Source organism: Mustela lutreola, chromosome 17, assembly GCF_030435805.1.
Source record: "Mustela lutreola isolate mMusLut2 chromosome 17, mMusLut2.pri, whole genome shotgun sequence".
Classification (NCBI taxonomy): Eukaryota; Metazoa; Chordata; class Mammalia; order Carnivora; family Mustelidae; genus Mustela; species Mustela lutreola.
The window spans coordinates 17,085,059-17,229,237 of record NC_081306.1 but is presented as its reverse complement, the minus strand read 5'-3'; the positions used below and the strand labels follow the sequence as shown (position 1 = coordinate 17,229,237).

At 45.7% G+C, this 144,179-nt stretch overlaps 1 long non-coding RNA gene across 1 annotated transcript; it reads right to left on the bottom strand.

Moving 5' to 3' along the window:
- Positions 1-100,672: 100,672 nt before the first annotated feature.
- LOC131819757 (uncharacterized) lies at positions 100,673-102,258 on the bottom strand. The gene is made up of 3 exons (XR_009349322.1): positions 102,176-102,258; positions 101,604-101,803; positions 100,673-101,362 (listed from the first exon to the last, which is right to left on the bottom strand). It is a non-coding gene; the product is annotated as an uncharacterized LOC131819757 (long non-coding RNA).
- Between the last annotated feature and the right edge of the window lie 41,921 nt (positions 102,259-144,179).

Genomic DNA, 144,179 nt, shown 5'->3' with positions numbered 1-144,179 from the left:
GAGTAGACAAGGTCCTTATCCTTTCGTTTTGCAATCCAGTCTAAGTAACGGGACAGTGGGGGCACGTCTTTGATCAGCAACTACTCAAAATCAGCCCCCAAAGAGGGATCTCTCTTGACCTATTCTATAAAAACCATCCCTGATCCCTTAAATAGGAGCATTTTCAATGCCTAGTCAAGCAGGCTTTGACCTTAACATCTACTCCAACCTGGATAGACTTCATCACCAAGGAAACAGACCAAGAAAAATGAAAATTTTTTGCCTAAGGTTATGTAGTTAGTTACTGTGAGAACCTGGACTGGAACCAGCCTTTCTAAATCTCCCCCAGCCAGCATTTCATTCAGTACAACTTGGAACATATAAATGTGGGCATATATTCTGATTGCTGGGAGAATAAAGAAAACAAACAAAAAAAAACAAGAACAAAAAACAAACCCTGGCCAAAACAAACAAGCAACAACAATAACCAAAAACAAACAAACAAAAAAACCAGTCCCTGGTTGTAGGTTGATTTGCCATTTCCAGTATGTTTCTTCAAGCATGAATGAAAGCTGCCACAGAGCCTTGCTTCCCAGGCATAGAACACACACATGCAACTTTAAACCTGAGTTGTTTCTCAAGATCATTAACACTATCCTAAATCGCAGCAAAGTACAGAGTCCCTTTTAAAACACCGAGCACTGGGGCTCCTGAGTGGCTCAGTGGGTTAAAGCTGCTGCCTTCAGCTCGGGTCATGATCCTAGGGTCCTGGGATCGAGCCCCGCATCGGGCTCTCTGCTTAGCAGAGATCCTGCTTCCTCCTCTCTCTCTGCCTGCTTCTCTGCCTACTTGTGATCTCTGTCTGTCAAATAAATAAAACCTTAAAAAAAAAAAAAATACCGAGCACTGTGGGAAAACCATTAACAACAACAACAAAATACCACCTTCAAAAAAGCCCGAGTTCCTTGAATTCGTACTAAGACCATGTCAGGTAGGCCATAGTATCCCCATTTTACAGGTGAGAAAATGGAAGTACCAAGAGATTAAGTAACTTGTCATCTGTCATGTTAAAAAAAACGGAGGCATTGCCAGAAGTTGAACCTCCCTAATCAGAAGCCTGTGCTGTTAACCATTCTAACACCTTGAGGGTAAGTGAGCTGAAGCTGTGCCTGACCTTGATGGCTGGTGACATATTAGCACTGGGCTGATGGAGTGGGAGCCAATTCATAATTTATCCCAGGGAGGAAAAAAAAAAAAATGCTCCCTCTATCTTGCCGCTGACAACTGAACCCTTTAGCGGCATCGAGGGGAATTACGTTGGAAGAAAAATGGCATGTCTGTGAATACTACATTATCTTCAGGTCCACTAAATTGATTTTTATTTTCAGAGATAAAATATTTCCAGGAGTTCTGTCTGGATTGGCAGGAGGCCAGGGACAGTTGAACTTTTCCACCAACCCTTTTGGGTGAGCCCAAGCCTGCTCATTTCAGAGCCTCCTCCGGAAGGCTGTTGATGTGGAAAGAACGTAAGGCTTTTAGAACTCACAGTTTTGAACAATGGCACTTCTTGGGGAAGAGGACCCACAACGGAGAACTAAAACCGAGGGGGGGTGCCCTGCTTTCACCAAGAAGAATGAGATGTTTGGGACCCCCGGGTAGCTCATTCGGTTAAGCGTCTAATCTTAATCACAGCTCAGGTCTCGATCTCGGGGTCATGAGTTCAAGTCCCACATTGGGCTCCACCATGGGCATGGAGTCTACTTGAAAAAAGGAAGAAGGAAATGAAAGACTAGGGACTCAAATCTCCCCTGGACCCTTCTTGACTGGCTGAAACCAGCACCTTCTCTTTCCTCTGCACCTAGACAGGAAATACTCCTGAGACAAGTGTGCTGACAACAGCCATCCTTTACTGGATGTATTTTATATGTCAGGCACTGTGGTAAATGTGTTGATTACCTTGTTTAATCTTTGCAACAAACTGATGAGGTTGCTACCATTATTGGCTACTGTTGCCAGATAAGGAAACGAGTAATTTAGAAAGGCTTAATCAAAAAAACCCAAGCAGCTAGTGGCTCATGTTGAGATTCAAAATCAGATCTGGTTTGTCTTCAAAGGTTGTTTACAACCCCAGATGCACAGTTGAGTCACCTAGAGAAAATTTAAAATGCAGCGATACCTAAAGTCACACTCACAAATCTAATACAGTTGATCTGGAATGAGCGCTGGGCACTATTTTTTTTTTCTAAACCCAAGTGATGCTGACATGTATCCAAAGACACTACAACACTGAGCCTTGGGGATACTTCCTATGAGTAAGCAAACATCACCAAAACAGTGAGGTGACCTACCATGGCGCTTACCTTCCTAATACTTTACATACCACAAAACCCTTTTAGGCAAATAGGACCTCAGTCCCTCCAGCTATGAAGATGTGCTGAATTGGGTCTAGTGTTAATTTTAGTCTTCCACTTATGCAGGAAGTAGTAATATTTTATCTTGATTGCTTCAGAATATTCAGAAACATCCAACCATCCACCAGGCAGCATTCAGAAAGGTCACCCCAGATCATCAGTCACAGATAAAATACAACATGCCAGCCCCATCTCAAGCCTAAGAAGGTCCTCATGATTAGAATAAACAGAGGCCACCAGAAATCTAACCACTGGTTCTAAAGTGACTCATCAGAGGAACAAAATAATTTTCTAATTTTTTAAAGATTTTATTTAGTCATTCAACAGACAGAGATCACAAGTAGGCAGGGAGAGAGAGATGAGGAAGCAGGCTCCCTGCTGAGCAGAAAGCCCGATGCGGGGCTCCATCCCAGAACCCTGGGATCATGACCCGAGCCGAAGGCAGAGCCTTTAACCCACTGAGCCACCCAGGCGCCCCACAAAATACTTTTCATTTTAGCCATTCTGCTTAGAAATGGTGTCCATTTCTACAGAGCAACGGACATGTCTGCAACATTAGTCATTCACCTTTAATCAGTTGAGTGAAAAGGATCTATTTCTTTATCAAAGGACAGTCGAAGGAAAGTGACAGTTCCACAGATCGTTATGAATGATACTTTGTTCAAAGGGACTATCCATTGTCCATTTTTATAACCAGCATGGCTTTCAGGGGATTTCAATTCAGGGCAAGCATGTCTTGATTAAAGTAGATTTAAATCTAAATAAAAGATATCTAAATGACAAGATAAGTGGTCTGGTTGCCCATTCATTGGGCACCCCATCATCTCAAAAAGCCAGAATAGAAAAACTGACTTGGTTTCAACATTCTCATATTTACAAAATGTAATTGATCTGAAAATGAGTGCTCTGAGAAGTCAGCAGAAATAACTAGTCCTTTCTTTATTTAAAAAAAAACTATATGATATCTCATAAATCAATGAAGTATATTACAGATTCATAAATTATAAAATAATCACAAAATGTGTAAGACTGCACCAATCTGTTAACACAAAAGGAAGAATATCTCCGAAACTTTTCAAGACTTCCTTGTGTATCCAGCCTTGTAGGTATTCCCTACATTGAGCCTTAAGCTAACCAGCCATCTCCTGAGTTGTGTGATTATCATGCCTCTGCTTCTTTATACTTTTATCAAGTAATGCTTATTCGGTGTGTCATTCATGGCTCAAGTTTGGGAGCCTACGTAAGTGAAAGCATACTGTACATATTCTTTTAGTATTTCTGTTTTGCTTTTTGCTCAAACAAGCTATGATGTGTGTAGATATTATTTATTTTACCTCTCCATGATATTTCATTGTACGAATGCCATAATTTATTTGCCTGTTTGCCTATTGTTGGATTTGCTGGATATTTCCAAGGTGTTCTGTTTGTTTAATGTCACTCTGGAAACAGTGGTGCTAACGATGTTTAAGGCTATACATTTTTCTAACCATATTAAATAATGACGGATGTATTCTAAAGCAGTTGCAAACATTTATGCTCCCAACCAGCAACAGTATGTGGGTGTCCAGGCTCTCCATGCATGTTTTCAGACTTTTAAATTTTGTCAAACTGGCCAATAGAAACATTGCACTGTGGCGTTAATTTGCATTTTACTTTTCCGATTACCATCAAAGGTGAGCATCTTTTCCTATCTCAGTGGTCATATGTCCTTTCTCTCCTGGGAATGCTGATTCAAGAATGTTGTCCATTTTATTTATTGGTTGTTTGGTATTCCTTACTCAGGCTGGGGGAATTTTTAATGTATACCGTTACTAACATTTTGCTAGTGTTGAGTGTTGCCAATGCTTTCCAATTTGCAGTTTGCTTCAGGTCTTGTTGAGTTTGTGTTTTGATGGACAAAATTCTAAGTTTGGACATAGTCAAATTAACCCATTTTTTTCCCTCTGTCGCTATGGCTTTGTGTCTTGATTAAGAAATTCTACTTTACTCAGATGTTATAAAGACATTATTTTCCATTCTCAAGTTATAAAATTCAGTCTTTCATATTTAAATATTTAACTCTCTTGAAAAAATGGCAAGGTGAAGATTCTCCCTCTTCCTCTCCCTAGTTGTGTTTTCTCTTGCATTCTCCCGGTGTATAATCTGTTGGGTTGATATGGTTTATTAAAGAGGCTCCCTTTTTCTCGCTGATGTATGACTGCTGCTCTCCATCAGACATGAAGTTTTCATATCCATGTAGGTTTCTACATGGACACCTTTTTTCCCTTCTTTATTTTTGATCCATTGCTCCTTGTATCTCTGTACTGTGCCCATACTGTCTTAATTATTATATACTTTCATAGTAACCCGATTGGGTTTGGCAATTACTCCTCCACCATTTTGTTTTCTTTAGGCATATCTTGGCTATTTTGTCCCTCTCATTCATCCATATACATTTTAAAATCAGATGTTGGCATCTGATGACATCTGATCTTACACGAAAGACACTGCTGGGACTTCACTGATCACTGAATTGGATCTTTTGACCAATTGGGGGGACTACTGGCATTTTTTTTTTTTTGGCATTCCTAAGTCCTCCTGGAACATGGGGTATGTATCCATTTACTTCAGTCTTCTTTAAGAGCTTTCCATCAAGTTCAAACTGTGTCCCAAAAGGTCTTATTGAGGTCCTATTAGGACCTCAATAAGGTCCTCAATTGAGGTCCTGAGTTAGACCCTGTCTTTGAAGACTTGCCTATTCATTCTGTTTTTCTGTTCCTTATTTTTGCTTGTCCTCTCTGGGATGGACTGAGCTTCCCATCTCGTCCCCCTCAACTTTGTTCTTTACAGTTCTAAATTACATTCTTCATTTCTAAGGTTTCAGTGGCTACTCTAAAAAGTATAGCAGCCATATTTAGTACTGGCAGACGTTGATATCTCTTTAACTCCCTGCTGAATATTATACAAAACTTAGAATGATTTAGCTTGGATCACCCTCCTCCCAATTCAGTCTGTTACTTTATCTTTGCCCAGTATGTTGGGTCCATCCTGTGCATATTTTAACCCTCCAAAAGGATATTATTTATATCATTTTATAGGGGCAAGTAGTGTTCACATCTTGACCATTTCTTTGATCATCATTGCAAGATCCACCTCAGATCTTGCTTCCAGGATCAAGTGAATTATGAAGACAGAAAGTGCTATTTTGTTTTGGTTTTTTTTTTTTTTTTTTTGTTCATTTGTTTTGTAAATGCATAGTCAGGATCTACTGGACTAGGCACTACTGTCTCTCCAAACGTGTTCTAAGAGAAGAAAAGACACTAATCAAATGCTCACACAAACTCAGCCTTATAAATGGTGATTAAGTTCTGTGAGGGAATGATGTCTGTGGTTATGGGAGTAATGACCAGGGTGGGGGGTCTCCCCGGGTCTCTGGCTCATGAAAAGTTAGGCTGAGATAAAGACCAGGAGGTCTCCCCTCAGGGAGGGGAAGGTGCACGACAGAAAATGTGGGGTAGTCGAGGCAAAGTTGAGGTCATTCCCAACACAGCAAAAAACTTGTCAAAACCCACTATGAGGAGAGAAGAGCTCAGTGTATCCAGGGAGCATAAAGAAGGTCCCATAGTGGCATGCATATGGGAAGGGTCAGGGGCCACATGGGAAAGGAGGTGGCAATCTTACATCCAAACCTTGGTCTATAATCCCCAAACTTTCCGTTCCACTTTGCACCATCTTCATTTTCCCCAGAGGGCACTTGACATTCAGAAATGTTAAGCATCCTTCCAGAGTTCCAACAGCTAGCAACTGACTCACCCGGGATTCGAACCTGTTCGTCCCATTCACAAAGCTCCTCCCCTTCTCAGGGGTCTACACTGTGCCACTCTCCAGGCTGAGGAACCAGAATTGCATCAGGGGAGGTACTCCTTGTCATTGAGCTTGGGAGGAACCTGATAGAAAATTTTTATATTTTCTCTTGTTCAATTTTTATTTTTGCTTTTTAAGCAAAGTGGACCTGGCAGGGATGGGCAGGAGCCTTCCAAATTCCTGTGCCCTTCTGCTAAATGGTTTCTCATGCCCGAAATCACCTTCTCCCTGGGTAGTCATCCCACCGTGTCCCTCATCTCATTTGCATTCTCCAGTAAGTCAACCCTGATTACTTGAGATGCATAATATCACTCTCCTTCCCAATCAGAATTAATAGGCAGATAGCCCCAACCCCCCAGCAGTTAGTGTTTCCAGCAGAGAGAAACAAAATTAATACATTAGTGAAGCCCCTGATGAAATCCACAGAATGATGTAGCTTGCTAAGCAGTGAGGCATCTGAGAAAGAAAACAAGAATGCCCAAAGGCCCGTCATTTATATTTTTTAGTCATTATTCCAGAAGCTGTCTTGGAATCAGGTAACGATTCAGTTTCTGCTTCCCTATCTGCAGGTAACCATCTTTAAAATGCACCAGTGATGGTTTTTCTTCCAACATTAGTATCATCATCACATAAAATATAAAAATAGGAGCACTTGAAAAGGAAAAAAAATAATGTCTGTTACCAAGCACAAGATCTGTGAATAGCCCAGTGAATTTCCTTTTTGTTAATTCTGTAGGCACGGGGGTCGTCCACTCTGTATCATTCTGAATTCCAATTTTTGTTTCACGCTGCATTCTATAACCAATGCAGTATAGAGAGGTACCTAATAAATAGCGATTATGTGATATCACATGATTTTTTTTTTCAGACATTTCAAATCACTGGTGCAGTGTACTATCAGGTCAGGGGAAAAAGAGCACACATAACCCTTTTCCTAAGTTGGGAATGCAGGCATTTTCCAGTGGTTGGTTCTGCTGAATAGGGCTGACATTTAACACTCTCGTGCATTAATTCCATTTTATTTCTTCGATCTTCATAATTCAAAAAGTTTTTGTCTGATCTCTGATTTTGAGAAACCAAATCCCTGCCCTCTCATTTAGTAGCCGCGTGGCAGAGCTCTGTGGGGCATTAATATCCCCATCTTTGAAAGGGAACGAGACTGCCTACCATCGCAGGATTGCCGGATAAATCATTCCGGGCCTGAGAAAGCCCTCTTTATAGGTGAACGTGACTACAAATGAAAGGCATTATAAAAACTTTATCCAAAAGACAGATAATCCTCATGCCTATGGGGCTGTGCTAACTATTACAGAAGGAATTGGAAGTAAAAAAAAAAAAAAAAAAAAGTTAATTCTGTCTGAATAGGTGTTATATTAATAATAATAAGTGATAATTCTAGATTGCCAGATTTAGGGTAATTATTTTAATTATATGTTTCACCATCTGGATGACAGTCCTGGGTGTTTAAACAAGTTTTCAATTAGTATTTTGAGGAAGTGCCAAGAAAATTTTTCTCCGAGCATTAAATTTCTTTCTCTGCTTTCATAACAATTTCCGCTCACTGTCCCTTTTAATTTCAGGTTTTTAAAAAGACCCGCACCTCTGGCAGCGTGGATCTCCGGTGACTCCGGTGACAACGGCAGCAAAGACAACAAGGTGCGGGGGAACCCGGCTCTGACACTCACGCGGGTAAGAGTTTGCTTTCTTGGCGCTGCGGTTTCTTGATGCATCAGGGCTGGAAGGGACGCAGGCTGCCTCTGATGGTAGCAAGCGTACAAGGTGATGAAGCGAGGTCCAAGTCTGGCATAGGGCCTGGCCCGCAGAAGCAGCTCTGTGTGTATTCTGATTCGCAATGGTGAGAACAATGTTTTGAAAATTGCAGGACTATTCCAGGCAGCACATCTAATGGCCTGATAGCCTCACACCCACCCTGCAGGTGGCAGATGAATTGCCCCCCCCTTTCTCCAGAAGCGGAAACTGACACTCCCAGACTTTAAGCAACACACCCCCTGTCACTCAGCGGCAAGGGGCTCCAAGCTGCAGTCAGCAGATGGGGGGAGGAGGTCTCACTGTGCTCCTTCCTGAACAGTGGCATCTCCCAGCGTGAGCAAGTCGTATCAGAGGTCTTCCTGAGCACATGTTTGGTGAAAGATGAGGCAAAACAGATCAAAAAGAACTCACCAGGGCTTACACTCATGCGTTGGCCATATACTGGGTGTTACTTAATGGAATCTTTCCAGATACTGAATGTTTTAGGTTTCATTCTTCTCGTTTGTCGCACACCGAAAGGGTTTCCCATCCAGAACCGTCTGACTAGCCTGTATCCTTTGTTAGAAGGGCTTAAAGCAAATCAAGAAACGAGGTTCGTAGATAAAGGGTAGAGCCCTAAAATCCAAATACGAATGTATCTCCTAACCTTGCCTGCCTTTGGGGTGTAAAAGGAGGCGTCCACCGTCAGCCTCTGGCAAAGAGCAGAGATTGGCTTCTGAGATATGGGCAATGAAGATGTTTTAAGGTTTTGAGAAAGATTTGCTTTAAGTAGAGACCTGAGTTGGAAATGCAAAGCTGCGCCTCTCCACACACCGGGGAGGGAAAGATGGCAACAGTGGATCATTGCCTCTCTCTTGATAGTGAGTGATTTGCAATCTGAAAGTGAAGTTGGACTGGTAAGGGAGAGAGAGATAACAAGGAAAAAAATATTCAATTTGAAGTTGCCTTCAAGGAAAAATGTCACCCGGAAAATGATTTTATCAGGTTTGAAATGCAAATGCAATAAAATCCCTGACATATTTTGATTGGTAAAATAATATATTTCAGGATCGGGCAAAGTGAGGATTTTAGTGCAGGGGAAGCTGTGGGTACATTCGACTGGCTACAGCTAGAATTTAAAAATCACCGTCTCAGAAAAATAAAGCGTCTAGCCCTGGGTTGCAACTGTGTGTCTGTGACAGGTTATTTGGCCTCGGTAAAAGCTCTTTCTAGGACCTTAGCCCCATTTTCTATCATGGGGAGACATATCTAAAAAAAAAAAAGAAAAAGAAAGAAAGAAAAGAAAAGGTTTACGGGCACCAGGGTGGCTCAGTCAGTTAAGTATCTATCTCTTGACTTCAGCTCAGGTCATGGTCCCAGGGTCTTGGGATGGAGTCCCATATCCAAGCCAGCTTGAGATTCTCTCCCACACCCCCCACTTGCACTCACTCGTGTGCTCGATGGTCATGCTTATAGCAACGTGGTCTGAATTTCTTTGTATCCATCCTGTCGTAGAAAACTCTTGGGTGTCTAATCACCCCACAGTCCCTCTTTGCTAATGCCTTGCTATCCCCTTCTGTTGTCACATACCCATGAAATGACCTTGATTACTACCCATCACTTCCCTAAGGTGGACTGTTATCAGGCATCAAACCTCACCCAATCGAAGCCAGCAAGATGGTCACTCCTTAATATTTCACATAGGGGATCCCAGGGCTCAGGCGCGCTGGAGATAAATATGGTTTCCAAGAAAGCAAAGTAAAACAGATATGTAGAAACAGAGAAACACGAGGGAGATGGTAGACATCTCAAGGAGCCCTACAGAAAGGGCAAGCCCCTAGCTAAGGATGCATTTTTGTGGCTAAGTGCAAGCACCGTGTGTTGCTATTTATTGCTAATCTTGAACCTTTCGATCTTCATACTCCTGGATCTCTAAGAGAGTCAAATAACTGTTGCTCTTGGCTTTTCAAGAGTCAAATAACTGTTGCTCTTGGCTTTTCTTCTACTTCCCCATGCAGATGGTGGGCGGTGGGGCAGGGTGCACGGGTGGCTCCGCCGGTTCAGCCTCCAACTCTTGATCTCAGCTCGGGACTTGATCTCAGGGTCGTGAATGCAAGTGCCATGTTGGGCTCCATGCTGGGTGTGGAACCTACTCAAGAGAACGGAAGCACTACAGATGGATTTGTAAATGCTCCCCATGTAAATCCTGTGTAGATCCAATGCCAAATACTTTGGTGTCACTATACCCAACCAGTAGATGATGTACCCCTGCATTTTGGAGATCATTGGCCAATAATTAAACTTCATAGGCAACAGTTCCTTGACCCAAGACCTAAGCCAGCAAGGGCAAGAGTTAGGACTCAGCTCTGTTTTTTTTTTTTTGTTTTGTTTTGTTTTGTTTTTTTTTTTTAAATCTGACATTGAAGCTTGAGCGATGTGCAGGTTCTGGGTTAAACGTAATGGCCAACAGGCTCTTAGAGATACATGCAGGTTTGAGGTGGGAGCACATGCTGCGTCCGTCATGTGGCGACATCAAAAGGTCACATGTCGACAGGAATCAAACAAAGCAAAGCAAAAGATCCCAATGCCGCAGTGAGTGGGGTGAAGTGAGGAAATGACTAGAAGGAGGGAAATGAGGTTCTGTTTGTGCAATGCCTCACAACCCCTGCAATGATGATACAGTTAGTTGGACACGGCGCTCCTTACGAGAAGAGCTGAAAAGCCAGAATTGCTCCGGACAAGGGAGGCAGGCTTGGGGGAGCCCTGGGGACGTCTCAGATAAGAGAATCGAGGGGAATTGGAGTTTTATTTTTGAGAGGAGTAGCTTTTAGGAACATTACTGTCATCTCCAATGTCAGAACTTCAGTCTACTGGAGGAGAAGCTAGACACCTGAGTCCCTGGGCTTGCTAGCTCCTGTGCGGGGGAGCTCAGGGGCGACAGAATCAGGAGCCAGCTCCGAGGGAGGCTCATTCAGAAGCTGGGCAGCACCCTCGCCGTGTCTGTGCTAGGTGTCTGTCCCGCTCTCTTCCCACTCACTTCCTTATTAAAGAGAAATGAATGTATTTTTAAAGGATAACACCTCGCATCCCCATACATGGAAACTAGGTACCTCTTACCCTAAATAGGACTAAAGAATAAAAATCAGACCCAAAGAAAAAGCCGGGGAGCTCCAGATGGTCCGAGGGCTGCCACCTCTTTATCAGAAAGGAAGGTTGGAAAGTGTTAGAGACGGGTGGGGACCCCCCCCCCCCACCAACACCAACAACAACCATCATCTAAATGAAAGAGAGCTGAGAAGAAGAGAAGCCTCACTCCAGGAGAATGAATGTCTCTAGGTGTGGTCTCTTCTGAGGTGCATCCCATTCTGGAGGAAACACTGACCAGGATGGTCAATGATGGGTCATTTAGCAACTAGTGGGCTTCTTGCAAAAGAAGTATTCCAGAGGGACCCTGAGTCAGCAAGCTGAGAAGCCACCTGGCTACCAGTTAGCTAGAACCTTCTGGCTCAAGGCAGTGAGGAATCTATGGTGTAGGGAGGTGCACTTTCCATAGAGAACCCACATCTTGCCTCCACCCGGTCCCATGACTGACGCCCTGGGTCCACGCCAAGGCGTGAGGCGGGTGGTGGGGGGAGGGGCGGTGTGCCCTGACATCTGCGCATGCGTATCGCACCGCAATTAAAGCTCCTGTTTTCCAAGACAGATGCGCGAAGGGCCATTTGTGATTTGGCTGGCAGGCATACGGATCTGGCTGCGCGGCGCTCGTGGCAGCTCCTCATTTCTCAGTGTCACCGTGGGTCTTGTACAACCTGCATTGTTTCATTTTCCTAGCAATGCGGTAATGATTTCCTACTGATTGAGTGGGAAACGGTGCCAGTGCGTGTCAGCCGCAGCGTGGAGGAGGCGCCTGCGTGCCCATTCCCAGAGGGGCGGGGGGCACCCAGGAACGGGTCGTGGGGCTTCTGGCTTCTCCTGCATGAGCCCAGAGCGGATGTGGACTAAGTGCCTCTCTTGGATGGAGGTGATGAAGGCCACACATTACAAGAGTGCAAAAATCGTGGTCTTTGCCACCAGATGGACCTGAGCTCTAGGCCAGCCCTTCTGTGTTATGTCAACTTGGGTAAACACGGGATTCCGTCTCTTTCAAGCCTCAGTTTCTTCATCAGTCAAATGCGGTTAATAAAATAGCAACTCAAAGACCCTTATGAGAAACAACGGACATAATCGAAACTAAGAGCATGTGAAACATGTTTCGTTCCTCCTTCCATTCCACACGTAGCCGGCGGGGCTGTGAGACGGGGAGGTGGGCAGGAGGGAGTCTGGAGCTTGCCTTCATCAGCTCACCCCCTGGCTGCCATTCCCGAGGACGATGGGGCTGGGAATTATGAGAAGGTGTTTTATGTGGATTTGAGGGAAACTGAGGCAAATGCATAAACCAGCTTTTTCCTAAATTTGTTGCGGCTCATGCTTGTTCACTTGGTGAGCAAATATTTCTGTTGGGTGAATGCCATATGCTGGGTCTGGTGGCGGGTCCTGTGGATTTGCTGGTGGAAGGAAGAAGCAGGATTCTTGGGCTCACTGAGCTTATAATCTACTCACGTTGACTTAGTAAAAACACCTGTGATGAACCTGGAGAAAAATGACAAACACGATGGGCTTCTATTATAGGGAGAGCTCTCAGAAGTCTGCAGACTCAGGGAGTATTTTGAGGAGTGGATGATTTTTTTAATCCAAGCCCCGAATAATGAGTTCACTCAGCTCAGTGGTGAGGTGTGGCGAGAGCGGAAAAACCTGGATCACCTGGGGAATGAAAACAAGTTCAGTGTGTCCTGGGGGGCCCTCCAAAAGTAGCCAGATTTCCATTTTGCTAAGTAATTACATCTTTGAGAGCCACTATTTAATATCATCGTTTCAAGGAAGAAAGAATGTTTTAACACCAGGAAAATAAGGAGACACCATCGGATTCATGCCAGCCCTTTAAAATGTATAAATTCAGTGTTATAAAAATCTATTTCATTTTGCTTACTTTTTACTTAAAAATTTGTCAGTGACCACTGCGGCTTTCCAAGACATGTAGAGAAAGAGCAAATTCATTCTTACTAAGTGGAGCTTTTACACCCAAACTGACAACTTATTTTCTGCCAGCGAGGTGACCCAGAAGATAGACGCCTACCAGACTTAGATGCATTCATTCATTCACTCATTCAACAGTATTCCTGGGGATAATTAATTATTGATGGATCGATCTTTCTCCATCAGATTGCTAGAGTTAGACCTGAGTCGATATAATCTGAGTCATGCCGATCTAGATTTTGTCACAGCCACAACGAGATTCAAATGCAACAGAGATCGGGATCTAAGCGCTGGCTGGACTCAGAGGCCTCGCTGAGGCCTCTGAGACCAGCCACTAGCTCTGAAGGGCACTGAGGAGTCCTCCCTGCTGTGATCCCACCTGGCTTCCTGTGCCCCAAGCGATTTCTAACCCCCTACCCCTTCCTGCCTGCCCCGCAAGTGAAGGTCTTGCGGGCACTGGAGGCTCTGTCTCCGGTCTCTGCTCTGCCCAGCCTTTCACCAGCCCCTGCCACACAGCCGGTCTGTGCCTCCGGTTTTCATCAGCTCTTCACGCCCGCTGTGAGCCTCAGCCATTGCTCTGAAGTGTGTCTAGACACCTCGGGCTTCCTCCAGGCCCTCCTATCTGCCTCTCAGCCTTCAGCACGCAGCCTTGGTAGAATCCTCAGGTGGCATCAGGATGGCCCTTTGCCTGGAGCTCCAGCACATTCTAATCCATCCTGCCAGATCCTGGGTCTGTTAAAAGTCAGGCTGATTTCTCCTTTGGATCAATGCGCATTTTCTCTTTTTCCTCCTTTGCCTGGGGATAAAAGAAGCCGTGGGTTTCTTCCTCTCCTATCAATAGCTCAGCTCTTTCTGGATTTCCATTGATTTAGGGTTCTTTCCAGCTCTAGATCGCCCTCCCCTCTCTGTCTTCCTCCTTTTCCTTCTTTTCTCCCCCACTTCTCTCCCTCTCTCTTTCCCTCTATGTATATAAAGCCTAGTAAATAAAGCCAAATTCTACATTCTGTCCTCCTCAAGGATATTTTTCTACCTCTCCCTCCTGAAGTAATGATGAATTCTTCTGTCTCTATGGTCTATATCTTATATACTTAGCCTCACCATAAAAGCATAAAGAGTTGTAGACTATTACTGTTTTAGATACATTGTTTATGCCTGTACTCTTCATATCATTCTGAAATGGACTTTGTTCACTCAAGAATCTGCTTCTGAGGTCTGTCCTTGCTAATACAAACAGATCTGGTTCTTTGATTTCCTCTTCTGTTCAGTACTCCGTCTTATGAATACGCTACCGTATACTTATCTGTGACCCTCCTCGTAGACCTATGAATTGTTCTTTTCTAAGGGCTGAGGATATAAACACAAGGGGGGGGGGAGGGAAAAAGTAAAGCTAGGTCATTGGAGCATGTGTTTTGCAGTAGACATTACTTTGGGACTGTGGCCATAAGGAAAGATATCATACCTTTACAGTCTAGTGGGAGAGACAGGGAGGTGAGTAATAATTGAATTTGCATTTTAGGAAGATTAATCTTGCAGTGTATAGGTTGAAGGGAAGGAGTTAGTAGTGGAGACAAGGGTAAAAAATAGAAATGGTCCGGGATGGTTGCAGAGGTCCAGACAGACACTGCTGAGGTCCAGTAAAGTAGTGGCAGTGAGTGGTGATACATATTATGGACATGAGGTCAACATGGCCCACACAGGGAGGTGAGCAGGTGCGGCGAGTATACCCAAACCTGCCTTCCCCAAAGCCTCTGCTTGCCCACCAGACCCAACCCAACCAAACCATATGCTGTCCTTAGAGACAAAGGAGCACTCTGAAGAGACACCAGATGCTTGGGATAAAATAGCTCACAGCGCCTACTCGTAACAGGCCCCAGGAACTTAAAAAGTCCAGTGAGAGAGGTAAACACACTGACTTTATAACGTGGAACAAAACCATATTGTCTACCGATGTGTCTAATCCCAGCTTTGAATGGGTACAAAGGATGGACATCTGAGCCAGACAGGGAGAGCAAAGGGGTATTTGCAAGGGATAATGTCATCCCAGCTGAGACCGAAGGACAAGTGGTACGGAGCCAAGAAAAGAAAAAAAGAATGCAGGGATTGTCACGTTCTGGGGTGAACAAAGAATTTGAGGCACTCCCTAATCAAGACAGTGGAGTCCTATTTCCTCCCCTCTAGAGGCAACCCTAAGCTTCTTGCATCCTCATAACTCCATAAGCTGGGTGGGACTATTACGATGATCGCCACTTCCCAGGGGAACAAAGTGAGACACTGAGAGGTCACTGTACCTGCCCAGGGCCACACACCTCGTCATCAGCAGAGCGAGCAAGGAATTAAACCCTAACAGTGTGGCTCAGGGGCCGTGTTCTCAGTCCCTGTCCCCAGGCGGGTGTTGCCCCACTGCTCACCCAGTCTCCCACAGTTGCAAACAGCAGCCCGTGTTCCAACTCGAGATTCGGTAGTGTTTTTGGGACACAGTTCCAGGTAGGATGAGCCAGAGTGTGAGAATATGGGGTTGGGGGTGGCCAGGCTAGGTGTAGAGGACAGTGTGATGAGGGAGGACAGTGTGGGCGTGCCATGGAATGCTCCAGAAGCATGGGCTAGGTGGGATGGTAACACGTGGAGGGAGTATCCAGAGACAATGCGAGAACGTTGCCAGCAGTGGATGCAGCTGTCGTCCTGGTCCGTGTTCTCTGACACACCCTGGGTGCAGGTGACCACCAGCCATGTTTGCTTCTCTCTCATCCTAGCCTGCGCTATGCTCCACTGTTCTCTGAACTTTTTTCATCTGGACCATTTCTAGGCAACCTTGTCTTGGAGCAGACACTGAATGAACGTCAAGTTCCTTCATTCCTCCTCCTCTCTTCACATTCTAGACAAGCATCCACTATTCACAAGACCGTGCGTTTCATTGTGTTGACGCAGGCACAAAGGTGTGTTGTTGGCGGATCCTAACCGGGGTCCCCTAGGAATTCCCTTATCCCAGAGCTAGTGGCCCTATAGGAAAACACAAAAAACAAAAACATTTACCCTGGACCCATTTTGCTTCTGTTTTTCCATCAGACGAGTCTTGAGAAGCTGTTCTGTGATGTCAGGAGGTTGGTGGTGAGGTAGAGCTCTTCACACAGTGCTCAAACTGGAAGAAAACCCAAAAATAATTCTGTGTTTTGGCTTTCATCTTTGTGTTTCGGAACCCTGTCATCTTCCCAGACTTTCTGAATATATATCTAGTCTTGTGTGACAAATTAGTAGATCTGTGAAAATATTAAAATATAATTACTATCACTACGATTAATGAAATATAATTTAATAATAACAGCTAAGAGTTACATAGCATTTTCTATTGTCTGGTGATATTTCTAAGTGCTTTCCAAATAGAAACCCATTTTTTTCTTTGCAGTCATCTTAAGAGAGCAGTACTATTAGTACCCTACTTTATAGACGGGGAAGTAAACACAGAGAGGTTGTATGGTTGGTACAAAGTCACATAACTAGTAAGTGGCAGATGTAAGCACTGTACCCACATACAGTTGTGATTCTAGAAACTGTGCTTTGAAATGCCATGAAACGTTTCCCCATATTTACAAATAAGTAAAACTACTGAATACCTAAAAATCACACTTTATTTTCTCAATAACTACCTTTTTAAATGATCTGAGCATTTGAGAAAAAAGAACGCATTGGTCTAAAAAAAAAAATAAATAAAGCTCTCACATTCAAAAAGATTGGTTCCCAGAGGTTAAGATCAATCTCATTTTACAACTGAGTACATTTGGAGAGGAAGTGACTGTCCCAGGGTCACAAAGTAAGACAGGAACAGAACCTGCATCAGCCCCCCCCAGGCAGACCGTGCAGAAACATGGTTAAGGATAGGCTTTCAGACAGAGGGGGCTAGATTTAAATCCCACGTGAGCCACTTGCTGGTTCTGTAGGCTGGAGCTTCTTGCTAACTGGCCCTTGGTCTGTTTCTCCAGCTTTAAAATGGGGAGAACATTCTACCAGCCTCCAAGGGTTGTCAGGACTCAACTGAGACAATGTATATAAAAAGTTGCCTTGCACAGCATCCACCCCCGGTGCCTCCTGGATTATTCATGGTATTATTGTTGTGGTAATAATTAATGTTATTTTAATCCACCCAGATCTCCTCGACTTAGGTCCACTGGTCTCTCCCGTGTATCACCTCGTACTTCAAGTACAACCACCCGCTGGTGTGAAAGTGCGCCCCTCCCCCATCCTTATCACTAGAGGCGCCGACCACAGGCCAATCACATCGGCTCGATAACTCATTACTGTATGTGAAATTGTGCAAGCCTGGTGACAGAGAACACAGTGTTCTGGCTCTGTGAACCATCCGGGACTCCCGCTTTCAGTTGTCAAGTCCTTCCAAAAGGTTCCGTCTTTCCTGCCGATCGATCGAGTCTCATTCTTCCCTGATTCCTCTGTTTTTCTGGTCGTCAGCAGACGTCATCTAAAACAGCAAGCACCCGCGGAGGTTCTGGGGTGGGGATGTAGATACCAGCGAAAACGTTCTTAGTCGTCACGCGTCCAGATGTAGAGAGGAATGGAGGGAGGCATAGAAGGGAGAACAAGAAGAGAGACGGAGGCGGGGTACAAAGAGAGGAGAACATGAATAGGAGAAAATGCTCACACATTGGGGCGCCTGGGTGGCTCAGTGGGTTAAAGCCTCTGCCTTCGGCTCAGGTCATGATCTCGGGGTCCTGGGATCGAGCCCCGCATCGGGCTCTCTGCTCAGCAGGGAGCCTGCTTCCCCCACCACCCCACCTGCCTCTCTGCCTACTTGTGATCTCTCTCTCTCTCTCTGTCAAATAAATAAATAAAATCTAAAAAAAAAAAAAAAAAAAGGAAGAGAGAAAATGCTCACACTGTCTGTGTCGTGGCTGAGAGAGGACGGACCAGAGTGTCATAGTCTCGCATGTAGAACACTTAGTCTGGAATCCTGATGATGTCCTGGCCCAAAGGGGTGCGCAGTCCTTCAGACAATGGTGAAAGCGCCTCTGAGCCCACATTCGAGCCTCAGACCCCCGCAGTGTGGAACTGGACTCAACTGTTCATCTGTGGGCAAAGGAAGTTCAGTATTCTCCGTGGAGTTCTCTGATTCTTTTTTTTTTTTTTTTTTTAAACAATTTCCTAGCCACTTCAATATTTGCCACATTTTCTCCTCGGCTCCTTTCTGTCACTTCTGCTGCTTTCTTTCCTTCTTGGGTTTATGAAGACATCATCCTGCTCAAGGAGATCATCAATAAAAATCACCTCGCTCGGTGCCGTGATTTGCCAGGAACAGTGCTCTGCCTCACCCGAGTCTTTGCTGAGTCGACATCCCGTGCTTTTTTGCCTTCCTTGACCACCAGCATTTCAGATGTCGGGGAGTGATTTCAAAAGATAAATGATTAAATCTTCCTATCATGAGAGGATTCTGGGAGGGACGTTCAGCAGGCGCTCCGGACTCCTTTTCAGCAAATACCCACGTCACACAGAGCGGGTCACATCCATGTTTCTTCATCAGCCACTTGGGCGGGGTGCTGGGATTTTAACGAGCTGTGGACGGGTATGGAATTGCCTGGGTGTCAATCTGTAGTGGGCATAGCCCTTTGTCTTGCCCAGTATCACTCCTTTTTGCTCTGGTTACGAGTTATCTTTTTTTTTTTTTTCCTTTGCAAAGTTTTCCACCCTGACTTGTCATCTTAACCAACTGAAATGGCCATGGGATTGCAGCTAATTGATCAGAGCACACACTTCTCCTGGGAAGACGGTTGATCTAGAACTGTGGGCATGACCAAGGGAGGGACAATCTAGGATTGAGAAGGCCAGTAGGAAAGAGAGGGCATGTCTCCTTTTCAGATTGTAAGGTCTGTGTCATCCTGGGAACATGCACTCCCTTGGAGAGGGTTCGGCTGAGAAATCACCAGCAAAGAGAAAAACAGATCTCAGAGATGACAGAGAGGCTGAGAGAGAGAAGGAGAGAGAGCAGATGGTGTCACTAGAGCCCTTGCAATAAATGACACTGAAATCCATTGTCCTATAAGAAACTTGGAGATGCATGAATCGGTAAAATACCTCATCCCCTACACCACTGCCCCTTTGTCACTGCCTGGTGTCCTTTTAGCTGGCAAAGAAGAATATGAATGGATTGACTAGCCTCCCTTTCAAAAGAATTTTGTTCCCGGCAGAATTGGTATTCGTGTATGGTCAGGTGCCTTCACAAAAGCTCACTGCAAAGGCAGAGACAGGTTGAAGCGGCCTCTATTGTCCCACAGCATCAATGGCTGTTGGCTCAAGTTGGGAAGCGTGGAAGGAAGGCCACTGGCCTTGGGGTGGGCAAGGGAGGTGCTAACGCTCGCTCTGCCCCTGACTTGTGATGTGTTACGGTGTGAGTTCTGCAGTTCCGTGGGCCTCTATCCTGCTCCGGGACATCCTTTGCCTGTAAATATATTGGAATAGCGGGGGCTGCAGTCCAGCAGTATGATCTCAGAACTTGGCTTTTTTCCACGTAAGATCAGAGAGGTATTGGACAAACGGGGAAAAAAAAATCCTGCATTTCAGATTCTTCCTCTGCAAAAATAAACATGAAGATAGAAACTGTCTCAAGGAGAATGAAAAAATTCAGGTATTTAGTACGGTGTCTAGGGTGTCGTGAATCTCGGGACACATAAGGTGGGAGAATAAGGAGTAACCAAGGTTTAGCAGTTGTTTCGTGGATAAGCCCTGCCGTTGTGTGTGTGTGTGAGCATGTGTGTGTATGTGCACGTGTGTGTGAGCCTGTGTGTTTGTGAGCACACGTGTGAGAGCATGTGTGTGTGTGTTTGTGAAAGTGTGTGCGTGTGTGAGCGCACACGCGTTCAGGTGTGTGAGCGTGTGCATGTGTGTGTGAGAGCGTGTGTGAGCATGTGTTTGTGAGCCTACGTGTGAGACTGTGTGCATGTGTGAGCGTGTTTGTGAAAGTGCATGTGCATGTGTGTGAGCGCATGTGCATGTAAGCATGTGCGTGAGAGCATGTGTGAGCATGTGTGTGTGTGAGCCCACGTGTGAGACCATGTTGTGTGCGTGTGTGAGCATGTTTGTGAAAGTGCGTGTGCACGTGTGAGCGCATGCGCGTGTAAGCGTGTGTGTGAGCGCATGCATTTGTGTTTGTGAGCGCATGTGTGTGTGCATGTGAGCGTGTTTGTGGAAGTGCGTGTGCACGTGTGTGAGAGTGCATGCATGTGTAAGCGTGTGTGTGAGCATGTGCATGTGTGTGTGAGAGCATGTGTGTTTGTGAGCCCACGTGTGAGAGCATGTGTGCATGCACGTGCATGTGAGAGCATGTGTGAGCATGTGCGTGCACGTGTGTGAGCGTGTGCACGAGCACATGCGTGTGTGTGTGTGTGTGTGTGTGTCTGGTGGGGGAAGGGCAGTGACAGGGACGCAGAGGTCGACCGTTGGCCCTACGCCTAGTGAGCTCACAATGCCCACGTTCAATACTGAATCCCCCTCTGACCCAGGCATGGAGCAGCCCTACCGTGGATCAGGTCCTCCTTACTTTCTCTTTTTCTCTGTCTTCTCCACCCACCCCCCTTATTCAACAATGTATTGAACACATAGAATGTACCGAGCATTTTACTTTAAAAGGAGGCTGAAAAAAGCAAAACCACACACTGCCCTTTACTTATCTTTCCTTCTTAATATTTCATGTGGCCTCGATGGTGATTTGCCTGGAATCACCCCACCCGGGCTTTGTCCCAGGGAATTCAGGACGAGCTCTTCTCTAAGTGCTTATCTGGGTTGGAATGCTTCCCTCTCCCCTTCCAGGATTTTCTGGGGTGGGGGGGAAGAAATAGGAGGTAGCCGGCCTCGTGTGAGCCGGCGGACTGTGGACACGGGTATGTGCAGTTTCCAAGCCCTGGCCATCGGAAGCGTGGAAGCGGTTGGCAGCTGGGTCTGGGGGATAGCCCCACACTCTGTTTACCCGGGAAAATTAAAATAGACACGACCACAGAGGTATCACCTCTCCTGTCCTGGATCTCGCACTGCAAGCCAGATCGGCTGAGCCCAGATCTCGCCGCGACAAGGGTGAATTATAAACCTCGGGCCGCATGTGTTCCTCATTCCTCTCCCCTTTATGCCTTACTGCACTCCCAGGTGCTCGTGATGGAGATGTGATTGCAGCTGCACAGAAGGAAATATTTTAAGACCTGCCAAAACCCTTGGCTCAGAACTCGCTTTTCCAAGCAACCTGTCTGAGCCTGGTGGCCGCGGTGAATTATGGAGGCCTTCGAGGGTTCACCAGGAGGAGCATGTCGCGGGGCGGGTGGGGCTGGAGCTGGCAGCTGGAAGCGGGTTCCCTTCCCCCTCTTCAGACACCAGCCGGGCACAGTTCCCATACCTCCTCCGGGACCTGGCTCCAGGGCCTCCATGGGAAGGGTCGGATGGCATCGGGCAGGCGGCGGGGGACAGTTGGAGGAGCCACACTTATCTTGGACTGTGAGATGCAAGACGGGAGCAGATGCGTGTCCAGATAGATCCGGCTTCAGATCTCAGGAGCGGGCTTTGATGATTCACACATGAGAGGTCCAGCGTCAAACAACACATCCCGGTACAGCTTCCTGCTCATAAGGAAACAATCACAGTGCCTAACCCCGCTTCCAATCCCTTCACAAGTAGGCGTGCAGTTAATCCTACAACAATCCTATGGGGTAGTTGCTTTTTCGGTCTCCGGACATCGATGGGGAAACTGAGGCACAGACAGAGAGATTTGCATGAAGTCACATATCTAGAAAGAAGAGAACCAGCATTCAAATGAAAGCAGGCAGTTTCCAGGCCTGCACTGTGCTTGGGGCACTGTAATGCCTCTTGTCACTAGGGATAGTGAAGGTGTAGGAGGGTGATGGTGCTTCCCTGGGCTAAGACCTCGGTCAGCTTTATTTCAATTATCCTGCTTCAGCAGTACCGCAGGCTCGTGGTTTTGGCCTCATTTCACAGTTGTGCACAAGGAGAATAAGTGAAGCCAAATGATTTGCACATAATTACTGGTTTAAAAAAAAGAAACCAAAGCCAGACTCAGAGCTGCGTCTGTTCCGCTCTAAGGTCCGTGCTTTCTGAATTACGGCGCACTAACTTTGACTTCCGGTGAGCCCTCTTCAGGTGACCTAGGAAGGTCCAAGACTTCCCGAATACTCCAGTCCCCAAGGGCCACCAGAGCAACGCTCCAGATTCCTCTTGAATGCAGTAAAGCATAGCTGAAAAGACACACGTTATTCCTGCAGAGAAAGAATGAGTCTGTAAACACAAAACTCAATTCCCACGTGAAGCTCATTTCTGTCTAAGAATCAACGCTTTCTTAAATCTTGCCATTTCTCAGCCTTGCCATTTCTCAGCCCCGGCACGAGCCACAGGCTCTCCGCTTTCCTGCGGGCCCATCTCTTTCACAAAGTCGCAAGTTGAGGTCACTTCCCAGGAGCCCCGAGGACATGATGACAGGGTGTGAACAGCAGTGGTATGTGTGTCAAGAGGATGTCTGGCCGTGCTCACTCCAGGAGCTCACCCCCTGCCCCGTCTGTGTTCGATGAAGGATAGATTAAGAAAGCGCGTGCCTTTGAGGTTGCCTATAAACAGGAGAAATCACAAGTTTTTAATCTGTGAATAGTGGTAATGATAACATTAGCTCTCATTTAGTGAAAAAGTCAAGCCAGGTCCTCTCCTAATATCTACCTATCAGAGACCCAGAGAAATAAACTACGGAAATTCGCCCAGTGGAGTATTGGACAGCCAGTAAAAAAGGAACATCTCCATGGATGTAATATCTTAAATAATATCTTTAGTAATATCTTAGATATTACTAAAAATGTAATATCTCCATGGATTGCTAGGGAGTGATCACCAGGACATATTTCAAAATTAAAGATTCTAAAATAGAGAAAAGGGTGTGTAGCGTACTCTTTACCATTAAGAGAAGGGGAATATGAGTATACAGTAGCTCATATTAAAAACCCAAAGGGTTTTTTTTTTTTTTAAATGTAACCTAGAAAAAGAAAAAAGGAGGAGAAACAACGTGAAGAAACGGTAGAATCTCGACTTTCCTGATGAAAGGATTTTACTCTGAAGCCTTATAAATATTTTTCATAATCACAAGACAAATTTATAAAAATGTAACACATGAGCCTCGTTGTGCATGAAGTATACACAGGGAAATGGTCTTTGAGTTTAAAATAAGGACTTTCGCTCTACATCTCTAATGAGATACGCTCTGTCATCTACAGGGACTGGGGGGAAGCCATTCTAAGAAAACCTATTGTTCATGGTCGTGTTGTTATTCTACGCCAAGTCTGTTGTGCATATGGTATGAGATAAAAACAATGAGAACAAATGAGTTGGTGTCATTGGGAACCAAGATTCTTAGCACAAAGGAAGAAAATAAAGATGACTAAGGTTAGTCCTGGATTTAATTTGTAGATATACTTTTCCCCAGGAGAATTATAATCTAAATATCTGACAAGCTTGTTATCACAAATGTCCCAGGACTGTGGATCCTGCACAGAGGGCTTATTCTGATAATGGATCATTCTTTACAGTATTAATACTAAAAAAAAAAAAATATCATCTAAAAGTGTTAAGTAAAAACATTTCTCCTGAAAAAGAAGTAATTGGTTTTGTAGGTCACACCCCTATTAGAATTGCTGTGACTGCCCCACATGCGGGAAGGGAGAAGCAGGAGGATGGTTTCCAAACTTCTTCTTCTTCTCTCTCTCTCTCTCTCTCATTTTTTTACAAGCACATCGTATCAACTCTGATTTCTTTGGTGGCCCACCCATTTCCTGACAAATTTTCATCCACCGAGCTCTCAGTTCCCTAGGTAAACCCATTACTAAATTTGTAAGTGTAAAAACATGGTTGAATAGAAGAAGTAATGACCTGTCCAAAGGCAGAAAGCTATGGAGGAACTTCATCAGTTAATCTTGAATGATTAAGACATGTCTTGGTTGGGTTTCTGGATGGACCATACATTAAATACCAGAGTGAGAAATATTATCAAGGGACACCTGTGTGGCTCATCTGACTCTTGATTTCAGCTCAGGTCATGGTCTTAGGGTCATGAGATTGAGTCCCCACCTCTGCTTCCGTGCCGAGCATGGAGCTTGCTTAAGGTTCTCTCTGCCTTTCCCTCTACCCTTCCCCCAACCTTTAAAATAAATAAATTAAAAAAAGAGCTTTGGCATTAGGTAGACTTGACTGGCACCCAACATTTAAGAGCAGTATGAGTATAAGCGAGCTGCCTGATAGTCCAGAACGTCCATTCTTAGGGTGGTAAAATACAGATAAGTGTACTGTTTTCTTAGAGTTGTTGTGAATGGTAAGTGAAATAATGAAGTGACACAGAGTCTGACACAGATACAGTAGGCATTCAACGTACAATGACTAGGCTGTGGTTCAGAGCCTATGGCCAAGCAGTTTATGATGGGTGCCCTGGAGTTTTCCAACTCAGCTGCTTTCACCTTATCACCTTCCCAAATAGAATAGGCTCGCCAGGCATGTCATAGGTATTTGAGGCAGAAGAAGGTAAATGTTGACAAGTAACTTCAATGTTGAGTGGTGATTGTCACTAGGGGTATTAGGACCAAATATATTCCATTTTTGTCTTCCTCTGAACACATGGTAAAATTTCTCTTCCTAAGCACTACACATGCCATTGAACAGAATGAAATGATTAGCACTGCCTTCCGAGCTGTCAGCAAAAGTATGTTTGTGAATGTCGCAGCCACACTGGAGTTGGTGGTTGCCAGTGCAAGACTTTTCCAGAGCTCTCTCACAGCACAGCAACCACCAGAGATGTTCTAGATGACAATTATTCCATCAGTAAAATCCCCAACCAACTAGAATAAGTGAAATTCTCATGCTGACCTGTTGTAGATACATAGTGAGGGCAGGAAATAAAACATTTTTCTTTCCTTAAGCTACTGAGATTAAGGGAATGCTTGTTATCTCAGCATAATCTGGCTCATTCTGACTGATCATAAAATCAATCAGGTTCCCAACAGTTCAGTTCAATGAAATTCATTTCTCTTGGGGGGGGACCTTTTTAAACAGTTGCTCTCAAAAAATTTTTCAGAGCCAGTGACCAGCATCTTATATATAAATTTAATCATCTTACTTCAGATGGTTTTATATCACAGCCTAGGTTGGTAGACAACAGAAATGCAGTCAAGTCCCTATCTCCTCTGTGGGGTGTCCTCCTGCCTTCCACTCTTATCCATACACATTTCAGTCACTCTGGACGACTTCTTGTTCTTCTCACAAACCAAACACATCTTTGGAGACTTTGCTCTTCCTGGTCCCTCTAGACAACCTGAAACATACTGTCCTCAAATACTGAAATATGTAGCTCCATCTCATTATTCAATCTCTACTTGTATGTTGCCTCCTCAGATGGGTCCTTCCCGATCAACCCAGGCACTAACATTTCACTGTTTTATCCCATTAAGAGCGCTTGATACTAACTGCTTTTGTACTACTTACGTCTATGTGTGTTTGCTAAGTATCTGTATTCCTTTCTGAGCAAGACACCTCTTTTGCCTGTGTTGCTCACTGCTAGAAAAAGACAGTGCCTAGAACAGAGATAGCAGACAGAAGATGTTTGATAAATATTTATTTAATAAAGATGAGAATTTGAGACATCTTTTCTTTCCTGCTGTTGCTGAAGGGTAGATCACTATCTTTGAGGGATTTGGGTATGTCCTACAGAGAACATGGAACCATTTTTGAGATTATTGTTTTACCTAATCGCTCAACTTCCTCCCTCTCCTCGTCATCTGAGATAGCAATGATGGTTATATTTTCTGACTAAAATATCCTCTTCTTCCTTTCCCTCCCGATGGCTCCGAGATTTCCTTTACATCAGGAAACATATGTGCTCCTCTCTGTCTTGACTTCATCCGTCACCAAAAAACTCTCACAGCAGTTCTGTTGTTTGGGCAATTGAAGCTTTGCAGAATCTGAAACTTCACTTCAGTCAATCTTCTAACATGTACTTCTCTGAATAATTTTTACTTGTTTCCTACAATATCAGACTTCTCATTCTCCTTTGAATGGAAGCTTGCCGGGGCTTGCTAATTGCCCCCCAGCCAAGCCCATGGAGGGGAGTAGACAGAAATAGTCTTGCCAAAATATCATTTTTCAGTGCCGAAGCAAGCACACTTATGCAATGGAACGCCTAACATTTGAAGAAGATATTTAATAGCCCTAGCTTTTGGTCCCACTGCCTAATTAAATGGCAACATGGTAATTCCATTTGGATGCTGGGAGCCCCGGGAATGGAGGGAACCAATCACTTCAGGTTATAGGTGGCACAGATGAAATCATGCAGGGTAGTGAGCTGGTCCATCAGGCATCCGTCTTCCGGTGAGGCTTCTGTGATATTCAACAGACATTTGCCTGTTTCTTCTCTTTTCTTAGAGAAAGCACTCACTTGATAGTGAGTGTTGGGACTCAACCCAGACCCTTTATTTTAAAAAAGACATTAATTTCATTATTCAGGAAATATTCCATGTCGTGGACAGAGTGTGCAAAGGAAGGAAGGCTCCCATTGGCAATTATATTCCACATTTGTCTCTAATTTAACTTACAGTAACATATACCCATATTCTACTAAAAAGAGATTTGAAGTTCTTGTTTATCAAGACACCATCAGTTTCCAAAACTAATTCTATTCCCTTCCAAGAGGTTAATTTTATAAATGGTGGTGTGCGTGTCTCTGTGTGTATGTGTGTTATACGTAAAATGATGATACTAAGCTATACACCAATTCTTGAAGTAAATAAAATATAATAATGAAGATGAAGGTGATAATGATGTTTCCTGAGGGCTTGTCTCCCTGCCAGACACTGTTTGAAGTGCTTTATCTAGACTCTATTCACTCACTTAATTCTTGTAAGTAACCCCATAGGGAAAGGACCATGTTAGAAGTGAAGAAACTGAGGCACGCAGAGATTACGTAACTTACCCAAGACCACTCTGCTGATGGAGTAATTAGGGATGGGCGTGGGTAGTCTTGCGAAAACCAAAACTCTTAACCAGGATTTTATACCTAGTAGCGATCCTAAGTTACATAATATTTTTGCATCCTGGCTTTATTTCCTTTACCTCTATAACCAAGTAGTTTTCCTTAGTGTTACTGTAAACATGATGGTTTTAAGTTGTGCACCTTTCAACTGAACAGATGTGTCACAGCTACCTGAATCCTCCTCGGATGTTGAACATCATAATAGTGAATGGGCTTTAAGGGAAACCTGGACCCTCAGAAATGATATGTGAATTTTTTTTTCAAAATGAGATCATTGCTTTTATACATTTTTCCAAGGCGTCCATGGCCAAGAAAAAAAAAATAGATATTGCTTGTATTTCTTTCTTTATTCTTTAAAGGTTAATTTTAATTTGCATATTCAACATTTATTTCCTAAAAGTGATCAAAACAATGGGCAAAGGGATAAATCAGGCCTGGTCTTCTTCCCCCAGGACCCCCAGTGGTCTGTTCACATGTACTTTTGATGGCCCCTTTGATTCTGAGATTCTGGGACCCTCCAGGCTGCTCTTGCTACACTGACCTATGGTTATCTTTCCTTTTCTAAATTACTCAGAGGCTTGGCCACACAACTCAGCACATCACTGTCTTTAAATTAACCCCTATATATCAATTCTCATCTCCCCATCTATACCATGTGCATTCTTTAAAGATGAGGAACGTGCCTTCCACATTTGTGTCCAAGGGTGGCCACAGTTCCTTTGCACATGGGAGGTTCTTCGAGCATTCTTCAGTAAGCCTGGTGCAAAGAAGAGAATCTGGGAGATAAGAACTTGAGCCCCACTCACTGTACTTATTAGCTCTGTGGCCTTGAGAAAGTCATTTTACTTCAGGGTCTTCATTTTTTCAGCTGGACAAAAAGGAAAGCCAGTCTCTATCTCTGACCATTGCTTGGTAATTAGAGATCCCAAACTTTCCATGTCTGTCCCCTAGGGAGCTCCTTGCAAATTTTATGTCTCTTCTGAATGGTCTCGCCACCCCTTGGCTGGACCAAGTCAGGAGGCATGAAGAAGTCTTTCTCTGCCTGCAAACCCCAAATGGCCCCCTCCGTGCGCGCTGCGCTGGAGTCAGAGAGTGGTTTTCCCCCACGTCTTCCCGTCTCTGCCATCTGCACAGCCAACTGTTCTCTGACTCCGGGCTTCCCGCTTACAGCCCCACTAAGCAGGTGGGGCTGACGCCTGCCTCCTCTCTGCTTTGCATGCGGAATCTGATTGTGTTTGACAGGCTGCTCACGATGGAGAAAAAAACCCACGAATTGGATTAAATGCTCTTTGTTTAGACTTTATTAGCCAAAGAGCCTGCTGCAAAATTAATTGGAGAATAAGCTCTAATCTCACACTGAGGCAGAGACTCAACCTCCTGAAACATGGCTTTGCTTGAAGTAGGATGTAGGTGGTGGTGGTGGTGGTGGTGGTGGTTGGTAGGGGCAGGGGAGGGAGGGATTCCTAATTTACTCATGGCCTTTGAGAAAGAAACAGGGATACAAGAAGGGAAGAGAGGACCATAAAGACGGCCTTTCCACACAGACCTTCATCTCTCCGCCCAACAGATACAAATCCAGTCACGTTGGCAGGTGGCTTGATCTACGATTCATTTTCCTCATTTGGGACAAATACAGGGTTGTGCTGAAGATCAAGTAAAAATAAAAACACTTAAAGAGTTCAGCACAAATCCTCTCATGGGGGTGAACACTCCGTACATGTCAGCTGATATAAATTATGATTGCTATTGAAACGTAGAACATGCAGAGAAGTTCCCAGAGGGTCAAGCCTTCTCCAAGTGGACTTCTGAGGTACCTGTCTGATATTTCACAATAACAGAGTCCCAGAAACTTCTGCGAACTTGTAGTTATTCTCCTGTTGCCCTGCAAGGAACCCAGAGAGAGAAGTGCCTTGTTTAGAGAGGAATAGGAATCCAGTGACAATAGAAAAATGTTTAAGCAAGTAAGCAAATGTCTGCACTGCTTTCCTGGTAATGTAGAGCAAGTGTCCTGAAACCACACAGATAGCCCCTTCTTTTTGACATTATCCTATCTTTTTTTTTTAATTTTTTATTTTTTATAAACATATATTTTTATCCCCAGGGGTACAGGTCTGTGAAGCACCAGGTTTATCCTATCTTAATAGCAAAGGGCACCTGGGTGGCTCAGTGGGTTAAAGCCTCTGCATTCGGCTCAGGTCATGATCCCAGGATCCTGGGATCAAGCCCTGCGTCAGGCTCTCTGCTCAACAGGGAGCCTGCTTCCTCCTCTCTCTCTCTGCCTGCCTCTCTGCCTACTTGTGATCTCTGTCTGTCAGATAAGTAAATAAAATATTAAAAAAAAAAAAAAAAAGAATTTGCCTTCAGCTCAGATTGGATCCCAGGGTCCCAGGATCAAGCCCCTCGTTGGGCTCCCTGCTCAATGGGAAACCTGCTTCTCCCTCTCCTCCCCACTTGTACTCTCTCTCTTGCTATCCTTCTGTCTTTCAAATAAATAAATAAAACCTTAAAAAAAAAAAAGATTATCCTATTAAAGGGACACCTGAGTGGCTCAGTCAGTTGAGCATCCAACTCTTGATTTTGGCTCAGGTCATGATCTCAGGGTCATGAGAGCGCACCCCACGCCAGGCTCTGTGCTGAGCACAAGGTCTGCTAGAGTTTCTCCCTCCCTCTGCTCCTTCCTGCCTCTCTCTCCCTCCATCGCTCCGCTCCCTCTCTTTCAAATAAAAAACCTTTAAGAAAAAGATTATCCTATTAAAAATACAAATTCAAGAAAAGACACTTTTTTATTCACCCATTTGTCCCAGTTTATTAATCTTTCTTAGTGTCTTAAGAAAAAAAAAGCAACTTTACAGGGGTGCTTGAGTGCCTCAGTCAGTTAAAATGTCTGTCTTCAGCTCAGGTCATGGTCTCAGGGTCCTGCGATAGAGCTCCACATGAGGCTCCCTGCTCAGTGCGGAATCTGCTTCTCCCTCTTCTTCTGCTGCTTCCCCTGCTTGTTTTCTCTCTCTCTCTCTCTCTGTCAAATACATAAATATGATCTTTAACAAAAAGTAAATAAATGAGAATATTACAAAGGAAAAATATGAAGAACTTCTGCCTTGAAAAGAAGTCCAGTCTATCTCATGTGGCTGAGATGGGTGGTCACAAGCCCCTCTGTATTTTGAAATAGCTCCCCAGCTCATTTCTCTGATGCTTGAAATTCCTGATTTGACAGTTGTCCTTCCTTGTCCCACAATAGATATGTAAAAACAATGCATTGAATAAGTCTCAGATTTTCCCTGGCCTGACAACATCCACTGTACCCAGATACAGTCTCCTTTGGGTCCACATTTATATTAGTGTAGCTATATTTGGCTTTCTTGGGGGTAGTGTTTGTGTGGCCTATCCTTGCCATGCCCTGATTTTTAACATTAATTATCTTCACATCTGAAGAGCATTTCTGTAAGAAGACTATATCTACATATCTACATCTGTCTGTATTCGATTCTGATCATCTCTGTCTTTTAATTTGATTAATTCATCTATTTATATTTAATATAATATATGTTTAATAAGTACAATTGCCACTGTACTATTTTCTCTATTTGTCCCATTTTAGTGCCTCTTTTCTCTCTTCTACTTGACATCTATCAGAGTACTTTTGTTACATAATGTCCCTTTCTACTGATATATAATTTTGATACTTTTACTATTCTTGTAATATCTGGAGATTGCAGCATGTGTCTTTCTTTGCCCATAGTCAAGAGTGAGATACTGTTTTCATTCCTTTTCTGGTGTTAGAACTTTTGCTATACATTTTTTTCCCTCTCACCTTTTGTTACACAGTTGGTAAGTATTTCTACATGTATTTTAATCACATAAGACAATACGATCATTCTGTATAGTCAATAGATAAACATTTTATATGTATCTGTTCAAATATATTCAAAATTTTTCCACTGGTCTTCATTCCCTTTTACGCTTCCATGCTCCATCTAGAAATGATTTTTTCTGAGCCTGAATAACTCTTTTTAAGTATTTCTTTTAGTGTATGTTTGCTACAAATTATCTTAGGTTTTGTTTCCCTGGAAATGTTCTTATTTTACCTTCACTTTTGAAATATATGTTTGCTGTATAGAATTCTGTTCTATATATGGCAGTTACTGTTATTCAGTGTATGTATTCTGGCTTCCATCTTTTCCTGAAAAACAGCTGTCATATTTATTATTATTTCTCTGAAGATAATGTGGTTTTTTTTTTCTTTGCTTTTACAATTTTGTCTTTGGTTTTCAAAAGTTTTACGGAAAGGTCACCCAATGTGGGATTCTGTGTGTGAATCTTACTTGAGTTTGTAATGCTTCTTGTATCTGTGGGTTGATGTCTCTCATCAGTTTTAGAAAATCACTAGTTCATGTTTCTTTGCATATTGATTCTGTCCCCTTCTGCCATCTAATTATTATACCCCAAATGCATGTGTGTGAGATCATAATACTGTGTTCCATATGCCACTTTTATGTTTTTAACTCATCCTTTTTTTTCTTTGAACTTCTGTCTGAATGATTTTTACAGATTTATCTTCCAGTTCATTAATACTCTCAGTGTATATGACTGCTTTGTGAGTTACACATTACTACAGTGTTAATTACATTTTTTTCTCAACTTAGTTTCTCTCTACTTGATTTTTTTTTTTTTTACATTTTCTATCTTGTCTTTCATTTCTTGAATAACTATGGTTGCTTTTCAGTTCATGTTTGATGTACAGTGCAAGACATAGATCACTGCTGGTTCTATTTCCATTGTTCATTTTTCCTATTGGTCTCATGTCTTGGTAGACATGGTAATGTTTAGATGAATACCATACAATATATTTTAAACATTGTAGAGGGTCCAGATGCTGTTGTCTTTCTCCTAGAAGTATTTACTGAACGTCTGGCAGGAAGTTCATGTAAGGGCAGACCATCAAACCGCAATCAGTAATCAAGATGTTTCAAAGTATGTTTGAGCCATAAAGGACATTTCTATTTCATTTCAGTTCCACTCCTGGAGTATAATCCTTCCACGGCCCAGTGAAATATCTGCCATGCTTATTAGACCTTCTCCACTCTAAGGAAACCTGAACCCCAGTCCTTATCTTTTCTGAACGTTTGGTTAGTTTCTGAGCCTCTGACCCATGACTTTCTGCCCAGTGTTTCTGTCACCCTCTTACAAATCAACAAATAATTCAAGGGTGAAAAACTAGCTTAGACTATCAGGCTCCATTCTTGTACTTACTTTCTTTCTGGGATCTTTTCCACTAGTATCTTGGTTGTCTGGGTAATTCTGAACATCATATTTGCTTTTTTGTTTGGCCTTCAAAACCTTAGGAAACTGACAAAAGTTCTTGTCAAATTCTCTCTTAGCAGATATTTTCTGTTCAAATTCCCAAACTTCCTGGACTGACCTCAGTGAGTTTCACTGGCCTTGAAAACCTTGTCCCCATCAAGTCATAGCTTCTCTGATAACCACCAAATCCCTTTCATTATAATACAGAATTTTTAGTTTTCCCTGTTGGAGTGTTGACCTATTGCAATGTTGTTTATCAGAACTACAAATGGGTAATTTAGGTCTACACTTCAAGCTGTGGAATTTGTTAGGCTCTCGAACTTCTTTTCTCCAAACTGGGTCCCAGAATCCAGAAGGGAATGTGCTGAGATTTTGCTTGGGAACCCCCCAGATGAAGCCCCATTTTTGTGGCAGTGATGGAAACACAGAGGACTTTCAAGACTGCCGTCTGGCTCCCTGGCAGCTCTGCACCACACTCTCTCCTCTTTGGAGAGAACGCCTCGTTCCATATGCTCCCTGAGATGGGAAGCTCTGTCCAGGGCCCCTTTCCAAAAGCAAGCACGATTTCCCACGTGGATAATTTGGGAGTTTTGTCTCTTCAGGCTTTACTCTGAGTCATTCAAGGTCAGCTCTCCTGGCAGGTGAGAGCAGATCTGAAGTCTGTGCCTTTGGAAGGCACAACACTGGCTTCAGAGAGTCAAGAGTGAATCCCTCTCTTAAAGCCTGTTTCCTGTCTTTTGGTTGCCAGCGCCGTTCTGGGTCCTTCTACCTCTTAGTGCATGTGTTTGAAACCTTCCATTCCCTCATTTCCACAGGTGATGTGACTGAGTTCTATTGCCTAAATTCAGACCCTGACCTCCTTTTCTGACACATCATCTCTCACCCTGGGTAACTGCCAACTGGTGTTGCTCTGGGTTAGTGTCTCCCTCCCCACACCATCCCTCTGAGTCAAACTAGCATCTCTGTAATATTTCCAAAATGCATCCTTGGGCAGGCTGGTAGCCCTGGAAAGGGTGGTAACATAATATGCAGGTGCCCTTATACTTCATTCACAGAAGGAAAGACACACCACAGCCCCTCCCAAAGACAATCTGTAAATATCTCTCACTGAAAAATGCACACACTCTTTAATCTGAAATCCTAGTTCTGCTAATTTACCTTTGGGTATCCTAGTTAAGTACATCCATGGCAACACTGTTCACCATAAAGATTGGAAAAAACCTAAATGATCATTAGTTGATGCTGTTTAAATAAATTATGCTGACTCTAGCAGGAATGACTTGTGGTTTAAAAAAAAAAGCATAAGGTGAATGCTTATATCCTTTTATGGATCAATTTGCCAAGATATCTTTTTAAGTAAAAAAATAAAAATGCAAGTTATAGAGCAGCACAAATAGGCTAATCCTTTTTATGTTTGGGGGAAGAAAAGAGCTACAGGAAAATGTTCACTTCTTCACTTATGTCTCATCTACCTTTCCACACTAAAATATGACCTCCATAAGTACAAAGACTTTTTGTCTTTGTCCCTATTTTGATCCTGGTATCTAGATGTAATGAGTGCTCAGTAAAATTTTATTGCTTCGTGTATCAGAAAAGACTCAGGTGATGGGGTCTGGTGAGTTAGTGGGGAGAGAAAGACTTGCTTTTCACTGTTCATCCTACAAATCCCAGCATCGAGAAGCTCCTGTCAGCTTCATTTCCCATCTCCCCACCCTGAGCCCTAAGCACAAGCCCCCCTTAACCCAGTTATGGTGTCCTAAACACACAGGGCATGTCTGTGGGGGACACGTCTACTTACTGCGTTCCCTCTGCCTTGGGCAACCTCCTCAGCTCTTCTACTAAACTCATGCTTTTCCAGCGTCAGTATCTGATTCCAGCCCCTCAGTTGCAAACATACTTGTTCCTTCCTCTGGATTCTTAGGGAAAGAAATATCTTTAGCTCTTCTCATGATATCTAAAGTTTAACTGTGACCCTCCATCTCTGGAAGTTGGAATGTTCTACCCAACAGAAACTGACTTTCACTTATCTTCACATTAGGATCCTACAAGGGTGCTCAGCAAACAGTGTTTGAAGAATGCATGTGTTTGTATGTGTTTCATAAAATGCGTGTGTTTCATAAAAGCTCCAACATGAAAACAGCCCAATGTCCATCATCTGAGAAATGGATAAATTAAATGTGGTATATCCATTCAGTGGAAGGTTTTGTGGCCATAAAAAGAACTGAAGTATTGATGTACAGAGCAGTGTAGGTGAACCTTGAATTCAAAGCCAGTCACAAAGGGCCACAGATTTTATCATTTCATTTGTATGAAACGTCTGGAGTAGGGAACTCCATAGATACAGAATGTAGACTGGTGGGTTTCTGGGGTTGGGGAGGATGGGGGGCTGGGGCAGGAGTGTTGGGGAAGAGCTAAGAGGTGTGGAGTTGTCTTTCAAGAAATGAAAACATTCTGGAAATCGAAGGTAGTGATGGATTGTACCACTCTGCAGATATATTGAATCATACGTTTCAAATGGACATGTTGCTTGGAATATGAATCATATCTCAGTAAAGGTTCTTAAAACTGGGCGAGAATGAATGAGAGAAGGAGTGAGTCATGAGTAAGGTTAACACAGGTCCATGAGCTTCAGCCGGTGAAAATCCTGTCTCACCTGACTCCCTAAGCCTGCTGGGAGGATCCCACCTAAATTACTGAGTCATTTATACAACAGATATCAGCGAGTCTGAATGTGTCTTCACCTTGCCAGCCACTGAGGATACGGAAGTGAGTTAAACAGAAATAGTCTTCACCATCACGGAGATGATTGCTTGTGTAGCCTGATATTTAACTATTACCCAAAAAGTTGTTTATTGTTATTATTATTATCATGACTACAATTGTGTTAAAAGCTGCAAAGAGAAAACATTCGCAGCTTCAGCAGAGAGTAAGAGGCTCTTGCCTGTCCAGTCCGGACGAGGCCCCCGTGGTCGGGTAGTTTGCCTGCCCCACAGCACGCCTGTGTCTGGAAGCTTCCCAGGAACATTGCCTGACCTTGCCTCCTGCCAGCTAACCACGCTTTGAGTAAAGGATCGGAGATCCAGAGCAGCGTGTGCTTGAAGTCGCCTGCCCTGTCACTGCTGGGATGGACGACCCTACGGGAGGCGCTGATGAACACCCAGGAACTTGGCCCTGACACCATTCTTTGATACAAACGCCCCGTCTGCCTTGCAACACCCAGCTACGTGGATAGATGGCTTTAATTACACCGGTCCTGTAGGACACGTCCGGGCCCTCGCTGATGCATTTCATTTCCTTCTGCTCTGCGCCCTGATGCTGGCTGAGATAACTCAACAGATGATTTCCCCGGGAGGGATTTCGAAAAGTAGACCTCCAACTTCGCTAGCACAGCAGGCATTGACCAAGCTGGGGCCCGCTTCGCCTCCTTTCTTAGAGCTGTGATTCACAGCGCTGGGAACTCATGAAAATCTCATTAGGCCAGTTTGGTGCTGAAACTCTGATATTTCCCATTGTCTCCAGGATGGATTTGCGTCCCTTTGGTTGTGTGCACAGCCCTCGCAGTCTGGCCCCACCTGCTTGACCTTATTTTATTTTATTTTTTATTTTCACCCCAGCCACACGTCCTCCTACTCTACTCACCGTTCTCATTCTCACCATTGGCAAAAATGTGTCCTTACCAGATACTACACACTGCACGTAGCCCTGGTAGGAGTAATCTCACCTCCCACCCTTCCCCCCTGGAAGCCCCTGAGGCTTGGAAAATACTTTACACCCCTTGCACAGATGAAAAACAGAGCCTGGGATACTTCTCTTAGCCAATAAGCAGTAACACTGGGATTTCAACCCAGGTGAGGAGACTAGGATTCTCATCACTTCACTATTTCATGTGAGCAATACCAAATTACTTGTAATTCCCCCAGTGTGCAATTTTCCCCTGCCTCTGGGTAGGGTTGGATCCGTTTTTGTTTTTGTTTTTGTTTTTTTTTGCAGGGCTGAGAGCTTATACAGTTTTAGAGGCCCTTTTTAGGAAAGGGGGAAAAATAAGATTACTAATAAAAATGTAGGGATTCATCTGGACACATATTTCGAATGATAAAAAGATGGAAAACTACAAATTTGACCATGCTGGAAAACCTCACAAAGTTTTCAGAAATTCCAAAAAATAATTCTTTATAATTTTGTTGACAGGAAGGTCCTTAATCTATAATATGATTTTGCTACATATTTTTGTATGTTTGTACTTATCTCTTCTTCTTAGGGCCTAAATACGTGATGTCATCTACAAGGATAATGGAAAAAATTCAGCCACTGGGAAACCAAGGCCTGAGGCCAGCTGCTATTTTTGTAAATGAACTTTTAGTGGGGTATGGTCAAAACTGTTTGCCTTTTGTCTCTGGCTGCTTCGTTGTCACCAAGAGACAGATTTGCATACTTGCAAAGGAGAACGTACAAATACAAAGTCTAAAATATTTGCTCTCTGGGCCTTTTACATAAAAGAACATATATATATATTGCCAACTCTGCTCTAGGGCAATGGTCCCAGGAGGGGAGCATTTAAGAAAGGTGCTCTGAAACTTAGTTGCATTTACTTCCCCTAAAATACTGTCTTGCCTCTGGACCAGAAATGTCCTCCAATCCAGATAATTCCTTTAAGACTGAGCTCAGAGGTATCCTCCCTGGGAAAGCATTCCCTGACATCTCCCCACCAGCCCACATCACAGGCCACCCCTCTGTGCACCCACAGTCCCAGTGAAACCCCCCTCCATTTATTCAGGGGGTTGGAAATCATTGCCCTAAGCTTCCTTTCAACTCAAGTTGGGTATGTGATAGTGTGGTCTGACTGAGGTTGAGTATCCCAAGACGAAGAGCGTACACAGGGATTTTGGAAAGACCGACAGCTATCTGCTTCTGCTTATCTGCTATCTGCTTCATATGCCTTCTCCCTTTGTTACTGAGAAGCAAAAAGTGATTTTATTCAGAGTATTGTTCCGTCAAGTTCGAACACTATGTTTTTCAGCCTCATTTGTCGTTCTAGTGAATGAGATGTAAGTGGAGTTGTTTGGGATTTTGGAAAAAGCTACTACTAAGGACTGCCTTGTCTTGGAGTTAATTCCTTTTTTGGTCATCACTACCCTTCTTCTGTTTGTCTTCTTATCGTAGGAAAGCAATGGCTGGAATCCCAGCAGCCATCTTGGACTCTGAGGAGAGTTTGTGGCTAAAAATCAGTATAAGGGTTAGTAGAAGGGAAACATAAAAGGTACTCTGTGTCCCAGCTGACCCTGTGGAGCCACCAAGAGTCATGAAATATCTATCTTCAGACAACTCAAGTTCATGAATTAGTCCTTATCCGTTCAAGCCATTGTAAATGAACCTCTACTCCTAGTAGCCCAGTACAACTCCTAAGTGGTACAGAGATAAAATTCTTAGATTATCTAATCAAATAGGGAGGGAGAATCTGAAATACTTTGGAACTATTAAACACAAAGACCGTTAGGATTGTGTCATACGGTTTTGCCGGTTAACAAGAACTGACTTTGTAATCGGAAGTCAGACAAACAGTGCTATGAGAGAGGTCGTTTTAGGGTACTTTTTCATCAAGATAATGTTGGCTAGTAACAACTGACAAATCTAACCTCTGTGTATTTAAGGAAAGAAAGAGGATTTATTGATTCCTGTAACTGGGAAGAATGGAAATGGATCCAAGGCATCCGATGATTCATTGCATTTTATCTGAGCCTCTCACTCCCTGTGCCGATGGATTTTTCCATGCAACTGGGAAGCAAAGAAGCATCACCAACGGCAGCTAAGGCTTGCAAAACTCTCATTTAGCGCCTCAGGGAAAGATTACTTTTCTCTTCTAGAATCCATGGAGAAAAATCTTCAGGAAAGGTCTCTGATTGGCCAGTGGAAAATCGCATGCCCAAATCTTTTGCTGATTGGTATTGTCAAGGGGTAGGATGGGCACTGGCCCGTCTGGATCATGGGCCAGCCCGTGCAGTCAGGGAACAGAATACCTTGACTGGAAGCCCCTCCAGAATCAGACAGGAGGCACAAAAGACATGGGACTAACCAAAACCGTAGCACTACCCAGGCAATGTACTAAAAGCCAACAGTTAACTCTTCAAGAACAGAAGCCTGGACTGTTTCATGCACAATGTCTCTGGCACATGGCAGACATCCTATCAATGAAATCTTTGTGAATGGGGTGTATACATTTCCATCGATGAACCCTTAGTTTTCCTGTTTTGTCATAATAGAAATAATAGCCATTTATGGACTGCTTCCCATGCCCGGATTTTTTTTTTTTCTCATTTAATCCTTAAAACCATTCCAGTTGCTAGTGAGGAAAGTAGGGTGTAGAGTCATCTGACCCTACCTGCTCAAGCCTGCTGCACTGAACTCCAAGTCCATTCTCATCTGAATACAAAACCTGGGCTTTTTCTGGGCAGCCTCCTACCTCTGAAAGGGTTCCAGGTCGTACATCCCATCATACATCTATGATTGTCTCTCTTTGTTCTTCTCAGCTCATCTTGGAGATCATCTACGCCAGGGAATTTCAAATCTGATTACCTGCACAAATCATCCTGTGTGCTAAGGCTGATTCCTGGGCCTCCTCCCCTTGATTCTGGGGGCTCTTGATGGAATAATTATGGAGTAGGACCCAGGAATCTGTGTCGTAGGTATTGCTATGAAATGTTGCAGGCAAGCAAAACTCACAGAAAATGAAGCCTTCGTGCACTTACCACCATGCCTAAAGATAAGCATTTCATGAGGAACCTGAGTGGCTCAGTGGGTTAAGCGTCTGCCTTCAGACGTCATGGTCCCGGGGTCCTGGGATCAAGTCTCGCATTAGGCTTCCCGTTCAGTGGAGAGCCTGATTCCCCCTCTGTGTCCCTCCCTCCCCACCAGCTCATGCTCTCTCCCTTTCTCTCTCTCAAATAAATAAAATCTTTAAAAATAGTCATGTCAGGGGCATGTATAATGTCTCTAACGAACTTTTACCCTCCCCAGAGACAAATGGCTTTTATCTTGAATCTCATGTTGGCTTTTCCCATCTATGTTTGCATACTGCTACTGCACACAAGTATGCCCCCACGTAATTTATAGCATCATTTTGCATGTGTACTGTGTGCGTTGTTTAACTCTACATTCTTGTCCACGATTTTCTTTGCTCTCTCAGTCGGTATTTTGGGTTGTATTCATTGTACACTGATGAATTTATAGCACTAGTTCCTCTGTTTTCCCCACTATATGGTATTCCAGTGTCTGAATTTACCACGACTTATTTAGCTACTTTGTCATCGATGGACATTGAGACATTGAGAAATTCTCACCTTTACAGTATTGCCGTGAACATTTTTTTAACATATCCCCTTGTTTGCTTGCTTGGTAGCATCTCTAGGTTCCATCCCAGGTGCTAGGGTACAGTGAATCTCTGTTTTCTTCAGAATGGCTCAGTTGATTCTACTGGGCAGAAAAATGACAGAACTACTGGGAGTCTTTGCCACCCACCAAATCCCATACCTCAGTTCTTCTCAAATTTGAACACGCAAACTTATTTCCTGAGAAACTTGTTAAAATGAAGATTCTGATTCAGTAAGTCTGGGGTGGGATGTGAGATTCCGTATTTCTAACAAGCTCCCAGGGGATGCTGGTGCTTCACAGACGGGTCATTCTTTGACTCTAAAGTTCTAGCTCATTCTTTCAATAGAGCAGTGGCTATGGTTAAGGGTAAAATATGTGGGGAGGAGTAGGAACAGTAAACACACACTTCTTTTTGTCTGAGATAGTCCCAGTTTTTCTTAAAGACTTTATTTATTTGAGAGAGAGAACATGAGCAGGAGGAGGGGCAGAGGGAGAGAAAGAGAACCTCAGGAAGACTCCACATTGAATGCAGAACCTGACATGGGGCTCGATCTCACGACCCTGAGATCATGACCTGAGCTGAAATCAAGAATCACATGCTCAACCGACTAAGCCACCCAGGTGCCCCAAGATAGTCCCAGTTTTTACCTAATACTCTATGTCTACATTTGGTGACTAATGTCATGGTTGTCCAGAAATAAGGCAGATTCTCTATCCTAATCTCTAAGTAGAGAAGCTTGAAGAACCAGTAGCTTTCTGAAAGGGAGACTCTTTAACCAATGAGAGACATTTGAGCATCAGAACTAGATTGATCTTTGGCATCTTTTCCGGGGCAAAACAAGAAGTCCCAGATTGTATTCTCACCAAGGGATACCGGTCAGCTCCAAGTAGTAAGCGGGCAAGAAGGAAATCTGGAATCTTTAGCTCTTTCTCAGATTTTTCTCTTTCAGAATTCTAAGATGTTACTGAATTGATTTTATGCTGAATGATACCCTCATGTGGAGCTACAGACATGAAGCCCAAATAGAAGCAATGATTATAGGGCCATGAATGTCACTGAAGACATGGTGGTTTGGGTTTTGATTATAATGATGTGAAAAGTCTACAGAAATTGGGGATCTGTGTTCTCACTCTTGCAAGAGGATGCTTGTCGCCTTGCAGAGTTGGGCAAAGACTTGACTCGGAGTCCAATATTGGGCTTGGTTTCCATTAACAGTATGGCTTAGAGAATGCCAATTGCTTTACTGCTCTCTTGATTCAGTGCTACCTAGAATAGGAAACCATTTTTTTCTGGAAAAGGTCTCAGAAAAGCCATGTTAACAGATGAAGATCTGTACAGCTGGAAACACACATGAATTTCTCAATGCCACACAGTCAGTATGGGTTTATAGAGCTTTACCCAAAAGGAAGAGTGTACATATTCTGCCAAAAACACCTGGTTGGAAAGATGGAGTGTGTCATAAATGCATTTAGCCTTTACAGTTCCATTTGACCTTTATTAACTTAGAAAAATAGAAAAACATTGTAACTAGGGAGTATAGGATTATTCATATGAAAAGAATTAATCTTTTTATTTTTTCAGGTGGGCTGGACACAAATGCCACATTTCTATAAGTACCATCATTCCCAAGCTGCTTTATGCAATAATTATTGACTTCTTGTTTATAAGCAGGCCCGAAAGTAATGTCTCTTTTTAATTAGTTTCCTGATGACTTTCTTTTTCTTTTTTAATTAAACAATGCCAGAGACAAACTTTTGAAACTAAAGACACTTTAATGGATATGATCTGTCTGCCTTTCTTCTTCTGATTGTATTCATTATAGGCAAATCAATGAAAATTGATAAACTCGTGATGGAAAAAAGGAATGTATTTGTATTCATTACAGGGGATTGGAGATAATAATAAAATGGAATGTTGTTATAGTGAGATATAAACCCAACCTACGGAATTGTTCAATATGAGAATAGCTAGATACATTTCATTACCATGATAGGGAGCAGCTCAGAAGCGGAAGCCAATAATTTTAAAAGTCTTGAGCACAGGGTTATGCTGACTATACAGTTCAATACGTTAATTGACAATAAATCCTGCTTTCCTCTAAAAGGCACTTGACTAGTCATTTTCAAGATGGTCATGATTTTTTATGATGCGGAACTTTTAATTTACAGGGATGATAAAAATAGATTTACTTTCACCCACTTGTATTTGATTTAATTACCTAATCAACTATAAATCAACTACTAGTGAAAAAGTAATTTAACATAGATGATATTTGGCTGTCATAGTTTTGGGTTACTGCTAGGAGAGTTTGGTGAATGGAGAGGAAAGAGATTAGGACAGGTAAATCTTCTACACTTTTCCCCAAAGTCCACAGGAAGTCTGCAGAGTTGAAATTAGAGGGGTTGGATTCACCTTCAAAAACACTCTATTGACATGTTACCTACTTGGTTCTTAACCAGATATACCTTGGAGGGGTATGATGGTGTCTTCTGGTAGAAAAAATTGGGACTTGATTTTTTTTTTTTTTTTTAGCATTTTCCGGCTCTCGTATGATATATTGCGCCAGTGACACGTTAGATGGGAACCTAAGATGATAGTTGAGATTGACCATGGAAAACAAAAGCTCATGACCATGGAAAACGCAGGAGGACCTGCTAAGTTAAATATCTCATTGGTAGATGGGAGTTATTTATGGTTAAAGAAGAAAGGTGGGACACCTGGGTGGCTCAGTGGGTTAGGCCACTGCCTTTGGCTCAGGTCATGATCTCCAGGTCCTGGGATCGAGTCCCGCATCGGGCTCTCTGCTCAGCGGGGAGCCTGTTTCCCTTCCTCTCTCTCTGCCTGCCTCTCTGCCTACGTGTGATCTCTTTCTGTCAAATAAATAAATAAAATCTTTAAAAAAAAGAAGAAGAAGAAGAAGAAGAAGAAGAAAGGTATGGTTTCCTGAGATAATTGGAGGCTCTGAAGCCCCAGTGTCAGAAAACCTACTGGAACGTCTCTGTCTAGGCTTAGTCAGACAACTCAGACACTCCCCCTTTCTTCTTGCCTTTCCAGGAAATCAAAGTCTTCAGTCTTTTTACAACCATATGCCATTTACTATCTACTTGCCCCTAAAGGCAAATCTCTTCCTATCACTTGGCTGCTCAGAATTCTTCAATGGCTTCCCATCATGCTCAGGATCAAGTGTAGATTTTCTCTTTGTCAATACTCCTTTATTCTTTATGTTTCAGAAATTCTGAAGGTCTTTCAATTCCTGCAAAATTATGATTTATTGGCTTCCTGGCTGGCTGGCTGCCTGGCTGACTGGATAGATGGATGGATGGACGGACGGATGGACGGACGGATGGATGGATGAGTGTGTAGGTAGATGGATGGACAGATGGATGAAGAGATCAACTAATGCATAATAGATCATAGAGCTACTAGATAAACTTAGATGCTAATATATAGGTAGATTGCAGATAATAATATAATAGAAGATCAATTAATCAATCAACTTTCCTTGCTATTCCTAGGAGTTTTTAGCCCTGGTCCCCAAAATATCCTCTGTTGTTCTAACCCACTCTTCTTTCAGGGTGACTGAATCCCATTTATTTGCTAGGCACTGAGATGACTATGCCTTTTGGTGAAGTTTAATCGTACTTGTGGTTTTAACCTGTTATGTTGGTTTAGCCTCTGGGGGTGCCTTGCAGTCCTGGTGGTGGACACCATTTTCCCTGAACCACGTTGCACTTAATTATCTCTGTCTGATAATGAGAAACAGGATTCTTAGCATTTTTCTATTTCCGCACTTCTATTTTCTTTGGAGTCAACCCTTAACACCTATTATTAACTAGAGATGGGTGCAGTGTTTGGCTCATATACAAGACCAAGATGAGTGACAGGTTTTAAACAGAGTCAGTCAACAGATTTTCAACTTCTAACATGAGACTTTGCCCCAGGTTTGGTGGTGATCTCTAGCATTAATTTCTCCCACACCTCATATTGGTTTTGTTGTAATACAAATGCTTTGTACAAAAAAAAGTTAATAAGTTTTGAAGCTATATAATGGATACAATGGGTTCATTATTCTGTTACATTTGCATGGATGCATGGAATTTATTCTTTTATCTGGTTGAGCTCTATATATTAAAATGAGCAAAGATATGAAGCACATGATGCCCAAAATATATGTGTGTGTTTATATCTACTATTGAAGAGAAAATATAATAGCCCAATTATATTTCAATATAAAAATATTATCCACAACACAATTATTTTCATTTCTATATGTCCTAACCTAGTCCAAGAGCCTAGACCCAGAGTTTTACAGAATGGCATTAAGATTGCCCAGGTCATTTTGTGTTCTGCTTCGTTCATTTCATAGTTGATCAAAAACATTTTACATATTTCCACTCAGTTTTCATGATGATAATTTTTAATATCTGCAAAATAATCCTATCATGGTGATGGAACATCATTGAGTCCATCATCCCCCTATGGATGGACATTTTTATTGTTTGTGTCTCTTTGTTGTCATTGGAGATAATACTGCAAAGACTAATAAAAGATGTGCATATAGAAAGTCTGATTAAAATTCCTCATCAATTTTTCCTCTCTCCAAAGAGTATCTGATTATCTTGGAACTCATTATGTCCTTAATTTCTATTTTCATTTTCTTTTTTCACAGTTGCCATACCTATCGGTCGCCTCTCTTAATATTTTGTAGCCCTCCTCTCTCCAGCTTTTTCTAAGGAGAGACGAATGCAGTCTGCATCGTAACACAGACTTGGAGTCGGGCCAACTTCAATCTACATGCTCTATCCACCACTCAGTAGCTCTCAAAACTTAGAAAGGTGATTGAGTATTCCCAGCTTTCAGTGTTCTCACCCACAGAACAAGAACAGTACCAATATTACAGGTTTATTATAGAGCAAACTTTAAGAGATAACTTTTTTTTTCATTATTATTTTGTTTGGCTAGCTTCAAAGGTTGAACTCAGAGAGAGTGGGATTAGGTCTGAAAATCATCATGGCGACTATTTGTTGGTTTATTCACTTGTTTTGCTTCTGCCTTCCATTTAAATAACCATAGAGAACAATGAGCCAGCAAGAGACCAATCATAAGATCTGTGCCTAACTAGCCTAATGAGCTTTCTTGGGGATTCTTGCCATGCTTTTACGTAATATTCATAGAAAATCAAGTTTAAAATAAATGGCAGCAGTTGGCCCCCAGTGAATTTGTATTCCACGTTCTTCATAACTATATAGTAACCCATGGAGATGGAGTTGAAGATTTTACTATTATAGATAACATGGTAGTGAATAATGTTGAGTATAAAACAATTTCTTAAAATTAGAGTTATTTCCTTGGGAGGAATTCCTGCATTTGGACCAACTATGTCAGGCAATATAAACATTCTAAATTTGATTCCGTTTGAAAGTTTTTTTTTTTTCTAAAGTACTGTACTAATTCTTTATACCTGCTAAGCCTTCTTAAGTTCAGTAATACGATTCAGGCGGTGGGGGGGATAGAAAGTTTCAAAGAATGAACTCAGTTCAATAATACAAGTTTCGTGTTCTGGGAAATGTCATAAATGTTTCCCCTTATACTTTTGTTCTATCAGACTGTGTTGGTCTATGAAATAACCAAATAAATGTGTTTTCATAGCAAAAAAAAAAAAAAAAACAAAAAAACAAAAAAACAAAAACTGTAGCTTCTACTTAGCAACATACAAGACTTGTAAATTAATCTACCGGTTATATCATGATGTGGGAGAAACAAAAATGACATTATTTTATGAAAAACTCTATGGAATGAACTGAAACACAATAAATCTTTTTTTAAAATTATTTTTATTAACATATAATGTATTATTTGCCCCAAGGGTACAGGTCTGTGAATCATCAGGCTTACACAATTCACAGCACTCAGCATAGCACATACCCTCCCCAATGTCCATCACCCAGCCACCCTATCCCTACCTCCCCACCCCCAGCAACCCTCAGTTTGTTTCATGAGATTAAGAATCTCTTATGGTTTGTCTCCTGCCCGATCCCATCTTGTTTCATTTTTTTCCTTCCCTATCTCCATGATCCCCCCACCTCTCAAATTCCTCTTATCAGAGAGATCATGTGATAATTGTCTATCTCTGATTGACTTATTCCACTCAGCATAATACCGTCTAGTTCCATCCACCTCATTGCAAATGGCAAGATTTCTTTTGACGGCTGCATAGTATTCCTATATATATATATCATATCTTCTTTATCCATTCCTCTGTTGATGGACATCTAGGCTCTTTCCATAATTTGGCTATTGTGGACATTCCTGCTATAAACATTCGGGTGCTCGTGCCCCTTTGGATCACTACATTTGTATCTTTAGGGTAAATACCCAGTAGTACGATTGCTGGGTCCTAGAGTAGCTCTATTTCCAACTTTTTGAGGAACCTCGATGCTGTTCTCCAGAGTGGTTGCACCAGCTTCCATTCCCACCAACAGTGTAGGAGGGTTCCCCTTTCTCCGCATCCTTGCCAACATCTGCCATTTCCTGACTTGATAATTTTTAGCCATTCTGACTGGTGTGAGGTAAAACACAATAAATCTTGATCGGGTTCAGTATCATTTTTGTCTTGCTTTGTGCGTCTTACAAATACCAGCCAAGGACTTGATGGTTTCAAATGATACTCTACATTTAAACTTTTCGATTCCCCCAAAACAGTGGTTGTTGATGCTGTCAGTAAGAAACGGTGGTTTCCCTTCGCTTTTAGTGGTGAAATTTTTTTAGACTCGCGTGTCAAAGGGTAGGACTGCCTAAGCTTAGTGCCCCACCCCACTCCCGCCAACAATTCGCCTCTTTCTGTCTCTCTCTCCTCACTACCCACACAGCATATCACTCCCTTTTCGGTCAACTGTTCACCTTTGCTAATGAGCAGCTAATGGGTTTTGGCGTCACTGGAGGCAGAAACGCACACAGGGCTGTTGGATCGCAGGCTGGCCTGGTGTACTGTAATCATACATATGGGATCCTCAAACCAGCCCCCGAGCCATGTCCTCATTTCCCCAAATCTTTCCTGGAGCATAGAGTGTTTAGAAATACAGCTCTATTTTAAACCCTCCGATGTACCACATTCTCTGGCGACATCCTCTCCTCTTGGAATTGATAACATGTTGAATCTGAGTCGTAATGGTAACTTCCTCATGAACATCTGATGTTGTGAAATTAACAGAGAGGAGAACTCCCCGACAGTTGAAGCCAAGAAATGAATTGTAAAAATGTACTTCAGTCACAATACCAGAGAGAATCCGGTTATGAATTAGTAACAGATGGGAAAATACTATTCACTTCCAGTTTTACATAAATGTCTATAATGCTTGTTCTGATCATAAGTTTTTATTTCTTTCAGAGCTTCGTTATGGTTCTAGCAAGATTTGCCATTAAAAAATAATAATAGGAAAAGGAATGGGTTGGGTAGATGCTGTTTTTCTTGTCCTTCCTTCTCTTCTTATTAAGTAAAAAAAGAATAATTCAGGTGAAGGAAAGATAGATCATTTCATGGCTTATTTTTTTGTTTTGCAAAACAAAGGATTATACATTCTCCTAACCCACTTAGTCAAGGGTAGTTTTGTTTCATTTTATTTTTTTTTTTAGATTAGCATCTATGATATGAAAGGGAAGCATTCATTAATGGAGCCTCTATCCCCCTTCCTTTTCCATACTGCTACTGCTCTTGGACAACCTTAGAAAGTAAAAGTCTATAGCATTTGCCTCCAACTTTTGATGTAAAAAGTGTCTCCATCAACACTGTGCCTTAATACTGGTGTGAGATCCCTTTTCAGACACATTTTTTTCCTCATAAGCAATATTGGTTAATTCACAGATCAAGAGAGAAGATAAAGACTCTTTGGTCTGTAGTTTGGTAACTTGGTCTTTTGTCCAACCCCATTCACTCTCCTTTCAAACCCAACTCACTGAGACTTTCTGGCTGTCCTCTACGGTGGGGCAGACCTGCCCTTTCCAAGCCGAAGGCATTCTCCAAGCTGGTGAACTCTTATTGATTCTTCAAGAATGAGCTCAGATGTCACCTCCTCTATGATGTCCTCCTAGTTTTCCCAAGCACTGAGCATCCCTTCCTCTGTGCTCTTAAGAATACCAAGTGTTTTCTTTTTTAGAGCATCGTTCACCCTTGACTGAAATTGTCAATTTGATTTCCCACCTCTTCCCCTAAACCAGCGTGCATTTTTTGTGTTCAAGGTGATTGCGTGTGATCAAAGCCCATGCACCCTCTACAAAATAAATGGTAGATCTTGTTTGCAAGGCAGAATTCTTGAAACAGTGTCTAAGAACAATTCCAAGTTCAGAAATGATGTTCCTCTCATATCATTTTCCTCCAAACTAAGCTGCTTACTCCCCATAGCCAATCTTCCTTCCTAAAGGCAACACTTTATTTATGAAAATGCTTAAAAAAAAAAAAAACGGGGATATTGGCATTATTTTAGAGAGACTTTCTAAAGAACCATAACAAGTCTATTTGAATCTTTTATTTGGTATTAACTAGATATTTTATCATAAGTGAGCAGGGAGTTTCTGGTTCACTAGTCTTTATTGCTTTCTTGAATGCATTTCAACTTTTCCATATAATCCTCAATCCTTTTTCTCTTCAAATGTTAACTCCTTCGTCATGTGCCTCGTCACTCCTCCTGTTCATGTTCCTAAACATTCACAGGTAGATTGTCCTCCTGAATATGGGTATGCTTTGAACTCATGGTGAATTTTCCCTTTCAAATGGGGCGGTAAGGACTGGAGTCTTTCAACCTGTTTTACTCGTAGCCCAAAATACTTGTTCTAGATATCTTTCCAGTTGATTCTGAGTGACCGAGGGAGCCCTGTTCTGTACGAATGGGATCTATTTTAGGTCTCTGTGTGCAGGAGCCCTCATCGCTGACCCTGTCATAATTAAGTAAATGTTCTTTTTTTTAAATATTTTATTTATTTTTTTATTTGACAGACAGAGAACACAAGTAGACAGAGAGGCAGGCAGAGAGAGAGGAGGAAGCAGGCTCCCCGCCGAGCAGAGAGCCCGATGCGGGGCTTGATCTCAGGACCCTGGGATCATGACCTGAGCCGAAGGCAGAGGCTTTAACCCACTGAGCCACCCGGGTGCCTCTTGTCTTTCTTATCTATCTATCTATCTATCTATTTTTGAGAGAGAGGAAGAGAGAGTGTGAGCATTGAGGGATGGGGAGAGGGAGAGAAAGAATCCCAGGCAGACCCTACACTCAGCAAGGAGCCGCATGTGAGGCTCGATTCCACGACCCTGAGCTCATGACCTGAGCCGAAATGAAGAGTTGGACACTGAAATGACTGAGCCACTCAGATGCCCCCAGGTTTCCTTACCTCTTGTGTGGCTCACTTGATAGAACTTGCTCTCACTTACTCCCTAGTCCCATCTTCTGTTACACATTCTCTGCTTCAGCCACAAAGAACTTATTTGAACCTCTCTCTGTATGTTCACATATCCTGTCTGTTCTGAAAGGAATGACCTTTCTCCCCTCCTGCACCCAGTAACCACCCTTCAGCATTCAGAGGGAAGCCTCACTGCACCACAAAGCCTGACAGCTCATGACACCTTTTTGCTGCCCTGAGATCATCTATTGAGATGTGGGTCTGTTCTTTGTCCTCTTTGCTCTAGAAAGTGCCAATAAGTGAGGCCCACTTTTTCTTCTCCATCACACGATGGCAGCGGAGACTTTCTATTCTGAATTTTGGCTCCTAGATGCCATGGAGTTGGGATTGGGGAGGACAGACATCCCTGATATGTCACCAAATGTGCTTTTGAGAAAACACTCACTTAAATCTCTTTCAGTAGCTCAACAGCTGATAGACATTGGCCAAGGAGACTTGATGCAAAGGACTACAGAGGCAGAAAAGGATGGTCCTCATTATAGAAATAGCTGGGTCGGATTGTGGTAATATAAAGTTTGGCTTGGGAATGTCCGAGTGGGCAGGAAATCATATCAGAAGATGGGCCAACTTTACACTGGAATATAGGCAGAGGGAAGGCAGGTGGGAAGACAGAAAACAGAATTGAAGATGGAAGAAATAGACAGGCCCAGATCCATCCATCTATAGAGTCTCTAAAGTCTGAGTCAAATTCTAGGCCTGTTCAGTGATATCATTTCTCTAGATCTGAAAAGTGATATGGAGTTTCTCTTGATCTGTTTGGTGATATAGTAGTTTTTCTAGATCCAAGAAGCAAAACGTTGGACATTTTCCATTTTCTGGCCATTTCAGCTGTGCCCAGCACAATGTTAAGTCATTCCACCACATTATTCCATTGAATCACCAGGTGACACTGTAAAGGATGTATCATTGCCTGCATTTCCCAGAGAGGGCCACCAGGACTCAGATACGACATTAAAGAGTCAATATCAGAGTTCACGATCAGCACGTCTGACTGGGACCACACTCTTTCTAGTCTACCAAGTGACCTCTTCTTTTGAAGCCAGAGCCCTGGGTCTTTCATTTGGCCTTACATGGGAACTTCCCTAATGGGACCCTGCTCTCCCTCATTCCAGAAGAACCCAGAGACAATGAAGCCCATCTCACTTTGGTGCCTCCAAATGGAGTTCTCCAAGCCTACTCCAGTCTCAATCCCTAACGAGACTCTTCATTATCAAGGAAGGTGGTGGAGGAGTTAGAAACCTAACTGTCACCCTGGGAGTTTCCAGAGCCCTTCTGCCTCTCTCAGCTGTTTGCTTCTTCCTACAATGGGCTATAAAGGCACATCGGCACTCATCAGCAGAAGACTTCCACCTCCCTTGCGAGGTTCAGTCTTTGACTAACCTTGTTGAGGCTCTTCTGTCATCATTATTGCTTTCTTTTATAGCCCCCACTGGAACTTAAGACTCATTGTCAGAATCAGCCCAGTCAGAGGGTTCCAGAGGGGACCATTGGAGTTTTATGGAGACTTTTCCAGCTGCTAAATAACCTTGAGACGAGAGCTTAGTTATTGACTTCCTGACTCATTGCTCCACCTCCCCGGCCACCTGGTTGGTACTTTATGTTCTTCGACACTAACGACCTCCTGAGGATCCCGCACCATTGTTGACATAAAGCCTTTATTTAACGATGGCATGAATTGACTTGGGATTTCTGAGTGATGTTTCTTTGTCACACCCGTATGTCTAAGTTGGGAGGGTGTGCCCAGCAACTCTACCCATGATGTCTCTACGCCCCTCTTCCCTTAAACGTACACACGTGGATGACATCCATGTTGCCTTCTTTGATGTGTTTGAGAAATAGGCAAGAGGCTCCAAGGTCTAGCTCCTAAGTCCCTCATCATCCAATAAGCTCCTCCTGATTACTTTGTGAATCACTATGGTTTAAGGACACCATGCCTTGCAAAATGAATTGAGGAAAGTGTAGCTTTAAAGATGTTTCCAGGATTTGTACCATTCTGTAGGTGATACTATGGGGAAAATTGTAAGTCTTAATCTTCACCCTCCCAGAGATCACTCTAGAAGTCATGAGCGTAAGATCACCTGGCCATCAACCCACTGTTTCCAACCAGAAACGCCAGAATAGCAAGAAATCTGGATTTATGAGGAGTGGTTGCAAGCTACCAAAGGGGTCATTGACTTTAGCAGGACAGGACACGGGTGACATTTGGCAAGACTGTGCTTGTGTGGAATGTGAACAGAAGTGAACGTCAAAAATGTTGTAAGGGGGCGCCTGGGTGGCTCAGTGGGTTAAGCCGTTGCCTTCGGCTCAGGTCATGATCTCAGGGTCCTGGGATCAAATCCCGCATCGGGCTCTCTGCTCAGCAGGGAGCCTGCTTCCTCCTCTCTCTCTCTGCCTGCCTCTCTGCCTACTTGTGATCTCTCTCTGTCAAATAAATAAATAAAATCTTTAAAAAAAAAATGTTGTAAGATTTCTGCCATAGCAGACATCATGATGATGCTTCCCATAAATCAGACCATTTAGTTCTCAAAGACCATTATTTCACTAATGGGCATCTGATACCCATTTTACAGATGCCACGACTGAATTTCATATGGTTTGTCTTGGATTTTTTTAGATACAGAAGTCTTACTTTCTAGATGCCAAGGGGGTGGCTTGAGTTCAACCCTTAGCTGACTGGGCTTCAAGCTTGTTGAGACCATTTTGCATAGTGATTCTACTCTTCAGGGTGTCTGATGATCCTGATATTAGCCCAGGGAGCACCCATAGCCCAAATGAATGGGTCCTAGAACGAACAGGTCTGGATTTGAATCCTGGCTCTTCCTTTTTCAGAGTGACTCCCTTAGTGTAAAGAACGAGAACTATAGGGTTTAGTTTCTGAAGTTTTATGGGGAATTAAAGTACACTAATATTTTAACATAGACATCAATGCATGTTGGATGCCCTTTCTCACAGCTTAGTGTCGAATGTCCATTGCCTCTTGTATAGCAAATTGTGTCACCCATCACCCTCTGAACGTCCACAGACATTTGTCCATCCTGTTGTATAAAACCTGTCATCTCCTCCCTCATGTAATGCATGGAAGTGGGTTGAGTGCCATGCACATAGTAGGAACTCCTTGCTGGTTCTGTGAGTCTGGATTCCCTAGGGAAACAGAACCAACGGGAGGCGTATGTACACACAGTGAGAAGTAGACATAGAGAAAAAGATGAACCATAAGGAATTGGCTCACATGATGATGGAGGTTGACAAGTCTGGAGATCTGCAGGGTGAGTCATCAAGCCAGAGACTTGAGAGCACCCGTGTGTCATCTAGTCCAAGCAACAAAAGGCTCAAGACCTAGGAAGAGCTAAGGTTGCAGGCTGAGTCTAAAAACTGAACGGACCATTGTCCCAGCTCAGTCAGGAAGGCAGCTAGATTTTCCCCTTATTCGCAGGAGGGTTGGTCCATTTGTTCTATTCAGTTCTTCAACTGGTTAGACGAGGCCCACCACCCACACTAGGGAGAGCACTCTGCTTTACTCGGTCTTTTTTTTTTTTTTTTTTAAGATTTTATTTATTTATTTGACAGAGAATGAAATCAAAAGTAGGCAGAGAGGCAGGAAGAGAGAGGGGGGGCAGAGAGCCTGATGCAGGCTCAATCCCAGGACCCTGAGACCATGACCTGAGCTGAAGGCAGAGGCTTAACCCACAGAGCCACCCAGGCGCCCCATGCGTTACTTGGTCTCTTGATGTAAATGTTAACCTCATCCAGGATGCACTCAGGAGAGTCTTTGGCCAACTGCTTGGGCACCCCAAGGCCCAAATCAAGTCAATATAAACTTAACCATCACACTGAATAAATGAACTTGCAAAGTGGACTCCCTTGACCCGTTCTCTGAAAGCAGGCCTGAGGCACCTGGGTTGCTCAGTCAGTTGAGTGTCAGACTGCTGATCTTGGCTCAGGTCATGATTTCAGGGTCCTGAGCCTGAGCCCCACATCGGGCTCTACACTCAGCAGGCAGTCATCTTCTCCCTCTCACTCTGTTCGTCCTCCTGCTCATGCTCTCTCTGTCTCTCCCTTTCTCAGATAGATAGATAATAGATAATAGATAGATAGATAGATAGATAAAATCTTTTAAAAGCAGGCCTATCTTTCTCCTACGTGTGTGTTTCTCGGGCCTTATTGGTGGTTCCTCACTGCCTCCAGCACAATTTATTCAGTTGGTACTTAGCACACAGCTGTTAAAGATCTTACTAGCGCCATGGGGTTACTCCCACGGAGTATCAGGAACCTCGGCTCCCTTTGGCTCCCAGCCAGCCCCGAGGGTTTCTCCTACTCCATTCCTCCTCTGCTTCCAAGCTTGGGTATCTGACCTAGGCTCCTCCTCCTCCCCTCTTTTCCGGGGAGCCTCCAAACCCCACATATTTGCTGCTTAGCCTTTTCTTCAAAGTGGATCAGGATGCTCAGGTCACAGCTCAGTAGGACTATGGGGGGATTTTCAAGTTCCAACAGTTGGAGGACCCCATTGGCCTGTACCCCACCCTCCCGCCTCACAGGATGACGCAGCATTCTACCGACTGTGCTTTTCCATTGGGGTTAGTAAGAAGCACGAGTAGATCACGTCCCCAGTGAAGTAGCTTGAAAGGAATTCCTGATGTTTACAAAGCTGAAAGTCAAAGTAGATACGGTAATAGAAAAAAATGAAGATCATGTTGTAAGTCAGGGTTTCTCAGCCTTGGCATGATTGACATGGGGGACTGGGTAATTCTCTGTCCTAGGGGCTGTCCCACATGCCCCATAGGATGTTGGGCGGCATCCCTCATCTCTACCCACTGTGTGCCAAGAGGAGCAGCCATTCCCCCAGCTGGGATGATCAGAAACACCCTCAGACATCACCCGACGTCCTCCGGAAGACACAGTTGCCCCGGGGGAGAGCCTCTGCTTTATGACAGGGGTAAATAGCACAGTCCCTATTTGAGCTCCCTTATTTCATTCTAGAGCCAAAACGGTCTGTCGCCGTGGTGTTGATTCCTGATTCTTGAGTCTTAGAAATCCAAATGCCTCTCCCTTCCCCCTGGCCCCCGCAAACAGCATGGACTCCTCCCACCCCGCTCAGACAGCCAAAAAGGTCTCCAGACGTTGCCACCTGTTCCCTGGGGTAGAGGTGGGGAAGCAGCATTGCCCCTCGTCTCAGCAGGGCTGTAGAGAATACGGAAGGGCCCCGCTTCTGGTCTCGGGGTAACTGTGTGAGTGAGCGTCCGGCAGGTCCTCAGATCAGCTGATCCAGGGGAAAAGGCACATGGTATTACGTGACAGATGAGCCAGAATTCGAAGGCAAAATGAAGACCCGGAGAAAGAAAGGAAGAGAGTGGAGGCAGGGTTGGGAACAGAATGGGCTTGTCCTTCGAGCGCTGTGTCTCTGGGTAAGGGAGCAAAGGGGAAGAGGCTCGTCCGTCTTGTGGTGCAGGTAGGGGCCACAGTAGGTAGTTGGGTATTTCAAGGCGATCAACCAGTCACTAGGAGCAGCCATTCCACCAAGAACAACAGCTTCTCGTGGATTCTGAGTCGGCCCAAGACCAGCAGAGTCTCAGTACCCCCGGAGCCAGGTGTGTGCTGGGTCGTCCCAGCGTTGCCAAGGACAGAAAGCCGAGCCTGCATTCCCCGTCTGCCTCCGCATCCCTGATTTTATGGAATCAACCACAGTGACGAATGGCCCTGCGTTTGGATGGCTGTCCCGGCTCTGGTCACAGCTGAAACTCCCTGCCACTGTTGACATATGTGCCCTCAGAGAGCTCTAGCGCGATCGGCCATCTGTCCAGGAGGCCGGAGCCATCCTCAGCCCGGAAATTAGTGAGTGCAGGAGCCGGCTTCTCTCCAGCAGGCACCTGGAGCCACGGGCTCACAGACGTGGCCTCACCAGCCACCAAATGGCTCTGGGATGGTCCCCAGGTTAACAGCAGAGAGAGGGAAGGGGTAGGATCAAATGGCTGGGAGCTCGTCCATCTCCTCCTTGGGAACCTGGGAGCACTGTCAGCCTGGTAGGGGGGCAGGGGTGGGTGTGGAGGGGGATGTGTGATGGATTCAGTCCAGGTGGGGTCTGAGTCTCAGCTCTACCCGCTCCCGGATGCAGGATTTTGAACACGTTCTTTTTCCTAGAGAACAAGTTACTTTTCTTAGAGACTCAGTTTCTGCAATAGGAAAATGACCCCAGCTGCTTCCCCTCTTCCTACTCAAGCCCCTGTGGGAATAATCGGCGTGCAAATTGGCTTGACCCATTAGAGAGTGATCTGTGGGCTGAGGACCGGTCCCTCGGTGCAGTTGGCCACAGACCCTGCACAATGTGGATTTTATTATTTATGGAAAAGAATGAGCGCAGAGAACCAGATGTTATGACTCAAGCTCATTTTAGGAGAAAGGCGAAAAAAAACAAAAGAAAGAAAACATTAGTTAGCAGCCTCAGAGGTGTTCAGAGAGGCAAACATGAGAAAGACTCCAGGAAGAGCCTTTACTTTTAAGTGAAAATGTAACATGCTATCAAGGAAAGTTGAAACAGGACTACGGAAGACATGATAATAAATTTTTCCCCCATCCCCTCCTCGGATTACCATGTCTGCCTCTTATAGGAAGTCAGTACGGCTACTGTCTTCTGTGTCCTTCAGGCAACAGTCACCACAGAGACAAGGGGAGCATTTTACGAGAAGAACCTCCCCTCTACGTTTGATCACTGGATGGATCTTCCTCCGTAGCTGTTATCTGTCTCCTCCTTTGCCTGGCTGTGTAATATTCCACCAAGGGGATACACCATTACTGAACTGGTTTCTTCTTCGAGGATGACAAATACTTTGCCAGTATCAACAATCCTGCAGAACACACACGTTGCAAAAATGAGTCCTTGCGCATGTGGGGGTCAATCATCAGACTCAGGTTTGTGAGTCCTAGGATTGGTCCTTTAACGTTGCTGCACCGAGCCCATCAGCCCTCCCCCCAGCACTGCGTATGTGCACCCTTTTGCACCCTATGGTAGTTGGATGATGGACTTAGAGACCTCACTTTTCCCTTTGAATGCATGTCTGCTTTTATTTATTTTATTTACCTTTCGGGGTGGGTGATGTTGGGAGAAAGGAACCTTGGAACCTGCTTCATAAAAGATTAACTCTGATGGCAACAGATCAGGGGCTGCCGAGTTACGGCTCCCGTCTCAAATACGCCCCAGCAACCACGTCCACCAGGAGCCTCTGAGGCCAGCCCCCTCACACAGACGCCTCCTGCTTTTTCATTTTCGTGAATAATCCGCAGGGAGGGAGGGGGTTATCTCCGCTCCCCTCCTGGACAGAGGAGGACAGAAGAGGGAGCCAATGACAGGGCCACTTTGGCTCGTGTCCCTAAGGAGTCCGTACCCTGACATCAGCACAGAAATAATCTGAAGGTCCGACACCAACCGCAGAAGCAGGCCTCCCAGAAAGCCCACTTGAGCCGAGAGGTGAAGCTGTTCCCTCCAGATGCTCGAATGAAAACGAGATAAATAGCGAACTCACGGAGGGTCATTTATCCACCCCACCTCGCTGCCTGCCTTTCCCTTACATGGGCAGGGCTGCACTCGCCACCCGCAGAGAAGGAAGGGGAGAGAGGGAGCAATCCCTTCGAGGCTGCCCTGGGTCAACTTTATCAAAATGATAAAACGTTTTGGGTCCTGGCAGCCCCCCCCCCGGGCCGGCTCCGGGTTGGGCTTCCGGAGGCATTACGGGGTGAAGGAGGTAAGCGCACGGCTCTTCCCGCCGCACCCTAGTGGCATTGCCTGTGTGGCTGCTGATAGCAGTTTTATCAAGATAAATCTAGTGCTGCTTGGGAAGGATATTAATAAATTATCTAGTAATGAAAAATGTGAGAGGAACCATACTCTTACATCAGGCTTGTGATGATTACTTTGATAGATGCACTGGCAAGATTTCCTCGACAAGGCAGAAATGAGAAACATGACACATGGACCTTTAAGGGTGACCTCAGAGGAAAACAGAAGTTGCTGAATGATACAGAAACAGAATAGGGAAAACAAGAGCTCGGAGGCGCTGCCTGTCAGCTGACAGATGGATGGGCTTTGCCAACGGTCTGATCATTGAGTTTAGAGTCGGATTCAGAAAGGGAAGGGAACGGGAAGGGAGGGAAGCATCCCCAACGGCTTGAGTCTCAGAAGCGCAGGGTTCTAGATCGTCATCGACAGGGACTTGGGGTCTCAGCTTTCTCTGGCAAATCTCAGAAGCTTCCGAAGCCTCAGCCTCCTTATCTGTAAATGAAAAGAATAAACGCTAAGACTAAAATTGCAGGTTGTAGGGGAAATCCATACAGTCCTATCTGGAAAGTTCTCAGAACCAGAAAGTGCTCACGAAATACCATCTTGTCTCATCTGCACGAGATGGTGACCGTGGTCCTAATCACCACGGTGGAAGCAGGACCCAGGAGGAGGGTGTTGACGTTTCTGGACGAGAGTACTGAGTTCCTGGTGTTCTTCTGTTCGATTCTGGGGACGCTTGCTGAAATCAGGCTGGGCTTTGCCCCAAATGGATCTCGATGTCTAGTGCAGGAGACAAGTTTGTACACAAGGAATGAAAATAAAGTGCGTCAAACGCTAGGAGAAAGGTGAGCCTGGGAGAGCGTACGGGGTGGTCTCTCAAATCAGACTTCAGGAAGGGAACGTGCAATGGAATTTGGTAGGGTAGAGAGCGCTCCGTACAGCGATGAGGGGAAGTGTTGAAGGAGTTGCTTTAGGAGTGAGTCAAGAAGTCCTGCGACTTGCCTGTGGTTTGGCACAACTGCCGCGTGGGATAGAAGTGGGAGGGCAGGCAGCAGAAGTAGCTGGGGAGGTAAGCTTGCGGCCGGCTCTTCTGAGTTACTTTGCTAACATGCACGAAGCGTGAGGAATCACAGGCTTCTTCGCACTGGTGTCTCCCCTCCTTCAGCTACTGTTTCTTGATTCTCTTTTGGAGAGATGCCTGTGCTGTGTCCCCACTAATCTGTGGGCTGTAGAGCTGTGCCATAGAGGATGGGGGCAGGTCAGGGGAAGGGGGGACAGCCGCTCCCTGAAGGCGAGGAGACGCAAGGATGAACACACATCTTCCAAAACTTGAAATCCGCTCTGTCAGTGTTGGAGTCGATGGTGGGGTACAGAGAACAACATGTGGGAGCAACGGGAGGGTGCCCTCCCTGCCCTGGTCCCACCTACCCTCTCATTCCTCCCTCCCTCCATTACTTGTCCCTGTCCAACACCTCTGCTCTGCCTCCTCTGCCCTTATCCTGCTCCTCCCAGACCCCCTGTTGCTTTGAGCGCCCATGTTTTGTGAATGCACCTGCTACCGCCATGTCTGCTGAGGTCAGACTTTGGTGACACCAGCAGGGGAGGAACAGATGGTCACTGCACTCCCACTCTCTGCCAGGTCCATCCTTTCTGCGCTCCCTCTGTAAAGCACAGTATAAACCTAGTGCACAATTAGAAGCTGGCTAGATTAGGGCTTCTCGGGTGGGAGTCAAATGCTGGGCTCCAGGGCAGATAGAGGATGCGCTGTCACACGGACTTCGAGAGAGAACCCCCAGTGCATCCGCTTCACAGCCCTTCCTAGCCCAGGTGCCGACCTACGTTTTCCTTCTCGGTCTGATCTTTGAGCATGTCACACAGAGTCAAGAAATACTGAAATCTGTATTGGTTCTTCAGAGAGACAGAGCCCAGAAGAGATATATATGGAGAGGAAGATTGAAGAGAGAAGGCAGCAGCAGAGGGAAAGGGAAGACGAGATCTGTTTTTAAAAATTGGCTCCTGCAATTGTAGACTGACAAGTTCAGAATCCTCAGGGCAAGCTGGCTGATTGGAGACTGAGGTTAAAGTGGGCGTCACAGCCTTGAATCTGAGAGCCGGAAACACGGTGTATTTCTCTGTTGCCGTCTAGAGACAGAATTTTTTCTACTTCAGGAAATCCGAGTCTTGACTCTCAAGGCTTTCAACTGATTCAATACTCATATGCGTCTCCTTAAGCCACACTTAAGCTCCCAATAAGAACGCTAACAAAGCTATATTTATCTCCAACACAGAACAGTAGCCTTGCCCACATCTGAAAGAGCACGGACTTTCTCCAGAAGAGGAGCAAAGTCTTTAGATGGTGTTCACTTTCCTCTTTGATGAGCTGTACCTTTAGAGTTCTGATAAAGAGGTCACAATACTCAAATGCCATGATACAAAATGTGGATGTCTTATTATATGATAAAGGAGTCAGAGAGGGAAGGGAAGAAAACAAAAATGTTTGCTTAAAAATATAGAGGAACATACATAGTCATATATATATATGTATATGTGTGTATATATATATGTATATGTGTGTATATATATGTATATGTATATATATGTATATGTATATATATATGTATCTCTCAACATATCTATAACAAAATAAGGAATACATACTCAAAACAATCCTAGTCTTTATCTATTTTGTTTTACAGGTTAGGAAATGGGCTCAGATAGTAAGCTATAGAGCTGAGATTTGAATTTGGTTCTTTTTGACCCCACAACCCTTTCCATCATAAGAAAGAGGAGAAGGGGAGAAAGGTGGGATGCACACGAGGCTCTCTCCAGGCTTTTAAAAACATTGAGGTGGAAAGCAGTGTGCACCACTCACAAGAGTTCCCTGACTGTGTTCAGGGATGTCTTGCCGGTAGCTTGCAGTCAACATAATAGCTGCATTTACACTACAGAAATTGGCAAATATTGCCAATAAGGCCTTTGTGTGCATGTCACCCATTTGTGGAACATTATCTCTACATCCGTGATACTGTTTCTGGGGGTTTTTTGTGGGTTAGGTTTTTGTTTTGTTCTGTTTTGTTTTTTTCATCCTCAGCACCTAGGACAGCGCCTTGTACAGGGCGGCCATCTACCACATGTGGACTTAATTAATTTGGCTAAACTTAATAGCCCCGCTGTATAGCTGGGAAGGCTGATGCTTAGAGAGGTCGTCATGTGCTTACAGTTGCCCAGCTCATAACCTACAGAGCCAAGATGTAAATCCCGTTCACTGCGATTTCAGCCCTAAGCTGCCATGCAGAGAAAGGGGACACCGCTATAGAGGTTCACTGAGGTATTTCGAACATCCATTCAAAAGGACGCTGACAGGGGGTCCAAACAGTGGAAAACCAGGTGGCCAGAGAGCCACAGGTCCCAAAGAGACCAGCTTGCTCCAAAACCATCACTGACACATTTCCCTCCGTGCTGTGTATTCGACAAAAATAAATTCTCTCTCAGCCCACAACTACCTAATTAGGCTGTACTCAAATATCTCCAGACTTCAAAAAGACAGTGGAAACAGATTAAAGCCATGTGCAGCCAACAAGAAGGGGTAGGGTAGCCGCTGGCAGTATTTCCTCCTTGTTTAGTACCCACGTCTGGCCCCAAATCTCTATTATTCTTCCAGGAGGTCGGTCATGATTAAAGGGTTCCTTCAGCAGCTGGGGCTCAGTGATAAGGCCTTTCTGTTTAGACCCTCCTAAACTACAAAAAGAACATAAATCATAATTTTGCATCAACTTAGTTCCTATATTTTATTTTATTTTTACTGGGGATTTTGGGGGGCGGGGACAAAGTAGGCTTGGAAAATTGGGTTTGATAAAAGAAGTATGTGCATAAATTGTTTGATGGGTTTTTCATGGGTGGTTTCAATTATATCATATTATTAAGGAGTCCCTCTGACTTGTGAGACACACGAAGCAACCTGCCAGGAAGGCACTGGGTACTTGCTAAGCCATACTGTGTGCCAGGCATGGTGCAATGCGGCCTCTCTATTATCTCTTATTCACATAAACAAACTCTATATCTCTTATTCACATAAGGTTGATGGTATCAACCTTATTTTGTAGAGAAGAAACTGAGGGCTGGCAGGGGTCAGCACCACGGACAGGTCACATACCTACTGAGGGTTGAAACTTGACAAGCAAGTGTGTTCAGAATCCATATCACACAGGATTTCATTTCATTTCAAGAAAAAAGGTCTGCAGCACCTCGGCCTGAGCCAAGGGTTTCCCGAGGCAGAATCTGAAAGGATTTTGCCTCCCTCCCCACCAGGGGATACTTGGCAATGTCTGGAGACATTTGGGGTTGTTAACAACTGAGAGGGGAGTTGCTACCGGCGTCTAGTGGGCAGAGACCAGGGGGAATGTTCAATACTCTCTAAGGCAAAGGGCAGCCCCCAACCTGAGAGAATTATCCAGTCCCAAAAGATCAACTGTGTCTGGGTTGACAAACCCTGGTCCACAGTGACCATGTGTTTTTCTTTTCCCAGAAGTTATCTATCTGGAGACATGGGTGCTGAACCAGAGAACTCAATTGATCCATACTGAATTCAGGCACTAACTGGAGAGACACTTGGGGATCTCAGAGACTTACCCTGGTCCACTCATAAACCTTTGAAACTGGCTTCCAAATCTCCTTCCTGCACCCACCCACCCACATCTCTTTCCCCAGTTACTAGTTGAAAAGTCTTAGAAATCTTAGGGTTTCATCAAAAATATTATACAGTGTTCTCTCAACACGGACATTGAAAATGCTTTGATTTGGGCTTTCTCGCTTTTGTGAAGAGTTAAAACGAAGTGGTCTTCAAAGCCAAAAAGAAAAACCTTTAATGTTCTTATTACCAACGTGTTAGAATCGAAAGCAAAGGGAGACCAGCCTTGAGAATTCCCTGAGCAGACAGAACAGCTTAGTCATACAAACAAAGCTTAATTTGGCTTATTTGGCAAGGCTGACTTGACCTGGGTCACTTTTCCCTCATGCCTCTAGAAATCATAAGCAACACTTCCAACTGTTTCCCAAGGTTGATATGAGGTAACCACTGACCAATACCCTGGCATTTAAGAAAAGTCTAATATTATAACCCATCCCTGTGATGTATAAACAGTCACTGTCTTCTCACTGAAGAAGCAGCTTTGTAGCAATGAACTCCCGAGCCTCATTCCACATTTTGGTTAGAGTGCCCCCGGTTGCACACTGTCTTTTTCAGTGTGTGCACAGTAAACTTCCACTAATTACTACTTAGATGATTCACTAGTTTTATTTCTATTATTTCTGAACTTCCAACAAAAGTAATATGTGGGGGGCGTCTGAGTGACTCAGTGGGTTAAGCCTCTCTGCCTTCAGTTCAGGTCATGATTCCCAGGTCCTGGGATCGAGCCCCGCATTGGGCTCTCTGCTCAGCAGGAAGCCTGCTTTTATTCTCTCTCCCTCTGCCTGCTCTGCTTACTTGTGCTCTCTCTCTCTCTGTCAAATAAATAAATAAAACCTTAAAAAAAAAAGTAATATGTATTGGCTACTGAAAAATTAGAAAAATAGAGGCAAACGGAAGCAAATAAAAGTCCGTGGCAAATTCACCACTGAATGATAGATTCATTCTGAATGATAGATCCCTGCGGTAATCCAGAGGGCATGTAAATTCTGACAACTAATCACTAGAACAGTGATGAATAGCCATGACAACAACAGAAATTGAAGTGAATACTTAAAGAGTATACACTTTACACCAGGTGCTGTCCACTTCCTTCCTATGTATGAACTACTTGAATTGTCTCCACAACCTGATCAGGTTGGTTCAAGGAGCCACACTTGGACAACATGAGCCATCATCTGAAAGGACCGAGTTCGCCCGTAGCTGCACAGGGATGCCCCTAACATCAGGAAAGTGATACAGGGACCCCACCCCCTTTTTCTCAACTTCCCACTTCCCAGTAACTAAAAGCTTTGCCAATTTGCTATGGCTACTGTAGCAAAGTCCCACTGACTGGTAGGCTTCAAGCATAGGAAATGTGTTCTCTGGAGCTCTGGAAGCCAAAAGTCAAAATCAGGGTGTTCAGAGGGTCACACTCTGTGGAGGCTCAAGGGGCAAATCCATCCTTGGCCTCTTCTGGCTTCTGGCAGCTGTCCGCATCCCTTATTTCCTGGCCATATCTCTCTCTCTCTCTCTGCTATATTTTCATGTTGCCTTCTCCTCTGCAGGCTCCTCTGAAACTTCTCTCCACCGATCTCCTTTCTCACATGTCTCCCTTCAGCTTCTCAGCTTCCTTCCCTACCAAGCCCCAGAGCTCACAGGTCCCACTCCATGGGTTCACTCCTGTGACCCACATCTTGTCCGCAGCTGTCTCTGGATCTTCACAGTCTTCAAGGGGTGGCTCTTGGGTACAGACTCAGATTTCCCTCGCTCACTGGTGGCTACTCCTTACACAACTAAAAGCTCTTTGGCTTTCCAGAGTGTAGAGATGGGGAACAATGAATGGGGAGTGCAAAGGGAAGCAGAGAAACCTGGAGAAAGATGGGGAAAAAACAAACAAACAAAAACCTCTTATTTTCTTACTGTTAACTCTGTTGGCCAAGGGAAAATTCATTAAACCAGCTCAGCTCCCCTTGTGGGGATCCTGCTAACCCCAACATTCCCTTTAACACCACCAGAGGGAAAGAAAGAATTCTCAGAGCAGAGAGAAATTACATGTTGAAACTGGAGATTCTTTAAAAAAAAAAAAAATCTCTACCCTAGGGTTTCCTAAGCTCTCTCTCCCTTCAGACCTCAGAGATGATGGACAGACAAGGAATTCCTTGCTTTCAAAAGTTACTGTGATGTGCCATTTTATTCAAGAAAGTGAAAGCAGGACCATGAACAAGCATTCCCAGGGACAACATAGGCAGTCTTGTTGGTTGGGTGGAGGGCGGAGAGGAGCTTCTGCTTGGACTCAGTGACCTGGCAGGGCAGGAAATCATATAACAAAACAGAAGTTCTGAGAAAATGGTAGGTCTGGAGCAAATGGAGACATAATTTTCTTCCATGGGACACATACTCTTGAGTTCCACTTTATGGCCAAACAGGCCCCCGTCTCCAACCTCAATCAAATAGTTTGTCCGTACAACATCTATCTCTGTGCTTTGAACATGAGAACATATTCATATTCTTTACTGGTATTAAGTTTACAGTGTTGGAGGTTTCATTTGCATAATAAAATGCTATGCGAGAGGAGACGAGGGTTAATCAAAGGGTTTTATCACTCTTTTTAATTATCTTCATTATGTCAGAGCAAGATGTAAATTTTAATTCTACCTTGTTAGCTAGCAGATTCCACCAAACTTTGGATATCCTAATCATCTGTCATTTTAAATAGGCACAGATGCCAGTGATTTCAGCAAACGGAATGCCCTAAATATTATAAGCTTTATTAATCTGATTGTCATGTCATTTAATATAATTTAGCAATCATTAATGTTAAACAGAAGATCAACCTGCTCACGCCAGAGGGAGGCCCTTGTGAACCTCGACTGTGTCCCCTTTGTTTTTCCTCCCCTATGCTACTCTCCATCAACCCACGCTTAGAGTCCCTCCCTGTTCACACAGCACTTTTTCCCTCTCTTTCTCCAACAGTTCTGTAGACAGAGCTTACAGCTCATGCATGGTTGTTTTCCAGAGACCCACAAACTTTCTCAGTTTTTAAAAGGTTTCAGGAATGTGTTCTTAGTCCCACAGACAAGAGAAAGATCTTTGAGGGATTGGCCATAGTGGGCGGAGGGTAGGGAGATGTTTATGGAGGTGTTGGGTTTCTCCACTAAGCTCTCTGTAGAGAGAAGGAAGTCTTCATCCCACCTGAGTGACCAAAGGCAGAGTCTTCAGATCATAGTTCAGTGGGAACATTGCTGATCAGAGGCAGCCTTCACTGAGCCCTGGGAGATAGGCAGCAATGGCCAAAGAGATGACTGCCCTTTTCTGCTGCTCCTGAAAACTGAGGTGTTGTTAGGAGAGACTTGAAGTCAGAGACTGAGCCAGGTTCAGTGGCTAGATCCTGACTGGCCAATGGATTAGGTGACACAGATGTTCTTTAGGGGCTTTGGGTAGAGTTTTAGAGGGTGTGAAAGGTGGTGTTGTGGACTGAATGTTTGTGTGCCCCCCAGATTCACATGTTGAAACCCCACCTCCCCATTGGGACAGCATCAGGGTGTTTGGCTGGTAATTAATTAGGATTGGCTGAGATCACGAGGGTGGAGCCCCCAGGAATGGAATTTAGTGTCCGTTTGAGAGTCAGAGGGAGCTTGCGTTGTCTCCTTGTTCTCCACCATGTGAAGATACGGTAATAAGTCCCCCATGTGCAGCCCAGAACCCAAACATGCTGGCAGCCTCCAGAACTGTGAGAGATAAATTTCTGCTGTTTAAAAGCCACTCAGTCTAAGGCATTTTTGTTATAGCAGCCAGATGGTGTCCTATAAATTAATCATGGGATTTGTATTAGAGCTGTAGAATCCCAGCTTCGATGGTCCCACGGGTAGTGCCGTGGTGGACCAGCCACTTAGGTTCCCTGAGCCTCAGTTTCTTCAAATATAAAAGTAAGATGGGTCATGATATCCATCATGGCTTTAAATGTCATCAGGCAAGAATTCTAGCATAGAGTAGATACTCTGTTATGGTGAAGTGATAGAATTTATACCAAGAAATTTAGATATTGAATCCCCTCCCCCATTTCTGGCACGGAGCTCCTAAAACCCCTAGAATTTCCAGCGCTGAAAGATAAGTGCGTCTCTTATTATGTTAATCTGTAAATCCAAAAGAGATGCTTTTTGGACCCACCTATGGAGAGAGTAGGGGTGTTGGGGCTGGTTGCCAGGGGAACCAACCATGCTAGAACAGAACTTCCAGTCCTACCCCACCGACCTCAGGGAGGAGGGGCTGGATGTTGAATCAATTGCCAGAGGCCAGTGATTCAGTCAGTCCTGCCTAGCTAATGAAGCCTCACCCAAAGGGATAAGGTTCTGAGAGCTTCCTGGAGTAATAGGTGCCTGTGGACTCCCTTTCCTCCCCTCCCCTCCCCTCCTGTCCTCTTCCTCCTCCTCACCCCCCTTCCTCTCCCTTTTCCTCTCCTCTCCTCTCTTCTTCTCTCTCTCTCTCTCTGCCCACCCCCTTCAATAACCCTAGGCTTCTTTTTCTCTGTAGAGTAGTTACCCTCCACACTCACTCCCAGCTTGAAAACAGCTGGAGGAACTGTCCTATCACAGGCTTGATCCAAACAGTCAATAACTTGTCTGCACACCATTTTGGATGGCAGCTTTCCAGTTCTGCCGAAACTATAAAGCTGAAACATTCTAAGAGATTGTCCTAGTTGCTGGGATCAGGGATTCTTGGCCCACCTGTCGCCTCCCCACCAGAGCACCCATCTCTGAGTTCTTTTTTTAGATGAGGTACCAAGGAACAGATGATAAATGCTTGGTGTCCTGTGGCAATGCCACAAAAATGGTAGCCCCATTAAAATCCAGACATTCTCCTACAGTTACCCAGAAAGGGGACTTTTTAAAATTGCTGTATAAGGAATTCTTCTTGCAATAAGTGCCTTTTTAGTAAAAGTCAATAATACCCTTTTTAAAAATTTAATTTCATTTTTTGTGTGCTTGTTCCAAGATGCATTGTTTATGCACCACACCCAGTGCTTCATGCAAAATGTGCCCTCCTTAGTACCCACCACCAGGCTCACCTAACCCCCCAACCTCTCTCCCTTCCAAAACTCTCGGTTTGTCTCTCAGAGTCCACAGTCTCTCATGGTTCATCTCCCCCTCCGATTTCCCCCAACTCACTTCTCCTCCACATCACCCAATGTCCTCTGTGTTATTCCTTATGCTCCACAAGTAAGTGAAACCATATGATAGTTGACTCTCTCAGCTTGACTTATTTCACTCAGCATAATCTCCTCCAGTCCTGTCCATGTTGATACACAAGTTGGGTATTCATCCTTTCTTGATGGAGCCATAATACTTCACAGTATATCTGGACCACATCTTCTTTATCCATTCATCCATTGAAGGGCATCTTGGTTCTTTCCACAGTTTGGTGACTATGGCCATTGCTGCTATGAACACTGGGGTACAGGTGGCCCTTCTTTTCGCTACATCTGTATCATTGGGGTAAATACTCAGTAGTACAACTGCAGGGTCAGATAGTTGTGTGTGTGTGTGTGTGTAACTTTATTAGAGTTAAAAATAAATGTGGGGTGGAGAAATGGACCAGTTACTAAGACTAGAATGTAAGCTCTTTGTAGGGACACAGGAACCCTGTGTCAGCACTGTCTAGTAGAACTTTTTGTGAGAATATCCCATACCTGTGCTGTCCAGTATGGTAGCTGCTAGCACAGGGAGCTATGGAGTGCTTGGCCCATATATGGGCCAATTATGACCCATAATTAAGGAATTCCATAAGGATTCCTTATTTAGCAATTTTTTTAAAAGTCCCCTTTCTGGGTAACTGTAAGAGAATGTCTAGATTTTAATGGGGCTACCATTTTTGTGGCATTGCCACAGGACACCAAACATTTATCGTCTGTTCCTTGGTACCTCATCTAAAAAGAGCTCAGAGATGGGTGCTCTGGTGGGGAGGCGACAGGTGGGCCAATGTTTATTCAATTCAATGAAGTGTGGCCAGCGGACCAGAAGAACTGCATTTGTGATTTCCTTTAATGTGAACTAATACAAATTTAATTTTAAATGGCTGCATATGGCCGGCATCTACCATATTGGACTGCATCCCCCTGTGTTCATCCCACTCTGCAACTGAGATTCTCAGCAAGCTCTTGTCCTGTGGAGTAGGTTGGCTTTGTCACTCTGTGGCAGGGTGATTTGCTGAGCTGTTCTCAAAGTCCAGGAAGCTAGAACGTCTATTACTGGTTTTCATCATTTCTGTTACTTGTCCATCAGTGAGTGAGAGTCGATGGTGCATCTCACTGTGTGCGAGACACTGACAAATCGCTTAAAGTATTGGTACCCGAAGCTCACAAGACAGGCTCAGAAAGGGGCAACTATAATCCAGGAGTTCCGTGATAGGGATGGAGAACAAGAGAGAAAAGTGATGAAGGTCTCATTCAGTTTAGGAAGGGGGAGCAAAAGGAGGTTATTGGACAAGAGGATCATGACTGAATTTCCCAGGCTGGGAGCAGGTGATTCTAGGAAGCAGGAGTAACCTCGAGAGCAAATGAGAGCATATTCCATGGTGCAGACTTTACATTTTCAACTGCACCTAGTATAAGGGGGAAAGAAACATGACTTGAAAGGAAGGGTTTTCTCTAGCTCTATTTAGATATATCTGAATTATCCTTCTGGGCTGGCAAGTAGTTTAGATATATCTGAATTATCCTTCTGGGCTGGCAAGTAGTTTAGTGCCTGTTAGTACCATGATTTTTCTTCCAGATTCACCAAAGTCAAGCAGAGCACTTGGATTTGTACACGATCTATTCTAGAACCTTGACAAAGTTCCTCCCATTCATGGGCTACACTGATTACCATCAATATGTTTATTTACCCTGTAGTGTGCCCTGTTCCTTGAGACCCAAAGCACCATGGCCCAGGATCTAACATCCCTAACTGCCCTTTGCAGACAGTCCCCTCTGGAAACCACCCCCCCACCCCCGCTGCAACAAGAGCAGTAAATGCTTTATTTCCTTGCACTTTCTCTACCTCCCTAAATCCCCAGCACTTACTGCTCTTGGGGAACCATTCTCATCTTCCTCAGATGTCAGTTCTTCCCCTGTCTGCATAAGCTTTGGATCAGAGATCCTACTACACATTGTTGCTTATCGGCAGACCCGTAAATTGGTGGGATTGGTCCTGGAAATGATGGAGGATGAAGTGCTCAAACCATGTTTTTTTTCTTAGTAATTCATCAGTTCTCTTACTGATATTCCAGGGATGGTCTCTGGATATCATCTCTGATATTCCACAGATGGATGGGGCGCCTGCGTGGCTCAGTCATTTAAGCATCCAGCTCTTGATTTCAGCTCAGGTCATGATCTCAAGGTCACAAGATCGAGCCCTGTTTCAGACTCTATGCTCTCAGCAGGGGTCTGCTTAAGCTTCTCCTCTCCCTCTGCCCCTCCTCCATCCCTCTCTTAAAAAAAAAAAAAAAAAACTCTCAGGGAGATGAGTTAGTCTTAGAGATCTGATGTGCCGCATGTCGTCTTTTGGTACCATTGCTCTGTAAATACAAGTGTTTGCTAAGAGGGTAGATCTTACGGTAAGTGTTCTTCTCACAAAGTAATACTGAAAACCGTAATAATAAAGAGAGCTGGAGGAAACTTGAAGGTGATGAGGGGGTTTATGTCAGATTGTGGTTATGGTCTCACAGTGTATAGTTATCTCTAAACTTCCCGACTTGTATACATTATGTGCAGCTTTTTGTATGCCAAAACAAGGTTTTTTTTTTTTTTTTTTAAATATTCAAGAGATGGTAGGTAGTTTGATATAACAGGCCAAGGAGTATCTTAGGGAGGGGCAGAAAATGAGGGGAAGAAGATAGGAACCAGGTCAAGGAGAAGAACTTTAAATGCTATGTAAAGAAGCTTGCAGTACTGGATCCTTAGGGTGACACTGTAATGGGCATTTCCAAGCTTTCTGTTACTTTGTTTGGGCAGCCTGCCCCTGAACCCTTTTGTCTGTACAGAAGCTTCACCAGCTGTGCACAATGTACTTTGTAACCACCACAGTTGGCCTCCTAAAAATGAACGGAAAGGAGAGCATTATGGGTTGAATTCTGCACCCTCCCCCCACCCACAGAAGGACATGTTGAAGTCTTAACACCCAGTACTTCCAAATGTGGCTTTACTTGGAAATGGGGTCTTTGCAGATGTAGCAAAGATGAAGTCACTGGGGTGGTCCCTAACCCAAGATGATGGGTGAACTTGTAAGGGGGAAATTCGGACAGAAGCAGACATGAAGAGAGGGGATGTGAAGGCAGTATGAAGAGACTCAGGGAGGGAGTGGGGGGAGACAGTCTTCTACTAGCCAAAGAACCCCTGAGCCTACCAGAATATGGGAGAAAGACCTGAAACAGATCCTTCTCTGGTGCATTCAGAGTGCATGTGGCCATGCCGACACCTTGACATTGGACTTCTGGCCTCCAGAACTGTGATACAATACATCGCTCTTGTCCTAAGACACCCGGTTTGTGGTTCTCTGTCACAGCCACTCTAGGAAATGAATAGAGCCACGACCCGCTTTCTCTGCCTCCCTGGCAGCTACCTTCAGAGTCCCAAGCTGGAATTTAGCATCTCAGGTACCTCGACCCAGGATTTGCCCTGGGTAAGGGGGCACACGGTAACATCGATCTTCAGTGCGAGAACTGTACCCACCTGAGCGCCAGGTGCCCTCCCAGGACCGCTGCCGTGGCAGAAATTTGCTTGCGGTTCCAACCGTGTTGCCTTCCTTGGTGCTGGCCTGCTCCGTGAGGCTGGCTGTTCTGGGCACTGAGCGCCTTTCAGCACACCCCGCTGCTGCTGAAACCAGCATAGGGACATTCTGTGTGCTCGCACCTCATCACCTGGCTGTGAGGAACTGTCAAGGGTGTAATCCATCTCTGAAGTGGTGAGTGGTGGACAAGGGCAAGGAACAGTCTGTAAGTGGGGTCTGTAAGGGGCCCCAGAGAAGAGGGGAGAGAATCAGGCTCCAGATGGGGACGGTGACTACGGCGAGCACGGTGGGGCGTAGGGTACATGGCGTAAAGTGTCGGTGTGTGCGCACCCGCGTGTGTGAGGGTGCTGGTCGCGCAGGCACGTCGGCACGTTCTCAGCCACAGATCTTCCAGGAGGAGAGCAGCCAAACGTGCCAGAGGCAGTGAACTTCGGTCGCCTGACGGCGCTCACTAAACAGTGCGTTCAGGCTCCACCGGCGCCGAGCGGGGCAGACGACAGTTTCCAAGTTTGAAAAATGAGCTGCTTCACTCGCCTGGTGCTAATGCCTTTTTCGGAGAAACTTACATCTTGGAAATGTCATGACACATTGCAATCACGGAGAACACAGCCACAGTAATTGGGAGTGTTTCTTCAAGAGCAGAGCATGTCGAAGAAGATACATGGCTCGCAGCGTAATTTCCCGCAGCGGTGGTGGGGTGTGGGGAGTGGGTGTGCAGCCAGGCAGCCTTTGAAATAAATCCTGGCAGGAGCTCTCCAGCAGCTGGGACTTCTCCTGGCGGATAGAACTGCCTCAGGAGTCAAACGGCCGCAGTGCAGGTGCTGGCTGGCTGCAAATGCATTGTGTGACTCTGGCCGTGCCTACGGATTGCTTTGCAAATCACTTTCTCCACCTTTCTCATGAGAATCGTGTCCCGTGTCTTCTCGTGCTCATGGCAGTACATCTTATGCACCCGTATTCCCACGAACCAAGAATCCCTATGACTCTGCCAGCACGTACTAAGATACTAAGCCAGACACTAAGACCTGTTCGTGGATTAGCTGCCTTAAAACACACAAGCAGTTGAGGTGAGTACCATAATCGCCACTGTTCGGAGGAGGAAGAATTGAGGCACAGAGAAGATAGAGACTTCTCCCGAGGCCGTGACGCTAGAATGTGGTCATGTCAGGATTTGAACTCGAGACAGTCCAGATCTGTCGTCCGATTTGTTACTGCTGCAATAGCTCTCTGGGTGGACCCCAGAGTGCTGTGAAAAGTATACAGTGCCGGTGAATGTTTCATGTGTTAGTATCAATGATGTTGGGACCTCTTGAAGAGAGAAAGTTGAAAAAAACAGCAGATTTCCTGCTCCTTGGGATGGGTTAGAACAAAATGTGATCAAAGCAGCAGGAGTAGATTACTGGGTACCAGTGGGTACTCAGGAAATGGTGGCCTTCTATCCTCCCAGTAACTGAGGAAGTCAGGGAACCTGTTTCCCATTTTACAGATGAGAAACTTAAGGCCCGGTGTCCCTGACATCCTCGAGACTGTCCCTCAAAGCAAATGGCTCTGATGGGGAATTCCAATGGGCAGATGACAAAGACCATGCTCTTTCTTCTCTCAAACGCTGGGAAAGTTCCCCTCAAAGGAGCATCTGTGTAAAGTAGTTGAACCTCCGGGCTTCTGACTCAGAGGAGAAAGCACAAAGATGTTAACAAGATAATGTAAATATTAACATTCACTTTAAGAGGTTAAATTACCTGGAAGCCCTCATTTCTAAAGGCCACCTTCCCCGGTCTGCATTCTCCAAAAGTGCTATAACCTTTTCCACAAGGAAATTATGCAACTGATACTTGCTTTGTAGACATCTCAAGCTTCCTGGGCTGTCATCTGGGCAATGAGGAGAAAGGAAGAAAAAGGGCTGTTCATCTCCTGCCCGCAGACATCCGGTCCTCTCGGGGCAGACCCTGGGTTGCCTGTGGTCCAAGCATTCTGCGTCCATTACCAAGCCACTCGTTTGGGACAGAGGAGTTTTGAAAGGATGAGGCTTAGCATTCCAACCCTTCCACGGAAATGCTAATTTATCAAGAAGAGAACACGATGGATGACTGAATCTGAGTCTTCTAGAAGTCCTGCTTTAAATAGTTGTCAAGTCTGATTTGTAATGCAATGATCGGCGCCTGTCCAGAAACATTAAAAATTGAGACATGCTCAACAGCACATGGGTTGGCTGTGTTGGGTGTATTCCAGGGATGGCAGCAGCGTTCCCCCCCTTGAAGGCAGAGTGAAGGCTTGATGGAGGCAAGATCGAAGACTGAAGCATAGTGAACCTGCAGACACCTGTCTGTGACTGTGGTGCCCAGTTACGGCACTTGCCGGGTGTAGGACCACAAGTCACATCGCTTTTCCTAGACCCAGTTACCTTTCCTGTTAAGTGGCCATAGTCATTCTTACCCTGAGATCTTTGAAGGCATCAATGGTGCCTTCCTTATCTCTAAACACAGAGACTGGACATAGCAGGTGCTCAATTAACCATTAGTAAGCAACAGAGTTGTTGTATTATGTGAAGTAACTTTGTAACATCTGCTCTCTGAATTCCGGGCACAGGCTCTGTGCTTAGTGAGCAACTGTTTAATAAGTAACTATTTTCTCTTGCCCCACCTTTAGTGTTTGCATGTGTCTCTTTAAAAGCGTGGCCCTTGGCATTGCCTTTCATACTGTATGAATTCACTGGACACATTTTTGGCAACTTAATAGCTATTTCAAAAGCATTATGGTCCTCCTTCTCAGACCCTACCCCCAGCTTCCCCATCTCAGGGGATGGTGCCATCCTTACGTTTGCTGGAAAGAGAAAGAAAACCACAAAACACAAAGCAAGCAAATTTTGAAATATTTTGATTATTTTATATATTGAACCATGTCATTTGTTAGATAAGGAATTCTGACCCATATATTTTTATGGCAAATTGTGTGTTTCATCAATATAAAGTGATCCTTGTTTGCTTTACGAATTTTGCTTTGTATCTTACCTTTACATAGGAACAGAATTTTCAACTCGCTTTTTGTTTGTTCTTTCTGGGTAAAGTGTTGCTTGTCTTACTGGGTTTAACTATTCCTGTCATTTTCATTTGCATTTACTAGGATTTGATTTCTTTAAATCTTTTTCTTTTTTTTCTTCATATGAGGGTCTTTGTGTTCTTTCAATAGGAGAGTTTAGAAAAAGGATGCTTATTGTTTTACCTGATATATTTACTCTTAGGTGTGTCTTCTTATCTTTTGCTTTCTGTCTGCTTTTTACCGTCCTTTTGTTTTTAGTGCTTCCTTAAAATTTCTTCTGTTTTTCCGATCTTTCCCTTATGGACAATGTTTGGTTACGATGTGGGAGATTGTGATTTATAATAGGAAATATGTATTTGGTCCTTGTCCTGTTTCTGGCAGGGAACTCCTAAACTCTTAGAATTTCTCAAGAAAGGAGAGTAATTGAGGTGTATTTTGTTATGTTAATGACATGACTTTTAGGCCACTCCTAGGGAGGAGGTGGGGGGTAGTTTTCAGGGAACCAAACATGTGTTTAGAAGTTAGGAAGCTTCAGTTCCACCCCTGCCAGACCTCCAAGGGGAGTAAGGGGGGCTGAGTGTTGATCTAATCACTGATGGGCAATGATCTGATCAACCTTGCCTATGTCATGAAGCCTCCATAAAACCCTAAATGAAGGTGGGGGAGGACGTTGAGAGAGCTTCTGGGTTGCTGAGCTCCTAGAAATTTGGGGAGAGAGTCTCAGGTGAGAAGGCCTAGAAGCTCCTCACCCTTTCCCTAGGCCTCTCCCCCCTACATCTCTTCCATCTGGCTGTTCCCGAATTACATATAAGCCAATGATCTAGTAAGTAAAGTGTCTCCCTTAGATGGGTAAGCCACTCTAGCAAATCAGTCAAACCCAGGAAGGGGTCCTGAGAACTTCCGATCTGCAACCCCCTTTTTCAGAAGCACAGGTGATAACCTCACATTAGCATCTGAGTGAGGAAGGACAGTCCTGAACCCTTAACCTGGAGGACCTGACAGTCATCTCCAGGTAGACTGAGTCAGAAGTAAATTGAATTGTAGGTCACCTAGCTGGCCTCTGAGCATTGCCTGGTGTGAGGAAGTTCCGCCTGGAATTACTACCAGCACCTACTTACCATGTAAATTTATTCACCTGAAAAGCATACATCTTATCATTTTACTCTATTATTGGCTAATACTGACTTTCTGAAGAGTATCATTTAAATTATATTCTGGAGGCACCTGGGTGGCTCAGAGGGTTAAAGCCTCTGCCTTCAGCTCAGGTCATGGTCTCGGGGTCCTAGGATCAAGCCCCGCATCAGGCTCTCTGCTCGGTAGGGAGCCTGCTTCCTCCTCTCTCTCTGCCTGCCTCTCTGCCTACTTGTGATCTCTGTCTGTGAAATAAATAAATAAAATCTTTAAAAATAAATAAATTATATTCTGTACAACTCATCTCTGCAACTGTGTATATTTTAACTTCTTTGTAGTCTGTCTTGCCCAATAGGGTATCCCTCTCAGGGGGCAGGTCCTTGAACTTGGCCCCGTTGTGGCGCCAGCCCCAAGCAAAGAGCAGGACACGCAACACACTCTCAGAAACCTTTGTAAGTAATAGAAGGAATTTCTTCATCAACTCTTCCTTTCTTCTCAGGCTTTGTAAATAGGATCTGAGAGTCAAAGCCAGATGGTTATTATTTGCATATGGTATAGCTTTTCTTTTAAGAATTTTGCCTTTATGTACAATTTTGTGACCATACGTACAGTTTTCCTCCTCCCACTTACCAAACGCCACCCAAAATTTGACTACCTCTTATTCTACTTTTAGACCAGACCAGGTGTTCCCCCTTTAAAGCCTGGGCTTAGAAAGCAGAACTATCTCCGCCTCCCAGAGCTCTAGGAGGAAAGAGGCATGAGGTGAACCAGTACCGAGGTAATTCAGAGCTGAAGGGGGTGACCTCCAGCTACACCCCGAGTCATTCGATGCAACAGATAGTAAGTTTGCACCCATTCTGTGCTGGATTTCAGACCAAGAGCAGGTTTAAAATAATTGAATGAAACACTCGTCCAACAAATGTGTGACGTGGGTCTCTACTATGTGACAGGTACCATGCAAAGCAGGAGGGACATAACCAACAACATGGATACAGTTCATGACATAAGCTGGTCAAGGATCCAAAGGTTTCTCACATCCAACTGCCACATGAAGTTGGACTCATTGTTCTCTTTCCTTTTTTTTTTTTTTTTTAAAGATTTTATGTATTTATTCAAGAGAGCCAGAGAGAGCATGAGCAGGGGAAGGGGACTGAAGGAGAAGCAGACTCTCTGCTGAGCAGGGAGCCTGCTGCGGGGCTCAGTCCCAGAACCCTGGGATCATGACCTGAGCCGAAGGCAGACACTTAATGACTGAGCCACTCCGGCGCCCCTCCTTTTTCTTCTTAAAGCAGATTTGCAGGCAAGGAAGCAAAAAATCATGGTGAGAGACGAGCTCCAGAAATTCCAGAAAGTTCCAGATGCCTTTCACTAAAAACTGGGAAAAGAATATTCTGAGCCAAGTGCTTAGGTACATCATGTTGAAAGACAAATTACCAGTAATCCAGTTAAATTTTAAACAGCGTTATCTAAATGAAAAATATCAAAGTGCGAGATACCCCAGCAAGAATAGCTCCAATTTCCTGCCTGGATGCTAAGTAAGGAATAGACTGTTTAATATCATCTTGATAACATTTTTATAGGTTCATGTTGGCCCATCAGATTGCAATTTGTCACCTGCTATCTAACAATTTTCTAATTCTTCATCATTTTACACTATAAAATAATAGGCACAGAATTGCAAGGCTTTTTTTTTTTTAATAATAGAAAGGTAGCATGAGAGAGTGAGGGGCTTTATTTCTACCAAATGATGTTTTTTTCCTGGTTAGAATAAGAATGGTTGTCAATAATTCCAACACAATATGGTATTGAGCTCATTTCACTTTTTCCCCTGAATTAATTTGTGAAAGATAACATAAAATGAATAAGATAATTCCTAAAGCTCCCTTTTCCTCACCCCCCCCCCCACCGTATCCAAAAGTCGGGGGCAGGGGCAGTGGGGAGAAGACACACAAACATGTAGTCCAAGAAGTGTGGGCATCGAAGTTAGCAGTCTCGGGTTTGAATCCAAGCTCAGGCACTTGAAGCAACGTGACCTTGGGCACCTGCCCTATCTCACTGAGCTCTTCATGAGTAAAAAAAGGGCTACACTTCCTTCTCCCAAGGTTCCTGGGGTAATTGGGGTTCGGTGATGGGGTCTTCTGCAGAATGAGAAACATTGGAGGCATCCACTAAATTATAGACGTGGATGTTGCTGTATTTGGCATAGTTCGCTCCCTCCTCCTCCGTGACACTCTTCCTTCTTTGCCTTCCAGGACATCCTGGCATCTGTTTTCCTGCCACCTCACTATACATCCCTGCTCAGTTTCCTCTACTGCCTTCTCTCTTCTCCCCTCGCTTTCCTCGTAGCATTGGAGTGACGCAGCACGCAGCCCGATCTGCCTCTGTTCTCCATCCACACTCACTCTCCTAAAGATCGCATCTGGTCTCTTGGAATCCCAGGGATATGCCCCTAACTCAAATTTAGATATCCAGCCTAGACCTCTCTTACCGAGGCCAGACTCACAGATATACCTCCCTCCTCAGCATCTGTCCCTGAAGGTCTAATTCATAGCTCGAACTCAGCATATCCCAAACTCCACGGCCTCCCTTCAAATCCTTCTCCTTCCACAGCCTTCCACATCTCAGCTAAGGGCAGCCTGGTCCTTTTAACTGCTTGTGACAAAAACCTTAAAGGCACCCCAAATTGCTCTCTTACTCAAATACCCAACATCCAATCTACCAGAAAATCCTCTGGGCTCCGCCATCTTGTCAACTGGGACGTGATGAATAGGGTCATGTAGGTATCTAAAGAGGCAAGAATTCAAAAGAAGCTTCACACAGTGTATTTGTCTGGTTCACTCTACGTGCTCCGTCATAGATCTTGGCTCTTGCTAACTCGTTTCAGCTGTGCCGAACACTGCATCAGCCAGCTGGAGTCTTGACCCTTCATGGGCCTGTTTTGATCAAGGCAAGGAAGGCTGCATTCGTTCCCCTCTCAGTCACCAGCATGTGGAGGAAGAAGGGAGCCACTGGTGGATGGCAGAGGTGTCGTAATTGGCTTACTGGTCATTGTGGCCGCAGTGGTGTCACCAGTGGATTGGGAACTAGAGAGGTAGCAGCCAAGGCAGAAGGGGCCATATCTCGATTCCTTTTCATCTTCTGAAATGTCATCTTCTAATTGCTGCTGGCTAAGAACCAAGGATACTCCCCTGGTAACAGATGATCACTTACTAGGAGAAAGAGCAGAAGAGATGTGTCCTTTTATTCCAAGAGCTAAATATTTATGTGTGTGTGCGTGCGTGCACACGCGTGCACGTGTCTCTCTGTGTGTGTGTCTCTCTATGCATGAAGCTTTTGAAAACAACCTTCCAATTATTTTATCTACTGACTTTTACAAAATAACCTATGGATCTCTTTCACCTACATGGTTTGATTTGATTCTCAGAGCAGTCTTGAGATAAAGGCAGAGTAGTTATTACCATGTCAGTCTTATGCCAGATTCCTGTTTTCTGCTTTGCATTTTCTCCCTTTTCTATACCATATATCAATTCTAACATACCATGTAACATACTTGCTTATTACATGGTTTGCATATTTTCTCTCTTCTACCGGAATGAGAGTAGCAATCTATATTTACTTCACTCCTCAATCTCAAATATCTGCCACAGTCCCTAGCACATAGTAGGCACTCAACAAATATGTGCTGAATGAATGGACAGGACTATGTCTGTCCAGTACCTGTCCACATTGATGTCCTTATCCCCAGCTCAAGACTTTAACTTCCTCTGCATCTCCATCCTCTCTTCCCTCTGCCTGGCTTTCTTTCCCAGGACATACCTGCTCCCATCTTAATATCCAGACTTTATTTAAAAGGTTTGGTGTTCCTGAAGACCTGGTAAATCAATTATTAGTCAGACAATGAAAGTTTTTAGTGCATCATTTCTCTGTTTTCTTTTGGCTCTGAGGAAGCTCGGAGCTGGATATGTTACTCAATCCAATCCCTAGTTTACCCCTCTTGTTTCCCTTTGATTCTCTGTGCCTGTGTGCTTTCATTATAAACTCGTTTCTTAAAAAAAAAAAAAAAAAAAGACATGAATATTAATGAGATGAATTTAGATTAAATACAAAGTGAGAGATTTCCAAAGCTGTTCTCCTTATAGCAAATGGTGATGTCCAAAACATAATCCTAAAATACAAAACACTGTAAAAATTTACGGAATTCGTAATACATATCAGACTGACCATCCCTCTCTCTCCATCACACCTGACCCACTTCTCCAATTTATGCAGCCTCCCTGACACTTGAAGGTACTGGTGTTTTACTACTGGTCTAGATGTCTGGTAACATTCGAGATCTGATTGCATGAAAAGAATACATCTTTTTAGATTTAAAGAGGCATGAGTGGGACAGAAACTTACACTGGTAGACATAGGAGCTCTCTAGGACCTTAAAAACCCATTTAATTCACTGTTTCCCTATGCTGCCCCACCTAGATACACATATGTATACTTACAGCTGGAAGGCATACATCCTATGGGCATCCCATTATCCTGAGTGCCCAAAGCAGACATTTACCATCAAATGATGCTGCATATCGTCCTTCATCCAAGTCCTAGGACTCAGTGGTGGTTGAATAGCCAAGATCTGGCAATGACTAACACAGTGCCTACTTTCCCCCAGCCTTTGTTATGTAGACGAGTTTCCATTTTATTTTTGGTGTATCGGTTGAATCCCGAGTATTTTAATAGTTGTGAAGCTTCACTGAACTCAAGAAGAGCTTAAGATCTGAGATGTTAAATTGGCTTGGCAGGAATATCTAGCAGAAAACGAGGACCTCATTCTTAGTTCTTTTCCTCCCTAATAATGAGGAGCTGATTTTTACTATTAATGTAACTCTTAAACATGAAGAACTCTGCAGTGGTCCAGGGTAATTCGCCCTTAATTAATGTGCCATCTTTTCAACCTGTCCCCATTTAATTACAAGAGCCGGTGAATACTAGACCCAAGAAGTGACCAGTCGTTGGCATAATAGAAGGAAAATATTAACTCTTTGCATTTTTCTGGGTGGGAATCACTTTCTCTTGGAAAATCATATGCAAAAAGTTGTTTGTGGGCATTATGAGTCCCATGGGATACCTTCTACCTACACTCCGCTACTCTGACCACCGGCTTCTTGGAGAGTTTTTTTAATCAAGTATCCTCTGGCTTCATATTTTTGTTTCTTTTTCATGGGACCCTATGTGCATCACTTTTGAACCTTATATGGTAATCCCTCTCCTTTTAAAGGATTTTTTAAACTGTGGTAAAATGAACATAATATAATTTGCCATTTCAGACATTTACGCATGTACATTTCACAACATCAAGTCCAGTCGCATCGTTGGGTGACCCATCACCACCATCTACCTCCAGGATGTTTCATCTTCCCAAGCTGAGCCTGCACATGTTAAACAATAGCTCCGCATTCCTCCTTGCCCTTGGTAATCCCTAGTCAACCTTCCATTTCTATAAATTTGATGATTCTAGGTATCTCAAAAAAGCAGAATCATATTGTACTTATATTTTCATGGCTGGGTTATATCACATAACACAACGTCTTCAAGGTTTATCTGTGTTGTAGCATGAGTCAGAATTTCACTCTATTTCCAGTGTGTGTGTGTGTGTGTTTGTGTGTGTGTGTGTATTTTCTTATCCGTCATAGATCAGTGCATGATTGGGTTGTTTCCACCTTTTCAGTGACTGTAAAGAATGCTGCTATGGACTGAGTGTACAAATGTCTCTTTTGAGTCCTTGCTTTCAGTTCTTCTGTGTGTGCACCTAGAATTAGCACGGACAGATCAGATGGTAACTTCATGTTTAATTTTTTTGAGGAACCGCCATATTGTTTTTCCACAATGGCTGCACCATTTCACATCCCCACCAACAGTGCACAAGCAATTTCTCCATTTCATCAATACTTGTTTTCTGGTTCTTCACTACCTGTTAAGCAAAAGCTCCCCATTCTTCCTTGCCCTTGTAACCACTGTTCAACCTTCTATCTCTATCATTTTCTGGTTCTTGGTTAGTAGCCCTCCCAATGGGTGTGAAACGTTATGTCATTGTGGTTTTGGTTTGCATTTATGTAAACGATTGGTGATATTAAACATCTATTCATGTGTTTATCAGCCAGTTGTATATCTTTTTGGAGACATATCTAGTCAAGTCCTTTGCCAATCTTTAATTAGGTTTTTGTTGTTGTTTTTGTTGTTTTTTTTTTTTAGTTGTAGGCAATTCTTTATGTTTTCTGATTATGAATACTTTATCAGATAGAAGATTTGCAAATATTTCTTCCCATTCCTTGGATTTGCCTTTTCACAGTCAAGAGTGCCCTTTGAAGCACACAGCTTTGTAGTTTTGATGTCCACTTCTTTTGTTGTCTCTGCTTTTAGGGTCATGTCTGAGAGATCATTGCCAAATCCACTGTTACAAAGCTTTTCCTCTAACTTTTCTTCCAGGAGTTCTGTAGTTTTAGCTCTTATACTTATGCCTTTAATCCATTTTGAGTTCATTTTTGTCTTATGTTGTAAGGTCGGGCTTCAACAGTGTTGAAGCATGTGGGTATCCAGTATTCCCGGCACCATCTGTTGAAAAAACATGCCTCTCACACTAAATCGTTTGACCATGTATGCAAGAGCCATTTCAGAGTCTTAACATACTTTGGGGAGCACTTTACCTTGGAAAGCTGCATGGGTTTTGCGTGCAGAAAAACCTGGGTTTAAGGCCCTCCTTTGCTGTTTATTTGCTAGGCTAGCTTGGGTGCATGAGTCAGCCTCCCTGAAATCAGTTTTTCTCATCTGTAAAATGGGTGTGGTAATGCCTGCCTCTTAGGGTTACTACAAAGATTATATGAAATAAAGCATTTGGCACATGGTAAGCACTCATTCAGTGATCGCCAGCATCTCTAAGCTCTTGTTTGCTGCCTGCTTGATGAGGAACTCCAAGCCCTGTCGAACCTGTGAAGATTTGGGGATGATCCCATGCTTCAGTGTTACCAGGCACAGAGAAGAATACGTAAAGAAAGAGCCCACGATGTTTACAAGATGCCAGGACCTAGTTTTCCAGGAGGCATAGTTTATTAAAGAGTTGCCAATCTTTTATGCCTATAAACTGCTAAGTATGACTGGTGACTCCAGTGGTTACAATGTGTCAACAGCTGTCTCCAGTGTCTTTACCTCATTTTAAGTGGTGCACATTTCATTATGAATGGCGGGCCGAACATATCTATAACTTCGATAACTCAATTCACTTTGTTAGTAATGGCTTCCCAAGCAGTTACAACATTACAATAACCATGCTGAGGGTAAATATTTCATAAGGAATTCATTGTTATTTATTTATCATTTATAACATGTGTTCCAAAAGCATTCCAGAATATTTATTAAACATTTATAGATAATTTTATGCTACTACTAGCATGTGATATAAATACATTATTAATTCTCTTGAATTGTTGATGGATCGCGTTCAAAATAAAGCTTTCTGCCAACTGGGGTTCTTGCCAACAAAGCAGAAGAAAAAGGGAGCCGTCTACCGTGTTTGAAACTTTCCGAGGCACAGTATTGTTCCCTCGGAAGGTCTGTTTGTGAATTGTGGTTGTGGGTTCCAGAAATCTCTTAGCCATCCAGAACAAACACATGCTGAGGAGAGGCAGATTAAAGAAATCTCAATTCTTGAGGCGGCCCTTTCTTGGTAGCTGCTGCTTGGAAAACGGCCTACAATTGCACATTAAGCCCATCAGCTCAAATTCACATCAGGTGTTCTTGCCGTTTGGGGAGCAGATTTTCTCAAAGCAGGAGTTAGGTATCCGGGCCGTTCTTCTGCATTTCTTCTCTTTGACCTTGATTGAGCCTCCCCGGCAGCTTCTGGAAACCCTACCTTGTTTCTTTTATTAAGCAGAACTCTTTGAAATGCCAAAGTCAAAGTCTCCTCCCACAGTTTCCCTGAAGTGAGGATGTTCTTTCTTTATTTTGCAAAGTCTATTGAGATATAACTGACACAGAATACCGCGGGAGTTTAAGATGTGCGATGTGATGATTTGATACATGCGTATATTGCAAAAAAAACGAGCACCGCAGTAAGGTTCATTAACACATGGGTCACTTCACTTAGTTGTTGTGTGTGTGTGTGTGTGTGTGTGTGTCTGTGTGTGTGTGGTGAGATGTTTTAAGACCTCCTCTCTTAGCAAATTTCATGTACACAGTTCAATGCTGCGTACCGCCACCATGCTGTCCCTTATGTCCTCAGAGTTTATGCATGGATTACTGGACGTCCGTGCTCTTTGGCCACCTCTGCCCATCCCCCCTTTCCACCTCCCCACCAACCCACCCCCACCCCCCAACCCCCCGCCGTGAACATTCATCTACTCTGTTTCTATGACCTCAGTTTTGGGATTTTTTTTTTTAAATCCCACATATAATAGGGTCATACAGTCTTGGTCTTGCTCTGATTTGTTTCACTTAGTGCAGTGCCCTCAAGTTCCATCCATGGTGTGAAAGGGCGGGCTTTCCTCCTGTTGCAATGAATGACGTTCCGGGGTGTACGTATACCACGTTCTTGTTACCTCGTCACTGGGTGGCAGACGCTTAGGCTGTTTCTGTCTTGGCTTTCGTGAATAACGCTGTGATGAACATGGGGGACAGAATCTCTTTGAGAAGACAGTTTCGTTTCCTCCCGTTACAGATCCAGAAGTAAGATCGCTGGATCAGACGGTATAATAGTTCTAATTTTTGGAGGAACCTCCATAGTTTCTCATAGTGGCGGTGCCAACTCACGTGCCCACCCACGGTGCTCAGGGCTTCCGTTTTCTCCACATCCTCGCCAGTACCGATCTCTTGTCTTCTTGATGACGGCCATTCTGACCCTTGAAAGTGATGGGTCATTGTGGTGTGTGAAAACCACCTTTCCCGGAGGATGAGTGATACCGAGTGCCTTTTCAAGTACTCCTTGACCATTTGTATGTCGTCTTCGATGATGTTCTCTTAAACCGATCCTGCGTTTCTTCTGCCTTCCATTGAATTGGAGGGCTTGTGGGTGAACTCGGTGCTATATGTACTGGCAATAAAACTATTCTTCCCTTTTCCTGATGCCTCTCTATCTGCTGTTGTGTTGGGAGCTCCTTCCTCTTCCTCCAACTCCTCCTCCCTCTTTTTCATTTCCTTCTCCCCTTTCTTGCAACTGTGTTGCCTTTCATTTTGTTAACTGGGGAGATTTATCTCTATAAAAAAGAGAAATGAGCCTTGGTAAGGTTTCCAAGGTCTTAGCCTAGCACAAACAACCTTGCTTATAACAAACTCTAAGGGGCACAGAGGAAAAAGGTATCCGTCTTCACTAACTGAATGTGTAACCCAAGAGCTTTGCTCCGTGACATCTAAGTGAGCCAGCCACGCCTGCTGTACAGGTTTGTTTAGGTTCATTTCTGACACTGGCTAATACTGACATTAGCTGGCCACTTTGGAAAAATAATAATCCATATGCGCAGCAAAGACATCAACAGACAGACACCCTTCGAGAACGTTCCCAGCGGAATGGCTGGCAGAGGTCATGGGCGTGCCAGATGGGAACCCTCCTTTGTGTGCTCAAGATTACTTTGCCACTTTCAAGACTTTAAATGCTACGGGCGAAAGAATAATGTCAGTGTGATTTTTCAGAGCCGTGTATGAAAGTGAAATCAAATCGGGAGAGAGCTTCTAACAACTCACAGAAGAGCCCCACACCAACAGCTATAATAATATAATATAATTGTATCTATAATTATAATATATATTATAATAATATAATATATAATAATATATATTATATATAGTATTAGATATGTATTATATATTGTATTATATATGTGTATATATGTACATATATATGTATATATGTGTGTATATATTATATATATATAATATATAATAAGGAGGCCACTGCCAGGATTCACCAGGTAATGAGGAACACTGGCACTAATGTCAAGCATGGAGAAAGTTGATGAATGGTGTCCAGTTTAATTAGAACTTGGTGAAACCCCACTATGTGCTAGATGTCCAACACTCAAAGACAAATAAGAAAGCCCTTTTCTCCAAGGAATGGGAATCTAACTGATTTTTTTTTTCAGTCTCAGATACTTTACGGTAGATTCTAGGAATTCAAAACTAAGATTTCAAACTTGAACAGCAACGTTAGGTGCTGGGAATGCCAGCGAAGAGGAGAGACTTGTCACTAAGCCGCCATCACTGGTCTCTCCAAAGCTAATCCTTGTATTAGTGTCCTCTTCATGGCTTAGTGATTTTTTATATGTATTGCTTATATGGCATTTTATTTCAGGGCCTTGGTCACAAAACCTCGAATTAATTAAGATTTGGTCCGGGAGCCACTTAATTGCTTGTACTTAGGATGTGGGAATTCAAGGGATGGATGGAAATGAAGAAGGCAAGTCATGCATAATACATCCCCCATACCCCTCGCTGAGTGACCATTATACTGATGGGTGTTATTTAGGTTTTTTTTTTTTTTTTAAAATCAGCACATGGTGCCAAGAACCTGGCATTTTCAAATACTCATTAGTGCTATCCTCTGGGGCTTAAGATAGCAGTTATTAAGGAATGAAGTCTCAGGAGACATAGTGGAACCACAGTGCCTAACAATGACAAAAGTTCAGGTGTATCAACCCTCATCACTTACGGAGGCATCGCATGGCTAAATTAGCTTTCAAAGTCTTAAACCGAACATGCAAGACCCACAAATGTCATGTGGTCTATTCTCTGGAGGTTAAATTTAGGTTTTCCCTGGTTCCTGCCGCCAATTTGAAAGAAAGGAAAATGTCAGCGGGTGCGGAGTTGAAGTCAAGGATAGGAGGCTGCCAACGTGGAGCCCACGGACGCTGACATTAAAGCGTCTCTGGGAATCCAGGCCGCCGAGCAGCTTCAGCTGTCCCCACACTTCCCAGGATCGCTCGTTAGGTCTCCGGTTTGCTTCAGTACAATGTCAATTTGTTCTGGTCGACTTGCCTGGCCGGGGGTTCCAGCCACCCATTTGCCCCGATGATAACGGAATGCGTTTAGAGGCAGTCAGCAAGCCACCGGGCTGGCATGAAAAGAGCAAGGTAAGAAAGAAATGCCTCTGATCAGACCACAGGCTGATGGCAGTAAAGGAAACGTGCATGGTGGCTCCGTGGCCTGCAGACACTAGAGGGGAAGACCACAGGTGGAGCAGAGGCTTACCTTCCAACCCTGCCCTCCTGAGAAATTATCTCTAAATCACCCTGACTTCATGTTGAGATCTGAATTTAGGTTACCATGGGGAAGAACCCATCTCCCCCAGATCTAGGAGCAGCAAAGTCATGCTTGTGAACCCTTGCAGAAAGAGATGTCAGGCTGTTTTCTTGGACCAGTTCTTGGCTGCATTTATCAGAAAAGCCAAGAAGATGGAGGCTTACATGTGGTGGATTCTTTTTTTTTTTTTTTCTTTCTTTTTGCCTCTTTGATGTTAAATACAAAGTTTAGCCATAGAAGCAGAGAGTAGAATGGTGGTTACCAGGGGGCTGAGGGAAGGGGAAATGGGAGATGTTGGTTGTTCAGTTACACAACATTAGTAAGTTCTGGAGATCTAGTGTACAGCAATATAACTATAGCTAAAATATTATATACTTGAAATTTGCTAAAAAAAAAAAAAGGTAGATCTTATGGATTCTCATTTTTTAAAAAGATTTCATTTATTTATTTGATGAGAGAGATCACAAGTAGGCAGAGAGAGAGAGAGGAGGAAACAGGCTCCCTGCCGAGCAGAGAGTCCGATGCGGGGCTAGATCCCAGGACCCTGAGATCATGACCTGAGCCAAAGGCAGAGGCTCAACCCACTGAGCCACCCAGGCACCCCTATTCTCATTCTTTAAAAGAAGAAAAGGGAGGGAAGGAGGAAGGAAGGGTAACTTTGTGAGGTGACAGATATTGTGACTATTTCATAATTGTGTGTGTGTGTGTGTGTATATAAACATCATATATACCTTAAATATATAAATATAAAATATTTATATTTTATATTGTAAATATATAAAGTTCATATTTGTCAATTATACCACAATAAAAATGAAGACAAATTTTAGAGGTTCAGGGCTCATACGGTGGCTTAGGAATGCAGGCTTTCAGCCTCAAGGTCACTGCATGGTCCAGCAGGGCTGCAGGGACTCTGGCCATCACATCCCCATTCCAGACAGCAAGAAGAGGGAAAGGCAAAAAGGACCCACTTCCCAATGAACTCAGTTCCTTCTAAAAAAACTTTCTCATACTCTTATTCATTTCTACTTCTACATAATTGAAGAGAACTAGGCACATAACCCCACCTTGCCACAAGGAAGCCTGGGGTTTGTGCCATAGTAGCTGAACACTTTGCTACACCAGATGTGACCATGGATTTGCTATTAAGTAACAAGAGGAAAATAGATATTAGGTAGGCAACAGCAGTCTCTGTAATTGCCATAAATATGGGAAATGTAATCTAAAATCTAGAGACCCAGATCTTTAAGTGATTTTTTGAAGAGAATATGTGGTATAGAGGAAAGTTTCATGCACTAGGGGTCAAGCCATCTCTGATTCTTACTAGCTAGGTGACTCTGGGAGATACGTTTCAGTGCTCTACCACCCTATTTCTTCATCTACAAAATGATTACCTCGAACTTGTCTATACGGGGAAGGATCTGCTCAGACAATTAATGTGGAAGGAATGTGTCAAACAGCAAAGTGTCAGACAGAGGCCAGGTATTAACATTATTATGATTGATCTAAGCATTTATTGTCTTTAAGAAAACTGATTCAAAAGCCTTTCGTTTTTCATGGAATTATTATTTATTTTATTATAAGTTATAATGACAGCACCTTCTGCATATACAACACTTCACAACACACACAACACTTTTATGCATGGATTTTATTCCCACAAACTCCCCCTGTAAGTGTCACAGGAAAGGAATCACCATTTACCCAGATTGACTGGTCATACACTCCCAAGTTCAGAGAACAAAGGGTCATGGCCAAGCTCACACAAAGATGTCTGTGATTGACAGCAGCTTCGAGTATGAGAACTCGAAGACATGGGACATGAGACACCAGCTTTTTAGAAGTGATAAATGCCTGAATTTAAGGAGAAGGCTGCTGACCATGGCCTTGAAGAACTGATACCAGCACCTGGAGGCCAGCAGACATCTGATTCTCCAACCTGCTCAAACTGAAAACCATTTTATTTCCTCCTCTGTCCATATTCCTCCCCACGGGCTACCCCCCTCAGCAGAAGCTGGCCGCTCTCAGCCAGACCAAGAATGCAGAAGCCATACTGGACGACTCATACCTTCATATCCACCCCACCCACCCAGATTACTCACCACACTGTTGATTTCTTTCTACTTGCTGACTCTGTATCTTCACAGCCTGGAAAACAGGCTAGCCCCCCAACTGATCTCCTATGGTTTCTTTTTTTTTTTTTTTTTTTTTTTTTTGCCCATGCCTAAAATATTCTCCACCCCCAACCTGGCCATCGAGGGCTTGAAAAATTCAAGTATAATTTTACCATTCCTCCCTTAAAACCCCTTGATGGCTCTGTACTGTCCCAAGAAAAAACTCAATTATAGGAAGAAAGAAAAGAAAAGAAAGAAAGAAACCTCTATAAGGCTCTTTTAGGTTCATCCCTAGACACCCCAGCCCTATATTTCACTCCTGTCTCATCTCCCATTCTGTCTTCCGAGAAGGCATTGGGCTCTTTCTCTCAGCCTTGGATGTGCAGCTCTACCTGGAATTACTAAAATTTTCCTTACCTGCTTGACACCTGCTTGTCCTTTAAGTTCACTCCACGTATCCTCTCCTTCAGGAAGACTTCCCTACTGCCCAGGCTGGATAAGATAGCCTATCCAACTGTTCCCCAAATACCTGGTATGTGTCTCCATCTCAGCCCTTGACATGCTGTATTGTCATTTTCTGTTTGTGTGTCAGCCATCTGTCTAGATTATAACTCCTGCAGGCAAGGAACAGCAACTCACTGAGTTCTAACTGCATGCAGGGACTGTCTTGGGCACTTCGCATGTATGAACTCCTACAGTCCACCCAGAAATCCCTATGGCTTAGAGACTCTCTTATCCTTGACACAGATGAGGACACGGATGTACTTAGAAGTTAGGTATCAGGGCCTCTCAGCCAGTGTCAGAGCTGAAGCTGAGCTCAGAACATTGAGGCAACTGGCTTTGGAGAAGTGTGGGTCCTTCTCCTTTCTCTCTTCTTTTTTGGAGATGTAACTCACATACCATAAAATTCACCCTTTTTAAAGCACATAATTCAGTGGTTTTTGTATAGTCACAGGTCAGACAACCATCCTCACTATCTAATTTCAGAATATTTTCAATACCCTAAAATTCTTCCCCTTCTTCACTACTTACTTCCAACCTTTGGCAAGACTTCATGTCCTTTCTGTTTCTGTGGACCTGCCTCTTCTGGACACTTCGGGTGGAATCAGGCAACACGTGCTCTTGTATGCCTGGCTTCTTTTATTTTGCATGTTTCCAAAGCTCATCCATGTTGTGGCAAGTATCAATATGCCATTCCATTCTCTTGCTACACAACATTCCGTTGCATGGATATGTTATAGTTTATTATCCATTCATCAGTTAATAGGTAATTGGATTATTTCCAATAGGAAACGTGAGTCTGCCAACTTTCTTCTTCTTTTTCAAGATGGTTTTGGCTCCTCTGTATCCCACATTTGCATATTAATTTTAGGATCAACTTGCCAGTTTCTGCAAAAAGAACACCTGGAATTTTGATAGGAATCACACTGAATATGTAGATCAGTCTGGGAGGGACTGCCCTCTAAATGGCATTAAGTCTTCCAATCCATGAACACGGGCTGTCTTTCCATTTATTTGCCATCTTCCATTTCTTTCAGCAATGATGTGCAGCTTTTTGTGGACAAGTTTTGTACTTCTTTTGTTCATTTCTTCCTAAATATTTTATTCTTTTCAATGCTGTTGTAAATGAAATTGTTTTCACTTAATTTCATTCTCAGATTGTGCACTGCTAGTGGAGGGAAATATAAGGGATATATATACACAAACATAGTATAGATATATATAGTGTATACTGTATATATAATCTATAATGTATATAATATATATTTTACAATGTATATTACAATGTATATTATAGGTAATATATACACTGAATACACTATACTACATGATACTCTACACATATTGTATCCTGTAAACATATATATATATATATAGTGTGTGTGTGTGTGTATATATATATACAGTGTCTATATTGTACATACACATTAAATACATTGTGTATTGTATCCTGCAAACTTCCTGAATTCATTTACTAGCTCTAATAATTTCATGTATATGTGTGTTCCTTAGAATTTTCTCTAGACAAGATCATGTCATCTGAAAACAGAGATAGTTTTACATCTTTCTTTTTAATCTGAGTGCCTTTTATTTCTTTTCCTTGACTAATTGCCTGCACTATATTTTCTTAATAATAATTGCCAGCCTTTTTATTGCTTGCTCTGTGCCAGGTTTTTTTTTTTTTTTTTTTCAAATCAATTTATGTCCTTAGTGAAAGTCTGCAGCATTGTATGTGTATTAAATATTCACAGAAGTTCTAAAAAGATGGGATTGCTTTCACAGATGAAAAAACACTAACAGTAAAATATATCAAGAGTGATTCTGGTTAGGGAGGCCCTGTGAAGGGACTGAATGCAATCTCGGCAAACCCAGCAGCTTCCACCAATCCCTGGGGTCTACAGAGATGCTTAGGAAACCGACAGAATCTGCTGAAGACCCGCATTTAAGCGAATCCCCAGTGTGGATTATTTTTCTCATTTTCCCTTATCCTTAAACAGCTATGGCAGAAAATTTATGATTTTCCTGACATTATGGCGTAATCCTCCTGTGCTTTAGCGTGAGTTCTTTCATCTCTGCAGGCCTCAGTGTGTGCATCTGTACAATGGGATGCCTGGGGCTGGCTGGGAGCAGTACTGGATGGTGCATGCTTAGTAGCTCCCAAGTTTCTAGAACACAGGGTATTCTCAAGAAATAATACTACCGCTGATGGGATCTAGCACTCCGTGAGGGATGGCTGCTGCCCGGGCATCACAGTAAACACTATACATCCCTTCTTTTATTCAGTTGGTAAGCCATCTTATGGGATAAATGTTAAGGATCAGCCTACAGGTGTCATTTATTCAATGTCTCATAACCAGCGAGTGCCGCTATTGGGACACAGCCTGAGGTCGCGTGATGCCAACGCCCATACTTTAAACATGATTTCCCTTTCTTTCTATTCCTCTGACCCAGATCCTCCCCCGTCTCACCCCATATTTGTAAGTACACGCAAGTATAATTCACAGAATAAAATACATAGTTTATTCATTCAATCAACCACCAAGGAATAATGAACTCCCGTTATGTAACAGGCTCCAGAGAAGTCTCTGAGAATCAAGTCACGAAGAAGATGCCTTCCCTGCTCTACATAATCTTAAGATTCATGAAGCAGAGAGAAATGCACAGTGCAAACATTGCAACACGCCAAGATGCATCTGTTATGAGTCTGGACTTCATCCCACAGCACACTGTGTCTCTCTCCTTGGTAGAATTTATCACCATAGCCATGTGACATGCATCTGTACTCTTGGCTAGGTTTGGTCTCCCCCCTGGACTGTAAATCCCATAAAGATGGTAAGGTTGCTCTTTTGGCCACTACTGTGATCCTGAAGTCCGCGAAGTGCTTTGCATATAGTATGTGGTTCATGCAGGGGATATTTGAGAAGGAGAAGGAATGAAGGTTTTCAAATGAAGGAAGAATGGCTGGATTTGCACTCTGGAAAAGTTGCCATCCTGTTGAGAGGCAGGGATACCTGTGAGGAGGCTGTTGGGGAGGTTAGGGAGATTATGCACCCTTGTCCTGTTCAGCTCAGGCTTAGACATGGGACTTGCTCCGGCCAAAGACACGGGAACAGACCTATGTCGATTCCAGGTGGACGTTTCCATAGCTTCCAAGGGGCTGCCCAGGCAGCCCATTCCCTCATCCACGGTGTTCAGCAGTGCCCCCAGACAGAGCCTGGAGATGTCACGGAGCAGGCGACGTTTGACCCACACTGAGTGTGCAGTGTGATTGAGAGATAAGCCTCTGTTATTAGAAGCCATGGAGACTCTAGGGTCACTTGTTACAGCAGCAGTATTTAGTCCATCCTGACTGATCAGTAACATTATGGGTCTGGTATGAGGAGTCAGTAGTGCATATAGAAGTATCTAGCACACAGTAGGTTTCCAGAAATATTAATTCTCCCCTTTAGCTCAGTGTCCTGAATATTTCTATTATCATGTGAGAAAAATTAGGTATGTTTATAAGCCACCATTGGGTGGCTTATAATCAGTGGAAATTTATTCTTGAGTTTTTAAGGCTGGGAAGTCCCAAGATCAGGCACCAGTGGATTCAGTGTCTGGTGAAGGTCCATTTCCTGTTTCGGACACAACCTCACCTGTTAGAAGGGGCATTGATCTCATTCCTGGGGCCTCTGCCCTCATGATCAGTTCATCTCCCAAAGGCCCACCTCTAACTGCCATCACATTGGAGATCAGCTTTCACACCGTGAACCTGATGGAGACACACTCGGCCTCCAGCGTACACACACACACGTATCTCCTAGCACAATCTCTACCACATAGTAGGTGCACATCACCCATGAGATGCTTTCCCCATTCTCCTGCCTCACTGAACTCTTCTCGTATGAAGGATGTCTTCCAAGAAAGTTTATCCATCTCTCTATTCACATGATCTCCCGTTACTTATTTCTCTTTTTAGCCGTGAATCATGGCATGTTTCAAGGCACGTTTCATCTCCTGTTTCCAGCATAAATAATCGTCCCGGATCCAAGGGGTAACGTGTTTGCGGTGGTCCCAGGGCTGGCACAGCACTTAGCTCAGCTGTAATATGCAGTGTGGTGAAAAGGGGTGTCAGGTCGGGAGAGAAACCTCATCTAACATAGTTCGGGCCACTTACATTCATCTGAGGAGAGAGGAGGATGCATTTGGACTGCAATTCTGCACCTTATAAATAGACATATATAGCTCTGCATACATTATTAATACGGGCTTTATTGCTAGGTTTATTGAATCCACGATGGTGCTTCTCTCGGGAAGCCGTAGAACACAGGAAGATTGCACAGACGCCTGCATTAACCGGGACCACAGTATACCGAGCAAATAAGGCTGTGCAAACAGCAGTATTCATGCTAGCTGCATCCTACAATTCAAATAACATAATAACAAATAATGTGTTCAAGCAAGCCCCACAGCTGCTATTTGAAGTATTTTATGCATTTCTTATCTGTGCTGCTTATGCCAGTGCAAGAGTAGGCAGGGCAAACATGTTTGAAAGGAGTTCCATAGCATGACCTACAAAGCCCCTCGCTGCCTCCCTCCGCAACCTCGCCTTGTCCCCGGACTCTCCCTCACCCCCTCGGATCAGTCACCTTGTAAATGTCTGGAACTGGCAAAACTATTTCCTACCCTCAGCCCCTTACCCTTGCGGTGCCCTCTGCGGAGGGCACGCGCACGCACGCACCCCTTCATGGAAGGATCCTGTCTCCCTCCCTTACCCTGCTCACAAGCGGCGCCGATTCCTAGAGATCCTCCCCTTATCTATACCTTTCCCTTCTCATCATCTGTCTCCCCAGCTAGAGCATAAACTTCATGGCGGCAGGGACCTTTTCTGTCTTGTTCGTTGCTAGATCTCCAGCACAGGCAACAGGGGCCGGCATGTAGTAGGTTCACAGTAAATAGTTAATGGACAAATGAATGGGCAGAACGTGAACCTCCATGGCTGGTAGTTCCTCATCGTCTCTCTCCACGGTGGACCTCCCCTTGACCTAAGCTTCAGGAAGGGCCATCTTCGGTCCCAGGTGTGGCTCTGATCCCATGGTCTCCCACTGAGAGTGGTACCTAAGAAGTTGTCAGTAATTGGTTATTGAACTGAACAAAAGTCCGTTCTAGAAGCATCCGGCTGTCTCGAGGTGGCCAGTGGTGGCCGCAGCAGTGTTCTGTTTCCTGACTTCCCTCACACTCTGCCTGGCGTGGTGCTGGAGGTTGGAGCTGTCAACGGTGTAGCTTTTCTTCCTTCTCTTGACTAGGACACCTCCCCCTTATGAAAGTGACATAAGGACACCCCATCTCTGGTCGATGACAGTGACTCTTTGAATACAAAGTGTCCCCAATATGCAAAATGTGTGGAGTGAATAGGCATTTCGGGTTTATTCGCTAGTAGCCCATCCCATTTACAAGCTAATCAGCGTAGAAAGATCCCCCTTTTTACAGAGACTGGTTGGCAGAGGGCATGTAGCCTCACTCTGGCCTGTCAGATACAAGGAAAAATGAGCTGGAAGTGCCTTCTGGGAAGCAGTCCCCTGCAGTATTAGAACCAGCAGAGCTGTAGAAAGTGTTCAGTGGCCCCCTTCATGTCTCTCTTGGGAGTCACCCCGGGAAGACGTAATGTGCAGAGCTGAGACATCTGCCCTGTGGCTGGGGGGGAGGTCTCCCTAGTACAGCAGGTGGCCTACATCAGAAATAACGTTGCTGAAAGCCCAAAACAACCCCAGGACCCTCTCTCTCTGGATTCTCATTTAAGCCAACATGAGATGCTGGGTCTCGGTCATCTTCGTTCAGCTGTTACCTACAGCCCAATGCACCATGGGACGCGCACCCCGTGACAGGTGGACTGCTGATTCGGGGCAATGGGACACGAACAAATAAGACAATAGCCACCCTCAGCAACTTCCCAGTGTAGTGGGAGCTTTGAGAAATCAATCCCCAGAGGCAGGAAGGTATAACCAGTGCATGAACAGGCAGCGAAAGCCATCAGGGCCTGGAGCAGAGATATACAACCAACAGGGTCCTAGATGACTCCCCCCGCCCCAAAACACCGTCCACAAATCCTGCACTAAGCCTTTACGCCTGCGTAGGAGTTCGCCGGTTGGAGAGGTGTGTTTCATTGAAAAGGGGGGCAGTATGGAGAGGATCCGGAGTGGCAGGGTGGCTGAGCGAGGTTCCAGGTGTCTAGCTTGAAGACGTTAGACTCCAGAATGAGTCTGGGTTTCGTGTTTCATCCAGGAGTACAGGGGCAGCCAAATCCTGCCACAGATCCCTCCTCAGGTCCGAGTGTCCCAGGACAGTAAGCCCTACACATGCTGGAAACACTGCCCGTGGCTTAGCCAGCAGGCTCAAATCAGCTTCTGCCTAGCTCTGGTGAGACTGAGGTGAGGCGATAAGCCAACGCCTCCCCTTCTGAACCTATAAGAATAGGAAAGGCAGGGGAGACAGCATTCGGCCCTGATCTGCCTCCCCAGGGAAGAGGAGAGGAGAGGGAACAGAATGAGAGGAAGTCACGTGTGTGTTCCTAGTACCTGGGGGCGAGGAGGGGAGAGGTCATTCCCACAGGGTTCTGCACCCTCCAGGCACGGGAACCCCCCCCCCGGCCAATCCACATCAGCCTGGGCTCTGACTGGTCACATCAGCAAGCCATCTCTTAGGCAAGAGAGACATTATTTCTGGGGGTGCTCAGACACATGGAAAGGTGGCTTAGAGAATGGAAATCCCGTCAAAAAAAAAAAAAAAATTGTCAAGCGCTGATGCTAGGGAGATGTGAACGCATGTGCTTATGAGTAACCTCCCGATGCCATGTTCAGGAACCTGGACGTGACCGTGAAGTACTGGGGGTCAGGGAAGGACCTGGGAGGAGTCAGGCTGGAACATTCCAAACTCACTGGAGAGGCAGGGTGAAGACCAGGCCATCTGTGTAGAGCCTCGCAGGTGCCCCGGTGGGAAGCAAAGCAGCTGTGGGTCCAGCTCTCCTATGAGGGCCTTTTCTGTGCTGGACCACAGATGGCCCTCGGCTCTGCGCTCCGTGAGACTTCGGTGTCAAACTCTCACAAAGCCAGAACCCCAGGTCTTAAGAGTAAGGATTGGGATGGAGAGTGAGAACTCTGCCCTGGGAGCCCACTTTTCCTGCAAGGGGTCAGGTAGTAAACATTTCATGCTTTGCAGACCGTCTAGTCTCCCATGCAACCCCTGAACTCTGCCACCATACGTGAAAGCAGCCATAAGTAGCTCCAGTGAGAATGCGCCTGGCTGTGTTCCAATAAAACTTTATTGACAAAACCCAGGGGGTGGCCAGATTCGGTCTACTACGGGAGGTAGCGCGCAGTTTGCAGACCTCTGCTTTCCAGCTACAGTTCAACCCTGCTCCCACCTGGGTGTCCTTGGAAGAACGGCTGACTTCCCCGGGCTTCCCTCTCCTCTTCTGCAAGTAGGCTCTAACACACCCCCCCACCTAAGTGTTGTGGAGACAAATGAGACAGGCTTGGAAAGCACCATGCGTCCCGGACGGTACGCTGCTGTTTTGCTCTGACTTCTGTTGTGTGCATGTTGCTTGGTAGGTCCTTGCTGTCCCCGTCAGGCGTAGTAGAAAAGGAAGCGCTAGTCTCAGAGCCAGGAGCCCTGGAGAGAAGCAAAAATGTTCACCTGCGCTGAATCGGGGAATGGACATGTTCTCTCTCCGGCTGTGCTTTTCTTGAGCTGTGGTTAAGGCTGCCTGGAATCCCTCAAGGACTTGCTTAGGCCGTTTAAATGGATTTGATTGGCATTAATTATTAAGAACAATTATTTATTAATAAATAACTCTAAGAATGCCTTGTACTTGTTCGGTGCTTTATAGTTTTCTTTTATTTTTGCTTTATTCTTTTCAAAGGGCTTTTTAAAACTGGGGCACACAGTGTACCGGGAGGCATAGGAAGATGGGGAGGGGGGAGGGGAGGGAGCCATCCTCCTAGAGTATCAAATGTACTCAGTTTGGGGCGGGGAACAACATATTTTTATTAATAAAACAAACTTGAATGTATTATGAGGTAGAATATAGAATTGTGTGGGGTTTTTTTTTTTTTTTCCTTAAGATAAAGTGTGAGACTTCAAAGCTATTTCGAGGTTGAGATCTACCACTTTGGGCTCTGCCCCAGATGGCTTTCACAGAACGAGCATATTCGTGTCTCTTCGGCTCGGCAGCCCCTGCAAAGCGTGTAGGGAAGGAGTGGTTACAAATTCTGCAGACGAGGAAACTCTGTATTGCTAGGGTCAGCCCAGATCTTGGCTGCAGAACGAGTCCTCAGATCCAGGATTTCTGGCTCCTTCCACACCTGTGTGAACAGCACCCCCTGTTAGGCAGAGGCAGGGGGTAGCTGTGCCAGGGTCCGTGCTAGGTGCTGGGGTGTGCGCTAGTGACTGAGACGGGGTCTGAAAAGATAGAAACACCCCCCACACACACTTCAACATCTGCTGAGCCTGAGTAAAACTCGTAGCACGGAGTCAACTTCATCCCCATGCCCTTGGGTCACACCTTTTATAAACACTGCCTTCCCCATTCCCATAATGGTCTGGTCCGTTCACCTAAGTTTCTGCTTCTTTTTCCCCACATAGCAACCGAATTCCACACTAGACCTGAAGTGCTTTCATTCCCTTGCTTTGCTGGGGCACAACTCCTCGCCCGGAAGAACAGATTCTACACCCCCACACCCCAGGAGGGCTCTGGCTCTTGTTGGAATCACAGCTTTGCCTTGTCATCCTCTTGGATGGAAGTCGTGGCTTTTTTTTTTTTTTTAATTTTTCCTTCACAAGAGCCATATCTGCAGCCCACAGAAGCCTCCCCAGACACACCTTGTGTCCGTCCTAAGGGCAGGGAGCCCAGAGTCCACACCCTGTCTGCCACTTAGCATGTGCGGCGACACTGGAACATTCCCCAGCCTCTCCACTGCGTCAGGTGCTGCCACCGCCCATAAAATAAGAATAGGACACCTTCTCGCAGTCTCAGTGGGAGGATGGAACCAGCTCATGTGGGCTGCCAAGCACAGGGGGCTGGCACGCACGAGGTGCTCGGGCTGCCTTGGCTCTCCCACATACAGTGAGCCGACGTCCCAACCTTGGAGATCTTCAGTTAGGACCCGTCCGGACACTGCCAAGAGCTAGCGGTGGGGGTTGGGAGGCCAGGCTGTGGGGCTGGCGGGCTCTGGAGCTCCCATCCAGCTGTGTGTCTTGGTGGCTCTGCACACTGTGCTCTTTAACTTCTGCCTCCAAATAAAACGCTGTCATGGGACCCCTGGCCCGCTTTCTGGGGCAGACCCCACTGTTTCCCGCTCTCAGCAGAGCGCCGGTGATGCTCTGCCCCAGCCTGCGGAACGAAGCTATTTATAGCAACCATCATTAACTCTCCATTGCTGGTTCCCCAGAGCCTCACCTGTTCCCCGCACCTCCCGAAGTTGACTTCAGAGGGTTTTCTGAGAGTTCTTTGTAATATTAGTTAACATGTACAGGAAAGCCCCAAGGTCATGTTCCACTCTTGGCACCCTTCACTTTAGATTTGAGAAATCCCCTAAAACTCTCATTAGCGGAGGCCGCCTCACACCTATGAAACTTTAAAAATATCTGGCTAATCAGGCACTTTGCACACCTCCACGCGGGCAGAGAGAAAGCCTTTGCGTGCCTCCTCATCCCCTCTCCCGGCATCACATCCGTGCAGACAAGAGCTGTCAAAATCTGACTTCCAGTGGTATTTTAAAATAAAATGAAGGGAACTTCTTCTCTGAAACCAGTATTACCACTTAAAGAGAAACTGGGCGCAAGTGGCAGGAAACCCAGCATCTCAGGGAAATGGCTTTCAGGAAGACCCTCCTTGTTCTGATTCCTTTTTTCCTTGGAGCCAATCACGGGAATTTAAAGGGATATTAACCCCCAAAACGGGGAAAATAAAATCACCACCTACTGAGTGCTTCCCACATGCTAATGAACACTTTGTCCATCACTTTGTCTCTGCGTCCACCAAAACCCCCGAAAGTAAACCCCAGGATGTGTACCAGGACATTGATGCTAAAAAGGGTTAAGTAGTGTTCTCCAATGAGCGTAGCCGGTATGTGGTTCAGCCATGGTTCTCACTAGCGTGCGTCTGTCTGTCTCTAATACCCACCCCCGTGCTGGAATGCCCTACCGCCTCCCACGTGAAGTGTAAATTTCCAAGACAGACCGTCCTCTTCACGCCAGTGAGACAGAGCTACTCTATTGTGAACTTGTAAGCCGTGTGGTACTGTCGTCAGAATCTTCTGGGGCTGTTTATCCAACATACGTATTCCTGAAGCCCACCTGAGAAGGGCTGAATTTGAACTTCGGAGAAGGACGATGGGAGTCTGGTCTCACCGAGCCCGTCCGAGGGATCCTTGTTCATGCCGACCCTTGACAACCACTCTTTAATGTCTAAGCTGGTTTGCAGGGATGCCCCCGAGCTGGGCTGTGTGTGAGCCCCCCACGTTCTCCGCAGGACACAGGATGCTCCTTGTCCACCGACTCTCTGGAAATAGGCTGCACTGGGGAGAGGAGTTGAACACTTACCAGTCAGTGAGATGAGTTCATCTACTCCAAAAGGTGCCCGAGCCAGAGTTGGGGAACGAAGATAAATGGCCCAGGGCGATGTCCGTTTGTGAGAACTCACAGGAAGCAGTCTCTTGGGGTTAAAACGGCAGCAGGTGCCATAGGCAGTGTGGACGCCGGAACCCCAGGTTCCAAACAGATGGCACGGAAAAGGGGAGGCCCTGGGATTAAGGAGAGAGCTTGCCCAGAGTGCAGGAAAGGACTGGGGTCTGGAAGTGGCCCAGGAGAAAGACTAGTCAACCCAAGAGGTAAATAACCAGCAGGAGGCTTGCAACCAGGAAGGGATATGGCCCGGAAAGAGCACTGTGTGCGGTGGGGAGCAGGTGCAGCTGACAGCAGTCCGGACTCAGTGAGAAGCCTTCATCTGTGAATTCCGTCATCGCCACGGAGCCGCCGCTGGGCTGTGCTCTAAGGCACAGTCTCTGTCCTGACAGAAGTCCCAGACTGGTTGAGGGACAGACTTATAAGCATGAAGGGGTGTAATAAGCACTGTGCTAAAATAGAGGCAAGAGGACCTTGAAGGTGCAGAGGAAGGATGTCCAACCCAGAGAATGTCAGTCAAGGAAGGCTTCCTGGAGAGGGTGATATCTGAGCTTTCTCTGTTCCAACTGGAGTTGATGGGGAGAAAAAAAAAAAAAGGAGGGGGTACAGATCCAGAGCCGGTAGAAGTGGTTGATTTTCCTAATGATATCTAGCCTCATCCAAAACTGGCCGGGATAGGGAGGGAAGACTAACATCATTTTGGGGGGTGGGGGCTGGAACAGGGCAGGAGAGGGAAAGCCTCAGTGGACCCGCGTGCGAGGAAATCAAGAAAGCAGAGTAATTCAAATACGGCATTTGTAACAATTATCTAATGACACGGGCGGTTCGTTCCGCAGGACTCGGAGGAGATTAACTGCAGGCAAGGCACGTCCGCAAAAGTGCACCAGGCATACCCTGGTGAGGGGCGAATTTTTATATTGGTCAGGTTGCCTGCAGAGCAAAAGACAGTGTGGTCTGTGAAATGTTGGTCACTGTCAGATCCCACTGTCTTCTTGGATGTCAAGAGACCTAGGAGTGGATGACTTAAAGGCGAATTTGTATTATTAGGCACATAAAACCAGCATGTCCCAAAGAGTCTTGTCTTTTTTTTTTTTTTTAGATTTTATTTATTAATTTGACAGAGAGAAATCGCAAGTAGACAGAGAGGCAGCCAGAGAGAGAGAGAGAGGGAAGCAGGCTCCCCGCCGAGCAGAGAGCCCGATGCGGGACTCGATCCCAAGACCCTGATATCATGACCTGAGCCGAAGGCAGCTGCTTAACCCACTGAGCCACCCAGGCGCCCCCCAAAAAGTCTTGTCTTGAGCCATGGTTTCCTTCAGGGTCAAGGTTACTTTGAATACAGAAGACAGTATAAGTTAGCTACATACTAACTCCTTGCATTTGATGCAAATCATCTTCCTGCTCCAGGTTAACACTTCCAGTGTATCTGTCCATTCCGTCACGGCCTTGAGAAGAGGCAACGTCCATTGGTAATATTTACTCTAAGTTACTTAAGTGCCATTAATGAAATTGAGTCTACTATATTTTTTTAAGATTTTATTTATTTATAAGACAGAGATCACAAGTAGGCAGAGAGGCAGGCAGAGAGAGTGGAGGAAGCAGGCTCCCCGCTGAGCAGAGAGCCCGATGCTGGGCTCCATCCCAGGACCCTGGGATCATGACCTGAGCTGAGGGCAGAGGCTTAGCCCACTGAGCCACCCAGGCGCCCAGAGTCTATTATATTGAGTGATAATAGAAGATGAGCATTTAGAGGGTTATCACCCATTTAATAGACTTTCAATGTGATTTGAACCATAGGCAGAAAAGATAACAGGGCTTCTTAATCCACAGTCTCCTAGAAGGCCCATGAGCCCCCCAAGGGGGCTCCTCCCAGGAAATGAATCATTTCCTATAAACACATCCTCAAATGTAAGTCTTGCACACCAGTGAGCACACATTCTCATTCAGACACCCAAGGCTAAATAAAGGCCATGGGTTTAGGGGGATTGGATCAAGTAATGCTTTTGATGCATTTTCTCCAGAAAATGGTCTTGGAGGCATCTCATTGAGGCCGGCGTTATTTTCCGGGTTCCTTTCGGGGAAGCGGGGTTTGATGAGTTATGATGAAGGTGAGTAAGGGTCCGCATTGTGCCACATCCAAGCATGACACAGGCAGAACCTGCTGGATGACTGCCCCATCGGGGGAGGTCCACAGAGATACCGAGAGTCTGGCAGGGAAACCTGATGGAGCTGCTTCTGGGTAAGAAATAGAATTAAGTAGACATGAATTGAAATGAAAAATGTTTGATTTGCATTGGACTGAACAGAAAGGGTCCTTTATGCGCATTCGGTACCCATGTTCAAGTTGATGTTGATGGCAAACACATTTGGCACTGACCCACTTGGTGTTTGCGAAAACGGAGGCATTCCGTTTTGCAAACAGCCCACAGATACATTAAATAACCCATTTCATGATGGACATCTGGACTCCTCAGACCTGCCAAAAGTGAATGGGCTCACTGCCGCCTTCCAGCTTTATGGTGGGGAACGACTCGCTTCACACGGGAGAGGCGTCCCTCCGCAGCAGCAGCAGCAGCACCATGGCGGGATGGAGGCCTCATCTGCCCAGAGCGCACGCATTCGTTTTGACTTTGGCCGTGTCCACGCCGCTGGCCGCGTGTGCCGTACCTTGCACACCTGGGGAAGAAGCGAGCCTTGTTAATTAAAGCAGTGCATTGTACGGGGTCCTGACACCCGATTCTCTCTCACTGTGGTCACTTGAATGGTGGCTAAACTCGTGAGGCAAGATACATGGGTAAGTAGAAAGGTCTGGAAGGATTCTTTAATGTAGTATTTTATGAAAAAAAAAAAAAAGAGAGAGAGAGAGAAGGGAAAAACAGGCTTGGCTGAACATACCGTATCACACACAGTGGGACAGGAAGCAGAAGTAATTTACTATGGTGTTAGTTCAAGCATCATTTCCAGCTGCCGCCCACCCCATCCCCCGCAAGCGAAGGACGTGATAAAGTCCCTGGTCAGGTACGCGCAGGATAATTCACTCCAACTTACTCGGCTCTGTATGTCACTTCTCGTCCATCATCTTTTGTGTGTGTTAAACGGATCCCAGCCGGAGTGTTTGAACAGCAGCTCACAGTAAAAACAGACAGAGTTTCCGTTCGCCACCTAGTGGCCAGCAGAGCAGCAACCCGCCTCCCATTTTGTCGCGCCAAACCCGGGGCCGGAATGGCAGGCTACCCACGAGGCGTTAAGGTACCAGAGCTCAGATATCAAGGTTTGCTTCCCAAGTTTCAGTTCAAATAGAACGGTTGAAAAAGGAAGAATGAGGGGTACCTGGATGGCTCAATGGGTTAAGCCTCTGCCTTCAGTTCAGGTCATGATCCCAGGGTCCTAGGATGGAGCCCCACATTGGGCTCTCTGCTCAGCGGGGATTCCCCCCACCCCCTACCCGCCTCTCTGCCTACTTGTGATCTCTGTCTGTCAAATAAATAACTAAAATCTTAAAAAAAAAATACGAAGACCTAGGGTATCTCTAAGGGATGACCACTTGACCACTTGAGCTCATCGCATTTTCTGCCAGGTGTACAAACGAAACGCAAAACCTGTGGCAGGAAAAGAAGGGCGGGGGTTATTTTTAGAGGCCCCAGTACAAAGAAAGTTGAGGTTGTGAATGTAATATGTTTAATTCTTGTACACAAACGGTGGCCTCTGAAATGGATGTGCTATAATAATCATGAAATCCATGTAAGAAGGGTTGAGGACCTACTAGGTGCTTGGAACTGTCCTAGGTGATTTGCATATGTCACTCATCACAGGACATATGACCCAGGCTGACCATGGACTTCAGGGTCTGTTCAGCCCAGTCGGCATCCCCTACACATTCCCAGTCAGAAAACACCCTGCACTCCTGCTTCTCAAACTCTCTATGGAGAAAGATGTCCTTGTTATTATTTTATGCATCTATATGCCAATGCTTTTATTTAAAAAAAAAAAGTTACTAGGAAAAGTAAAAGGTACCATATAAAAGCCCGTGTTTATTTATGTTTATTATTAGATTCAACAGATCTAAAAATTCCTCTGTCAAATTCCTATAAATTTTCTGCATACGTAGAGTTTCGGCATTGACTTAGCTACAGACCAGTAACAATGTATAGGCTGGAGTTGGTTCTCAGGCTCCGTTGAGTAGAGCTGATCCACAGAGCCCTTGTCAGGCATCTCCCAGTTCCCGAACATCTTCCATGACTGGGACAACCTGCCTCACGTGGCAACCCATACCATTGCCAGACTGCTCTGATGACCAGAGACCAAAGTCTGCTCCTCCGTGTTCACTGGCCAGGGTTCCACACATGACCCACACTCAACAAGATGTCTTGGTTCAGTTGTGTTTTCAGGTACACGAGGATAACTGCTTTATGACCACATTATGACTTCTCTCCTGGTCACACATACTTGAGTTTGCAATGCCGACTAAGCCCAGCCTTCATGATCTCTGCAACAGAGGGCAGAAAACTTCCACCCAGAAAGCTTCCACCCCACTGGCTTGCTTCTTGACCACCTGTCTCTGATTCTTCCAGAAGAGCAAGGAAGAGGGATTGGATGATGGTTCAGGATGCAAATATCGCTTGACCAGATCTACAGCGGACATGGGCATTGATTGTGGAGTTCAGAGGCAAGCATGCAGAAGACACTACCGTCTGGTTGTCTCCCCTCATGCAGATAGAGCATAAAAGGGTCATGTGCTGTCTGATCTCACAAGGACCTTCAGAATGGTGCTCTGTTGTCTTCCATTAGCTGGAAAGTCACTGCTCTGAGTTCCTGTACCATATGGATGGGCAGATATGGGAAGATCCATCGATGCATATTTATACATAAAGGGGGAGGTCGAGAACTTGCCTAGGATTCAAGCAGAAGCCAGAAACTCCAGGGAAGCTCTCCTACAATCCTTCATGGAGGTTCTTTGGCCTTGACCTAGCTAGTGGCAAAATCATACTCCGATTTTCACTCCCTCTGCCTCTTTGTCTATGAGACTGCGCCAATCACTCAACCTCCTTGTGTCTTCATTTCCTCTTCTGGGAGGGAGAAAGATAAAGTTCAAAGAACTTACAGGGTGGCTATGACAGTTCAATGAGCTGTAATAAGGTGATACATCCCATGAATGTTGAACTTCTCTTAGCCTTGGGCATGAATGCTTATGATGATTTGATTATAACATAATCTCCCAAGGAACTCTGAGAAGAGAAAGATGAGTGGGAACGGTGTGGATACTCTTGGAACGTCTCATCGAAATCATGAAATACCATCGTGATGGCACGCATACCCCTAAAACTTAGTGTGTGTTACAACCGTCAAGAAGTGGAAAGGGAAATTCACCTTTTTGGTTCCAAGGGTGACCTTTCTCTTAATTTACCCAAACGCACATTACTTTACCATGATGCTGGTGGGTGCAGCAGTGGACAGTTGTCACTTGGGCTTATTGTCTTATGAAAACGTCCCAGTTTGAATTCATCCTGACATTTCCACCAGCCAAACCGCCCAAGTGGCTTTTGTTTGTGTTTTCCTAAGCATATCCCGTCATTCTGTAGTTGGATGCTACTCTTTGGAGGAGTCAGTGTAGAATCTTACGTGTATCCCTACTCAGTTTTATCTCAGATTTGGCCCACTGCTTCCAAATACCTTAATTAGTATTGAAGTGAGGTGTCATCGAGGCCAATTTTATACATCTTTATACACCTTATTTTTAGCCACAAAACTCAATTCTGGCCATAAAACTCATATGTGAACTGCAAGAATTTATAGAGATGACAATGCAAGGAAGCTTTCTAGAAGAAGGGGAGGGGACGAATGGATAAGGAAGATGTGGTCCATATACACTATGGAGTATTATGCCTCCTTCAGAAAGGATGAATAGCCAACTTTTGTAGCAACATGGATGGGACTGAAAGAGATTATGCTGAGTGAAATAAATCAAGCAGAGAGTCAATTATCATATGGTTTCACTTACTTATGGAGCATAACAAATAACATGGAGGACACGGGGAGATGGAGAGGAGAAGGAAGTTGAGGAAAATTGGAAGGGGAGGTGAACCATGAGAGACTATGGACCCTGAAAAACAACCTGAGGTTCTTGAAGGGGTGGGGGTGGGAGGTTGGGGAACCAGGTGGTGGGTATTGGGGAGGGTACATATTGCATGGAGCACTGGGTATGGTGCAAAAACAATGAATTCTCTTATGCTGAAAAGAAATGAAAGAAAGAAAGAAAGAAAGAAAGAAAGAAAGAAAGAAAGAAATGGATGGATGGATAGAGAACTGAATAAATTAAAAAAAAAAAGAAGGAGAAGAAGAAGAAGGGAAAGGTAGCAGGATGTTGCCCAATGGCTTCATGAATCCCCCACAATCGAAGAAGAATTCTAACTATACCTCCACAGCCTGGCTGTTATTTTACCAGTGGAGAAACTGAGGCCAAGAGATCATGTAAGCGTTGTCCAAAATAATGCAGCTAACTTAGAGCATGCCTCCATTTTTTTTTTTTTTTTGCATGTCTTAGGAAACTGGAAAATGGAATATCACCTTACCTTGGGCCAAACCCTTAAAAGCGGGATCTATCAGCTTGGAGATTTATCTGTGGACATGGGGTCAGAGCCAGCCTCTGAAAGATTAAGCCTTTAATCAGATCACAGAGTTGATCCCTCACAGGTCAAGTGGATTCCTATAAAACGCATTCATGTGTCATTAACCACCCACCCAGTACTGTATGTGTGCAACGCCAGTCGTTTAAATGGGATTTGGTCACAAAAATAGTGCAGAGAGGAGTGGTTTGAGTTGGGACCTCAATGCAGTGGCAGTGTTTTCTTAGGTATTTATGACTTATTCATAAAGGTCTTCTCACTCCAGAGGCTCTGCTCTTAACCAGTATGTCTTCTGCTTCCCAGCATGCTTGCTGCCTTATAAATAAGACAGTTAGCAAAGGGAGTGGGTGAGGAGCTAACCGTTAGCAAAGGCTTAATATATTCCACGAAACTGCCTCAGGAGTTTGATATTAATCAATGCATACAACCTTTCCAATCACCCTTGGAGACGCTGAGATGGGTTGTTGCAATAGAAGTATCTTAACCATCATATACAGCACATATATTCTTATATAATATAATGAATATATTCTTTTCCCCCACAATCATTTTGAGAGTCTAGAAAAATGTTTCTATTTCTTGGAAAACCAAGAGGGGAAATAAATGAAGTTTTAGGTTAAAGAAAATGTCTTCATATATAATATTAATAGCTTTGTCTTTGTACCAATGCAGTCACAAAATATGTCATTAAATACTTTCCGTGAAGGCCTACAAAAGTCACAAGTGGCTTAGCATGCACACACAGGGCTACAAGGTAGAAGTAGGACCATGTGGCAGAAAACGAAGCTGGGGTCCAGGAGGCTGAGCTCCCACGTCCTTGATTGCCAACACACAGCTGACCAGGCTGCACTCACGGGGAGTGCTGTGAGCTCCAAGGTCAATGGCCTTTGTGACCATTGTCTCCCTGGACATGGCAGGAAGGTTCCCTTTTGGAGGCCCCTTCCAGGGGGCATGAATAAACATGCCAGCCCCAGCTCCACGTGCCACCAGCTCGTGAGATTAGGGGACAGGGAAAACAACATCCATGACTACGACTTTGATTCTACCATCTGGAAAAGCAGGGAGAAAGGAGTGAGCTACAGGGGGTGTCCTTAGCAAGGAGCTTGGAGCTGAGCAAGCAATACCCATCTTCAGGGTCTTTGTTTTTCTCAAGGAAAAAAATATATATATATTCTCTGCCCACACTCCAGGCCAGCTGTCTACAATGATAAATGATGGGCCTTTCTTTAAATTTCCTTTCTGCTCAGCATGAGGACTGGCCAGTGTGGATATGCACGGATAAATGGCTTTGGCAAACCCACCAGATTGCCCACGTGGCAACAGATGGTCCAGCTCAAAGCTTTTGTTGTGCTAATGTTGGAACTTGCTGCTACCTGAAGCAGTTATCATTTCATAAACAATGATGCTGCCACCGCTCCGTGGAGAAATTGTCCTTTATACTTTGCCGGGCCCACCATGGGTGCCGACAGCTTCATGATGGTAGAAGAGAGCCCCCAGTCACTCAGCTGCTGTGGCGGGAGCAGGAAACCGAGTGGGTGGGGGAGAAAGGGAGCGTGGAGACTAGCGTTTGTTGGCTTCTAGTCATGGCTACCTGGACATCTGAGGGTCTACCCTGAACTGTGGTCAATGAGAAGGAACAAAGTTTCTCCTTTGTCTGAAGGTCAAAGGGTCCCTAAAAGACAAACTGTCCCCTTGGCATTTCCTTTGGCATGGCCTCACTCTAGATGCCCTTTTGCAGAAACCATCATAACGAACAGATAGGGGAGAGATTCGGATTTTTTAAGTACCTACTATGTCCAAAGTGCTATAATAACATTATTACTACTTAAATTGCTGGTTGTAGTGGTATTGAGTAACTTTAATAAGGATCTTGTTAAATCCTAGGCACTGTGCTGAGCCCTTGACATAAATCATCTCTTAATTGTTTCGAGGAACCCACGAGCAGCCGAGCGGTGGTGTGCTGGTCAGCCCGTCCTCGCACAGGGGCAGTGGAGGGCGGAGGCCTGCTTTGTAGAGTTTGCTGATTCTTGTGATGTCAGTATTCCCACCGTGGCCAGTTTTAAGCTAAGAACAATTTAACAACCTGTTCACAAAATTCCTGAGTGTGCAACAATCCACTCTCATGAGCCAGTGGAAGCCAGTTGTAGAACATGCCTGGAACAGAGGTTCAGAAAGGTGATTTGCCCAAGATCACCCAGCTGCTAAGGGACAGAGCTGAGCCATCTACCTAGGAACACTGACTCCCACTCATCTCTTATGCATTCTACTCTACAGACTCATCTTTTTTTTTTTTTTTTTCAGGATCACCTTTTTTGATTGCACTTCTTTTTATTGGGCTTTATAGGTCCTGTGATTTTTGCAAATTGGAGGTTTCTGATAACCCTGTGTTGAGTCAGGCTGTTGGTACTATTTTTCCAAAAGCATTTGCTCATTTCGCCTCCCTGTGTCACCTTTTGGCAGTTCTCGCGATATTTCAAACTTTTCCTTGGTGTTACGTTGGTTATGTTGATCGGTGGACAGTGATTACAACTTGCTGAAAGCTCAGGTGATCATTAGAACTTTTTTAGCAATCAGGTATTTTTTAATGAAGGTGTGCGCAATGCATTTAAAAGCTGGAATGAATAGCTTTTCACATCTTGGTTTGCTCTTGGGTGGAAAACCTCCAAAATAAAGACAATAAATATCCTAGAGAAATCCCTGTCTATTGGTGGGATTTTAGGCATTGGTCACCATGGGTGAGACTTTAGGGACAGCAACCACACTCAGTACCTCAAGTCATACCACCAATGTCCCTGCAGAAGGACTCCCTAACCCTAGATGATTAGGTTAGAAATTATTGCATTTTAGACTGTAAAAGATACTCAGAATCTTGAAACTGTTTCAAGGTGAAGGCAGAGTATCCCCAGTAGACATTCTCCATAAAATACTTCATCTTCTCCCTAAATAATTCCAGAAAGCCCACTCATGCCTATAATAGTCACTGTGGCCAGGAACCACATACTATATATGAAGATATAGTGAATCTAGGATTTGCCCACAACCCACTCCAAACCCTTGGCCTCCTCTGTGACTGAGCAGCAGAATTTTCTAGAAAGAATAGTGAAATCCATGTAAAACTTGTTCCCAGTGGATATCTGTCTTTCTGGTTGCACTTGATATTAGCCAAAAGGGCAAGAAGAGATCTGTCTCTCTCATTAAATCACAAGTTCCTATAGCCTCGTTAACACATGGTGATGGATGGATGGATGGATGGATGGACAGATGGAAGGAACGAAGTTAGGTGGGCATTGTTACTAAAGGGTCAAAAAAGCAGATCAGAAATTGAACCACCATATTTGCTGGTCTACAGGAAGCAGAGGTATAGGGAAAAAATTCCTAATTTTATAAGGACTTTTTGGGAAGACTAAAGAAAGGAGGACAGTGTGCATTTCATCTTCCATGAGTTCAGAGTGATTTCCAATGGAGTTTGTAGTAAAAGCATTATTTTGCTTGTGCTATCGCAACCGTTCATAATGAAACAATGCAAATGTCTTTCCACCACCAAAGACCAAATTGCTGTTTTATGTCTGTTTGGTTCTCTGTAGCCCATTCACACTGTGGGCACCCTGGATGAGGAGTGATTTTTAGGCACCAGTTTCAATGCGTGGAGACCACCTACAAATACAGTGCCCCATCTTTAAGGGATACCGCAGCCCCCAAACTCTGATTATTTGAGCCTTTTTTCCCCCCTCCATAGGAGCATGAACTATTCGCACACACCTAAGGCCCATAGCTGGGGTTGGTTTTGTCCGCATGATTGGTGGCCCCAGCCCAACCACAACCAGGAAACCATCAGATCTGAAACACTGACCCCTCGCCTGGTGTCGGGTCCCCACCTGCTGCGCTACTGTTACAGACTTCGAGTCTGCAGCGAAGGGGTGCGGGGCTGTCAGTGACGAGGCCCCGCCCCCCGCACCAGGTCCAAAGGATGTAGGCTCCGTGCTGTCTGTACTATCAGCAGGTAGCAGGCTGCATGGTTGGCTTCTGAGTTATGGCTGTGGTCACCAGATCTCTATGCTGCAGCATCCTGCGTGTGTAGGTGATAAATCTTAGGGACCCCGGGGGAACACAGCCAAGCTTCTCTCCTCTGGCCCATTATTTTTCTCCTACATCATTTAGAAGAGTGCAGGTCTGGACTTTATTATTTTTTTTCTTTTTTGGTTGGTCATGGATGTTGTCTTCAGCTTCTTGCCACATTTTTCTGCATGTTCAGTTTTTACAACAGAGTATGTTCTTAGAATCTTACTTACTTAATAGAAGACGAATCAAATACTTGCCTTTGTTCTCTCTACAAATGAGAGCGAGGAAGTCCCGTCATATGCAGTTCCTGTCTGCAAAGGAAGTAGCAGGGAAAGAAGTCAATGTCTGCTAAGAACCTACCATGAGCCCAAATCTACACTTTGTTCTGCAAAGTTGGAAGCATGTCACGGTGACCGAGAGCCTCTGTGCTCCAAGTCAGGGGTCTGGGTTCCTATCCCAGCTCCTCCGGCAGTCACGTGTGTTAGGCAAATGATTTGATTTCTTCAGCCCTCAAACAGGCATAATACCGATCCCTAATTCAGAGCATTATTTTTAGTGAGACAAAGTTTGCACAACATGCAATTAACCTTTAAAAGAAAAAAAAGGAGCATTGAGTTCGTTCAGAACATTGTACAGCCCTCCATTCTGTTTAGCCCCAAAACATTTTCATCACCCTCAGTAGGAAAACCCAGACCCATTAAACACTCTCTGTTTCCTCCTGCCCCAGCCTCTGCTGACCACTGATCATCTTTCTCTTGTGATGAATGTACCTGTTCTGGGCATTTCACATAAATAGAACCATACATACAACATGTGATGTTGTGTCTAGCTTCTTTCATGTAGCTGTATAAAGGTTCAAGCTTCACGCATGTTCAATGAATATCAGTACTTTCTTCCTTTTCTTGGCTGTGTAATATTTCATCACATGGAGAGACCACATTCTGTTCATCTATTCATCCATTAATAGATTCGGAGGTTTTCCATCTTTCTGCGAGTGTGAACATTTGCGGGTCATTATTTAGATATGCCTTTTCGATTCTTGGGGGTTTATACAATTAGTTCTCATTATGCATTGTAGTTATGTTCTATGAAGCTGCAGGAACACTGGGTTAGCAAATAACTAAGTCCTTGTTCCTAGCGGAAACAGTTAGATAACGTATCACGCAGAGTATAATCTTAAACCCTAAAAATGTTTTATCCTGGCAGATTCTATTTTCTATTTTCTTTATTTTACAGAGGAGAAGATGGGTTCAGAAGAGCTAAGTGACTTAAGCCTACCACTGGACTGACCCCAATCAAACAGCCCCAGAGCTGGAGCTCCCTGCTCGCCATGTCCCCGCCCCTTCTGCCTCCACCCTCTGACCGTCTCCTTAGGAGAGCTGAAACACGAGGACGCGCATCACTTTGTCAGACCTCAGCTGGGAACGTACCAGGTGAGCAACTTAAATTTTTGCCACTACGCGTGTCTCCGCGCATTACCACGTGCGTTGATTTAGGGCTTACAAATGAATTATTGTGACTAGACAAATTTGCCAACACAGAATATCTCCGTAAACATGGATTAACCCTACACACCCAAGAGCGGAATTACTGGGTCTCATGGCAGTCCTACACGTAGAATTCTTTTCTTCTTTCTGAAGAACCACCAAACTGCTTTCCATAGTGGTTGTGCCATTTTACAGGCCCATAGGATTCTTTTGTAATGTTTTATTTAAATTCAGTTTAGTTAATATATAGTGTTTTATTAGTTTCAGGGGTAGAAATTAGTGATTCATCGGTTGAATTTAATGCCCAGCGCTCATGAAATCACGTGCTCTCCTTCATGCCCATCACCCAGTCACCCCATGCCCCCACCCTCCCTTCCAGCAACCCTTAGTTCATTTCCTAGAGTTAAGAGTCTCTTATGGGTTGCCTCCCTCTCTGTTTTTGTCTTACTTTGTTTTTCCTTCCATTCCCCTGTGTTCATTTGTTTCTTAAATTCCACACAGGAGTGAGATCGTATGGTATGTGTCTTTTGCTGACTAACATTTCACTTAGCATAATACCCTCTAGTTCCATCCACGTCATTGCAAATGGCAAGATTTCATTCTTTTTGACAGCTGAGTAATATTCCGGGGTGTGTGTGTGTGTGTGTGTGTGCGCGCGCGCGCACGCGTGCGCATCAATGGACATCTGAACCCCATAGGACTTTTAAGCTCAAATTTCTGGTTATTATAAACAACAGAATTAGGAAGAAGCTTTTGTGCATAAAGATTTGTGGGAATCAATGATTATTTCCAAAAACTTGATTGAAATGGAATTGCTGAATCAAAGTATTTTTTTGATACTTTTATGGCAGGTTGATAAGTTAATATTCATTGGGCACCAAGAACAGGGCCTGGCGAATAGCATTATTTATCACGAATTAAATGTATTAAATAAATCGTTCCACCAGCTAGCTGCCAAGCTCAATTCTTTCCCACTCCCCGGAGAGAAACTCACAGACAGTGCAGGTGATCTGGGCCCTCGGGGGGCTCTGATACAAGACAGAAAATGGCCAGTCCTCTTCCAAAGCCAGACTGCATTCAGCCAGGGAGTACATTTCAGTTGTTTTCATATTTGCATACATACAGCTGGTGCCCACCCACTCAATATCCACTCAAGAATTCAATCTATCATCTCTTTAAAACTTAAGTCATTTTCTTCATAATGTACTAATACAGGCTCATTACGGAAATCTGGGGACACACTGATAAATGCCGTGAGGATAGTTATGACTCACCTGGAAGCTCACACCCTTGCGTTCTGTTCCATTTCCTTTCTCTGTTTAATGCAATTAAAAATTATAACATGTGTGCGGGTCTGAAGCTGTTCGTTTCCACTCAACGTTCTGTTAGCATGTAATTCATGTCACTTAAAGGCTTCTGGATCCTGATTTCTAAGGAAGGCCTGGAGTTTACATGTCTGTTTATACCACACCTTGAGAATTTTCCCATCACCGACTATTGTTTCCAAACGTCGGTTACCGTGAACAACACAATCATGGCGCTCTTTGGCCATAAAGAGGGGTGTAGATCGGTGATGACTTCTGGAAACTTGATAGAAACAGAGTTGCTGAGTCAAACGTATATGTTTTAGTACTTTTTACATGGCCCTATTAACTCAGAGAGTAGTTTTCATTTTTCTAAATGTTGTTATTTTAGTTTATCTCATTGGGACCAGAGTTCTTTGTTACATTCAGATTTGACACATGCCTCTTTTTTCAACAACTCCTATTCTGGTTTGCCGTTCTGCAGTCACTAGTGATACTATTCCGTCAATACCCCTCTCCCCCAGCAGCATATGAACCCCACAAGGGTGTGAACTGGATCCATCCATTCCTGTGGATCCCACCATCCTGTCCAGTAGAGTCGGCACTTAGTAAGTGCCCAGGAAATACCAGAGGCACAAATGGATACATTGTTCTTGACTTTGTATCAGTTTTCATCGCAATGAAATTACATGTTCACGAGTCCCAACATCTTCACCTTCAGTGCAGCAGGAATTATGATTAGAGAAATTATCTTTGTGTAATCACTGAACGTGGAGATCCTTTGATTACTAGGAACATGAGAAATTTTCCTATTCTCGTTTATTCTTTACTTCTTCTTTGGTAAATGCTTACTCTTGCTCTTCACCCGTTTGGTTCCTCACCTGATGACTTGAACACAAATTCAGTCCACGTTTCCTGAGTATCTCCATATTGAGCCCCACACTCTTCCCAATGCTTTTATAAAACCCTTTTACTAGGTTTACTAGGTTCTCATGCATCGGGTGCAAACCTAATTTCTCCTGCTATTAGCATAAGAATCGTAGATCAGTCCTCTTTTCGCTTCTCAAATACGCATTTCACGGTGCTGGGGCATCTTGAACACAGTCAGCTGGCTTTCTGTCATCCTTGAGTGCCGAATTCCTGGGATGAACTTGGGAAAAGAAAGTTGGAGGAAGCAGGCAACCGACTGTATTCCCTTACGGAGTCTCACGGTCCAGTGCGACCGGGGCTCAAATCCCAACTAGCCCAGAGCAGACTGTAGGACTCCAGTGGCTGCTCATCCTTTATTTCCCTCATTTGTAAAATGCAGAATAAGAATAGGCCCGGAAAGGTTGTTTTGAGAGTCAATGAAGTAAGGGAGAGAGGAAGGAAAGAAAAATGGATTCGGAGACAGGGAAGAGGAAGGAAGAGAGGAAGGAAGGGCATGTCTTCCTCCTCATCAGTGTGGCTCCTGTTTGAGCACTTCCCACCTGCTTACTGAGCATGTCCCCTCCCTTCCAGAACAGTCTATAATCCATCACTGTTGTCTTCCATTGGAAGCTGTTACGAGGAGTTTTAACAGTCTCCGTTCTCTGTTTGCTGGAAGCTGATGGAAGAACTCGCCCCAGCTCCAATATTAGAACTTGTAGAAAATCGATACAAGGGTATAACATCCTGCACCATCATACTTGGTAATAAAGCCTAACTAGAAAATGTGCAGAAACTTCTCACGTCCGGCACATTCTGCTGGCCTGAGAATCAACCTGGTGTATCCAGGAGTGATTCCCCTCATTGATTGATCAAAGCATGAAGAGGAAGGTGCTGTGTGTCAGCCCTCATTAAAAATGGAAACCTTGTCTCCAACTTCTGACTTGAAAAACTGACCATATAGAAGGAGAAAGTAGAGGATATGCCTGCATTTGGGTTTTTTTTTTTTTCCCCTTTCCTCTCATGTCTTTACGAAACATGCTCTAAAGACAGTCCTCCTAATGCCAACAGAAGGCCTCGCAGTTCTGAGCCTTTTATAAATGACATTTGTCCAATAGTCTGATTTACTAAGCATGATTGAAAACAACAATCAGGCCACAAGTGATACCCAGGAAAACACACACACACACACAAACACTCACACACACACAACAACAAAAGCATTAAGAAACGAGACAGCTTTCCAAGGCTATGAAAACTTATCCAAAAGGAAATATATCACTCAAATATTTACAAAATTGCCGGTGCAATTCAGCCTTCTCAGTAGCAACGATTTTTATGTCCTAAAGAGAGTTTGTATCTAGAGGTAATTGTGTTCTGCAGCAGTCCGTAAGCCCGGGCATTTTTGCTAGCAATTCCAGATTTATAGGAACAGAAAAAAATTTCCGTGCATGATATACTGTACAAATTGTATGTAATAACCACAATAAAAAATTTCATTAGGCTTGCTATCACCAACCACCAATTCCCTGGGGAGAATTTATGTGCAAACTTCAGCTCCGTTTACCATCTGGGATATTCTTTGGAGGATGGGTAGCCCCGGGTTCCTCAGAAAAGATAAGGGGGCATATATATCCGCTCCTCCTGTTGCCTTTGGGACAAGCATTTTAGAAAAAGAGGGTCTCTCTGTCTGGGGGAGCCGAAGCCTGCAGATTCCCTGCCATGGGTTTGCTCACACCACCGCCCCCCAGCCCCGGTCGCCTACCCCAAGATCACTTTAACAGCTGTCCCTAAATTTTGCGGGTTCTCGAATCCGAGCACTAAGTCCTGTTGCATATTTTATGCAACCCATCACCCAGCCGGGGATGCAGATTTCCATAGTTATAGGAGAGGAGGCAGAAATGGGACAGACAAATTGGGTCATCTTATAGTTTGCAGCTGTGAAATCCATTTCAAAATTGCAGCCTGGCGGACCTAAGAGGCTTCCCTGGACTCGATGGAGATATAATCATGGTGTCGCCAAGGAATAGCATTCAGGCCTGCCAGTGCTTCTGGGCGTGGAGCATATGTCCTCATAAAACGTCCTCTTTATGAGAGCTTCTGTGCATATGCTGCAAACAGTGACAACCTGCATCCCGCCTTTGGTAAGGGACTAGGAAATCGAACACCTCACCGCCGCTTTGCATGTGATCGCAAGGGCCTCCTCCCCACCGCGTCTACCACAGCCCCTCTCGGCCTCTGCCTGTGCCCTGCAGAGAGCACATGCTGGGGGCTGGCATCGCCCTGCCGCCATGTCCTCACGATGGGACAGGCCCCGTTCCGAGTACATACCCGGGGTCTCCTTGGCGGCTCCAAGACGGAGGAGGACACAGAAGGGAGGGGGTGAGGACCAGGGCTTTTAGGAAAAGCATTTGGGAAATCTTCTCTAATGGGTTCTGTATGGATGGTCACCTCAATCCAGTTTGTTCAATGGTACATCCGAGATGCCTGTCCCCACACTTGGGACTTTGCGCCTGGGACCCCGTTTCATCCTGGTAGGAGATAGGATCGCCCACCTTTAAAAATCAGGAACACAAAATTGGGGAGGCCTGCAGCCTGGCCTGAGGATAGCCAAGTGTCTGCTTTATGCCAGGCACGGTGTTAGGCAGTGAGTGCGTAAATGCAGGCAAGACAGGGTCTCCAAGTCCTCATGGTTATGACGCTTCAGGACGGAGGCATTACCCAAACTGGAAATCTACACGTGATTATTTATAGCTTCTATGTGCACAGCACTCCTTCGTGCCAGGTACTTTATTGGGACATTTGTCCATTTACAATCTTAATCCTCACAACTCCACGCGATGGTTCTTAGGTCGGTTTTGCAAATGACTGAGTCAAGACTGGGCTGCCACGGTGGCTTGTCAGAGGTCGCAGCGGTAGAAAGGGGCAAAGCCATGGTTCAAACATTGACCTCCCCTAGCCCGGGCTCGTCTTCTTGTGCTACACGGCACTGCCCTCATCTCTAGGGAGCATCAAGTCCCAGCTTCCATTAGGATGCTTCAAGAAGATTCCAAGAGCAGGATCTCATTTTAGGAAGACCTAAGTAAGATAAGTGACCATTAATCTCTCAATGTTGTAATTGAGGAATGTACGCAAAAAATAATAACGAAGTTCCTGGCATCAAAGGGTCTAGGTTCTGGTCTGAGCCCTGCTGTGTGACATGATGCAAGTTTCTTAACCTCTCTGGATGGTACTTCCTGACTGTATAACGGAGTTACTGAAAATACCCATCTCGGACTGCTGTGTGTGTTACACGTACTTTTTTAACAAAGCAAAGCCTACAGTAAATTATTTTTTTTCTTGAAAAAGTTACTAATTTTAAATAACCCAGACTTCTAGAAAGGAGACTAATAGTTAATGATCTAGCCTAAACAAGAACATGGGTTTCCGTTGGAATCCTGGAATATGTTGTCTGAGGGAACAGAAACAGAGGCAAATGAAGCTTTCTCAAAAGGTCACCCAAATACAGGCTTGATTGACCAGGGTCTGAACATGCTCCGTGTGCAAGAGAAGACTTTGAAAGGCAGGATCGGGTCCACTTGAGCGACTGAGCACGTACCACTGTGTAAGGGCCAGTATGTGTCTATGAGGAAAATAGAAACGAAATGAGATATTGTCCCCCTTCTGCATTTACCGAGCCTACATTCAAGGGGCCAGGACAGACTCAGCCCCGAGTCACCAGAGCCCAGGGAGGGCAGCTGGAGGGCAGCTGTGGGAAATCCCACCCACATTAACCTGGAGAACGGGCATGGCTGCAAGTCCAGGTGACATGGGGGGATGCCAGCAGGGAAGCACCAAGAAGGGTGTGACTCTCATGTCAAGTTGGAAATACTTGTTGGGTCTCAAACCAGAAAATCGCCAAAGGCCATGCTGACAGATTTTAGCTAATCTTCACTCAGCGGCTAAACATGGCTGAGTACCTGAGGTGTTACACCCAGCATGTTGAAGAAAAATCCTAGCGGGGGTGCCTGGGTGGCTCAGTTGGTTAAGCGACTGCCTTCGGCTCGGGTCACGATCCTGGAGTCCCGGGATGGAGTCCCACATCCGGCCCCCAGCTCCATGCGGAGTCTGCTTCTGCCTCTGACTTTCTCCCTCTCATGCTCTCTATCACTCTCTCTCTCTCTCAAATAAATAAAATCTTTAAAAAATATATTAACTAATATTTTTCTATTGCAAATGACAAGGAACTTAGCAAAAAAATTTTATTTATTTATTTTTATTTATTTGACAGAGATCACAAGTAGGCAGAGAGGCAGGCAGAGAGATAGAGGAAGGGAAGCAGGCTCCCCACTGAGCAGAGAGCCCGATGGGAACTCGATCCCGGGACCCTGGGATCATGACCCGAGCCCAAGGCAGAGGCTTTAACCCACTGAGCCACCCAGGCGCCCCTAAAAAAATTTTATTTAAGAAGTTACTGGTATCACCAGAAAGCAAGACTGTTCCAACTCAGAATGCTTAAATAAGATCTTCACAAACTTGTCTCTCCCGCTCATGTTTCTCTAGGTCGGCTTTCTCCTCAGAGGGGCTATTCCCAAGTGGCAGGAAAAATGGCCACCGATACCTCTAGTCTTACGTTCTCCCCTTAATTAGTCCCCCTATGTCAAGAGAGAGGTTCTTTCTGAGCTGGAGACTGAGTCCCGTTTGCCTGACTTGCATCCTTTGCCAGTGTGTGAACCAGTCATCAAGGACAGGACTGGGGAGTGTTTTGTCAGGCCCGGATGGGGTTCAGTCATCACCTCTGAAGGGAGGGAAGAGAGGCTGTCAGGTCATCACTGTCCCCCCGCCCCCGACCGCACAGAAAGGAGCTAGAGCCGGGCTTGGTTCCAGGAAAGGGGTATAAAGAAAAGGAAGGGTGTTGGTCAGATAGGACGGGCTTTACCATCTTAACGAGCGGCTCCAAACCGCAAGAGCTAACGACCTCACCTGTTCGTTGCTCATCACATGTGTCCATGGTGGTTGGGGGCGAGGGACTCTGCCTGACGTCATCCTCACCCAAGCTAAAGGACGGGGCATCTCCACAGTTTCAAGATGGCTGAGGGGGGGGCGGGGGCGGGATGTGTGTGGTGAATTTCACACGAGTTGTCAAAACTTGTCCTTGGGAGCCTCCATGTATTATTCAAATTAAAACTATCCAAATGATCCAAAAAAGTATCCAAATTAAAAATTTGGAAAAAAAATTGTTTTTTCCAAAGCAAATTGCTTGACCACCCCTAACTTCAAGGGGCAGGAATGTGTCCTCGAGTATGAGTCTAGAAGGAGGGATACGGGAAATATTTTGATGAAAGTCCCCAAAGCTAACGTAGGCGGATAAAGACAACATCAGTCCACTGCCAAAAGACAACTGGTTTCAGAGATGTATCAATGGAGGCGTCGTGCTTCTAGAAAGAATTATGGTGTGTCTGTGTGTATGATTGTGTGTGAGAAATAGAGACATAGTGATGAGCCTATATATTCAAGCTCGGGCTGATTTGAATCATTCCTCATCGAGCTAATACTGCCTTTGACAGTATGAGTTTATTGACAACCTAGGAATCCATCAGGTTATTAGAAATTTTTGACAAGCTCTGTGTCGGGGACATGGGGATGTTGTGGCGATGATTCATTATGGAGCAATTAACCAGGAGAAGTTTCTCCCTCTAAAATAACAGTGGCCTGCTTCCCTCTCTTTAAAGATAAAAACAAAGAATCATTTGACATTTTGGCCGTTTCGAGAAATGTCTACTCTCTCTGTTCAAAACTATTTAAAGTCAAGAAGTCTCTACCCCTTCTTTTTTTTTTTTTAAGATTTTATTTATTTATTTGACAGAGATCACAAGTAGGCAGAGAGAGAGAGGAGGAAGCAGGCTCCCCACTGAGCAGAGAGCCCGACGCGGGGCTCAATCCCAGGACCCTGAGATCATGACCTGAGCCAAAGGCAGAGGCTTAACCCACTGAGACACCCCTTCTTATCCAGCTAGCCATTGTCAAAGGTTGGGGGGGAGTGGAATGCTCGCTTAGAAGATTATGAAATTCATGAGTGTGTAATATTTAAATATTGGTTTTAGGTTCAGAAATAATATTTATCTCTGCCCAGTCCACTGGTGGCAGGTAGTTAAGAAATGGGGCGGAAATGTATCCAAGGTTCTCCTCGTGTTGGTGCAAGTGTGCTGTGAGGTCCTCCCTGCTTCCCATCAGATCCAGTTTTAATGGTGGTCAGGATCCTCGTTGCTCCGTCCCAGGGTCCACTCTGCTGTCCAGCAAGGCAGACAGGGTTTCCAGTCAGAGTGAAGCTGCTTCCTCCAGAATTCCACGCCCAGTTCCAGCAGGACCCATGAGGAAAATGGCAGAGTAGCACCCCATCCTTCATACTCTCTACTGCCATCTCTTGGAAATACTCGTAATGACACTATAGATCTAGAATGGTCCTGGGGGCAACAGGAGCCTGACCTGAGCTATGCCCGGTCTGCCCAACCAGAAGATGTGGTTCTGCTTCAGGCTAGGCAGGGAAGAGTGCCCCATCAGAAGGCAGCCACGGTCCCCATTCCTCCACGGCACAACCTGTATATCTCTCACTCCTCTGATCCCCAGATCTCCGACATCCACGTCACCTTCCCACGCGGGGCTATGGTTTCAAACCCTGCTGCATGTCTCCTGGGAACCTGGCCCCTTGACACATCCAAAGCGCCTAAAAGGCATTTGCTCGCTCCTTGTCAGTGAATGCATGAATGAAGAAATGATGTGTAGGAAGAATGTTGGAGTGAGCAGGTACCAGTGAGCGCACACTGAGCACAAGTAGGCGGTGGCTTGGGCACGCAGGATTCCGAACTCCATGAATGTTCCAGCTCCCTTTCTCTGTGTGTTTGCTTCTTCCCTGGTTCTTCTGTTTCCCTCATGATTGTTCAACTAGCTTTCTTAAGGCTCCTGCCTGCTGGCTGGGCCTCTGAGCCCTACTAAGGAGAGCGGGGTTCTGCAGAGGCTGGACCCTCCGTGCCAATGGCTGTATGCTGCCCCTCTCTGGCACCAGGCGGTACTACAGGCTTTGTCCAAAATGCAGGTCCTGCTTTTAACCCTTCAAGGTACAACATCTCACCCCTTGGGTTAAAAGAGCTCCCAAGTGAGTCTGGCATTTGTGGCCAATACAGCCAAGGTGAGGACTTGAGGAACGGTGGAGGCAGGCAGTTGCAGGAAGAGGCCAGCACACCGATTTTTCCCTTTGGTTGGAAACAAGATTAAGCTGTAAAAGGTCTATTGTTCTAACACAGAGCTAAACCATTTTATCCTTTCTGGGAAGATAAGCTGCACATTTTGCACATAAAGGAGATACCATGCCAAAAACAATAAAGGTAAGGGGAAAACCTGTATTTCCTCTGATTAAGGACCTTGTGTTAAATCCTGCTTCCTTCTGTTTCAAGGCTAAATAATATCTCACTGTAGAGTCTACATTTGCCTTATCTGTGTATCTGGTGATGGACAGATGGGTTGTTTCCATCTCTTAGCTACTGTAATTCTTCAGTGAACTTGGCAGGGCAGGCTGGAGATCCTGATTTCAGTTCCTTAGGATAAATATATAGAATGATTGCTGAATCTGGGATCTGCTACGTGAAATATGCCAGACAGAGGAAGTAGGTATTTTTTCTTCCTTATGATTTTTTAAAAAAGATTTTATTTATTTATTCGAGAGAGAGAGAGCATGAATGGGGGGTGGAGCACAGGGGGAGGGAGAAGCAGCCTCCACCCTGCGTGCAGAACCCAAGGCAGGGCTCCATCCCACAGCCCTGAAATCACGACCTGAACCAAAACCAAGAGCTGACAAGGGTCGGAAGCTTAACTGACTGAGCCACCCAGTGCCCCTTCCTTAACGATTTTCTTCATCACATTGTCTTTTCTCTAGAGCACTGTATGGTAAGACCATCTAGGACATAAATAATGTCCTACATATGCGTTCCTCGATTGTTCACGTTGTCAGTAAGGCTTCTGGTCAAAAGGAGGCTATTTAGAGTTGTTTTGGGGGAGTCAAAAAGTGATACATAGATTTTCAGCTATGCAGAGGTTGGCGCCCCAGTCCTTGCGTTGTTCAAGGGTCAGATGGTCCTGCCAAAGGTCACATCTCCACAGACCATCGCACTAGGGGTTAGGGCTTGAGTGGATGAACTTTGGAAGGGACGCAACTCAACCCAAAACACGTCCCTTCTTCCAGGTCCTCAGGCACAGTAGAAAGTACCAGAGCTTCTGCACCTACTGTTTCTGGAATGCTTCTTTCCCCTCCGCATCTCATCCTTCAGGTCCCAGCTGGGGGGGTCACCTTGGCCGAGAGAGGGCTTTCCTGGCCACACAGTGCAGTGAGACCCTACCTGTCACCTGCTTTGCTTGTGAAGTGAATCAGAAGATCTCTGAGCTTTTTTTTTTTTTTATCAAATCAGCCCCATTTCTGTCTATTTTATCTACTGACTTCCTGCCTTAGATTTTTATATGGGGGAAAAATAGGGGATTCCGTGGCTGGGTTGAGGGGAAGGCGGAGAAAGCAGGTTTAGATCAATGACTTGGAGGTTATGATCAGAATCACCCAGGGAACCTTTTAAAAATGGGAATGTCCAGGCTGCATCCCAGACCTCTGAAATTAGGATCTCTGGGGCACCGCTCAGGGAACAATTTATTTTTTAAAATCCCCCCTGGTGATATTGACGTAACCCGCCCAAGGGCTTGAATTTGGGAAGTAAGGTGTCTCTGAAGTCCCCTCTAAGCCAGAAATTCTAGGTTTCAAAACCCACCAAGATGAAAGAACTTCGGACACTTTGAACAGAACCTAACTCTTTGAGGCAGACTGCCTCTATTCTCCCGGAAAATGACTTTATCTTGCAAAGCTGGTCCTCTCTCTGGGGCTTTTGTGTTCCTGGGGCTCTTCAATAAAGAGGGTGCTGCTCTTACCTGCAAATACTGGAAACCCAGATGAAACTGGCTTGACACAGAAATGTGTTATCTCCCATCACGGGAAGTGCAGAGGGAGAGGGGCTCAGTGATGTCATCAGGGACCCAGGACCTTTGCACATCTCTGCTTTACCATCTCTGGTGTTTGCTTCCGCACGGCCTGGTGGACAGTCAGCTGAGCAGGGCTAGGTGTTGCATCCTAATAGGACGGGCTTCAGAGCCAGTAGGGCATGTCTTCTACCCATGGTTGTCTCCTAAGAGACAGGAAGCTTACCCAAGGGACCCCAGCATACTTCCCAGCATCCAGTCAGTTAGATTTAGACCAGACCAGCCATTTGCAAAGGGTAAGGATGCCCTCCGACCACCGGGGTCCATCCAAGGCTGAGGGCGAGGTCAGCTGACCGAGAAGTGCACGTCTCGTGGGGGGAGGGCAGATGAACAGGGAGGCGGAGTAGTTGCTGTCCACCACAGGCTCTGATCTGAGAGAGAACACGCAGTTATAACTGTGCCTGCAATCATCCGAGGGAAGAAGGGTGTGAGGAGATAGTTATACTTAAAACAAAATAAAAGCTTGCAATAATTCCTCGGGCTCCAGATGCTCTTTATTACATAATGGTGGTCATAAAAGGCCTTAATGGGTACGATTCTCACAGAATTTGTACTCCCTCTCCGGAACAGGGCTGGGGAGGTCCTTGCATGCCAATGAGCAGGTAATTAGAACCACAAAGTAAAAAGATGGTGCCGAGACTTCCTGGCTCAGCTCTTGGAGGAAGGCAAAAAACCCAAAGAATGCTCTAGAAATGCCCAGGTCCCTGCGGGCTCAAAGTAGAGATCTACATGAAGCAGAAGTCAAGCCAGCTGGGGCTTTAAGCCCCCGTAGGTTGTGTCTTTATCACCATCCATGCAATCTTTCTGTTTATTTATTCAGTCCCTAATTCAGATGACCTCCATGAAACCCCATTTAGCTAGTGATTGTTCAAGGGACTGGGAATACCGACATAAATAAGGCAGTATGGATCTCTCTCTCTCTCTCTCTCTCTCTCTTGCTTTGACCCCCTTGTCACACCAGGAAGTGGGGAAAATACTGCTAATCCCACGGGGTTGCTGGGAGGTTTACAGGAGATCATGCAAGTCCGGCATGCATCTGAGTACTGTTACTGTTAGGACGACTCAGTTGCATCCCTACCCCCCCCCCCCCCCGGGGCTCACAGTCCAAGTCTACTGAGGCCAGAGCACATCCATGGCTAGGCTATTTGAAACTGTAATCAGCAGCCCGCTTTTGGGGTGGGGGGCAGGCTCTCCATTATTTCAAATTTCAGTGAAAGCTAACATTTACTGACCAACTACTATTCGCCAGTCTCTGTGAAAGGGGCTTTGCAAGTAATATTTTGTTTATTCCTTAGAGTAACGCAGCGGGGCGGGGGAGGGGGCGCTCTTCCTTTTCAGATGAGAAAACTGAGACAAATCCAGTAAGCCATAAGCCTCCTCTGTCTGTTCTCCCTCCAACTTTGCATGATTTTTATCTTTCAGATTAGAGAAGTAGAGCTATTGCTTCCCTTCCCTTGCAAATCTATCTCTGCTGTCTACGGATATGCTCACAGGTCTACTTTCTCTATTCTTTTTCTTTCCCCCTGGGAACCAAAAGATGCAGTGAGACGACCATTATGTTGCATGGTAAGTTCTAAAAGTCCTTGCTAACTGCATGCTCACATTGGGAAGACTGAAACCCGTGAGCATTTCTTCAAAGGAGAAACTTCTATCTTTAAAATAATAGCAGTCCCTTACCGTAACTTGCCTAGGATTGATATTCCAGAAAATACTTTTAGACTGTTACCACCCGGAAAAGAGAAATTGTATCTCTGAGGACTGAACCGTCCAACTTCCTGTTGAAATTACGTTATTGCGAATCTTCAAACCCCATAGGTTCCTGGCCACCTTCACTCTAATAGAATATGTACCAGGAGTCAAGTGCATGAACTCAGTAGCTCATCAAGACTCCTCCCTTTTCCCCTCCTCTTGGAGCTGGCAGAGCAGATGATATTACATGAGAGGGTCAAGCCCCGCCGTTTCACTATCCTAAGTGCGATCGGTTCTTAATGGCTTTGCCTGGGTTTGAAACAGAGACGAATCATCGGAGAGGACCACTAGAGAATGTGAGACAGGCAGATGTGTCCCTTGACTCCAGACGTATACAGTCAGCTGCTTATTGTCTACGAGCAGCTGGACATTCCGCGGATATTACAAATTCAGCAAACCCAAGTCTCAGCCCCCCGCATCCCTGTGCATGTCTGTCTGAGCTCCCATGTCCCCCACCCCACCAACGTCCCCCATCACCCACCCCATCCCCCCAAGCAGACAGCTAAGGGGCATCCCTGTCTCCTCCTCTGTACCACCCAAACCCCAAGTCTGAGCCGTTTTATCTCCCTGATAGCTAAAGAGCTGGAAGGTACAGCTGAAGGGACCAGGGGCGTGTTGGGGGTTTTCTTGTGCGTGCGTGCGTGCATGCATGTGTGTGTGTGTGTGTTGTTTTTTTGCCAGGGGCGTGGAAGTTCTAGGGTACAAATAGAGAAGTGATTGGGGAATGAAGCATCAAGCACTCCAGAAGTGAGGACACAGATGGAGATTCTTCCGTGCTGGGCATTAGCTGCTAGTGATGGAGAGGGACCCTGATGTGACAGGTTTCACAAGGGAGGGAAGGCAGGGCTCGGGTGAGGTGACAGGTGTAATGACCGTCGCGCTGTCAGCCTCCTCTCTCGGTCCTGGTGATGCAGTAGCCTGAGGGAGGGCTCTCTGCCTGCGCTCCCCCGACCCGGGGCTGATCCTAATCATCGCGGCGAACAGAGACGCGTTTGGGTATCTGGTGATGGGCCGGCTGCCCACGAGACTCTGAGCTCCATGAAGGCGGGAGCTGTGTCTGACGTCGTGCTGCCTTGGTAACTCCTGGCAAGGTGTCTAACGCTTAGTCACGTTCTGGTGTCTGTGTTTCCTGGGGCTGCTTTAACGAATGACCGCACACCGGTGGTTTAAAAACAAAAGAAATTTATTCTTGTGTAGTTTGGGGGCGGGGGAGGGGGGTGGAGGGACAGTTGTCCAAAGTCAAGGCATCAGGAAGGCCACATACAAAGGCTCTAGGGAAGAATGCCTCCTCACCTCTTCTAGATTTGGTGGCTCCAGGCGTCCTTGGCTTGTGGTGGCATCACTCTGATCTCTGCTCGGTCTCCGTGTGCCCCCCTCCCCCTTCTCTGGCCTCTCCTCTTGAAAGGACACCAGTGTCTGCAGCCGTTGCTTTGAGGGCCTCTTGCTAAGTTCAGTACAGTGTCATCTTGAGATCTTTATCTGCAAAAACCCGACTCCAGGTAAGGTCACGAGCTGAGGGTCATGAGCTGAGGGGACACCGCTCGACCCACTGCAGCAGGGGTGCGGTGACAACTGTTAGATTTTGTCCATGACGCCTTCCCTGCTCAGACTCCTTCACGATAGGCTCTCACTGGACTGTGCTCTTTTCTCTCAGAGCGTTTTCGTCCGTTTTCGTGACTCACACTGACCACTTTGCCGACATCCGTGTTGCCCAGTAGATGACAGGCTTCATGGGACTCGATGTTGTTCATGTCCCTCGTCATTCTGCCCCCAGCGCCAAACCCAGTGCCCCTCGCATAGAAGACACGCCATAAATACCTGTTGAATGAGCCAGTGAATGAATGAGTGAATGAATGAATGAATGAATGAACGAACGAAGAAATGATCAGTGATGGACACTCTGTAGGTGTGCCCTCCCTGACTAGGCGCTCTGTCCCACCCAGGGACAAGAGGCTCTGGCCATAAGGCCAGGCCCCGCACACAGTTCAACCGGCTCTCTCTGGAAATGGTTCAGTTTGTTTAATCATATTATACAGGGTGCGTGTTTTACATGATCAATATATGTCACCCTAAGTGAACATGTCACCTAGCCTAATGGCTTCTGCAGGAGCGGTTTATTGGGGTTGGCATTCTCCTTTTGTGATGCCTGCTCTGGCGAGGGCAGTGACGATGGGCCCAGGACCCTTGGTGCCACGTGTGTCCCTGTGCCATGGTGTGCTAAATGAAATATGACAAGAGAGTGGCTTCCGGTAATTGCACTAATTGACTGTGGAGAGTCCGTGATTATGCCATTAGCTCCTCCCTGGGTAACACATCGTGAGTGTGGCCATATCTCACTGCCTTGGAGACCATCGGAATTGTGCGCGAAGGTTCAAGCAGGAGGGTCTGTCCCAACTGCCTGTTCTCCGCCATATGCCAAGATTTCTCAACCTAATGTCCGAAAAGTAAGGGCTGAGGCAGAGAAGACCCCAATACTGGCTTCATCCTGGCCATTTGTTGCGATTAGATCATTGGTAAGACTCTGTAACTCAGGCATCTCTGATCTTCTGTGCTCAGGTTTGGGGGGAAGCGGGGGGAGTTGGAAATAATCCCTTCCCGACTGTGCTGTTTAATCTTATGTGTCAACTCCCCTGGACCACAGAGTGCCCAGATCAAACACAATTTCCGGCCGTGCCTGTGATGGTGCTTCGAGCCAAGATTAGCCCTCGAATCCGTGCCTTCTGCACAGCAGATGGCCCTCCCAGTGTGGGTGGGCACCAGCCGATCTGTTGGGGACCTGAATAGAACAAAAGGCAGAGGCAGGAGGAATTCGGTCTTTTTATTTCTGCCTCACCACCTGAGTTGGGACATGTCACCTCATCTCCTGCCTGCAGACTGGGAGTTATACCTGGTTCTTAGGCTTTCAGACTCCGATGGGGTCACACCAGTGTCCTTCTTGGGTGTCCATCTTGTAGATGGTAGATCGTGGGATCTTTCAGCTCCCATAATTGTGACAGCCAGTTGCTAATGTGGAAAAAGAAATACATATATATCTATCTATCTAGGTTCTATTCTTCTGGACTTTCCTAATACACCTATGTACCATGCATGGTGCTTGTGGTTGACAAGGTCTGCGTACACAGTCGTGCACATTACAGACTTCATAGCATGTATGTTATTTCCCACACTTGCATCACATCCATTCAGAGAAAGGGGAAACCGTCCTAGGATTTCTAATGAGTCTATCTGAGCACTCGCCTGCTACTGGTCTCCTTGAACAGTTTTAAGAACCTTGAGATGGGGGAACGTGGTCCACGGCTGATACACTGGGCTTTTGTAAGCCTTTTATACTGGAGATTGAGCCTCTGCTAGCAAGCTTTCGTCTGCCCCAGTAAATTCTTCCTCCTGAAAAGGCAGACAGTCCACGAATGTCGGTGGAGGCAGGAGGACAGAAATCAACTACCGAGAAATGGCAAATACGCATCAGTCACTCGTTCTTCCCCATCCTCTTCCGGAGTCTTTGCTAGGGCATGCAATAAATCATGGCTCTTTCCCATAGAGTTTTGCAGTTAGCAGGCGCAAGGACAAATACCGAACACCATGCTCTTGGGGTTGGGGTGGTGGGGGAGAGAGTCCTAGTGTGTAACATTTGCCCATATCCGTGGCATAAGCACTCCCACCATGGTTGACCTGAGTATGATGTTGCTCAATGAGGAGCTGTTAAGGGCTGTGCACAGCTGCTCTCCTGAGCCATTGGGAGCTGGCTCTTGCAGACCAGTGAGATATTTCTCAACACAAAGCCCCAGAGATCCACAGCCAACCACTTAGAATTGGCAAAGAAAGAAAGAAAGAAAAAAAAGAAAGAAAGAAAGCTTTTTACTATGTCTTTATCTCCTAATTTTACAGATAAGTAAATTCCCTGAGGGGGGAAAAAAAAAAAAAAACTTGGACAAAGATGACACAGCAAAGAAGAGAGTCGGAACACCGATCTCCCCAAATCCTAGCTCTCTCCTCAGGTCCCCTCCATGGGCTACACGGGAAGGGTTGGATCCCAGACGATTCTGCAGCCATTTGGCCAGCCCCAGCCATGGCTTGGAGAAGACTCCAGAACTATGATCAGGTACTTAGCATCTCTTCCTTTATTTAATCCAAATAATGACTGGATGAAGTAGGTATGTGATGGGTGAGGAAACAGAAGGTGTAGAGCTTTCCTGTGGTTATGGAGCCCATAAGTAGTGGTGCTGGAAAAAACCATACTTGAAGGCATAGGCTCTTAACCTCTGGCACAGGCAGCTTCTGACACGGCCCCAGCGTTCCCCACGCCACCTCCCATATTCATGATCTTGTGTAATCCCTCGCCCTTGAATGCAGACCGGATCTAGTGATTTGCTTCTAATATGTAGAATTCAGCAAAGACCATGAGATATCATTTCCTTGATAAAGTTGCAAAAGACCGTGACTTCCATCTTGCTGGTTTTCTCGCTCCTTGAGCTCTCTCTTGCCCACTCAGAGGGAGCTGCCATGTTTTTAGACTCTCTATGGAGTGACCCACCTTTCCAGGAACTGAGAAGATCTCTGGCCAACAGCTCTTGGGGCACTGAGAGCTTAGACCAACCTCCTGTAAGGAACTGAGTTGCCAATATGCATATCAGTGAACTTGGAAGGAGAAGCATGAGCTAACACCCATATTACAGGTTTTTTGTGTTTTTTTAAATTAATTAATTAATTTATTTGACAGATAGAGATCACAAGTAGGCAGAGAGAGAGGGAAGCAGGCTCCCTGCTGAGCAGAGAGCCCGATGCGGGGCTCGATCCCAGGACCCCGGGATCATGACCTGAGCCGAAGACAGAGGCTTCAACCCACTGAACCACCCAGGTACCCCCCATATTACAGTTTTTAAGAGACCTTTAGACAAGGAACCCAGCTAGCCCTGGGGATTTGGGATCCAGCAAAACTGTGAAATAATGAATGCTTTTGTTCGAAGCGGCTGCATTGGCAGGTGGTTTGTTAGTGCTGGGTAGCTGATACACCACCACTCTTGGTTGCATGAGCCGTTCGAGTAGGATGGTCACGTTACTTAACTACCCTAAAACCCAGTCCTGGGTGGGGGCGGTGGGGAGATAGGGGGTCACAATAGAATCTACAATACAGGGATTTTGGAAAATAAGGTAAAGTAATGCCAAAAAATTAGTGCTCAGGGGCTCCTGGGGGGCTCATTCGGTTAAGCCTCTGCCTTCAACTCAGGTCATGTTCTCATGGGTCCTGGGATCAAACCCCACATTGGGCTCCCTGCTCAGCGGGGAGTCTGCTTCTCCCTCTCCCTCTGCTCCCTCCCCCGCCCTGCTTGTACTCTCTCTCACAATAGATATATATATTTTTTAATTTTTTAAATAATATATTACTTGTTTCAGGGGCACAGGTCTGTGATTCATCAGTCTTACACACTTCACAGCACTCCCCATAGCACACACCCTCCCCAGTGTCCATCAGCCAGCCGCCCCGTCCCTCCCCACCAACCCCCCAGCATCCCTCAGTTTGTTTCCTGAGATTAAGAGTCCAAAAAAAAAAAAAAAAAATCTTAAAAAAAAAAAAAAAGTGCTTAGCAGAGTAAACAAAAGCACCAAAAATACGAGTGGAAACCAATTCTGTCTGGTTCCAAATCCCTGAATTGTCTCTTCTGCTCGAGTGTATAAACAGGATGGGGAACAAGAAGCTAAGGCAGACCTGAGGTGAGAAGAACCGAGGGGGATTTGTTCTTTTGGGGAATAGGACAGTCCTGAGCGAACAGGGTCTGGCAGGGCTTAAGGCAGAGAGCCAGAGCCAACCCTCCGTTGTGTGAAGCTCTTGGGAGGGTGGTGGGATATATAATATTTATAAGGGCAGATCTGTTCATTCTTCCTAAAGACATCATCAGGCTGCATACTTTTTTCTTGGAAAAATAAAACTAACTCATACATAGAGATAATTATACCTGCCATGTAACCCCAGGATATAATTATTGACCATGTTCATCCATGCAGCACAGAGGAAATGGAAATGGCCACAAACTTCTCAGCCCATCAGACTTGCAAGTGGACTCAGAGTACCTCTTCTGATGCCCGGGCTGACAGTTTGACTTGCGTCTGCCCCAGAAATGTTGAGATCCCTTGGTCGGCATGTCTTGGCCCAAGTAAAGGTACAGTCACAAATCTTTTAAAAATACTCTCTGGGTTTGAAACCCAACAGTTCGTTTTACCACTGGCATCACCCTGGACAAGCAAACCAGTCTACCTGAGCCTCAGTTTCCTTATCTGAAAAACATAATATTCCTTACTTCACTGTGGTTTTGAGGATAAAATGAGTTCAGGTATACGAAGAAGTGCTTAGTACAATGATTGACCCACACGTGGGGCTCAGTGAATAATCATTCTGCTTCCTTTTGTTTGTATTTTTTTTAAGATTTTATTTATTTATTTGACAGACAGAGATCACAAGTAGGCAGAGAGAGAGAAGGAAGCAGGCTCCCCATTGAGCAGAGAGCCTGACATGAGGCTCGATCCCAGGACCCTGGGACCATGACCTGAGCCGAAGGCAGACGCTTTAACCCACTGAGCCACCACTGAGCCCCAGAAGGCGCCCCTGTTTGTATTATTTTAATCAGGAGCACAACATGGAACACACTGGGGAAAAAATTTTCTCAAGGTTAGTATTTCACAAATTCTGATTTGCAGGAATGTTAACTGGCATTGAACAAAATTAGAAAGGGAAAGAAGCTGGAGGAAGTTTCTTTCTAGGTGAAATAAGTTTCTTAGTGAAATGAGATAGGACAATTTAGATGAAAAAATGTTAAATGTTTTGTTTGCCTTTACATGACTTTTCAGAGCCTTTAATATGCAAATATGCATGTGACTCTCCATAAGGTATGTGATGTTTTCCTAATTTATTTCTACACAGAACTTTTTTTCCTCCCTAGAATTCTTGTTGTTGATATGTTATAGAAAACTGCTTTTGAGAACATACTTTAGAAAATTGTTTTCGGGTTAGCTCAATCAGACACTCTTCACTGGAAATTTCTGGTCATTTGAGGCCGTGTTCCACACAACCAAAGCACTGGGTAGAATCTTTTCTGTGATTTGTTTTATTCTCTTCCTCGACTTCTGTCAGTTTTCTGGAAGCATCTAAATTTGGGAACCACCAGATAGTCTATTTTTCTTAGGTGTTCCCCTGGCTTTGCTACAGAAAGGCAAATTTTCACTTTGGCAGTTGCATTCTCTGTATTTGATCTCTTTCCATACAAGGACTCTCAATGCTAAGTGTCCACCTTCCTGGTCTCTGACCCTCTGTCATGCAATTCAACTCAGAACAGCAGAGTCCCCAGGGTTTTGGTTCTTCTTTATACCAGTCTAGAGTAGAGACCCTGGCCAAGGGCCTGGGGCAGCAAGACCCCCGTCTGTCAAATTCTGGATCCTAAAGTGTTGTGACCAGTGGCCAGGGCCGAAATGTGTGTCTGCCTGAGGACAGAAATCACTGCCCACCAGGTCTCTCTCCTCCAGAATAAATCTAGAGACCTCAACATGTCAGCCGCTTGCTCCAACAATAGCTAGCCACTGGAACCAGAAATTATCCCCCACGTGGAACGGGGAAATAGCCAAACCCAAGAAATGCTCCCGCCGCAGTCTCCAGTTCCCCCCCCGGTTTTCTCCCGAAGCTCTCATTTCCCTGTATTCTGACCGACCACGAGTTGTTTCCCACATCTCCCCTCCGCTGACTGTCAGCCAGCTAATCCCCTGAAGTGCTAAGTCGCTCACTTGAGAGTAAACTGATAAAAAGATGCTCGCTAACCCGACCAACCACTATCAGGGAACTGTGCATTTTAGGTAGGGTTCTCCCAAAGAGAGAAGCTCTGAACCTCCGATAACACCATGACTGTCGCAGGGAAGGAGAGGAAAGGGGGAAGAGCTAAAAGTCCCGTCTGCCAGTTCCTTTGCTCGGGCGTTCATGTATCTGCCAGTCGTGCCCCGAGAACGTGCTCTGAGCCAGGCACTGCGGAAAGTGCTCAGGATAGAGTGGAGGCTCCAACATTAGCCACCAGCCCAGTCTTCACAGACCACATTAAGCTTATTAATATGTATATTAATATATATAAATACATATATGTGTATGTATATATATATATATATTGTGCCATATATATATATATATATATATATATATATATATATGGCATAATTATGAATTGTTAAAAGGCTACTGTGGAAAAAGAACAGGGAACTGAAATGTGGAAAGATGTCATTCAAACCAAGCGGGAAGGTCCGTTCTCTCAAGGAGGGAATGGAAGCTGAGCCCTGTTGGAGGCAAACGAAGGGCCGTGCAGGAGAAATGAGAGATGCGGGCAGACGTCCCAGGCACAGCAGCACATTCGCTAAGGGGCTGAGGAGAGAAAGAGCTCCGCTTGCTTGAGAGACAGAAGGAAAGCCAGCGTGGGTGTAGGGTGCTGGGGGACAGGGCATCCCAAGACGGGGTAGCGCATCAGCCCTCTCTGGCAAGATGAGGTCCGTGCAGTGAATGACCGCGGACTTCGGCGGGACGCCACAGTGTGTCTGTGGCTCCTGCGTCAGGGGTCAGGGTCCTGTATCAAGACCGGTGCCACGTGTCTCTCATTTTCCAGCAGCCCCGACATGTCCTCGTGGCCATGGCAAATGCACAAGCACACGTGGAAGCGTGCAACGCCTTTGAAGGTTGGGTTCTGAACCCTCTCACTGTCACTTTCTTTTCTTTTTTTTTTTAATGTTTTTTTTTTTTCTTTTTGGTTTTGTTTTTGACAGAGAAAGACACAGAGAGAGAATACGGCAGGGGGAGAGGGGGAAGCAGGCTTCCCGCTGAGCAGGGGCTCGATCCCAGGACCCTGGGATCATGACCTGAGCCGAAGGCAGAGGTTTGAACCCACTGAGCCACCCAGGCGCCCCGTCACCGTTTTCTTCGCCAAAGCAAGTGGTGCGGCCAAGCTCAGAGCCAGACCAGAGGATATCCGGTAAGTTATATGGTAAAGGGCCTGAGTACCAGCTGGGCTGGGGTGCTGGGGGCATTTCTTCCACCTTCCACAGTTAGAGGGAAGATGGACAACATACACACTTTGGACAGGAAGCTACTAAGCTGACCGTTTATTGCTCACGTGACCTTGGGCCCTCTTGAATATTTGTTTCCCTGTCTATCAAACCCATCTGTTGTGGGCACGAGGGAAAGGCTGCTTCTTGAGGAAGATACTCAAACCTTCTGAACCCTGTGTATTTTTGTATGAAAATGAACTCGCGCTACACACCTCCTCGGAATGTCGGGGGAACGAAGTGGGGTGATGAACATGAAAGTGATCTGTAAGGCGGGAAGTGGTCCACGGGCGTCCCTTCCTGCCCTGTTCGCAGCAATGCCAGGAAGTCGGAGACAGGACTCTCATTTCAGAGGTAAGGAAGCTGCCCCCCCCCGAAATGCTGAACCCCATGCATCTGTCCCACAGCTGGGAAGGGGAGGAGAAGGGAGGGGTTGCACATCTCATCTGGCTGATTCCAAAGCTCCCCGTCCTTCAGTTAACTATAAATTAAATAAGTTGCTTCCCCCGTATGAGGAATTGGCTGCGGTAGGACCTTCAGTGGAGATTACTGGTGTCGCTGGAGGTGATGGGTGTGATTTAGACCTTTCCCCGGCTGCTGCAGAGCCCGGTGCTGTCCCTTATCCCGAGGCGGCCAGTGGCCAACAGCTAATTCACCAGGGGCCATCCCAGCTGATTGGTTCATCAATAACCCATTATCTCTGCCATTGTAAATATCTTGGAAGGAATGTGACTTTTTCTGGAAGGAAAACGCAAGCATACCCAGGCTGCCTACAGCCAGTGCATAGCCTGGATCCCTGGGAAAGAGAAAAAGATTCTCGCTTCCGGTTTCCCATAGCAGTGGGTAACAGAATCCTCCTGCCATCCTTGACGAAGGGGACCTGGCTGGGACAGTCAGAAGCGAGGGTCCTTGCATTAAGGAGTCTGTCCCGTTTGCCACTCACGGGACACTGCTGGGATGAGAACCATCGTGAAGAGGGAAATTACTCAGAGCAGGCCCAGGCCGGCGGGCCCCAGTAGATGAAAAGTTGCTAGGGAGAAAAAGAGATAAGTAGAAATGCCCCTGCGAGCAACAGCGAACCAGCCCTTCCTGCTTCTGTAAACAGGCTTCCCATCACACACCCCCACACACACTGCCCTAACCACTGTTCCTGCCTAAAAACCCTCCGCTCCCCCAGTTTAAACCCCCCGACCAGCAGTCAGCATAGCCCTTGGAACGCGAGCCTCTGCACTGCCCTTGAACCCGAGCCTCTGCACTGCCCTGTAAAAACCCTGCAACCCTACTACCTGCCTGGGGCCCAGAATTTCAAGTGCGAGCTCGTCTGTATCTGCAGGCACAAGAAGAACCCGAGTTCCCCTGCTTCTCCAAGTGTTGCTTGGTTTCTCGTTGGTCAGATTATTTTCTGCAACATTTCTGGAGGCCCGAGCAAAATTCCAACAGTTCTGGCCCCTTGAGCCACAGGTCGGTGGCCGGGCTGCCCCAGAGCAGGAAGAGACACGGAACTGAATGAGGCGGCGCGTCCCCACAGCCGTACTCCTGGCCCTCCTTCCCCCGGAGCTGCCACCCTCCCAGCAGTCTTGACCCGCCTGGACTCCAAGGAGAAGGGGACCAACATGCCCGGCAGCTCATCCGGACTCGGGAAGCCTCCTGGGAAGACGGGAAGACAAGCCGTCATCAGGTCCCGCTCCACTGAGTGGAAGGGGAGCTTGATCCCAGGAATCCCAGGAATTTCCAGAAGGAATTCCATAGGCCCCGGACCTCCCAGAGGAGGAAGGGAGCCGGTCATAACTTGTGTGTGGCTGCGTGAGTGAATGAATGGCCTGTTTGAGTCTGTGGCTCCAATGTCTCGAGACTATGCAGTCTGAGTGGGCCTTAACCTGTTTCTGTGGTGACCTCACGGTGTCACCCCAAAGGGGCGCTCGTCCGGGGCTTATACCGACTCGCTACAGCTCGCACGCATCCTCCGAGAGGGCAGACAGGTGGGCTTCTGATTGGTCTGTTCTTTGGAGGGGCACCCACCTGGTTTGTCTTTGGGACACCGGCCCCGGGAGGGAAAAAGGTGGACAAGAGAGCCTCTGTTCATCACGGGCCGAAGCTCTTCAAAGCCTATGGTCCTAGACTATATGCTCAAATATTTTAAGAAGGGATTCTCAGGAAACTATGGGATCAAAATGTCTTCTGGAAAATATACACATTATATGAGCTAGAACGGCCCACGTTTGGTGTCGGCTAGCCCTCCGAGGGCGACCCTAGACCTACTCACTGTCCAGGCCATTTACAGAGTTGTGGCGGCAACTCCCAGACACCCTGACCAATTCCCATAGGGTGATTCTTGGCTTCAGGTAGCCCACACTCTGCCCCCTCGGGTCCGATTCTGCACTATTAGGAAGGGCCAGAGTTAGATATTTGTAACCCAAGTAAAAGAGGCCAAGGGCTGTGAGAAAGCAAAGCCTGTTTATCAGGGAGACCCAGAGACTGAGGACAGTCCGTTTGTGCCCCCACCATATGCCCCGAGAGCACCACCACTGGGACAGCTGATGCCACACCTTCTGGATAGCCCACTGCCTTCAGTGAGCCCACTGCAGCCACCTCTACAACCACAAGCCCAGAGGGAATTCCGAGCCTACCCCCGGTCCTGGAGCCCCAGCGCCCAGCCCAGGAGCTGAGGTCTACGCTCGTCTCAGGCTCCAGTTCCCCCAGCCGCGAGTCTCCAGATGCCACTCCGTGAGATGCAAGGGCCACGACAGATCAATGCTCAGGACACCATCCAGCCTGGACACTCAGCTCGCAGCTATCAGCCCTTGAGCACCCTGACCTTCTAAATCGGAAAAGCCACACGCTGCTGTATGCAGAAGAGCCTCAGGCCATGACTGACCTGGACTCCCTGTTCTAGACCCACCAGCTCACTTGGGACAACTGCAACCAGGTTCTCCTGACGTCCTTCAGCATGGAGGAATGCCACAAATCCTCACCGAGGCATGTCACTGGTTCCAAGGCCAGGTCCCATCTGGAACCCAAAGTGCGGAGTCCTGGGTGCTAGAGGCAGCACCCAACACTTGGCCTGGCTGGGAGTCCCATACGGCTGAGGGACTTGCCGCCCTGAGTCCATACGGAACAGCTCTTCTACATGGACTCAGAGCAGGGGCGAAGAGCCAGCCAGCATGTCCAAAAGTGCAGCAGTTATCCATAAATCAGAAGCATCACCAACTGATTTCTACAAGAGGCTATGCAAGGCCTTCCGAGTGTACACCCCATTTGATCCAGAGGCCCCAGAAAACCAACGAATGGTCAACTCAACGTTCATGACTCAGTCATATGCCGATGTTCACCAGAAACTGCAGAAACTTGAAGGCTTCGCTGGCATGAATGCTACCCCACTGGCAGGAGTGGTGAATAAGGTCTTTGCATGTTGAGACCATGAGGCCAAATGAGAAGCAGACAAAATAATGAAGACAAAGGTATCATTGCCAGCCGCCGCCTTGGGAAAACTGGACCCCACCGGACGGTCAGCCCCACTGCAGAAGGGGGTACCCAACAGGTGAGCCACACTCCGATAAGATCAATGTGCCTATTGTAAGGAGACTTGCCACTGGGAAAATGAACGTCCCCATTATAAGGAGTCAACACAAGGGCCTGACAAAATTACTTCAGTAAAAAAGGAAAACAAAATGGCAGCCAGAGCCTCAAAGCCAAGACCTCACCAGTCTGGTTGGTACTGAGTCAGACTAGGGAAGACCAGGCTCCCTTTTGTTAGGTCCCTAGAGCCTATGGTCAACATGAAAGTGGGGGGGCCAACTGCTGACTTTCATGGTGGACACAGGCATTGAGAATTCAGTGTTATGACACCTGTGGCCCTACTCTTGGGACGTAAGGCCACAACTGTTGGGACGACTGGTTCCCAAACTGTCCACCAACTTTGTGGACCCCAAACATGCAAACTGGGGGGGCACAGTGACTCATGAGTTCTTATACCGACCATAGTGCCCTGATCCCCTCATAGGTAGAGACTTACTGACCCAAGTTTGGAGCCCAGATTACCTTCACCCAAGGGGGACCTTCAAGCCTCACCTTGGGAAGGCCAAGTTCCCTCATTATAGCAGTAACTCCCACAGAAAATGAATGGCGATTTTGCTGTCCAGAAAAAGGAGACACCAAGAAGTGAACCAGTCTGTTGGACAAGTTCTCTGACATCTGGGCTCAAACAGGCGTCCCGGCATGGCTCTTAAGCACATGTCTATAGTGGTGGGTCTCAAGCCAGGGCGCTCCCTGGGCCCGCCCATACCGTGAGAGAGACACAGAGGACTTGGACCAGACTGTCACAGGGGCTCAAAAACTCACCCACAATATTTGCAGAAGGCCTGGTGGCAGACCTATCCACCTCCCCGACAGAAAATCTGCACTGCACCCTGCTCCTTTATGTGGAGGACCTACCCATGGCAGGCTCCAGCCGAGAGAAATGCTGGGAAGGGTCAGGGGCATGACTGACCTGACTCTGAGACCAGCTACAGAGTGTCCTGGAAGAAAGCTCAAGTCTGCCGGCAAGTCCCATACCTCAGGTTTGTCATCTCCAAGGGGCGACATGCCCTCAGCCCAGAGAGAAAGCAGACTGTCTGTTCTAGCCCACAACCAGAGACCAAAAAGGAAGTCCGCGAATTCCGGGGAGGAGCAGGGTCCTGCCACATCTGGATACCTGGATTCTTAGCTCAGGCAAAGCCACTGCAAGAGGCAGGATCGGGCAAGGACTCTCTAAACTGGAGGCAGGACCAAGGAAAGGCCTTCCAGGAGGTCAGGAAACAGCTGGCCAGCGCCCCTGCATTGGTACCAGATGTAAGGGGCAATTCAACCTGTTTGTTCATGAAAGGAACCGCACGGCCCTGGGAGTCCTCACCCAGACAGTGGGTCTGTGGCAGTGGCCTGTGGCCTATCAAAATACCTGGACCCAGTGACATCAGGGTGGCCACCATGTCTCCAGGCTCTAGCTGCCACAATGGCCCTGATGCAGGAGGCTGATAAACTCACCTTAGGACAGGGTATCCATATCCCAGTTCCCTATGCAGTTACGGCCCTAACGAATGGACAGGGGCACAGATGGCTGCCCAGCTCCAGAATGATCCAGCACCAAGGACAGCTCCGTGAGAACCCCCCTGGAGTCAGGCTCAAGACCTTGCAGACTCTCAGCCCCACCCCCTTCCTGCCGGCAGAGGAAGGGCCTCCAGGTTACAGCCGTGAAGAAGTAACAAAGTTAACTCCAGCAGACCCGACTTGACAGATGTCCCCCTCTCAAGATACTGAACTTGAGCTATTCATGGACAGAAGCAGCTCCATTAGAGAAGGACAATGGAGAGCCAGATTCACGGGGTAACTGCTGTCGATGGCATCATCCAGGCCGGAGACGTACCCCGAGGATGGTCCCCACAGTGACCAAACTCTGGGCATTAATCCAGGCGCTACGACATGCGAAAGGAGAACGATTAAACATCTACACCGATTCAGAGGCATATTTGGGACCCTACAGGTCCACGGGGCCATTTACAAGAGAGAGGACTACCCACAACAGGGCGGGGGCAGAAGGGAGAGGATATAAAGAACAAGGAAGAAATCCTCCAGCTGCTGGAAGCAGTCTGGGAACTGTCCCAGGTGGCAGTCACCCCCTGCAGGGGCCAGGAGGGGACCCAGACTCTGTCATCAGGGGAAACCGCTTGGCTGATCAGGCGGCAAGGGAGGTGGCAGAAAGACAGGGTCCCCCACCCCCACCCCCAGGGAGCTAGGACGGGCCAGGCCGCTAAACTCTAGTTACCTCTGGAATCGCCTCCCATGCAAAATTACACCCAGGAAGGAAAATTATGGGCAAAAAAATGAGGGGAGAGAAAAGGGAGAAGGGAGCTGGTAGAAAGCGCCCGACCAGGGACTTCCCATACCCAGTGCTGTAGCAACCCCCGTAGTATGGCAGCATCACAAACTCACTCACTTGGGGGAAAACAGCCCTGGAGAAGCTGCCAGGCAGATACTGTTTCATCCTTGAACTCCCCACCCTGTGAGCCCGAACAAGTGGGAGGGGCAGTATGAGAGCATGAAATGAGGCAGAACCAGGACCTAGACCAAGCCCCAGGATCCAAACAATGGGCACCCTGCCTTTCAAAGACCCGGGGATCGACTTCACAGAGGTTCAGCCGTGCCAAGGACACCGATACCTCTGGTGCCTCCTTCACACATACTTAGGGTGGGGTGAGGCTGACCTTAACCATTTGCACAGAGAAGGCATGAGAAGTCGTAAAAGCCCTCTAGAGGTAGGTAATCGCCAGGTATGGACTTCCCCTTTCCATCCACTCAGACAACAGACCGAGTTTCATAGCAGAAATAGTTCAAGGCCTACCCAAAACCTTAAAAATAGAATGGAAGTCCCACTCAGCCTGCAGACCCCAGAGCTCAGGGAAAGTCGAGTGTATGAACCGGACCCTGAAAACAACTTTAGCCGAACTCTGCCAGGAAACTCGGTCCCCCTGTACTGCTGGCCGTGCTCAGGGCACGCTATACCCCAAGGCCCTTGGGTTACTCACCTCTTGAGATTCTCTAGGACAGGCCACCCCTTGTAGTAAGCAGGTTTGGAGGAGACCTCAAAGAGATTGGAGATGTAGAAATGTCCTGACAACTCTGAGCCCTGGGAAAAACTCTATACTGCCTCTCCCGAGGAGTTTTAGAAAGGACCCCTGTCCCCGTGGGTAACTGAGCCCAACTCCACCAACTGGGGGACATGATATGGGTAAAAAAATTGGAAGAAGCAGCGGCTCCCACCCAGTCAGACGGGTCCTCATCCAGTGACACTGGCGACTCCCACTGCTGTTAAGGTTGCAGGTCTCACTCCCTGGACCCATCATCCCCGAGTAAAGACAGCAGTGGCCCCACAGACCTTTGGCAGACAGCCTGGGACCCGATGGATCCCCTCAAGTTAGAGATCCAGAAGACGATCCAGCAGCCCCACAGCTGCCAGGAGGACCAACGGCCTGACTTGGTGCCCTACAGAAATCCTACAGAAATCCGCAGATGCCCCACTGGAGGAGACCATGACCTTGCTCCGGCCGCATACCTGGAGGCTGACTGGTCAACACACGGTGGGAGCTTGAGGAACTCAACAGGGAACATTTGCACCCTAAAGTCTCGGTGCTACCCAGTGCCAGTAATAACCGTGGTTCTTGTGGCCCTGGGGTTCTCTGTGGGTCTAGCTGAGTCAGCCCCAGGCGACTAGAACTGGACACATGAAACCAGTGTAGCCATAGTCTATATAGGGGTAGGGAGTCTGTTCGGTGAAATCTACGGTTTCTTGTAACTACCTCCCCCGCTTAAAATGAACCCCTGATGCTGGCGCTCTGGCTGCCGATGATGGGGCTAAGCTCGGGCTCCCTAGATGACGACATGACTGAGGACAGTCACTGCCACCAGCTGCAGGCTTGGTGCTGGGGGCACAACCACCCCCCATGTACCTGCCAGCATTACCCCCATCCCTCTTGGTCAGATGTCCTTGATACGTGTACTGGAGCTCACCTGACCCTCTGTCAACATAAAGGTCAATTGTACGTGTCCAGCTGCCCAACAGAGGGATGCCCCGACTGTTAGGCAGCCCTACCCCTGGGGATCCCCCTGCTTCCTCCACGACCTCTCCCCATTCCTGCCCAGAAGACCCCTGCCCGAACTCCCACCCTCACTCCAGCTACAGCCATCCCCAGCCCAGGACAGGCAACACCAGCCCCACAGTCTCCCTGTTCCTGCACCTCGGCAGACCCCAGCATGCCGACACAGTGTTACGACCGAGGGAGGTCACTATTTGTCAGACTAAAGGAACAGAACTCATGACTGGAAGTATTAAGCCTGGGCTATATGGGGGCCATAGGGATCCAAGATGTCCCGAGGTAAACGGTCCAACCTGCTGGGAACCTGTCCCTTACCAGCCCCATCTCCTTATCAGGGGCCTCTCACCTGAGACCCTCAAGCAAGTGATGTGATAGAAGGGGTCCACCACTCACTCAACACAACCAACCCTCGCTGGCCGCAGATTGCCGGCTCTGCTTGCAGACCGGGCCCTTTCAGCATGCAGCGAGCCCCCTGCGTTTCCTTAACCGGATCAGGCCCCCAGCGGACCCTCCCAAGTCTGCAGAGATAGACCCCAAATCAGCCAATGTATTGTTGTCTTACCAGCCCCCCGGCTGTGTCCATAATCCTGGGGGAACACGGTCAGCAGGAAGTCTACCCACCACCCAATGTCTCCATCTCTGAACCCACAAGTGCCCTTCACTTGATGGGTGCATGTCTGCCACACCATGGTGCACCCCAGAACCTGGCACCCTTTTCATGTGTGGCAGATCTCTATCGATGTTTGCCAGCTAACTGGACAGGGACCTGTTCATGGGGGTCTCTTCCTTCCCAGGTGGATACAGTCCCCAGTAACCCATCACTTCCCATCCCCTCATTGGCAGACACGCAGTCTGAGAGGGCCGTCCAAGTTCTCCCACTGTTGGTTGGACTGGGCGTAACAGCACCCCCAGGCATAGGGACAGGAGGAAGGGCCTCATCCTATTACTACAAGCAGCGGTCAGAAAATCTTGCAGAAGATACGGAGCGGGCAGCTAATTCTGTAATGTCCAGAGAGACCACCTCGCAGCAGGGGTACTACAGAACCAGAGGGGCTCAGACCGCATCACTGCTATAAAGGGGGCACTCTGCCTCTTCCTAAGTGAGGACTGTTATTTCTGCATGAACCAGTCAGGGTTAGTCAGAGACACGATCCAACAACTCCAGGATCGGGTTGCACGCAGGAGACAAGAATCAGCAAACTGGTGCAGTAATTGGCATAATGTCGGGGGCTGAGCCGCGTGGCTCCTTCCCTTACCTGGTGCACTCCACGTGGTTCTGCTACCCTCCTGTTTGGTCCACGTAGGATTAGTCTTATCACCTGTTGCATCATCTCTCAGACAAAATCAATTAAACTGCAACCACTGCTAATTCAGTATAGACCCCTAGACTGAGAAAAACCCAATGGTGACAGTCCATGCCCGTTCTAAGTTAGAAAAGGTATCGGGGGGGGGGGGGATGAAGAGGAAAATTACCCAGAGCAGGCCCAGACCAGCAGGCCCCAGTAGATGGAAAGTTGCTAGAAAGAGCAAGAGATAACTAGAAGGCCCCCCCACCCCCACCCTGGGAGCAAGAGTTAACCAGCCCTTCCTTCTGCTGCTGCTTCTGTAAATAGGCTTCTCGCCGCAAGCCCCCCAACAGTGCCCTAACCACTGTTCCCACTGCTCCCCCAGTTTAAACCCACCAACCATCTGTCAACATGACCCTTGGAAGATGAGCCCATGCACTGCCCTATAAATACCCTGTAACTCCACTATCCAGGGCCCAGAATTTCAAGTGCGACCTCGTCTGGGTCCACCGGCATAAAATAAACCCGAGTTCTCCTGCTCCTCCAGGCGTCACTTGGTTTCTTGCCACTCTGATTATTTTCCACAACAACAGCAGAGGTCAGGTGACGTGGGCTACCACACCCCAGATCACAGAGTGGTGAACAGAGGGCTGGAGGCTCCAGAACCAGCCAAGGCTCTCCAAAGAGCTGAGTCTCGGGACTTGTCCCCTCGAGACTCTGACTGGGGCCTGGAATCCAGCCCAGGGATGCGGGGTTTGGTTTTACGTGGACGATTCTCCTGCTGAGTCGGGTCCGAGACCACTGCTTTCGCTGGACACCTGCAGCTCGAGCACCTGCCATGTGCCAGACCCTTCTGCTGAGTGCTGAGAAGGACTTCAACTTCGCGGACCTCACAGACGAGTCGTAAGACTCACACACACATGCTGACGTATGGCTATCGGGACATGTGAGAAGGAATGAGCTGAACTTACCCAGCCTCTTCACACCAATAAGACACCCTGACTTTCCGAAAAGAGCAACCGGTTGGCGCTTGGCTTCCCCCGCAAACTCCCCAAACCACTCAGCTGCCCTTTCCATTTATCACTGTCCTCTCTGCAGCTCTGTCTCACCCCCATGGCTGGTCCCATGGCTCTGATCGTGGGCTGTCCCCTTCATGACAGTTTGGACAGTTCTGCCCTACCGTCTCCCTCTCATTCACGAAGATGGACCTGCTGCCCCGTCACGATCCTACAGAAGGATGTTCCACCAGCCTACTCCCAACTCCCTCTACGATGGGTGGAGAAAGTGCTAGATACTGCCGGCCTCTCAAACAAGCAGGAATAAACGCTGTGCAAGCACCAGAGAGGAGTTGGCTCATTCTGCTCTACCTGGATGCAGAGAAAGCCATCGTCCCTGCTCAACAAGAAGACGGTGAGAGACCTGAACAGACCCATTCCCCAGAGCCAGAAAGGAGATGGTCATCATGACACATCTTCTTAATTAAAAAGCTATTCTGTTATCTCCTAACTGGAAAAGAATTTGGGAGATGGGGTTGGACATTCTCCTTGGAAGTAAATGGATGTCCATCCTGGGCAGTCAGAGTTCTCCGAGAGCGAGGCTCTTGTCAACCTTTTCAGTCACGCCTATGCTTAGTTGCCAGGCAGGACCAAGACGGAAGGAACAACACTGCCTGTGTGACAAACCCCCCAACCACAACGGAGAAGCCACTGACCCCTCTGGGGTTTCCACCTGATGCAAAGCTTAAATACAAGGACACCTAGTACGTGACTTGGTCGTAGTAAAAATTTGGAAGGAGAAAAGCAGATGAATTAAAATATGCCACCTATAAAGAGTGAGATAGTATAAAGTCATTACAGAAGAATGAGACCTCTAAGATTTCTTAAATAGAAAAGAGATTCA